General features: G+C 46.8%; 3 long non-coding RNA genes across 3 annotated transcripts, besides 9 other annotated features; 1 reads left to right on the forward strand and 2 right to left on the reverse strand.

The window, feature by feature from the left end:
- Positions 2,349–3,295: an enhancer, noted in NCBI's record as "NANOG-H3K4me1 hESC enhancer chr10:80136659-80137605 (GRCh37/hg19 assembly coordinates)". NCBI's record gives its function as "activates a minimal SCP1, AML or CMV promoter by ChIP-STARR-seq in naive H9 embryonic stem cells {active_cell/tissue: H9 hESC(naive)}" and the evidence as "EXISTENCE:reporter gene assay evidence [ECO:0000049][PMID:30033119]".
- Positions 32,479–32,773: an enhancer, noted in NCBI's record as "tiled region #6049; HepG2 Activating non-DNase unmatched - State 4:PromP, and K562 Activating DNase unmatched - State 4:PromP". NCBI's record gives its function as "activates a minimal TATA promoter and a strong SV40 promoter by Sharpr-MPRA in HepG2 and K562 cells {active_cell/tissue: HepG2 | K562}" and the evidence as "EXISTENCE:reporter gene assay evidence [ECO:0000049][PMID:27701403]".
- Positions 32,479–33,434: a biological region, named in NCBI's record as "Sharpr-MPRA regulatory region 6049".
- Positions 32,623–33,434: an enhancer, noted in NCBI's record as "H3K27ac-H3K4me1 hESC enhancer chr10:80166933-80167744 (GRCh37/hg19 assembly coordinates)". NCBI's record gives its function as "activates a minimal SCP1, AML or CMV promoter by ChIP-STARR-seq in naive H9 embryonic stem cells {active_cell/tissue: H9 hESC(naive)}" and the evidence as "EXISTENCE:reporter gene assay evidence [ECO:0000049][PMID:30033119]".
- Positions 34,247–35,058: an enhancer, noted in NCBI's record as "H3K27ac-H3K4me1 hESC enhancer chr10:80168557-80169368 (GRCh37/hg19 assembly coordinates)". NCBI's record gives its function as "activates a minimal SCP1, AML or CMV promoter by ChIP-STARR-seq in naive H9 embryonic stem cells {active_cell/tissue: H9 hESC(naive)}" and the evidence as "EXISTENCE:reporter gene assay evidence [ECO:0000049][PMID:30033119]".
- Positions 46,141–46,642: an enhancer, noted in NCBI's record as "H3K4me1 hESC enhancer chr10:80180451-80180952 (GRCh37/hg19 assembly coordinates)". NCBI's record gives its function as "activates a minimal SCP1, AML or CMV promoter by ChIP-STARR-seq in naive H9 embryonic stem cells {active_cell/tissue: H9 hESC(naive)}" and the evidence as "EXISTENCE:reporter gene assay evidence [ECO:0000049][PMID:30033119]".
- Positions 46,643–47,142: an enhancer, noted in NCBI's record as "H3K4me1 hESC enhancer chr10:80180953-80181452 (GRCh37/hg19 assembly coordinates)". NCBI's record gives its function as "activates a minimal SCP1, AML or CMV promoter by ChIP-STARR-seq in naive H9 embryonic stem cells {active_cell/tissue: H9 hESC(naive)}" and the evidence as "EXISTENCE:reporter gene assay evidence [ECO:0000049][PMID:30033119]".
- On the reverse strand, positions 57,276–87,224 carry LOC107984245 (uncharacterized). The gene is made up of 3 exons (XR_001747513.2): positions 83,367–87,224; positions 62,852–63,058; positions 57,276–59,887 (listed from the first exon to the last, which is right to left on the reverse strand). It is a non-coding gene; the product is annotated as an uncharacterized LOC107984245 (long non-coding RNA).
- Positions 61,279–61,573: a silencer, noted in NCBI's record as "tiled region #14781; HepG2 Repressive non-DNase unmatched - State 23:Low". NCBI's record gives its function as "represses a minimal TATA promoter and a strong SV40 promoter by Sharpr-MPRA in HepG2 cells {active_cell/tissue: HepG2}" and the evidence as "EXISTENCE:reporter gene assay evidence [ECO:0000049][PMID:27701403]".
- A 4,886-nt stretch (positions 87,225–92,110) lies between the features above and the next one.
- On the forward strand, positions 92,111–99,404 carry LOC105378378 (uncharacterized). Its single transcript, XR_001747515.2, has 2 exons — positions 92,111–92,166; positions 96,650–99,404. It is a non-coding gene; the product is annotated as an uncharacterized LOC105378378 (long non-coding RNA).
- LOC107984246 (uncharacterized) lies at positions 92,677–95,115 on the reverse strand. The gene is made up of 2 exons (XR_001747514.2): positions 94,242–95,115; positions 92,677–92,985 (listed from the first exon to the last, which is right to left on the reverse strand). It is a non-coding gene; the product is annotated as an uncharacterized LOC107984246 (long non-coding RNA).
- Positions 97,485–98,442: an enhancer, noted in NCBI's record as "H3K4me1 hESC enhancer chr10:80231795-80232752 (GRCh37/hg19 assembly coordinates)". NCBI's record gives its function as "activates a minimal SCP1, AML or CMV promoter by ChIP-STARR-seq in primed H9 embryonic stem cells {active_cell/tissue: H9 hESC(primed)}" and the evidence as "EXISTENCE:reporter gene assay evidence [ECO:0000049][PMID:30033119]".
- Positions 99,405–142,876: the final 43,472 nt, after the last annotated feature.

Genomic DNA, 142,876 nt, shown 5'->3' on the forward strand with positions numbered 1-142,876 from the left:
CACAAGGGGCGAGGTGCCTCTCCTGGGAGGTGAAGGCTGGTATGGTTCAGTGCCGGGGCTGGGGCAGGGAAGCCTGGAGCACTCAGACCTGCTTCTGGGGGTGTCCCCTGAAGATGGTGAGCTGGATTAGCCACTGTCAGTGAGGTGCTTCTGGTTTTTCTCTGTTTCTATTTTCTATCTTGACAGAAAAATTGTGATTTTCACACTGTCACTAAACCAATAGGTCCCTGACATGTGTTTTTGTAATCTGTGGAGCTGGTTTCCTGTACTTCTGACAGTTCTATTACATCTCTGACAGTTATATAAAATTTTTCCTCTGGGAAGTTGATGGGGGCTTTTGCCTCTCCCCTCACTGTAACTCCCCAGTCCCCCATGCTAACTTATGTTTGGAGATGATGGAGCAGGATGAATGCTTTTCTCGTTCCTGCCAGTCACCTCCTGGGAGGTGGACGGTAGAGTGCACAGCCAACAGACAAGGGAGGGAGACCCGAACCTGAGCTCCCTCAGGTGGGAAAGGGGAGCAGGACAGATCCAGCCCTGGTGACTCAGGAACCCACAGTGGAAGGACGCTTCATTCCTGCTGGGTTCCAAATTCGGCTGATTCCCTCTGAGAGTCCTGCCCCCACCCCTTGCAAACCACAGGGCACTGTACTGAGGGAGGAGTGCCACCCTGCTTCATACTGATGCCTGGAAATATATGGGGGCAGGAGGTTGGGGCAGAGCCTTGGCTGCAGTGTGTGCATGCTTGTGAGTGTGCACACGTGTGTGTTGAATTCAGGGTGTCACATCTGTGCACATCCACCCTTGCCAGACACTGTGCCAGGCCCTGGGGTGATGGGGCTATAGCCTCTGTACCTGGGGGGCCCAGGTGTGGGTATGAATGCTAGAGCTGCACCCATGGGTGGAGCACCTACTCTGGGTAAGTCTGTCCCTGTGCTCACACTGGAAGCACATGCATCCATGGGCATGCATGAGTGCGTGGTGCATATGGGGGTAGATGTGGGGAACATGTTTGCTTCTGACTCGGTTGCTACTGTCTGGTGCTAAGCACAATGTCTGTCTTCGAGACAACTACTTCTTTAGCAGAAACAGTGATAGAAGGGGGCGCTGGAGGGACGGGAGCAGGGGCCAACATCACCTCAGCCACAGGCATTGCCTGTCCATGAAGTGGGAGCTTTGTCACCCTGGTCCTGTCACTGCCCTTCTGTGTGGCATTGGACAGATCCCATTGACTCAGCCAAATTAGGAGGAGGCACTGAACATTATCTTGGGTATTCTCTATGAAGCACATATAAAGTGGCCCCTAGACCCCCAAATAGCACCTCAGCCTCTGCGAATGCCTTTGCCAGATCTCAGCCTGGTCTTGAGACATTATTTGGGGCCTTTCAATCGACTTAGCCACTCTGATTTTCCTGTCTATGGAAAACGAGGCGTTGCCATGGCAACTGCCACATTACACGGTTCTGTACTGACGATGCCTCTGAGATACAGAGCAGCTTCTCAAAGAGATACACTTTTCAACATGTCATGTAGAATTCTGTACTTGTTAGGGAAAATCGCATTTCCAGCAAAATGACATGTCTCTCCCGGGCTTGCGGACGCATGGCTCACGCCTTCCTTAAACAAAGAATTTTATTCACTGCCTCCCTCCTGCCTCTCTGGTCTGCTACTTGCTACCCACCCCTCCCGAGCCCCAATTCCCTTTACATAAAACATGAAGCTGGAGATGAGGGCTGCGCAGAGGGCAGGGCTCCACTAGCCAGGGTGGAGGTGCCCAGAGTGGGCTGTCCCTTACAGCGGAGGGGCCCAGAGGCCAGGTCTGGGGGTGGGTGCCTTGGCTCTGGCTGTGGGGTCAGCTAGCTGGCCTGGTTCTCCTATGTCCCTCCACTGGCTTCCAGGACCCTGGCCTGACTTCTCGGGGACATGCTTAGAGGAAGGATTGCAAGCTCCCCAGCCCCACTCCTTGGTCAGCGCTGCAAAGGGCCTAAGTGAGGAGCTGTTGTCCTCTTCAAGGTCATGGCCTCCACATATCTCGTGTGTTCAGCAGAACCATGTCAGCTGCTCTGTCCCTGTCAGGCAGTGTGTTGGGGATAAAGCCAGCCTCACTGGACCCACTTGGTGTGACACTGGACCCACTACTTTCCCTTCTTGACCTCAGATCTGCCATCTGCCCCTGAGCAGGTGGGCTGGATGCCCCTGGCAGAGCCTGCTCTGAGAGTCTGAGAGCCTGTCCCCATGCTCCCACAGATCTCCAGACCCCAGCTCTCCTTGTGGTTCTACCTAGAGAGTCTGAAGCTCTCTTTCTCTCAGATTCTGTGACTGATAAATTGGCCACTGAGATATCCCAGGAAAGTCTGTGTGGACACAGGGATGAGCTTCCCCTAAGGGAACTGGCTGCCTGTACTTCTGAGCTCAAACCAGAAGGCTCCTATCCTGGGAGCCCACTCCTGCATGTTGGCCTTTGCCGGAGGGATGTTGGACCAAGCTGCTGAGTGACCAGGCCAACACCTCCAAGCACTGATGCATTCAGATTACTTGATGAATTGATGCAACATGCATGTGTTGAGGGTCAGCACTAAATGAGTTAATACATGTGAAGTTGTTTGATGAGTGCTCGGCACATACGAGCCATGGTGCTCATTGGCCACAGTGGCATGAGAAGGGTGTGGAGACGTGGAAACACTTGCACAGCCACTGCCTCCAAGGAGCTTGGAGAGAGGGGACAGCCCAGCATCGAACAGTCTCAGCACAGGTGGGGTGGGAGTGCTCAATGTAGCCTGGTCCTCGAGGCTGGGGAACCCCTGAGGGTCTCCAGCCCTTTTCGCTGGGCTGAGGGGAGCTCTTGCTTTCAGGAGAACTGCCTGAGGCCCCTTCATTCTTTCCTATTAGAATGGCCTCAGAACTAAGACTCCCCCCAGGAGTTAATCCCACAGTTTACATTGGCCTCTCTCCAGGGAGTGAGTTTGAGGACCATTTTCTCCCTCTGCCTTCCCTAAGGCAATCACATTGTTCCTGGAAAAGCTTGGCTATGGAGGGCTTTGTAGGCCCCTGGGGCTCCCTGTGGGTGGTGAGGAACCCTCAGGTCAGCCTCCTTTCACAGGCTGGTTATCTGGGAATTTGGCTCTTAGACAAGTTGATCAGCAGTTGTCCTTCTGCCAAGGGCAACAGGGAACCTCTGGAGGGGTGCAGTGGGTTGGTTCAGGGCACTAGAGAGAGTAAGGAATAGCAAGGCCTGTGTCAGATACAGAGGAGCAGCTTTACACGAGGAATTCAGTTTTCTTTCCTTGAGACTAGTGATGTTCCAAGTGTGGTTCACAGGTCTGTGTTGCTGGTTCACAAATTGTTAGTGGTGCACGAAGGAGTAAGGAGGTTGCATCAGAGCATAAAGCAAATACAACATTAAACACATATTTAATTCAGCTTATATATGCACACAAACACGCATGCCCATAATTTGTATCACAAGACACTCTTGATGAAGGCAGCAATGCATCGATTCAGGTTCTAGTGCAAGCTTTGAATGCCATTGCAGACAAGCTCTCTGAGTAACACTGCTCTCCACCACCTCTCACCTGTCTCCCAGTGGAGATGGGATCTGCCTCTGTGCTGCCCAGGCCAACATTCCCTCTCTAGTGGCCTCCAGGAGCTTCCCACTGGGTCTCCCTGCCTCCAATCTTACCATCTTCCAGCCCAAAGCATCCTCCACCCTGCTACCAGAATGTGCTTTCTATGCAACCCTGGCCATGTTGCTTTCCTGCCAAACACCTTCCAGTGGGTCTCCGAGTCCAAGTTCCTTAGGGCGGTGTTACGTAAGGGCCCTGTGAATCTTGCTCTCTTAATGCCTTCCCACCTCATCGCCCACCCACCTTGCTTTGTCATCTAGTCACAGGATTTCTTTCAGTTCTCCAAATATATGGCACTTTGTCTTACTCCTAGGCCTGTGTGCAAACTGTTGCTCCTGGGACACTGCTCTCCCTTCTTTTGTCCTGGCTAACTCCTATCCCTTCTTCATCAGAGACATTATCTTTCTGAATTAATTAGGATGGCCTCAATTGTATGAAAGAGACTGTTTATTTTCTCAAATATCCTTCTTTCTTATCTATGGAATCCCCCCTTTTGGTTAGGTTGATGGCTGCCCAGGACAAATGTAGCTCCCAGCCTCCCTTACCGCCAGATGTGGTCATGTCGCTAAATTCTAGTCAATGGGATATAGACAGAAGAGTTTCTGGGAGGTGTTCTTAAAAGAAGAGGGGGATATTTCTTCCACCTCTCCTCCTCCCTGCTATCTGGAAAGCAAATGTGATGCCTGGAGCCTGGGCAGCCCTCTTTGAGCCATGTGAGTGGAAGTCACATGCTAAGAATGGCAGGGCAGTGAGACAAAAGATGCTTGGTTCTCTGATGACTTTAAAGCTGCCCCTGTCACTCTGAGCTGCTTATCTTCAGACTTCTTATACATGAAAGAGAAATGAGCCTCTATCTTGCAAAAGCTACTGTTATTTTGGGGCTTTCTATTAATCACAGTCAAATCTAATTCTAATTGATGCAGGTGCAAGTAATTGAATACCTGAAAGTAAGGAAGACATTTTAGATCTCTCTTTTAACAAGACATCTGGAGGGGGCCTGTTCCAGAATGGTTCGACAGTCTGATCAGTGTCTATGGTTCTTTCAGCCTTTTTTCTCGTGGTCACAGGATGGCCTCTGCAGCTGCAAATATCACATCCTCACATGGAAACATCTCAGGTAGAAGGATGAGCATAGGTTGGAAAAGATGAAAGATGTTCCTTCTCACACCCCTGTCCTTTAACCTTGGAGGAAAACTCTCTCCGAAAGCTCCAAGCATGCTTCCCACTGCATCTTCTTGGCCAGAACCATAGCTGCAAGGGAGGCAGGGACAGTTAGTTTCTGGGTGAGACAGGCAAAGACCAGGGTTGGGAGTGGCTGGTGGCTGGAAAGTCAGTGATGCCTTGACATTTTCCCTCTGTGTAGTGTCTGTTCATTGGCCTCTCTCTAGAGCAGGAGTTCCCTAAGCACAGCAGCTGGCACCAGGTGCTCTTAAGAGTGCATCCTTTGGAGCCTGACTGCCTGAGTTCAAATCCCAGCTATGCTGCTTGTGGCTGAGTTAACGTTTCTGCACTTCATCATTTAAAGGGGAGAGGCAAGCATTCTCACCTACCTCAGAAGGTTGTTTGAGGAGTAAGCGGGTTCATATATGTGAAGCACAGAATGCCAGTTCTCAAAATTGGCTGCAGGCTAAAATCATATGGGGAGTTTGAAAACTTAATGGTGCCTGGCTCCTGAACTTTACCCTGGACTTTCTCAGGCTGGTTACCTGGGAATTTGGTGCTCTTGGTCAAGTTGACCAGCAGCTGTCTCTCTACCAAGGGCCACAGGGAACCTCTAGAAAGGGGGGTGCAGTGGGTTGGTCCTGGGCACTGGAGAAAGTAAAAAATAGCAAGGCTTCTGTCAGATACAGACAGTGGAATCTAACTGGTCTGGGGTGTGGCTTGGGCTTTGGGATTTTTAAAAGCTTGCTAGATGGCTGCCATGTGCAGCCAAGAACAGTGGCTAGCAGAGAGGAAGCATCCAGTAAAGGTTAGCTCTGATTGGTTTAGTTCATCATTGTGGCCCCAGTCATGAGCCCAAAGCCTGGCACAGAGTGGGCCTTCAATAGCTGTTTGTTGAAAGAATGAATGAAACGTTGGGGACAGGAAGAGGGAGTTGAGGTTGTTTAGTCCGACCCTCTGGCACTGGGATTGCTACCCTGCCCACTTGGTTGTTGCCTTGGTTGGAACATCTCCTGTGGGCTCCAGTGCTGCCTGTTTCCTCCTTCTCCCAACAGGCCCCCAAAGGCTCTGCGCAGACCAGCACTGTCTCCTCCTTCATCCACAGAGAGGATGAAAGAACATGGCAAGAGGAAGACTCACAGAACCCCACAGAGAAGCTTTGAGAATTGGGCTGTCTGGCTCTCCCATCACCCATTTGGCCACCAGCTTTGGTCCCAGCTGCTGTGCCCTCGGGGGATGCATTATGGCCCTGAAAGGGGCCCTTGTCCCTTTTTGGGGTGTCATCCTGGCTGGGTGGTATGGATTTCTGCTGTAAACATGGCCCATCTGGGAGAAGCCCAGGTGCCACGTTTTGAACAGCTCTGAAACTTAAAGCTCAGAAGGCTTTGAAATGCAAATATTTTGAAGGAAACATAAGGTAAACATGAGTGCTTATTTCCCCCTGATGAAAACAATATGCTGTTTGCTCTGAAATGTAAATAGGACCTAGATCGCTTTTAAAGAAAGCCATGTCTCATATTTTTAGGTCCAGGGTAATATCGTTCCTAAGAATATGTGCATCCGGCAGCCTTCCCACCTGCCTGAATCCACACTCCCTTTTTCATTCCTGATGCCCCTCATTCCAGCCATTGCTATCTTCTCCCATAAATATTCCAAATCCACCTCCCCCCTTCCCAATCCGGAATGCCACACTCCCCCGCCACAACCGTCATCTAATTTTTCCAGTACTCTCTGAGTGCTTGGGAGTTCCTTTTGGATAGAATTGGGGAAAAAAAAAAATCTGTAGCCAAAGGCGTTTCACTGACTTGAAAGAGATTTTATGGTGCATTGAGTTCTAATCAACTTTAATAAGTATTTAATGCAGGATGGAGACTTTGCCCTCAGCCCCGAGGCCCAGCCATGCGTGCTCGCGGCCCCCTGTTGGCCATGAGAGTAAGGACCGCTGCTGGGACCGGTGTTTTGGGTGGGCGCGGCGAGTGACAGCTGCAGAGAAACGAATAATTAGCGATTGCAACCCCTGATAATGAGTAGCTCCATGATCCTTCTTGGAGCCATTAGGAACATCTATCTTATTAATGATCCCGCTCGACAGCCACGGGCCCGGGTGCCCGCTCCTCTCTCGCTCCTCATCTGTGCACAGAAAAGCGGAGATGGAAGGTGGTCATTTTTCATCTCCCTTAGTAGTGGGGGCTCGAGCTTTCTAGGCCGGCCACATCCCTAGGGCTGATTGGGATCCACCCATGCCCCATGTACCATTCACCCTGGGCACTCCTCCTGTCGCCAGCAGAGAACACCTTTCATATGTGCCCACCTGGTGCCTCTTGGGCCAGGGGTGCCATCACCCACAGTATGCTCTCTTCCCTCCCTGCCATTTGCCTGGGATTTGCTATGATCACCATATTTGGGCAGGTACCCGCTAAGGGTTCAGGGCCTTATCCAGGTTCACACAGGTAGTAAGGGCCAGCGCCAGGATAGGATGCTTGTCTTTTTTGTGGGTTTTCCTGATGCTCCATGTTGGCCTACTAAGTGAATTCAAGAAATAGCAGCCCTTCCTGGCTGGTTTTCTTAAAGGCGATGTCCAAGCCAGCAGTTGCAGACTGTCTACCAGCTGCATCTGGTTTGTAGGTATGAATCTGTTTGACCTGCACATGTCTTAATAATTGGGAAATAGCCACTTAAATTTCCAGATTTACTGAGAAATTGGAAGACTTGGACACATTAAATTTGTAGTTCTGTATGGCTAGATCTCAGGGGGCACCTGCTCTTTTAAGACAGTTTGCCACAGGTCCCACCACTCCCTATCATCCCATGCCTTGCCTGACTGACTCACTTATGTTACCTGTCTGTTCCCATATCTGTCTGTGTTTGAGCTTGCTGTGTTTGAGATGAGAAAGTCAAGGTAGATAGGTCACGTGACTCGCCTATGCTAGTAAGTGGCAGAATTCGGTTTTAAACTTAGTTTTCTTGGCTGTAGCTTCAGGGCAGTTTTTCATATAGCCAGATAATTCAGTTATCAGATACTGAATGGACGGCGATGCTGAAAGGAGGGTGAATTTTGCAAGTGACCTAGAAATCTTTTCTCTGATTCAACTTCTGGACTATAATAGATGACTATGTCATGAACGAGTACCTGCCCACTTTAACTGGCATATCCCCCTCCTCCTAAACATCCTCCTTCCTCTAGAAGTTTCTGTTCTTGCTCCCTCCCTTAGACCCCTGCAGATTCTGCCATGTTTTTAGAGGACCCTACTTCTCTAGTCTCACTTGATTGGCCTGGACGTGGATATGTGACCAAAGTTGAGCCAATTTCAATGCTTTTTCCCATCTGGCCAGGGATAGTTGGTTCAGGGCTGAGCATTGCATCCAAGTTGTGTGAACTATTTAGACCTGTGATGTTCAAATCTTATTTTATCAGCAGATGCCTTTTCTTAAACAAATGAGATGGGCAATAGAAAACATCTACCAGGAATAACATGGTTAAGGTTGGCATGGACTTGGAATCCCACTCACTTGGATCCCACATTCTACCCCAGTAGTTCTTCAAAGTTTGTGGGAACTCTAGGGCCCCACAGAACACAGTTTGCAAATGGTTTTCCTTGAGAACAAATAAGTGGCAAGATCCCAGCCACCCACTGAACACGCCAGCAGATGCCTTGCTGAAACCATCACCTTGGAGACAAGATGGGCAGAGCTTGAGAAGCCCTTAGCGACTGTTCATTTTTATAGGGTGAAAGCAAGCCTTAGAATGAATATCTGAATCAGTGCTTCAACCTAGAGTTTGAATCTCCTTGTTTTTCCTAAATTTTTTTTCTGGAAGAACCTTCACCCCTCTGTCCCAGCCTCACACCAGTACTCTATCTCCCATCCTGAAATTGCAAGCTTTTAGGGAAATGAAGAATGACTCCACTCACTAAGCAAACAGAACTTGTTACTTAACAAGTGGTAAGTAGTTTAAACATTGCTTTTATGTGAAATGTATACACATAAAACAGAAGAGAATGCAACATTCACCTGAGGCTTCAAAATAAAACATGAAGCTTGAAAGGGATTTGGGGGTTATAATGCTGCTTTGGATAAAATCTTCTGGTGCTCTTGAACAGGGCCCTCAAAATTTCTCTGTAAAAGGCAAGATAGTAAATAGTTTAGGCCATACAGTCTCTGCTGCAATCACTCAACTCTGCTTTTGTAATTAGAAACAGCCTTAGATAACATGTAAAGGAATGGGTGTGGCTGTGTTCCAATAAAACTTTATTTAGAAAAACAGGTGGTGTGCTGGGTTTGGCTGTAGTTGCTGGTCCCTGCTCTAGGTCAATGTGGGTACCCTACTTTGTTTTTATAGGTTTCTTAGTAGACACATCTGAGAGCAGTATATGACACTAACTAGGTATCCTACAATTCATTCAATTCTGACACAAACTTCCTAAGGCAGACCCCGCAAGTTAAGGGCTCAGCCTCCATTTCATATGCACTTCTGTCTGGCCAACTACAAATTCCCAGGTTCCCCTATCCCCAATCCAGGCTTGAATATTTGCCAGAATGACTCACAGAACTCAGGAAAGTGCTATCCTTATGACTGTTGTTTTATTATAAATGATACAAATGAACAGATTCACCAGGCAGGTCTTGGGGGTGAGGGGCCCGTGAAGCCTAAGATACTGACTATCTTGCCCTTTACAGAAAAAGTTTGATGATCCTGAGCAGTGCATCAGGAAATGTTCTCCAAAGCCACATTATACCCCCCAGATACCCCTGAAGTTCAACTGTTTTATTTTCAAGCCTTAGGAAAATATTGCATTCTCTTCTATTTTATGTATATACATTTTACAAACAGAGTGTTGCAGAGCTTCCATGCTCTCTCCCAGTGGAATGTGGGTATGGCACTCTTCCAGCAGTGTGGAAGTTACCCAAATCTTGTTTCAGAGTTTCTATCTGGGGTTTCATTAGTAGGCGTGATTGATGAAATCATTGGCCATGAGATTGAATTCAATTTCCAGCTGCACCCTCTCTCCCCAGGGGTTGGTGGGGGTGGTGAAAGTTCTAGCTCTCTAATCACATGCTTGGTGTATCTGGTGTGGCCAGCCCCTCTCTTGAAACTATCTAAGGGCCCACCTTGAATCACCTCATAAAGTTAGGTATAACCAAAAGGTGCCCATTATGAATAACAAAAGACACTCCTATCACTCAAGAAATTCTATGGGTTTTTGAAGCTCAAAAACCAAATATGTATTTTGTATTATACCACAATTGGCAAATGGATTTTACTTAATTTCCCAACTCCAACTGATTGGTCATGCCTGCTTGGAGTGCTAGGCTGTAGTTTCTGAGGCTGGGTCCAGGTTCACTGGAAAGAGTGCTGTAATCAATTAGTGATGTCTGCCATGGGTAATACAGGAGGCTTTAGCAGCACGTGTGCCGTTTATCTGCCATTCCTAAAGGGAAATCTCTGTATCTGGCACCTGTTTTCCAAACAGTATTTTCTTATCTTCCCAAATTTTGCCTGCTAACCTGTATTTATGCTATCTAGCCTCTCAAAGAGGCTATACTGAGGTCAGATCCTACTATCTTCCCGACTTGATTTTAAGTTTCAGGAGAGCAGGTTTCCTGGTGACCATGCATGAAAACTCCAGTAAGGAATATAGCCAGCATCACTCTGTGTACAGAGTTAAGGCTGCAAGAGGGGAGGGGAAAAGAAGTCAGTGAGAGTGTATAGAGGTCAGCTTCCCTGAGAGGTAGAGGGCTGATCAAGGTCCCGAAGAATGGGCAGGATGGGGTAGGTGGAGGGGAGAGGAGGGTATATGTCAGGAAGTGAGGTGTTGAGGAGCTGTGGGAGAAAGAGCTGAGGGCCAAGTCTTGTCCCCGACTTCAGAGGGCTTGAGATCCAGGTAGAGTTGGTAGCTGTGGGAGCCCTTGTTGTTGCTGGACAGGAGAGCTACATGGGACTATTTTGACATGGGGGAAGATGCATGGAAGGGCATTTCTGGCCAAGCGTAGAAGAACATGAGCAGGAGGAAGTGCTCCTGTTTGGAGCAGCCTGGCCACTGCAGGGAAAAGAACCTCTCCAGGTGCACGCATTGGCCCATTGTGTAGGAGAAGCCAGATCATGCTTACCTTCCATTCCCATGCACCAAGCAATCATCCCCAGAAGTGGGGTCCTCTAAAAACTTGGCTGCATCTGCCAGAGTCTAGTGGTGGGATCAAGGAGAAGAGAAACCTATAGAGGAGAAGGGAAACCTAGAGGAGCGTGTGCCAGATGAAATGAGCAGACATTTTCTAGATATCCTTGTTGGGCTGACACACATGGCTGTGAGGAACGAAACTGTGCAGTAGGAGCTTTGTGATCCGCTTGGCTGACCTGGAGCTGATGTTTGGATTAAGGTCTTTCACCAACTCTGATGAAGCACCTGCCAACATGGTGCTGGTGATGTTCACTTGCACAGCCCATGTAAACCTTTGAGGAGCAGGTACTGCGCCCATTTAACAGATGAGAAAGTCAAGGTAGATAGGTCACGTGACTTGCCTATGCTAGTAAGTGGCAGAATTCAGTTTTAAACTTAATTTTCTTGACTCTAGCTTCAGGGCAGTTTTTCATATAGCCAGATAATTCAGTTATCAGATACTGAATGGATGGCGATGCTGAAAGGAGGGTGAATTTTGCAAGTGACCTAGAAATCTTTTCTCTGATTCATCATCTGGGCTATAATAGACGACCATGTCATGAACGAGTACCTGCCCACTTTAACTGGGATATCCCCCTTCTCCTAAACATCCTCCTTCCTCTAGAAGTTTCTGTTCTTGCTCCCCCGCTTAGACCCCTGCAGATTCTGCCATGTTTTTAGAGGACCCTACTTCTCTAGCCTCACTTGATTGTCCTGGACGTGGATATGTGACCAAAGTTGAGCCAATTTCAATGCTTTTTCCCATCTGGCCAGGGATAGTTGGTTCAGGGCTGAGCATTGCATCCAAGCTGGGCCTATCCCAGGCAAATCTTTGGCCTGAAATTTTTCAAGACGGAGCTGAAAGGGAGTCTCCAGACTCTCCCCACAATGCAGGCTGTAGGGTGTCAAAGCCAGGAGCACCCGGCCTCTGTGTTGCATGCCATGCTGAGGAGCTGGCCTGCAGGTGAGAGGGAATGAAGCCCCTGCAGAGAGGATCAGAGATGAGAGATGGAGGGAGGAGGTTCTGTTCTAATTCTGGTTCCTGTTTCTCTGAGGCCCAGCTGCTTTCTGCCTTTCCTCAGTTGGATCATTGAGCCTCCTTTTGGATTCTGTGAGTGAATACATTCCCCTTTTGGCCTCATCTAGTTCGAGCTGGATTTCTGTCACTGGCAACATGAGTTCTGACTGACACATAGCCCGTGTGGAAGCATCTGCCATTCATATGCGCATGAGATATTTACAGGGCTGGTCCTGCATACATGGCACTGTGCACAGCTGCAAGGGCACTGGGCAGGGGAGCACGGAGAAGTGGAGAAGCGGGTTCTGTTCAGAGATTTGGGGTGCAGACAGGATCCATCTGCAGGGGACAAATTTGTACAGGCTGATCATAGACTCTCAAGGATATAAAGGGACATCCCTGACACCCAGATGTCACCTAGCCTGGGGTTGGACCCATGACCCCCAAAGCAGATTCTAACATGTTATGTCTTCACCTTGAAGGAGGAACATGAATATCTCCAGATCTCAGAGAGGATGTCTGACCCTTGAGCCAGAAGAAGGCCCATTTACTCTGTGTTCACTGATTAATCCTGAATGCCAAATGTGGTGCCTGATACACAGGAGGTACTTCATAATCATAATGTGAGCTGAATGAATGAATGAATGAATGCATAAATTAATGCATGCTCAGCTCCGCTGAGCTCACTCCTCTTCCAAAGCAGTGGAGGAGGATGCAGCCTCTGTCTTAGACATGTCCTAGCAATTCTGGCTTCCTTCCAGAGCCTTCCAATCCTCCCTGTCCCCTGTTCACCTGCACTGCCTCCCTGAAAGGAGAGTTATATAGAAAGAGGGTCAAAGCCCCAAAGCCCGAGGTCAATCCCATTCCTGCACTAAGCCAAGTCCTGCCTACCACTCACACCACGTCTGGTGGTGTCCTGCTCTTCCCTGCTGTCTCTCTGTCTCCTGCATGAATGCACCCCTACTCCCTGCACAGATGTGTATGCAAAACCCATCCTGTCTTGGCATTCACTGTCTTAAAGGCACTCAGTAAATGTTTGCTGAATGAATGTGGAATGAATTAGATTAAACAGATACACTTGCTCTAGCCTCCGTGAGATGGTTTGCTGTTTAAGAGCTCAGCAACTCACAGGGGAGATGTCACCTCAGGGATCGGGATGAAGAATGGACCAAAGTGCTGGAATAGATGGAGGTTCAGGGCACTATGGGTGGGCACCTGAGGGAGGGACTCACAGAGGGGTGGCATTTGCACTGGGCTCAGAGGGAATGAGTAGGAGTATAGCTGGTCAAGAGTATACCTGGTAGGAGTGTATCTGCCAGGATATGTTATGAATTACAGTGATAGGAAAAGAAAATCTCAAACAGAGGTAGGGTAGACTTCAGGGCTGGCTGATTCAGCAGCTCTCAGATGCTACCTGGGACTCAGGTTCTTTCTCTCTCTACTCTGTCATCCACGGTGTTGATTGCATTCTATAGTCAAACAATGGCTGTCAGCAACATTGGGGGCAATGTGTGTCCTAGTCCTTGTCTAGTGGGAGAGAGGGGAATCACTCTTCCAAGCGTAAATTATAATTGGATTGGTCAATTTTGGAAAAGAACCTGCCCCTGGACAAATAAGTCACATGGGAGTTCCCTGTGTTGATTGACTTAGAATAATAGGGCCCACCCCTGGGAAGGATGAAATCAACTGCCCTTGAGCCACTGGGTTGTGTGGGGAATAGCAGGTGGGGGATACCAGAACAAAACAGAGGCCAGACAGGAGGCAGGGAGGATGGGTAGCAATGAAGAGAGTCCACATTGGAGTAGGGGAAGATGCACGGAAGGGCATTGCTGGCTGAGGGAACAGGCCATGTTAAGGGTTAGTGTCAGGACTTCTGTGTTTGGGAGATAATAGGAGCCAAGTGGAGAAGGGGCTGAGAGGCAGATGCCCAAGGGCAGGGCTTGAATGCCATGCTGGGAAATGGGATCTCCCTAGGAGAGTGGACTTCCGTGGACAGGAGAAGGGGAATGAGAAAAATGCTGAGCAAGCCCAATCCCTCCCTCCTTGGGTTCTTGTGGCGGTACCATCCCAGGATTACCATCTGAAGTAGACTGGGTTCTGCAGGTTTAGACAAGGCTTGGGTCTACATTTCCCCACGTCCCCTTCTCTTTGGGGTTCTGAGTTAGGGCTGGCCACATGTGGAGCTGTGGGAGATTTGGAAGGTGGAAGCAGAGAAGAATTAATCATTCTCAGAAGGTCATGGCCATCAGACAGGGTGACAGATGCAGAAGTGCCCACGGGCGTCCAGGGTCCCATTCATCTTTCCAACTCTTGGCCTTGCCCACCTCACCAGTGGGGGGGCCCCGAGCTAGCCACCAAGTGCTGGACTGCAGGTCCCCCAGAGGCAGCAGCCTCCATAGCCCCCGCTTCCTTCCTACCTGCCCCCCTGTTCCCGTGCTTCAGGCTGTTGGTGCCTTCCTCTGGTCCTCTCCCAGACCTTGACTGCCCAGCCCACCCGCATCTGTGTAAGCATAAAAAACTCAAATGCTATGTTAAGACTAGTTGTCTTAACACCTACACATTCACTGGAGTCATCCTCGAGTCATAATAGCTCAGCTTGACCCGATCAGAGAGGCTGAACTATAGCATAACAGCACAGACTGCTGGCTTCAGATCCTGGCTCCCCACCTACCTGCTGTGCAAACTTAGGTGAGTTTTCCATGTCTCTGTGGCTCAGCTTCCTCCTCTGAGAAGTGAGCCTAAGAATAGAACTAGCTGCAGAGAGTGGCTAGAGGAGCCCATGAGTTGACAAGGCAGCACGATTCGCACAGTGCCTGGAACATAGTAGGTGCTGTGTAAGTGATAGCTGTTGTTACCACCTATTTGTCGTGTTCCAGGCAGCAGCCCAGGTGTTCACACAGGTGTTAATTCATTTAATCTCCCCAACAATCCTGTGAGAGTGGTAGTGCTATTAACCCCATTTACAGAGTCACAGAGAGGCTATTAGGTTGGAACATATGAAATTGCTAGTTTTGTAGGTCAAACATAGTTCTGTATCAGCAATTGCATGTGGCTCACAGCTAGCATGACTGCAGGTCTCAAAGCCGGGCAACCTGCCCAAGGCTATGCAGCCTGCACTTTTACTGGAGCACCTACTGGGCACCACAGAGACGGTGTGTCCTCTGTTACAGAACTTATAATATTACAGGAGGGCTGTTTATGTAACAAAGGCTGTGCACATGGAACAGGGAACTACAGACTATTTTCAATACCTTTCCTCTACACCTTCGCTCATTTGGGCATATCAGACATAGACATCACCTCTTCCATGAAGCCTTCCCTAACTTCCCCCACCAGAGAAGTCAACCCCGGCACAGAGTCAGAGGTAGGAGAGGGCCCTGTTTATCTGGGGGACAGTGGGAAGTTTTGTGTGGCTGGAATGTCCACTACTTGAAGAAGAGCCTGGAAAGGGACCCAAGCCAGAGGAAAAGACTTCGGATGACAATGGGGTTTGGCTCCATTGTCACCATGAGAAGGAGCCATCCAGGCCAACTCTTCTTACTCATGAAATGCCACTGAATCTCTTGATCTTCGCCTGCCCTTAGGCCTCCTTGGAAGGTGCTCCTTGGTGAGGGTGCACCCGGGAACCTGAAATGACCTGTCTGGAAAGAGGTGGGCAAGTTTCCAAGCCTGGGCGGCATCACAGGGACTTCCTGGCTTTTGCCTGAGGCTGCAGTCCCTGTAAGAGTGACCCATTGAGTTGGCCTCTGCCCTGGGAGTTTCAGGCGGCCCCACGTCCCACCTTCTGCTTTGCATCCTCTGGATCTAACCTGCCTTCCCAAATCCAGGCCCGTGGCTTTGTTCTGGGAAGCACCATCTCAGCCCAGGCTCAGTGCTGCCCATCCCATCCCCATGTCTGTCCTGTACTCCTCTCTCAGGGTCAGGGCTATTCTCCTCTTATCTGGGGTGAGGGAATCTGACAGAATGTACCAGAAGCCAGGTCTCCCTGAGGGCTTTCCCAGGACTGCCAGGGAGAACTGGGGGTGACCAGGGTCTCCTATTCCCCTGCATGTGTTAAGAACTTTGGGTGTGGTGCTGGGCTCCCTGGTAGGAATCCTGGTCTGGCCGTTCCTAACCAGTTTCTCCTTTGCAAAATGGGGCTTACAGATAGCACTTACTTCCGAGGCCAGTCAGTGTTTAGCAACTGGTCTTGGAGTATAGTTCCAACCTGAAAATTGATTGGTATTTTTCTGTACCTCAATGATTGAGGTGAACGTGAAACAATGAAGATGTAGGTACAGACTTGACACTCACTTGTCAAAAGCATGAGTGACTTTGCTGAATTGGATAATAGATTTTGAATACAGAAAAAAATATTTTGTCGGGGGGGCTACTCACAAACTAACAGCTATAGACCGACACAGGCACACTTTTAAGTTTCATTTGGAAAATTAATATTTTCTCCATCACTTTTTTAAGTCTAGAAAAATCAATAAAAAATAAGTCAAGCCTTTGTCAATTTTCATAGTGACGTCACTAAACATGGAATTGGAAGAGAGGCTTAGTAGGCTTAGTAGCCACCATGATATGGCATTTCCACTGCAGAAATACAACAGAAGCACACGGCCCTGGCAGCATAGAGAACAATAAAGTGCAGTGAGATAATTCGGAAGTGATGAGTTTTGAGGATTTCTTACTTTTGTTTTTAGTATAATTTATTTTTAACTTATGTAATTTAATTTTAAAATAATAGTCATATTTATCACCCAGCTTGTAAAATTCTTGAAAATTTAACAATTGGCTCTTGTGAGCCGGTACAAGCTGGCTCCAGCATGCCACCCCAGGGTTATTACAGGGGGCAAATAATTGAATGTTTTCAAAATGTTCAGAAAACACTGGCATATTGAGTAAGCCCTCCATAAAATGTTAGCCAATCTTCTTACTTACTATTATGATTCTCGATTGGAACTTTGGTGAAGTCAGGGGCTGAGGTTAGGTGTGTTTTCCCACTAGACTAAGTTCCACTTGAGGACAGGGATCTCCTTTTGTTCTCCTGGCATCTAGCATAGGCCTGGCCTGCAGGAGGTGGTGGGCAATGCTCTCTGAGTTGGCATTTTTCCTGCTTGACCTGGATGGACGTCCGTTTCACTCTCGCTCACCTGTGGCCATTTCTGGGTCCTTCCCGGCATCACAAGCCACAGATGCCATCAGGTGGGCCTGTTGGTCTTTCCCTTTTCCTGTTGCCTTGTCAGGAAAATCTCACAAGAAGGTGCATATGTGGGAAGCCCACTTCTCAGGTTCTGACCCAGGAGAGGAATCGAAGGCAGATATTGTCGGCTCCATGCCTGCTTCCTGCTCTTTAAAGAGACCTGGGGGTGTTTACAAGTTTAAAGCCTCACAACATTGGGATTGAAGTAGCATTGCCCCTTTGTATCCACGGGGTCTGCATCTATGGACTTAATGAACTGTGGATCCAAAATACTCAGGAAAAAAAAAATCCACAAAGTTCCAAAAGCAAAACTTGAATTTGCTGTGCTCTGAGTCCTACGCTGAATCCACACGAATGAAGTGATGTGCAGACATTGTATTAGCTATTATAGTATAAGTAATTAGAGATGACAAAGTATAAGGAAGGATGTGCATAGGTTATATGCAAATACTATCCCATTTTAAACCAGGGACTTGAGCATCCCTGGATTTTGGTATCCATGATGGGTCCTGGAACCAATCCTTAGTGGATACCCAGGAATGACTGTGCTTGCAAGAGGTGGCTGAGTTCCCATCTCCCTGCTGAAACTAATGGATGTGCCAACCCTATGCAGGGGAAACATGTACTTAAGGACCCAAATCTTACTGGAGGAGGGACTTGTGAGGAGGGAGGATCAGAGAAGTTTGCTCAGAGTCTGATAAAAGTAGCGTGAATGCTTTTTCCTTTATCCACAAACATTTATTGAGCATGGATCATGCGCCAGGATAGGGCTGGCTTCTGGGGATATGAAGTAAAAATTCCACAGCCTTTTCTCTCAGGGAGATTACATTACAGTAAAAGGAAGCAAAGAGCCTATTGGAAGGGCTGTCACTGGACACAGTATGGAATCCCCCTCAGCAAGTTGCAGCTGCTCAGGTGGGGGCGGTTGGTCCTAGGGAAGCATTGGGAAAGGCTCAGTAGAGGGGTGATGCGTGGTTTGCTTGTTGCAAGGTGGGGAGGTGCTCACCTGATGATTAAGGGACAGAGGCCATGGTGCTGTGGGCAGGAAGTCCCTCATGGACGGGCAAGGCCATGTGGCAGGGACTTATGTGACCCAAGCAAGTGAGAGGAAGGGCACAGGGCAGGGCTTAGCAGAGGAGCCAGGAAGCAGCAACAGAGAAGGGGTTCACCCTTAAAGGAGCAGTCCATAAAGAGATGGCAATGAATAGGTCAGAAGGTGAAGGAAGACAATGAGACAATGATAGGTACCCCAGAGTAGAGCCTAGAGCCTGCACAAAGACAGGTGCAGGCAGCTTATTTGTCAGGTGATCGTGAAAGCTGGAGTGAGGGAGCAGGGAGAGAGAGAGAGAGTGAGAACAGGGGAATAAAGACTGCATAATTACTGTGGGCAACTGATCACAAGCCCAGTAGGACCCTCTAAGGAACTGTGGAGAAGATGCCTTGGAACTCTCCCTCCCAAGGATGGGAAGTTGACTCACTGGCTCCCATCTTCCATTGGTTGGGAGTTGCCCCTGGGGGTGTTAACTCTTCCATGTTTTGGCCATGCTTGTGTTTGAGCCAAGGGGTCACCCTGAGGCAGAAAGGGAGAGAGTCATATCAGCACACTTGAAGTGAAATGTTGGCAGCAGGTATATAGCTGTCTTTCTCAGCTGTGCTGATGTCAGCAGGACCAAAAAGATGTGACATGGAGCACACAAAGTATTTGCTAAAGGAATCAAGGAAAGAGTGAGTTTCAAGGAGAATGGGTTGGCAGGTTGCCTGTCATGGAGAAGTCTTGGATGGAAAGGTCCAGGATGGAAAGAGTTGGGTTTGCATTGGGGCTCAGCAGAGAGGCAGGGACAGAGCCAAGTTGCACTGGGCTGAGGAATGAGAGGGCAGTGAAGAAGCAGAGACAATGGCATAAGTGATTTTTTTTCTGGATTGTCAGCTGTGAAGGAAAGACAAGGAATCTGGCAATAGCCGATGGTAGATACAGAATAAGGAACTCACTGAGGATGAAGAATGTGCAAGGATCAAGGATAATGGTGAACTTTAGGGACTTCAGGGTTTGCATTTCAAGTTTTCTTTCCTTCAGATTGTGTATGTGTGTGTGTGTGCGTGCGTGTGTGCGTGTGTTTGTGTGGGTGTGTCTGTATGTCTGTGTGCTGGACTAAAGAGAGAGAAGGAAAAGTTGCTCTTTTCTTGGGACTGTGGGATGACATGGGCATTGAGGTTGGACAGATTTGATTTAGAATCTTTGGTTCTGCCATAGTGTGATCTGGGCGACATACTTGGAACTCAGTGTTGTTATCTCTAAAATGGGGATAACAATATTTCTCTCCCAGGGTACTTCTGGGCTTGAATAAGGAAAGGTTTGTAGAAGAGTCTGACACAGATTAGATAGTCAGAGCCTCAGCATTGTCTTGAGAGACAGTGTGGTGGTTAAGAGAACAGATTTTTGAACCAGACTGCCTGCCTGGGTTCAGGCCCCAGCTCTATGCTGTCCAGGCTGTAATGCACACAGCGACAGCATTGGCAAGAGTAGGGGTGTGATGAGATGTGAGGCTGGATTGGTAAACACGTCCAGAGAGCTGAGACCAGAGCCCAGGCCAAGACTGGACTTCATCTACCCTGAGCTCTAGGGCCCTGGCCACTGTGCTACTCCCAGTGACTTAGTTTTTCCTCTGCCAGGAGAGGGTGAACTGACACACACCTGTCAAATGTGCGGCTCAGATACCAGCACTCCCTATCTCTAGCAGACATTATCGATGGAACAGACACTTTCTGGTGGAGTTTGGACATTGTCTCATTCAGAGTGCTTCTTGACATGGGCTACACGTGGGCCCTGCAATTGATCAGACTTGCCACATGAGATTTTCCATCTAGGTCTAGGTGAACTCTCTAGATGTTCCTGTTCTTAGACCTGGACAAGCCCAGCTTCTGCCCAGGCCCCATGCTTTACAGGGCCTTTCTCCAAGTTTTCAGAAAATGTATAGCTAATCACGGTCCTCATTTTTTCACTTGGCTGGGTCTCTCCCAACCCTGCAAATCGGGTAGGCTGTGGGATTTGTGTCTATGGGGTTGTTCCTGGTTCAATTCTAGAAGGGCAAAGTATTGAGTAGATTACCTATGTTACCTGGCATGGTATTTCTTCCCTTTTCTTTTAAATAACAGTACTATTAAGATATAGATCACACACCATATAATTCACCCATTTTAAGTGACAGTTCAATGGTTTTTAGTGTATTCAGAGTTGTGCGCCCATCACCACAATCAATTTCAGAACATTTTTATTGCCTGAAAAGAAATCCTGTATCATTTAGCCATCACCCCCTTATCTCCCCTATCTCTCCTAGCCCTAAGCAACCACTACTCTATATTCTGTCTCTACAGAGTTTCATATTCTGGACATTTCATATGAATGGAATAATATAATATGTGGTCTTTTGTGACTGAATTCTTTCACTTAACATAATGTTTTCAAGGTTCACCCATGAGGTAGCACGAATCAGTACTTCATTCCTTTTTATGGCTGAATAATATGCAATTGTAGGGACATATCACATTCTGTTTATCCATTTGTCCATGATAGACCTTCAGGTTGTTTCCAACTTTTGGTTATTATGAATGATGTTGCTATAAACATATATACAAGTTTTTGTAAGGACATAGATTTTCATGTCTTGAGTATATATCAGACTGGTGCAAAAGTTATTGCGGTTTTTGCCATTACTTTTGATGCCAAAAGCGACAATTACTTTTGCACCAACCCAATAGGAGTGGAATTGCTGGGTCATGTGTTACTTCTATGTTTAATCATTTGAAGAACAGTCAGACTCTTCCAAAGTGGCGGTACTATTTTCCATTCCTAAAAGCAGTGTATTTAGGGTTCTAATTTTTCTGCATGCTGTCCTACCCTTACTATTATCTGACTTTTTGATTCTAGTCATCCTAGTTGGTGTAAAGTGGTATCTCACTGTGGTTTTGATTTGTATTTCCCTCAATAATGATATTGAGCATCTTGTCATGTGCTTATGTGCTTGTTGGCAATTTATAAGTCTTTTTTGAAGAAATATCTATTCAGATCCTTTGCCCACTTTTAATTGGGTTGTCATTTTATTACTGAGTCATAAAACTTCTTTATATATGCTATATACAAGTCCTTTATCAGACATAGAGTTAGCAAAAATTTCCTCCTATTTTGTGAATTGTTTTTTCACAGTCTTCATGGTGTCCTTTAAAGGACAAAAGTTTAAAAATTTTATGAAATCCAATTTTTCTATGTTTACTTTTGTTGCTTGTTCATTTGGGGACACATCTGAGAAACCATTGTCCAATCCAAGATCATAACAATTTGCCCTCATGTTTTCTTCTAAGAGGTCAATAGTTTTAGCTCTTCTGTTTGGAGTTTTGATTCACTTTTAGTTAATTTTTTCCATATGGTTTGATGTAGGGATCCAATTTCATCCTTCTGCATGTTGTCCCAGCACCATTTTGTTGAAAAAATTATTATTTCTCCATTGAATTGTTTTGACATCCTTGCTGAAGATGAATTGACTTTAGATGTGAGGATTAATTTCTGGATTCTCAAGCCAGTTAAATTAGCCTACATGTTTATCCTATGCTGGTACCACACTGTCTTTATTACTGTAACTTGGAAGTAAGTTTAAAAATCAGGAAGTGTGAGTCCTCCAACTTTGTTCTTTTTCAATACATATTTTTTTCTATTCCAGGTTCCTTGAATTTCTACGTGAATTTTAGGATCAGCTTGTCCATTTCTGCAAAGAAGCCAGCTGAGCTTTTGATTGGAATTGCATTGAATCTGTAGATCAATTTGGAGAGCATTTGCATCTTAACAGTATTAAGTCTTCTCATCCATGAACATATTATATTTTTCCATGTATTTAGATCTTTAATTGCCTTCAACAATGTTTTGTAGTTTTTAGAATATAAATCTTGCACTTCTTTTGTTAAATGTATTCCAAAGTATTTCTTTTGACACTATTGTAAGTGAAATTGTTTTCTTAGTTTCATTTTCAGATTGTTCACTATATGATATCACTTTTGTGGCATAGCATGTGATTGCTCATGAATGGTGCTGATACACTGATTTTTAATGACTTGTTTAGATAGACAAAAACTTCAAAATAAGATCTGCCTTATGCACACTAGGAGCATCCTAGCATCTTTGAATTCTGAGACGTCATTTTATTACAACAGTTTGTTTATTGATTTATTTGTCGAGGGCCCCCTGTGGGCCAGACATTCTTTTAGGAGTGAGAGGCACTGCAGTGGGTGCGGCAAAGTTTCTACCCCTGTGGAGCTTGTGTTCTCATGGGGAAGACAGACAACAAACTAACCGCTAACCAAATACTTAATATAATTTCAGGCAATCACAAGTCCTTTGAAAGAAAATGAATTAGCCTTAGGATACAAAGTTCAGGGGTACAATGTCAGATTCAATGGGATGGTGGGGAAGGCCTTTCTGGGGAGGTGACATAGGGACAGAATTAAGTGCAGGGTGAGCTGTGTGGAGAGCTGGGGAGGACAGTAGGCACCAGGCCCTGGGTGGGAACACACTGCAGGGGATGGGGGACCGTAGGAGAGCCAGCGTGGCCAGGGTAGAAGGGAGCTGAGATGGGGAGAGGAGCTGAAGAGTTAGGCAGGGACCAGGCCACGAAGTCAGATGGGCCATGGTAAGCACTGTGGCTTTTACCCTGAGTGTGATGCCAAGTCATTGGAGAAATTACCAAGAGCTGCAGGAGTCAGGGAAGGTGTCTTGAAAGTCAAGGAGGTAGGTGAGTTCTGCAGGGAGAATCTGCATGCGCAAAGCCTTCAGGGTATGGAGAGCCAGGCAGGAGCAACAGCAGGAAAAAAGGTATGGGAAGAAGCTCAGCCTGATTGAAGCAAATGGAGTACATTCTGGAGCAAGACAAAAGAGAAAAGGGGGGAGGGTTGGCATGCTCTCTGGTTGTATAATGGTCTATCCAGAAGGTAGCTTTGGTTTTAGCCCAGAGTTTAGCCCAGATTCAAGGCTTAGGAAACCTAGAATTGAGCTTTGGCTCTGACGTTGACTTGTTATATGACCTTGGGCAAGTCATCTCCCTTCTTTGGGGCTTGATGTTGTCATCTGTACAATGGGTGCTTTAGAACAAGAACAACCTCAAGTGTGTTGCCCCTGTAATGCATATCTTTGGAGACTGCTTGATTCACCAAACCCTGGACGAGAGCCCTTGCTAGGAGAGAGGCCTTCTGTTAGCTGAGCTGGTCTATAGCTTCTCTAAGCTCAGATGCTTCCTGCCCTGAGGTTTGGCAGGGTGACAGGGTAGAGTGTTACTATGATATATCTCTCCCTTTCATCATTGCCAAGCTAATGTGATAGCCTGTGGCTGGTCTGTAGGGCGGCTAAGCTTGCAAGGAGCTAATGCTGGAAATGCTGGAAGTAAGTGTGGCAGAGTTGATAAGTGGTAGAGAAAGGAGATGGAGACAGGTTAAACATAGCAATGCCAGGCCCAACTACATCGTGTCCTCCCAGAAAAAGTTGGGAAGCCCTCAGACACTGACTGGTCCACCTCCATTGGTTTGCAGAGAAAGTGGACAAGGTCCAGAGAGGGAATGACTTCTGCTTTAGGTCACCCAGCAAATTGGAGGCAGAATAGAAACATGGTTCCTGGTTCTGGACTCGTGGTCTTTCCACTGCACCCCACTGCTTCTGGCAAGTTGAAAGCCAATGCCCTTTGGGCAAGGAGAATTAACAAGAGGTAGAGAGAGGAATGTGTCTGAATGTTGGTTAGTTGGTAGGAGAAACAAGAAGTGAGCAGCCTCCTGGTGGTTCTACTTCTCTCTGATCAGGACACACTAGCACAGAGGTGCAGACCCTTGCTCTAGCTGCACCTGCCCTGGAGCCAGCAGCAGAGGGTGCTCAGGAATCCTGAGAAGCCAGCCTGTGAGCCCTCGCTGTGCCACACCTCTGTACCCACCACAACCTCTCCACCAGCGTGATCTGGCCCATGACACTTTCTGCTCAGAAATCTTTCCTTTGCTCACTTGCAGACAGGACTGGGGCAGGACTGTGGCAGCCTCTTCCCTGGGCTGCTCTATTCAGACTCTGGGGAACTTGTAGATGATGAAATTGGGAAAATAAAAGTTGTCCTCATTCTGGTCACCACTTTGGGAACACAGTTTTGGGAACACTTGAGAGAGGGGCTGATTCGTATGCCTCTGACAGACTGGCCCAGCACCCAGGAGACCGCAGCCTCCTCCATGCCAACCATGGCACCTGCTGGCATAGTCCACTAGTGCCCCAGTGACATTTGCCACTTTTCAGAGTCTTTCCTCACTCTTTACCCTCTTTAGGCCTTAGCCAGTCTGCTTTGCCAACTTGGGTGTGGTGGCTACTGTCTTTGCTCCAGCCCTTAACCTTGCGTTCTCCTGTCCTGACCATCTGCTCCTCCTAGTGACCATGGGGGCCATGGACCCCAAGCCAGGCCAATCAGATCCTTTCCCTGGGACTTTTTGCCACTTGAGCTGGCCCAAAAGAGCTTGTTATCCTTTTTCATACAAAGCTGTTTAGATATAAGCCAGAGATGCCTGTGACTAGTATTTCAACCTCCTGAAAAGCTGAAACTGGAAGAATAAAGTCAGCTGTCAGAGAAAGAGATGGAGGTTAGATAAAGCATCCTAGGGTGCTTGGGTGCCTGAATCCCACTGTACCTGGACCTCCCCTCTTTTTTGAGAGAGCTGGTGAACTTGAGTTTTTGTAGCAGCCAAAGGAACTCTGACTAATCTGTGGATCTGATAACCCTGGCTTGGCCTTTTCATGGGTTGTGAGAATCTGATGACCTGTCCGTGGTCCAAAACCAGCCAGGGGTAGATCTTCAAGAAGGCTTCCCCATCCCAAACTCCTTACAACAGCCATTCCACTCATCATGTGGAAAAGTGGGTAACCAGAAAGGACAGGAAAGGTGGGGACACATAATTGTTGGGGCTTGACATAGGCTCTCTCATCTCCACACAGTTAATATGGTTTTACGATAAAACAAAGAAATAAAATCCTATTTTATAAATTTAAAAAATCAAGACCATGCTGCTTGGTTCCTTCAGGCCCTGGGGAGTCTGTGTCTCAGCTCAAGTGGCCAGCTGGACAAGATGGGTGTCACCCTGGCCAGCCCCTGGACCAGCCTGCCTCAATCTCTGGCAGGCTGATGCCGTGGGTTCAGCCTACAGAGTCTCCTCCCTGGACATCTCTCTGGAGATTCAGGGTTGGCCAGGGCCTTGTGTGATAAGAATCACTGAATGTCAGTGCCCAGAGGAATCTTTGAGATGGAGAATGGAGCAAGGCATGAGACAAAGACACTTGGCCAGGTTCACACTGCTGTGTGGCTGCAATATGCTGGGCACAGAAACAGACGCAGGGAACCTTGGCTTAAGAGCTCCCACCACTGCTGCTGTATGCCACACTGCTTCCTGCCTGGTCCATCAATGTCCCCAGCAGGTGACCTTGGACAGCATCCCAGGAGCCAAATGTGGTCCCAGGGTCAGACTGACATGACAGGGAAGATCTATAGGTCTGGTGGAAGCTGCTTGGTGGCATCTCGCCCAGGAGTATCTAAGAATATAAAAGGGTTAGATTTGGGGATATGTATTTTAGCAGATTCTGAAACTTGCCTCTTGTATTTTTGTATACCTATACTCTGCTTCATGAGCTCAGATATAAAATCTAGGTCTGTCTTCTCTCCTAGTGCCTCTGTTGCTTGAAGATACAGAACTTCCTTCAAAGAAATAGGTGAATGGCCCATGCAGTAAATGCCCCCAGGACTGAGGTGATAAGCTCCTGGCTTTTCAGTAGACCTTCTGCTTGGCCATGCTTTGCAGGCTTCTGATCACTAGTCCAGGTGACTGGTTGAGGATGAAAAAGTCACCTCTTAGCCTCCTCCATTACTCCTCCATGACTCCTCCATGCTGTTTTCCTCAAGAAGGAAGCTCTGACCTGCTGGGGTACTCGTGGCTTACCAACACCAAGCCCTCTGTTTCACTTTTCTCCTTGCAGGGGCCTTTCTCTGCAGCGGTCCTTCTCCTTGTCCGTTGGCCTGAAGCCTGACCTTTGGTAAGGTCTTCGGCCAGAATGGTATCATGAGAAAGATAGGCATGAGGTGTAGTTGAATACTGTACTGAAACTGAAAAACAGAATGGTTGCATAGGTATTTTAAGTCCAGTTTCTTTTTTCTTTTTTTTTTTGTTTTTGAGATGGAGTCTCGCTTTGTCGCCCAGGATGGAGTGCAGTTGTGCGATCTTGGCTCACTGCTACCTCTGCTTCCTGGGTTCAAGCGATCCTCTTGCCTCAGCCTCCCGAGTAGCTTGGATTACAGGTGCACACCACCACACGTGGCTAATCTTTTGTATTTTTAGTAGAGATGGGGCTTCACCATGTTGACCAGGCTGGTCTTGAACTCCTGACCTCAAGTGATCCATCCACCTTGGCCTCCCAAAGTGCTGGGATTACAGGTGTGAACCATTGTGCCAGGCCTTCTTGAAGTCCAGTTTCTACTGACCATGTATCACTTTCTCACCATCATAAAATAAAATAATCAGTACGTCAAACTATCGTATATTGGAGACCATCTACATCATATACGTAGACATATCACATACATATACATACATATACATATATGATGCACATGTATACATCATATGCAGTGATGTACTTATTTCTTGATCCAAGTGTTGGTTAAATGGGGATATTCAGTTTGTAAAAAATTAGCAAACTATAAACTATAATCTTGTTATAATGTGAAAAAAAAAGAAAGGCATGAGGGAGGCAGAGCACCGGCCTTGGAGTCAGAACATCTGGGTTTGAAATCCTGACTCTACTGAATATTTGCTGAGCCAAGTTACTTCACTTTCTCATCTTCCCTACCTGTTGCCCTGCTGTATGGGGCTGATTACACCTCCTTCATGCCCTTGCTCATTAGGAGAGCTAAATGCCAGGCGGCAGGGGGACGAGGTGGTGTGCAAAAGCTTGGGTCACAGAGCAGATGATCAGGAGGTCAATGCCTGGTGCATTAGGCCACCCCAGCACTTCTTGCAAGAAAGAACACAGGAGAGCAGCAAGCCAGAGAGAGCTGAGCTTTTGCTGGAGTCATGTGACAGGCAGGACAGTGACTGAGGATTTAACGAAAGGACAATTTGAGCACCTCCAGTTCCAATGCCAATGAGTGCCTCTCCCTGTGTCCCCAGGACCGGGATGGTGCTAGCTGTTTGTGAAGTGCAACTTGTCCCCAGTAAGCATCTGTTTTGCTTCTCTCAGCACCAGCCCTTCAGGAAATTCTTGGCAGGCCCCCTGTGTGCTCCAAAGCGACGCCTTCCCAGCTCACTTTGGCTGCCAGCAGCCTTCCAGCAGGGGCTTCTTGCTCTGAATCCTAACACGAGCTTCAGCAGGGGCTTTAGTTGCTGCACTCAGCAGGGGACAGGAAGGGATGGTGGTGGACGGAGGGTGATGAGGCAGGGGGCCTTGTTCAGGGTTTCTGGGATGCTGCGGCAGACAGGGTCTGTCTGTGCATGTCTGCGGAGGCTGGCTCATCAGCCTGCAGGCCGGCCTAGTGCCTCATTTCTCAGTCAATGCCCCCAGCACTTGGTGAGCTGGGTCGACAGCGGGTGCAGCCACTGAGACAAGCAGCCAGATAGCTACTGGTCATGTTGCTTCAAGAAAAGGAAGTTAGGCCAGCCACAGTGGCTCACTCCTGTAACCTCAACGCTTTGGGAGGCAGAGGCAGGAGGATCGCTAGAGGCCAGGAATTTGAGACCAGCCTGAGCAAGACCCCGACTCTAAAAATTTTTTTTCTAAAAAATCGGCTAGGACTAAACATGTATCCCAGCTACTTGGGAGGCTGAGTGGGAGGATCACTTGAGCCTTGGCGTTTGAGGCTGCAGTGAATTCTAGCCTGGGTGACAGATTGACATCCTGTGTCTAAGAAAAGGAAAAAGAAAAGACTGTTAAGAATCTCAGTGATGCAGAGGCTTATAATGGGCGCTTGGGCCTTGCCTCTTCTTTATTCATGTGCTCACATGTAGTCATTCCCTGCCAGCCTCTAGTTCAGCCCCTGGGCACTCAGTCAGGGACAGGAAGCATGGCCCCTGCCTCTCTGATGCCCTTTGCAAAGACCCTGTCATGTCTCTGCCTGGATGACAGCCACAGCAGGGCAAGCCACGTGGTGGAGCAGGAAAACCCTGCAGCCAGACTGCCTTGGCTCAGCTCTCAGCTCGACCACTCCTTTGGGTTCTGATTTAGGGCAAGAAACTTACCTTCTCTGTGCTGCGACCAGCCTGATCAACATAGTGAAACCCCGTCTCTACTAAAAATACAAAAAATTAGCTGGGCGTGGTGTCGGGTGCCTGTAATCCCAGCTACTCGGGGCGATGAGGCAGGAGAATCGCTTGAACCTGAGAGGCAGAGGTTGCAGTGACTGAGATTGCGCCATTGCACTCCAGCCTGGGCAAAAAGAGTGAAACTACGTCTCAAAAAAATAAATAAATAAAGGAGGGTGGGGGATGACAGCAGTCCCTAATTTATATAGTTGGCATGAAGTTCAATAGGTTAATGAGTGCAAAGAGTGTGAAATAGGGCCTGGAATCTAGTCCATAAGTAACAAAATCATAATGACTCGGTTGTGCTACCTCTTGAGTCACCTTCTTCTAGGCTATCTCCATCACACAACCTTAGCGATCTTTCTAGGTCAGTCTGATCATAGTAAAGTCATTCAGAGGCTCCGTTGAAAGTTCAAACCTTTCCATGACCTTCAGACCCCTGCTTTCCTCCTCTTGATCACCTTTCCAAATGGCCATGCCCACTTTTCTCCTCTCTACCTTACAGACACTGCAGATGGCCTGCCATTTGCTAAACTTGCCACAGCTTCTCATCCTCTGCTGATCCTGGGGGACCTCTCCTCTCTCCTCCTTACCTCCCTGGAGTCCTACATGGGTTCTTCAAGAGGCCCTTCAATTTGTATTTGAAGGTAGAGAATCCTTCCTTGATTTCTCCTTCTCTAGCCAAAGCCAGCCCCTCCTGTGACCTCTCCCATTGACTGTCTACCCCAGGTCTTCTGTGCTAAGCAGTGTGTTGTAACCGCCCGAGTAAGCATATGTCTTCCATTGAACTCAGTGTCCTCTGGCCATGTCGGAGTCCTCTCTGGGCTGGCATGAGTAGACCCACAACAAACAGTTGTTGAAGGAATGAATGAACAAGATGCTTGGTGAATGCTTGCCAGATTAGAATGAAGAAGCTGCTAATCTCCTTTTGTCCTTACTACAACCCTTAAAGCAGATGGGGAGACACTAGCAGCCTGTTGGGACTTAGCTGCTACTTTGTTGGTATAAGTGACAGCTGGCTGGCCCCAGGCAGCTGCAAGATATGGCCTGGTCCGACTCTTTGGACAGTGCTTACTCTTCTCCCCAGTTAGCACGCGTTCTGTTGCCTGGGAGGGGTAGGTTGATGCACATGAAACATAGAACTTTCCAGAGATGCTCACCACACTGTCACCATGCCACATTTCCTTCTGCAGTGTGAACTTGCCCCTCCCCCATGAAGATGCAGACTCCCATCTCCCCCACCTTGAATGTGGGCTTGAGCCTACTTGATCAATACAGTGGGATGGAAGGGATGTTCTGAGACTTCCAAGGTTAAGCCATAAGAAGCTTTGCAGCTTCTGCCCGGGGCCTTTAGAATTCTCTCTTGGGATGCTCCTTCTGGGAAGCCAGCCTCCATACTATGAGATGGCAAAGCCATAGAAGAGGCCATGTGTAGGTGCTCTGGTGGACAGCCTCGGCTGAGTTCCCTGCAACAGCCCAGCCACGTGAGTGAGCCTTTTGGGATACCCAGATGGGCCAAACCTTCAGATGATGCCAGCCCCAGTGGACATCTGACTGCAATCCCATGTGAGACCTGGTGCGTGAGCTGCTCAGCTGAACCCAGTAAACCCGCAGAAACATGAGAGATGGTGATAAATGTTTGTTTGAAGTCACCAAGCTTTATGGTGGCAACAGATAAACAACACCAAGTTGGACTTGGTGCCAACTGGAGGAAGAAGTGACTGCTGACCACTTCTCTGTCTCCAAAGGGTGACTCCAGAGAGCCCCCAGCCTATGATTTCTCAGGATGTAGAGGAACGGACTTGGAGGTGGGAACCACATGATCTCCATTGTAAGGCCCACTAGCCTCTGAGATGCTTTCTTCAATTTGCACACTGCTCTGGGGCAAAAGACAGAGGGAAGGTTGGGACTGTTTCAAGGTCTAGTTTCCTCAGACTGTGGGGAATAACTAGTTTCAAGTGCACAGGTATAATGCCTTTACACACACCCTACATCCTGGTCCCTGTATGGTCTACTCCATGAAAATGGTCTAGATGCTTAGTACATGGAAGACGGAAGCAAGGAAATGGTGATGGAGCACCCATTCTGTGCCAGGTGGCTGACCTCCATTATTTCATTTGCTCTTCACAACAATTTGATGAGAGTAGAAGTATTATCCACATTGCACAGATGAAACTCGGTCAGAAAGGTTCAGTGATGTGTCCACACAGCAAGCAAGTGGCCAACCTGAAAAAACCCAGGCCGGCATCTCTACTGTTGATGACTTATGAATGGTCTCAAAGATACTGGGAAGATTCCCAGGGCTGTGCTTCATCCCCAGCTGCTGGTCAGGGCCTGAAATCCCCTCATTATTGCTTTGCTACTTTAGCTTAAATCCTGGATCCTGCCAGTGCCAATCCCTCTGGAAGGATGATGCATTACAATGTTATTAATCACCTACCCCAGGCAGACTGAGGTCCATCGTCTCTCCTGAGAGTCTGTTTTCATGGGAGGGAATGTGGGGTAGAGGCGCTGCTTTCAGGGACGGAAGAGAAACAGGTGGGGTCATAACACGTTCCTAGTTCAGGCTTTTCTCCATTCTTTCCAGATGGACCTTGATGGTGGGCTTGGAAAATCAAGATGATAGATCCTTAGTATGGGGCATGGGACAAGCCCCAACCCCTGCCTGAGACTGGCCTTCGCCAAGCCCAGTGGCAGCTCTAGAAAATATCTCTTTCTCCAGCTAATGAAGTCCATCCCTGGAATGAGCATGGGCACATTCATTGTCCTCTTCAGCTTCCTTCACATTTGGCTGGTTTCCCTTCAAGACTCCTGGGAGAGGCGTGTTTAGTTCTGGGCTCCAAACTCAAGGAGTGGCATTAAGCGACTGGTGCGAGGCCAGAGCAGACAGCCAGGCTGAGTGGGGAGGGAATGCCGATTCCTGATAGAGCAGTGCAAGGGTTCTCCAAGGGGAGGAGACCCGGGGGCTGGAGAGCTGGTTTCCACCCTGAGGATACCGGGTGGCTGAGTGCATTGCTGGACTTTGCCCATGCTCCTAATCCTTCTCTTTGGGATGGTTCCAGTTCTGGGGAGGCAGAGGCTACTTCACATGGGTGATCATGATGGGGAGTGACTACCTTGTCACTGGAGGTGGCTGAGCAGAAGACCTAACTGCCCATCTAGGCTCTGCAGAGAGGCTCCCACGGAAGGAGAAGGGACTGGGTGACCTTGGAGACCCCTTATCATGTTTCATTCCCAGGCTCTGAGAAAGGACAACCCCATCCTGGTGCAGCAAGATTTTAACCCCCTGGGGTAAAAGGGGGGGAACAAATTGTTGTGGCTGTCCCGGCGCTCACCAACCCTCCCGGCTCCCTTTACTCTGCTCTTTGGAGGTCTAACTTCCCTTCGGCAAGGAGCCCTTGCTCCTTTCTTTTCTCCCTTCCTGCTTTCCTTTCATTCATTTAACAAATTCTTGTTCAGCAAATTCTTTCTTGCAATGCCTCCTAGGATATTGGGCAATGCGCTTAGTCTTGGGGGACCCTGGAGTGAGGAGAATGAATACCGCCCCTGCCCTTATGGAACAGCAGTGGGGAGCGCCTGTGGAATAGGGGAGTGAGATGGATTATAGAAGTCTTGGGGGAAATCCAAGAAGGTTCAAAGTGAGGGCCGTGTTCAGGTAGGAGATGGTGTGGTGTGGGCTGGGAGGGTGGCAGTGAGGCCGGGGAAACTGGATGGAGTCCAGAGACAGAGAATAGGAGAATTCATCAGTGCTTGATGGAATGTTGGCTGTGGCAGGCAGGTGAGGAAGACGGGGTGTCAGAGGACTCCTAGGTCGCTGGCTAGAGCCCCTGGGTAAGGGAGGGGGCCAGTCCCAGGGATGCCTCACCGCAGCGATGGCGTGGCTGGCAAAGCTACCTCATGCTGGGGAAGGCTTCTGTACTAACGTTTCATTTCGGGCAGGTCTAGGAACAGCGACCATGCATTTGCTCACATCCTCTCTCCAGAGCCTGTCCGCATCCCTTCTGATCTTCCCGACAGCTCCCAGAAGCAGGTCTTTTTCTTAAGATGCCTCCTAGGTGCCTGCCCTCCTTTCTGCCGCTTCTCTGCTCATCATTGCAGAGGAGCGGTGATTGACACACCTAGAGGCCAATGAACTGCCTAGCTCCACCCACCACTCCCAGGTTCGCTGAGTCCCTCCCCAGCTCTCTCCTGTTCTCCTCCCGCAAGATCTCTCACGGTATCAAAATACCAGACACGATCCAGGGCAATAACAGGCCTGATTTCCACCTAGGGAGACAAGGGAGGGCCCAGCTGGGCCTCTTCACAGCATCCGTGATCGACCCCACCTGGCTGGATGTTGCGGGGGCGGCAGGGCAGTCTCAGGCTTCCCGGCCAGAGCCTGCAGCCGGGAAACATTCCTGCCCCGTTTCCATGGCTGCCAGTCGGGCTTGAGCCACTGGGGGCTGGGGGAGGGGCTTTGACTGGGCCTGCCTGTTCGACTTTGGGGGATTTGGTAGTTCTCCCTCTCCAGATTAGCTCATTGTGAAGCTGCTCTGAAGAACTCCCCTTTCCAGCAGCCAGTGTGCATGAAGCCAGTTCACTCCCTCCTGGGGGTCCCTCCCTGTGGGCGCGAAGCTCGTGAACTCCTGAGTCCCCCTTCCTGTGGATGTGAGGTTGGGGCACCCCTGGGCACTCCTTCCTGTGGATGTCAAGACAGTGCACCCCTGGGTACCTCTGCCTGTGGGTGTGAAGCTGGTGCACCCCTGGGTCCTCCCCGTGTACTCTGAGGCACTGGGATCCTGGTTTCAAGGCTTGCTCAGTCATCTCTGGTGGTGTAGGTCTTTGTGTTCAGTTTTATAAGTGGAGAAAACTGAAGATGATTCTGTTTACCTTACCCACCCCCTCACTTACCTCACCTAGCTCAGGGGCTGGGTATGGGGTGGTCTCAGCCCAGGACAACCTTTTAAATATTAAACATGGTACCATGCGATGTTTGTCATACTTATGACCTGGAGAAATCAAATGCGATTACTCAGCCATCTCAAATGGGGCAATGTGTATGCTAACAGCTACCCCTCCCGAGGGCATTTCACACATGCTACCTCCTGAGCTTCACTGAGACCATCTACAGGCAACAAAACGGATACACAGAAAGATGGGTGGCTGGGCTCACTGTGGCCTGCAGAGGAAATATGAGCTTGACGTCATCCCCAGCTGGTTCTGTATCTGAACACCGAGCACGAGGAAGTGATGGTGGCCAGGCCGGTCTGTACCTGGGCTCCTGCGCTCTGCCGCAGCCCAGTCAGTGTGGTTGGTGCCTGGTATCATTCCTATGTAACAGAGACAGACCAGAGAGGGAAATAAACTTGCCCAGGGCTGTGCAGCTGCTCAGTGGCATAACCAGGACTGGAACTCATGTCCTCTTCGTCACTCTCAGGTGCTCATCCCACTCATCTCAGCAAATCACATAAAGCTCTCGGTGGCCTTAACACCAGGTCAGGAGGACTAGAAGGGGTTGGCCACGAGACAAGGAGGAAGTCATTGAGGGGTGAAGCTGGAGACCAGCCTTGAGTCCTGGCTTGTTACTGGTGTGACCTTGAGCAATTTGCCCTCCTTCTCTGAGCCTCCATTTCCTTGGGTGTTGCCCAGGGATGCTGATCTGTGGCCAGCTTCCCACAAGCAGTTGCTCTGAGGACAAAGACGTGGGATGGGAGCTGGCTCTGTGGACAGGCAGGGGCAGCTCCCCCCTGCTCCCCTGCCATGGAGCTCCCTTGTCCTGGGTGAGTCTTGGCCAATGCCCCAGAGCCCTGCACAGTCCCAAGCTACTGTGGGAAGGCAGGGAGCTGGCTTGTGCCTCCCCAGTGTCGACACATCCGTTCTCAGGGGCTCTGAGATGGCCTCTCTTGGCCTGGACGTGCCACAAACAGTGCCCTCTCCCCTGCCTGTGTGTGTTTTGGGGCTGGCTGGCAGGCTCAGGAAAGCAGCCTGGCCTTATCAGAAGCCCTGGGTCTCCAGTTTCTGGGAACTGTCTCCGCTCTGTGGCTTTCTTTCCCAGGTGCTGGTGCCAAGCAGGCTCAGTCTGAGCGTCTGGCGGGGTTCCAGGCATTCTGTGTCAAGCACTTCTCAGCAGCAGGAAGACCAACTTCATGGAGGCCTGAAGGGACCCAGCAAATGACCTCTGTCTGCATGGCCCTGGCTTAAAAACAGGAGCATGGTTGTTAGCGCCCCCTAATCCACACAGGGGACCAACTCCTCCTAGTTGTGTGGGCTGGGCTGGGAACTCACACCAATGCCTGTTAGCCGCCTCTAGGGAGGGGACCTGCATGGAAGTGTCATCCTTTAGGAGGCATGACCAGGTGCACCGTCTCCATTCATGCTGCACAGGGATGGAGGCTCGGCGCAGAGACCTTGCTGGCCTGTGTTCTACAACTCCCATCACCCAAGAGAGTCACTCCACATCCCTGCGAGATGGGGATCTTGACTGTCAGTTAAGATTGAGACAATGGAGGTGCTATGAGGTTGAGAACTTCTCAGTCAATCAGCCATGTGTGGCTGAGCCAGGTTTGAAGCCAGGCAGTTGGGGTCCAGAGCCCAGTTCCCACCTTAACAGCACAGGAGGGGGTCCTAGGTCTTCTGGTCCCACAGCAACCTCCATGCCCCTGCCCCCTCCACTCCCTGACTCCCTAGGAGTGCAATGCATCTTACTGAGGTGGAGCTGGCTCAGCTCAGTGTAGGTGCTACATGTATAGATGCCAGGTGGGTTTATGTTAGCTAGGGTGCCCACAAATAGGGTCCAGGTACCAGGGGCAGGGTGTCTCAGAAGAGTTGGCAGGGATATAAGGGACTATGTGATAAGGAACGAGGGCCCTGTATACTACCCAGCTTGAGGTCTTTGTGGGGGACAGGGTCTCAGCCCTCTGTTCTGGTCCCTTGTGTGGATGAGCAGTGTTATCTGTAGATACCTGGAGCCCAGAAGGTGGGAGAGGTGGCAGTCCTCGGTGCCTATCCACTGTCCTCTCCTGGCAGACTCCCCTCCTGGCAGAGCCTCTCTCCAATGCCCGTGACTACTCAATCATCCTCTTTCTCTTGCTTGAAAATTTGATGGGACAACTCTGCATGGCTTTCTTGGCTCTCCACACTGCCCCCCTAGCCGAGGTCCTCACTGCTCTTTCCATGCTCCAGGCTGATCTTCTCCATCTCAGTCCCTGCCTTCCCTCCTCTGTGCCTTGGTCCCAGAAGCTTCCCCAGTCAGGCCACGTTGGAGCCCATCTTTAAGGAGGAGACCTCTCCCCTACCCTGGGCTCCTTCAGCATCCTAGGCCACTGGGTGTGAAGTGACCGAAGGGAGTACCATGGGACAGGCCTCTGGGGCCCTTTGCCTTCTCCAGACCATGAGATCCTGGAGGGCAAATTCTACAGCCCATTCATTTTCAGTTTCCCAAAATGTTTGTGGATTACATGGATGAAGGAAAGCATGCATGAGCCAAGAATGGAGGCGATGCGATGGGTCTGGGAACCGGGAGACGCGAGTCCCTTTCCCTTCAGTGTCTCAGGAGGAGAGTGGGGAAGATGCCATGTGCCCTGAGATGATTTTCTTGGATTCCTTGATGGGCCACCCTTTGGGGAACATTTGCATTTTAACATTGAGGGGAGCTGGCAAATGGTAGTGGATTTTGGGTGCTGTGGCACCCATTGCAGAGGGCTCTCTGGCCGGCCTTGCTCATGCTGTGGGCGGGTCCCTTGTCTGGGAGTTTCTGCGCTCCTGTGCTGGCTCCCACGATGTCCCCCTTTGTAACCCCTCTATCCGGCCTGTTCAGGGAAGCATGAGCTCTTTTCTTTGCTCCAGCTCATTGGGGTGGTGACATTTTAAAATACTGTTAATAGCTGATATTTATCCAATGCCACATGGAGTCTCGTAGCTGAGCACTTACATACTTTATCTAATCTCATCTGCACACCAGCATTGTGAGATAGGCCCCGATGACCATCCCATCCCATATTACCAGGGAGGCCTCATTTATCTCCATGCCCAGATACCCCTTCAGAGGCATGGATTTGCCTGGGCGAGGATCATGCTTAATTTTGCTCCATACCATCAGCCCCCAACAGCAAGTGGGTGCTTCATATTGGTTGGCCAAACAAGGGGAAAATGAGTGAATCTGCAACTCCGACCCTTCCCACAGGCCTCACTGGAACCCTAATTTAAGAACAATGCTGTAGTCCTATAATCTTAAATGAAAAAGCAGGATGTGAAATGTGGTGTGTGCATGCATGTCACATGTGTGCGTGTGTCTGTGGAGGCAGGGCACGTAAACTGGGGAGGCTTGGAGGTCATGACTGGAGTGTGGGTGCTGAGTTCTGCTGTTTGGGGCATCCTGGTTCTGTGATTTGGGATGAGATGCCTAAGCTCTCTGGGCCTCAGTTTCCCCTTCTGTAACATAGGGGTAATCACAATACTTGACAGGGTTATTGCGAGGACAAAGTGAGTTATTACACACAGAGCACCTAGAACAATGTGTGGCCTCTAGTAATCACTAATGAAGTGTTTGTTACCATAATCAGTAAATAGGGATGGGAGGAGCTAGATGGAGAGGTAGACGTATTGATAACAGTGCATGGGCCTTGTAAGGGAGTAACCAGTATATTTCCCTTATTCTGCATACCTCAGCTCCTTCACCTCTCCCACAACCCTGTGTGACACCTGAGGCAGCTCAATTCTCTGGCCCTTTAAACAGAGTGTGTATTAGTGGAGAGGTCACATAAAGAGGAGGTGGTGGCCCATGCAGAGGCCTTGTGGCTATGAGGAGGGGATGCTGCAGGGTGACACAGAGTGGACTGAGGGGCCTGGGTCAGCAAGGCCATAGAGAGTTCTGTGATGACCACAGCCGAGTGCCAGGGCAGGACAGCTGACCAGACATCAACTCTCCATTGCTGCCCAAAGCCCCCCACCCCATCCTCACCGGCAACTTAGACAAGCCTTTCAGGAAGGACCAGATGGAGGGAGAAAAATTCTCAGTTGACTGAGTTGTAATCTGCATTTACCAAAGAAAAAACTTGAAGTGACTGAATTTATCCAGGATTGACTAGAGTGGAAATTTCTGCTTTCAGGGAGAATGAGGCTCAAGAGAGGAATGAAGTTCAGTGATAGAAAAATAATGAAAATTATATATTTTGTATACATGCCTATGTGGCTTATGAAAATCTCACCACCATATGTTATCCTTCCTGTATATAATTTCAAAATATGTGTACTTATGTGTGTTAATATATATAAACTGAAAGAAAGAAAATTAACCAAAATGTATTGGTTATCTCTGGATGAAGGGATTATGGACTATTTTTAATTTTCCTTAATATGCTCTACTGTATCTTTTCAATTTTCTAAAGTAAACATGAACTACCTCTATGATCAGAAAGAGAATAATTATATAGCTGTGAACTGTGGGTTTACATAGTTCTTCAAGTCAGGCAGATTGGGCCAGTAGGTGGTGTGAACCAGGTCACAGGAAGGTGTTAGGCCAGGGGCTGTGTCCTCAGAGAGACCCTCCCTTTCCTGAGCCCGTTTGATGGGGATCATTCATGTCACATGTGTCTACGTGCAGCCAGGACCCCATAAATATTCCTTCCCAGAAAGGAAGGCAGAGAGCTTTCAGTCCTGTCCTCTAATGCTAGCAGGAACAATGGCCTCCCCTTTACAGATTAGAAACTGGAAGCTCAGAGAGGTCTAGTGACTTATGCAGGGCCACACAGTCAGGGAGCAGCCATGCTGGGGTTGGAACTCGGACTTCCAGACCAGGTGTGCCTCACACCACGCCACCTCTGTTGGTCAGCAGGAAGTGGTTCCAGGACAAATCTCCATGCCCATGTCCTCAATACCTAATGGGGATTTACGACTCAGAGAAAATAAAAGCTTAGAGGGTTTTTTGCACCTTGTCCAAGGTCACACAGCAAGAGCAGAGTTGGCATTAGAATTCTCATGCTTGATGCCAGAATACGAAGATACTCAGAAAAGAGTATGATATGGGACAAAAGGGCAAAAAAAAAAAAAGCAAAGAAGTGCGAAGACAGGAAAGAGACTACAAGTGCTTCCTGAAACAAAGAACACAGTCCAGCATGTGTGTGCGCGTGCACATGTGTGTGTTGGGGGGTGAGTGGGAATGGTGTTGTAGTGTGGGGGGAAGGTAGGAGCTGAGAATGAGAGTCAGGGAATAGGGCAGGGGGAAGGAGAAAAGAGACAGATGGGAAACAGTCCGTGAAAGCCAAAAACCTCAAGTCAGACAAATGTTTATTTTATTTAGTGTTGATAACAGGGAAAAAAACGCTGATGGAAACTCACAAATAGCACAGGCTAGTGCCAGCTCTTTAGACCCTAGTGGGAAGTGCTAGAATGTGCCTCTGCCCAGCAGGGCAGCCCCCCTGCCGAACATGATGCTTGCCTAGGAACCTACCTGAGGAGACTTCTCCAGTGGAAAGGGCCCTGAAATGGGAGCCTGGGGCTAACTGCACAGGCAGGCTGCTCCGTTCTCAGAGTGCCAGGTCCTTGTCTGTGAAGGCAACGCCGTCATTCCTGCACCGTCCACCTGATGAAACCACTGGGAGGACTTCACTTTTGGCCAAAGTGGGATCACAGGAACTGTCTCCAGCTTCCTGCCTGAAATAGCAGCAACAATGTCAGCAACAGCAACAAATAGACAAAATCTATGAACCCACAGTTTTCAAGACAGTGGGCCTCAGGAAGTGAACTACTGTGATTTCTCAGAGATGGGAAACAAGGAGGTGAGCCCTGGGATGGCCCCAGGCACCTGCCTGGAGAGAGAGTTCCTACGCTGCAGCACAGGGAGGGGGACCCAAATGGAGCCCAGTGGACTCCCTGATTTGATGAGATGGAGCTGAGAGTGAAGGGACACCCAGGTGGCGAGAGTTCACAGGATGGAACACAGGACAGAGTACTGGAGACAAGACATACACACACACACACTCACACACACACCTCTAGAGAGCTGCAGAGACTCCACCAAGTACTCAGCAGAGTTCTGGTCAGCACATACATGTAAGGAAATTACCTGAGACCAGGAAAGAAAACCCGCTAAAAGGGTTTGAGGGAACAGCGTGGAGGACCCACAGGGGTGTGAATAGTTTCTGTTCCCACCAGCTAGGCTGGAAAAAAAAATCTCATAATTCAGAGGGAAATGAGTAGAGTACTCGAATGCATGATCCTTAATCAAATGTTCCTGTTATTCCAGAAAAGATGTCTACCCCCCACCCTAGTTACTTTGAATCAAGTTCAGACTCAGCCCTGTCTCCGCAGTTGGTTTTTATAGCTCTGAACAGATCAGCCTCCCCTGACCCTCTTTATTTCTCATGCTGTTGACTTGGTGAAGAATATGGGTTCATTGTTCCATGGGGCACCCTGCATTTGGGATTTGGTTGGTGCCCTTCTTGTGGTGGTGTTGAACTCTTTCCTCTATCCTGGTATTTCCTTACGCTAAGTGTTAGGTCCAAAGGCTTGGGTTCAGGCCCTATTCTTTTGGCAAGAATCCTTCGTGGGTGGCACTTCCTTATTAAGATGAAGTGTGCTTTGAGATGGTAACTCTAGGAATGCACCCTCGGCTCATCAGCATCGGCTGCTCATTACAGCTGCTGGGAATGCAGCCTCCTGGCATGGTGTTTTGCCTCTTTCTGTCCCCCACTAAAAGGCATATTAAGATGCATGTAGGTCAGAATAAGGTTCATGTGTGGACAGCCTTGAATCCACTCTTAGTTTTTAAAATGTCTTCCAGAAGTTTGAGTCTTTTTTTTTTTTTTACAAAACCTGGTATTTATAACAAATAATAGTGAAACATGGTGAGTTATGAGGTTGTCACCTATGGGCCTACAAAGTAGGGTGACCAGTTGTCCCTGTGTGCTGGGGGCTGAGGGATTTCCCGGGATATGGGACCTTCATTACTAAAACTGGGAATGTCCTGGGCAAACCAAGATGGACTAGTTACTTTACTACAAATTGTAGAATTGTCTGGTAGCCAGGATTATAAACAAGCAACTTAGTGTGCCAGAACTACCCAGGCTTTAGATGTGGTCCTGTCCCCTCTTTATGCCATCTGAGTAAGTGATGGTTGTCTGGGCTTTCCAGTGATGGAGACACTAGTCCTTTTCCTAAGGGTGAATAAGTTTAAGTCCTTTTCCTATTCACTCCATTGGTGGATAAGTTCAACTGTTAGAAAATTTGGCCTTCCAGTGAATTCCATGAACCCACTTGTGAGCTGGAATTTTACCCCACAGGGCCAAGCATATGATGTTAATCAACCAATTGGACCATTGAAGTCCACACCATGGACCTTCCAAGCAAACATCTGCAAGTACATTGCTGGTCATGACATTAGGACCCTTCCCTCCACTTTCCCACATTCCTCAGGACACGGTCCAGGACTTGGCATAAGAGGATCACTGGCACCAGAACAGAGGCCAGACTGAAATGCAAGAGGACCCTCTGCAGAGGAGGTTTGCCTGCTCCCTCTTGCCTTCTAGAATCTAGGTCTGCAGGCATTCCCCCTTAACCCTCAAGCCTAGTGCAATCTGTTCCTCTGTGCATGGGAGAGATGTGCTATCAAAAGGGAAACCTTGTGTGTCCTTACACCTCTCAAGTGGATGGGAGGGGAAGGGAGTGCCTGACTTCATCCATTAAGGATGAACCAGCTGTTCTAGCCTGCTTGAGAGGATTTCAAACTAGAGCCAAGAATTTAACTTCAAGAAGTAATTTTACCTTCTGAAATCAAATCATCTAATTTACAGGGCAGTTGTTGAACAGGCATTCCCATTGGGTTTAATGCTGCAGCTTTTCCGGAAACTTATGTGGAATGGAGGTCAAAATTTTATGGGCTCAGATGCATTTTCTTGCTAGCTGAGTGACTGTTTTCAGGACTTCTGGCTCCCTCCAAGATGCCTCTCCTGTCTAACCAGCTCAGTGGCATCCCCTCTGTCTTCCTCTCTTCTCTCCATGATTCCCCGAAGAGCCCTTCAATATGTCCCTACTTCTGATCCTTCCCAGCCTGTCCTGGGGATGCCACAAGCCTTACCTTTGCTAATTGCCTGCTTTATCCTAACTGCCCACCCCTCCCAACCTTACTCCCCAGGTTTGTCTTCCAAGGGCCTCATTCTCTGGCTCCATGGACCTGGCCAAATTCTCCCTGTCCTTGGCCTCCATCTTCCTTCTTCAGAAACTAGTCAAACAGGTTCTGTCTGTCCCCACTTTGGTGTTGGTGAATACTTCTTTCTAGGCTGACCTCCTACAGGCAATTTTCCCTATGATTAATATCTTTACGTTCCTCACTGACTTCTCCCTCCTCTGACCTCCACCTCTGATCACCAGTGTTGCACAAACCAACACAGACAAGTTTCTCTTCCCTGGTGGGCCTCTTTCTTCTCTTTGGCTAATTTGTAAGTCCCTGGAGGGCTGGGACCAAAAGTCTATGCCAGAGAGAGTGAGTACTCATTAAACCTCTCATGTGCATTCCTAGGTTTCCAGCCTTTCTTGCTGGAAGATGGGGCCGTGTGACTAGCTGTAGGCTGTGAGCAGAAGTGGCATGTGTCACTTCCTGACTGAGGCAGTTAAGAGCTGGCAGAAGTCCTTCTCCATTCCTTTCTTCCATGCCACAATGACTACAGATGCCATGTGATCCAGATGCTACACTTATAAGATGATAGATCCTCTGTCAGCCTGGTTCCCTGAATCTGTGTGGATTAGAGCTTCCCACTGCCCTACATTAGACATGTAATATGAGCAAGAAACAAACTCCATCATCTTAAGTCTCTGAGATTTGGGGCTTTTTCTGCTGCAGCAGCTAGCATTGCTCAATGTTAATACAACATCTTGTTTGTTCCCTCCATCTCCACTGTTCTCTGCCTGGCAGCTCTGAGCACAGACTGGTCACCCAGCATGGATTCAGTGAGCTTTTTCATCTAAATGATGAATTTCGTGGGATGCTAATAGATATGGAATTCATAAATGGAACAGCTTAAGAGGGTGTTCTCAGCGGCATGCCCAGTGAAAACTACTATTGAACTTGACCTCCTGGATAGGCCACTATCCATCCTGACTTCATTGGCCAAACCCTGGGATGCTGTAGCATGCTGACTTAGATTCAAAATCAGGACTGAGATTCCTTTAGCTGTTGACTTTGGGATAATCATGTGCCCTCTCAAAGCCACAAGTTCCACATCTGCAAAGTGACCAAATGATATCAGAGCTCCAGAGGACCTGGAGTCCCCATCACTGCCCTTCTAGGAAGGCCAGTCTGTTTCCAGGAGACAGGGGATTCTGGGGCCAACACTACTGTGGTGATGTAGGTATGATGCTCCTGGATTTTGGAAGTAAAGAAGGTAAAACTGTAGTACAATAGAGAGAGGCACTTTGTAGAGCCACAAACCCACAGACCATGGCCTGCCACATGATCCAATCATTGCCTTTCCTTGGACTGGGACAGGCTGGCAAACCAGAGCTCAAACTATGAGGGGACAGGTGATCCCTGCCCTCACCATGATATGAGTTGAAACTTGTCAGGCCTTCAGGGGTGTGGCTGTGTCTTTTTCACAATCTATTCCCAGGGCCTACTCAGAGCCTGGCCCATGGAGAGTGCCTAAGGGCTACTGACATCCCCAGTGGTGGCAAGTCCTTGTCGGCAGGATGTGTTAGCTGAGTCCAGTGGTCACTGGGCAGGGAGGCCATGTGAGGCGTTCTGAACAGAGAGATGACCATCTAGATATGTCTGGGCTGAGATTCCTCAGTGGCTTCCCGGGAGAAGCCAAGGGGACACCTGGGAAGTCAGCGGCACGGGCTGCAGGAACAGGAAAGGCCACAATGAGGTAAGGCCCCCTCTTGCCTCTATGCTGAGGTGGGATACCTGCAACACATGTTCTTAACATATGTTAACCTTGGTGCTTTCCTCCTGCCAAGAAGCTGTCATGGAGGCATTTAGCAGAGGAAACGGCGTAGGAAACGTTTCTGTTGTACTTTGGGGCACTGTGCAACTAATGGGGCATGTATGACGGGGGCTGTGGGTGGGGGAGGTGGGCCCCCACTGACCCTGCCAAAGCCTGTTTGGTCCAGCACCAGAGGAGCAAGTGTGAATAGCATTTGGCAGCTGAAGCCAAGTCCCCTCGGCTGTCATGTGGGATGAAGCACTGGGGACGGAGGCTGAGCACCTACGATGCACAGGGTGCTGGCTTTGGGCCTCACGCATCTGCCGTCTCCCTGCACCCTCACCACAGCCCTGCCATATAGACATCGTCCTTCCAGTTACAGATTAAGAAGCTGCCTTGAAGTCGGCCTGACTCCAAGCAAATCTAACTCTACTAGAACTCAAAGGAACTCACAGCAGTTTCCTTGGTGCCATGAAGCCAATGAACCCATTTAGGACACGGAGAACAGCATGCAACATGATCTGCAAGTTACTTGTCTGAAGTTCGGGGTTATAAGGTAGCCTAAATGAGGATGACTTTATATGGCAGAGGTCTGGGGACAAAACATCAACTCTTGAGGTTGGGATCAGGCTGTGGTTTTCATCCTAGGAAAGATGTGTATTTTGTGGCTTCTTTCTCTCTCCAGTTGCAAACACAATGTACATAGGCAACGCACACAATGAACACACATATATCTGCATGGATACACTCTCTTTTTTTTTTTTGACAGAGTTTCACTCTTGTTGCCCAGGCTGGATTGCAATGGCACGATCTCGGCTCACCTCAACCTCTGCCTCTTGGGTTCAAGCGATTCTCCTGCCTCAGCCTCCCGAGTAGCTGGGATTACAGGCATGTGCCACCATGCCTTGCTAATTTTGTATTTTTAGTAAAGATGGGGTTTCTCCATGTTGGTCAGGCTGGTCTCAAACTCCTGACCTCAGGTGATCTGCCCGCCTCGGCCTCCCCAAGTGCTGGGATTACAGGCGTGAGCCACCACGCCTGGCCATTGATACACTCTTAAAAGCCCACACACCTATCTATACACATCCTCACTCACGTGTATGAACAGACAGTCACGATGATGCTTACATGTGACACACCCACATACACCTGCTGTGTCCTCTCACCCACATATCCACAGGACTACTTGCTTTATAGACACAGCCTACATCAAATTGCCTTCACACACACACACACACACACACACACACACACACTCCCTCTCAGGTGGACATGCTAACACACATACACAACAGGCTAATCCACATAGCAAGAAAACTCACATTTACACAGCTCTTTCTCTGAGCAAAGAAATTCTATCTTTTCTAGGAGAGAACAGGAAAGCGAGCTAGCAGTTCTTAGCTGCTTTCTGTCATCTCCCACAACTCTCAAAGGCGACGAGCTTTTTATGCAGAAAAACAAAAGCAAAAGAGGGCAGGTTGGAAGTGGCTGGGGGCCTAGTGAGGATCTCTCCGGGGATGAACTGCTCGGTGTTTTTACCCCTCTAGATTTCAGTTTCCGCAAGTGTTAAGTGAGGATAAAACTCCCTTCCAGCCCCTTCCCACGGCCTCTGTGGGTATCATATCATCTGATACAGGGATGGGAAGCTGTTCAGACGAGTCCTGGGTGGGCCCCCTCAAGGCTGAATTCCCTATTACCAGTCACAGAGCCTATTCCAAGGTCAAGCCATGCCCTGCTGGCTTGCGTGGGGAAATGTGGCAGTGACACCCTGAAGGGACATTCATAAGGGTCACACTGTCAGAGCTGCACACGCTGTCACCATGAAAGAGTCTCCCTTATTTCACAGGTGGGGAAACTGAGGCACAGGAAGATTAAGGACCCAGTGCTTAGAACAACGACTGTCACTTCCCAGTTCCCCAGTGGACACTGGAGGAATGACTGTCGGATGCTGCTCTTCTGCCATCTTCCAAGCAGCTCTTGAGGCTTTGAGGGCTTGGAGTATGAGGGACTCGACAAGGCAATATTAAATTTTGTACAAAGACTGTGGGAAATTTGGAGGCTGATCTGTTCCTCTAGTCCTGGGTGACGCAACCACTCTTCCCTGCCTTGTGTCAACACCTCACCCAGGACATGAGAACTCCCCTTCACCCAGCTCATTGGGATTTGCTGTGCTTATGGGTGTACACCCACTACAGGCACGCGTGGGAACACGTGTGTGCACGCACGCACACACACACACACACACACTCTTCTCTCTGTCTCTTTCTCTCTCTCTGTCTACAGACTCACACAAGAAAACCTGTCCAGGTTGGTAATATTTCCAGAAAAAGCAGATACAGGGAGAGGCAGTAGGAGTCCCCAGGCTGCCTGCCCCTGGGGTCCCAAATAACATGTCCAGGTGATTGGTGTTGACATAAACTTTAATGCTGAGTTTCTAGCCAAGCACCGGGTCTCACCAATGTCAGGGTGAACACAGTCTAGTCCCTTCCCTTGTAGAGCTTATATTCCAGTGGAAGGTCACTGTGTGGTCAGCAACATGGAGGGGCAGAGCTTGGAGGAGGGCTAATAAGACACATGTCTAAACAGGGTCCTCTGGGTGCCCTGAAGAAGGAATGATGGACTCCTTCCTGCAGGGGCTCTAGCCAAGACTTTGCCAAGAAGGAGTATGGAAGACTGTGAAGGCCGCTTGAATGTTGCCAAATAAAGGAGTGTGGTAGGGTGTTCTAGGCCAGAGGACAGCATGTGCACCAGCCAGAGGGTGAAGCCTGCAGCATATTTAGGGCAGACAAGGGGTCCTGTGCGACCAGAGCCTGAGACAAGAGGGGCCAGAGAGGCAGCATGGAGACAGGTGAGGAAGAGACTTCAGTGCCTTGCCAAGGGTTTGTCTTTATTCTCTGGATGGGGTAGGGATCATGGGATGGGTTTAAAGAGAGAAGGGACGAGATCAAGTGTGTGGTTGCAAAGGTTACCTGGTGGCCCGATGGAGGTGAGGAAACCGGCATCTAACTAAAGGCACCAGAGGCTGAAGCAAGGAAGATGCAGGGGAGCTACTGCCTTCCTGGCTCTCCCAGGTCAGTCAGGAGGTCCTTGCAATAACTGGGGCGAGACTGGTGTGTTGGAACTGTCCCAAAAGAGGATGTGGGAAGTGAGAGGAGGGATGGATCAGTGAGGGGTCAAGGAGAGGGAGGCGTCAAGGACGGTGGTGGTGGTGCCAGTGCCCCAGGTTTGGCGGGGAGCAGGGCGGACTCACCTTCCCCATCCTGGAGGAGGGGCAGGCAGTGAGGTCACATCCCTCCCCCGGCTGTCTCGGCAGGAACCAGCCATTGTTTGTCAGCCTGTGCTGTCCCAGGAGCTGCGGCTTAGAATATTAAAATCTTTCTCAGGTTTATCTCCTCCCCATCTCGCTCATTTGAAATCCCTGCAACTGGGGGGAGAAAGTTACTTTAATCCTCTGGTTCCTATCAGCCTAATTACAGTTTCAACAGACAACGGACCGGGCTCTAAATGAGATCTGAGGACACTGGAACACATTATGTTGGCGCTAATAATGGTCTGTCTTTGTTTTATCATTTCTTGTTGTTGCTTCTCATTTTGGCTGCCTGAATTCTTAATGCCTTTGAGTGTCTCGGGGAGATTGCTTCCTCTTGCTGGCAGGCCGGGACACAGTTCCAGACTTGCATATGAAAATACCCAGCCTGTGCCTGCAGCTAACACGCCAGCCGCCATTTAAATTTCAATCAGCCCTTCTGTTTGTGTGTGAGTTCCTTGGATGGATGAAATTAGCAATTTTGAAAAATTGATTAAAATTGCTGGTTTCACGAAGCCTCAAAACATCAAAATCAATCTTTTTTTAAAAAAAAAATACACCAAAATTCTTGTTGGACTTACCACGTCTGCAGTATGAGAAGCTGCTGATTGCCAGTGGGGTGGTGGGGACCTGAGGGCTGGGTGGGCTGGGGCTTCTTTTGGCTCTGGACACACTCCTATGTGACCTTTTTAAGAGTTTGACTCTTGCTGGGTCTCATTGTTCTTTCGTTTGTGGAATAAAGGGGTTTGACTGAATAGGGCACCTCTAGAAGACTCTTCTCCAGCCCTGGAACTATGTAATCATGTGCTCTGAGTCAGGTAAAAAACCAATGAAACTTTGCAGGTAGAATCTGCATTTAGATGAGGGTGAGAATACCAAGAACAGATATCATATTAGCTAACATTTTGAAGTGCTAAATCAGGTGCTTTATGTGCATTATTTACACCCATTTAATCATCACAGGAAGACTATGAGAAATACAATGATTACCCCCATTTTCAGATGTGGAAACGGAGGCCTACACCTTTCCCCACATCCAGGTGAATATAATTGCAGGAAAAGTCTGCTTTGATCCATCCAGCAGAGGGGTCTCCTAGGGCCCCCCTGCAATGGCTCTGGGGGAGTCACACATGTGATTGACGCATGTCAGGCTCCCTGGTCTGATGGGGCAGTGGACGTTGGCAGCAGACATTCGAGGCCTCCCTGGGTCTGCTCTCTTCTCTGAGCTTTGAGTCAATGTCTTGAAAGCTCTATTCATCACCTTTGCAGCAGAGACGGGTCAAAGAAGTGAAATGGTAATCAAAGACACGCATGTGATATTTCCCCAAATAGTGTGACCTGCTCAACGACACAGACCAACAGTCCTGGCCACTGTCTAGGCACAGAGAAACCCTCGGTCATCACTGGTTGTTTTGAGGAAAAAGAAAACACTCTGGGCTGGCCGCGATGGCTCACGCCTGTAATCCCAGCACTTTGGGAGGCCGAGGCAGGCGGATCACAAGGTCGGGAGATCGAGACCATCCTGGCTAACATTGTGAAATCCCGTCTCTATTAAAAATACAAAAAATTAGCTGGGCATGGTGGCTGGCGCCTGTAGTCCCAGCTACTCAGATTGCCCCACTGCTCTCCAGCCTGGGCAACAGAGCGAGACTCCGTCTAAAAAAAAAAGAAAAAAAAGAAAAGAAAACACTTTGCTGCTCTGGGCAGCAGTAACTTTCCTTCGCCTCTTCTGGTCCCACCCTTCATGAACCTCCACTTGCCTCGAAGGGGAGAAAATAGGCTACCCTCTTCCAGAAACTAGGCGGGTCTGCTCCTTCCACTGCAGTCTGAGTAAGACAAGTGTCACGGCCATTTTCTGCCTTTTGTGGGTCCCCGTGGCACGGCTGCCGACAACACTTAATCACAAGAATCACCTTCGATTCTTGTTTAAAAAGCCAGGCTGCTCAGAGCCTGCTCTACCCTTTCTGAAAAGAGCCCTCGCCTGTCTGGGAAGCCCTGCTTCTCTCAACATGCTGTAAGTGTATACGGGGACCATATTCTCGCCTTCCAATTTACTGGCCAAGTGGCTAGTGTGCAGACAGTTCAAATTCTCTTCCCTATCTCATGAATATTTATTGAACACCTACTAACGTTAATGGGAAAAGATAGAGGTGCTATGGGAAGGATATTTTTTCTAGATTTAGAATAGAATCTATCACCAGCGTTTCCTGACTTTGTGAAGTCACTTAAGTCTTTGGGACTTGGTTTCCCTGATTGTCAGGTAAGAACAATATCCCTCTCTCTGGACTGTCTTGAGGAGACATGGAATGCATGTGGAATGTCAATCTGGTAAAATGCCTGACGCCTAAGTAGATACTCTTTCTACCAGAGAAAACCCACCCACCAAGAGCCCTGTCCCAAGGCTGCTGTGAATCCGCAAGTGGCTGGCATAGTCTGTAACTCCTCCTTCAAGAGAGGAGGATGCTGGGGGGTTGGTTAAGCTCATTCACCAGAGAAGTGACCTGCCCCTGTTTACCAGCCTCATATAGCATTTTTTTTTCTTTTTTTTTTTTGAGATGGAGTCTTGCTCTGTCGCCCAGGCTAGAGTGCAGTGGTGCCATCTCAGTTCACTGCAACCTCCGCCTCTCGGGTTCACGTGATTCTCGTGCCTCAGCCTCCCAAGTAGCAGGGATTACAGGCGCCCACCACCACACCAGGCTAATTTTTGTACTTTTAGTAGAGACGGGGTTTCACCGTCTTGGCCAGACTGGTCTCAAACTCCTGACCTTGTGATCCACCCGCCTCTGCCTCCCAAAGTGCTGGGATTGAGAGGTGAAGCCAGCTGGACTTCCTGGGTTGAGTGGGGACTTGGAGAACTTTTCTGTCTAGCTAGAGGACTGTAAATGCATCAATCAGCACTCTGTGTCTAGCTAAAGGATTGTAAATGCACCAATCAGCACTCTGTAAAAATGCACCAATCAGCGCTCTGTAAAATGGACCAATCAGTGCTCTGTAAAATGGACCAATCAGCACTCTGTAAAATGGACCAATCAGCAGGAGGTGGGCAGGGACAAATAAGGGAATAAAAGCTGGCCACCACCCCCCACTCCAAGCCAGCAGGCAACCTGCTCCAGTCACCTTCCATGCTGTGGAAGCTTTGTTCTTTCGCTGTTCACAAAAAATCTTATTGCTGCTCACTCTTTGGGTCTGTGCCACCTTTAAGAGCTGTAACACTCACCACAGAGGTCTGCAGCTTCATTCTTGAAGTCAGTGAGACCAAGAATCCATCAGAAGGAACCAACTCTGGACACATTAGGACATGGGCCTGGAGCTGCTGGGGCCATTTCTGCCACCTTGTAGGGACAGCCAGCTCGAGGATGAAGTCAACAGAGAAGAACGGAAGCTGAGAAACAGAACTAATCATTCCACCTAGCACCTGGGTTCAGCCAGGACTAACACTGGTCATGTGAGTTGATAACATTTATTTTTGGTTTAATCCAGGCTGAGCTGGGTTTCTTTCATGCTTAGACAAAAGTAAGTGCTGACCAAATCAAAGCTTTTTCCCTTGGCTGGGAAACCCTGATTCCCCAATGCAATGGCTCTGCTCATGTGGTGCTGAGGGCTTACACCAAGGTGGTAGAGAAGTCCCCTTGAATAGAACTAGGCTTTGGACTGCTGGGCTGCAGTATAATTGAGGTCCTGGAGAGGGAGCCAGTTCAGGGAAGAAAGCACCAATACCTTGAGCCTCAGTGCGAAGAAGAGCAGCCTGGAAGCAAATGTGTATATTTGCTTGAATTGATATATATATATTAATTCAACATCATTTATGGTAAAAACTTGCAGTGCAAGAATACAGTCTTGCACTGCAAGTTTTTACCATAAATGATATTGAATTGTGTCAATTTTTTTCAAGATTCTATTGAGATAATCATATAAATTCACTTATATTTGAATATTAAACTGACCTTTAATTCCTAGGATAAACCCCACTGGGTCATAGTGTATTATCATTTTTGTATTAACATACTGTTGAATACAATTTGCTCATATTTTAGCAGCATTTGTGCTCCATGAAGGGTATTGGTCTGTAGTTTTCTATTTTAATATATGCTTTCTGGTTTAGGTATCAGAATAAGTTTGCTCATAAAACAAATGGGGAAGAGTTTTCTTTGTTTTCTAAAATAATTTGATAGGTCTGATTTTTTTAAACCTAGTTTTTAAAAATAGAATCTGCCAGTGAAACTATTGGAACCTAGTGCTTTCCTTGTGGGAAGGTTTATAACTACAAATTCCATTTCGTTAGCACATACAGGGTTATTTATGCTTTCTATTTCTTCTTGAGTGAGCTTTGGTAATTTGCACATTTCAAGGAATTTTTACATTTTCTCTAAGTTGTTGAATTTGTGACATAAAATTGTTCATGCTATTTCCATATTAGCCATTTAATTAAAGTAGGGTCTGTAATATGTCGTTTTTTTCCTGGGATTGGTAAGGTGTGTCTTCTTTGTTTCTTGGTCAATCTGGCTAGAGGCCTAGCAATTGTCAATGGTACTAGTTTTTTGACCTTGTAGAACTACCAGCGTTTGTACTCATTTCCCTCTGTGTTTGTCATTTTCTACTTCAGTGTTTTATGCTCTTATTTTTACTATTTTCTTCCTTCTACTTTCTTTGGGTTTATTTTGTCCTTCTTTTTCTTCATTCATCAAATAGGGCCTTAAATGATTGACTTTAGGACTTTCTCCTTTCTGATATCAATACAAAGTTGTCATTGCATCTTAGAGCTGCTTTATCTGTATTTCACAAACTTCATAAGCTTTGTTTTTATTTTCATTTAGTTCAAAATATTTAAAAATCTCCCTTGTAATTCATTCTTTGAGCTATGGGTTATTTAAAAGTGCATTGTTTAATTTCTAAATATTTTGGGCTTGTGCATATATCTTATTATTATGATTTTAAAATTTAATCCCACTGTGGCCAGAGAACATACACAGTACTATGTCAATACTTTAAAACTTACTGGTATTTGTTTTATGTAAATTACCTTTTGTCATGCACACCAGACTATGTGGTAATGTACAGGTAAGTCAGGTCTTGTGGAAAAAAAAGGTCTGATTGGTAGTATTTGCCAATTTTCATGGTATAAATACTTGCACCGTGGCCAAATTCAACATAATGTTACTAAATGTACTATTGGAAAGAAATGTGCACAATTTTGTGAGCTGCTACAAGCCAGCTCCAGCACAACACTGGGAATATGGTCTACTTGGTAAGTATTCCACGTGCACTGGAAGTTATACGTATTTTGTTGTTGTTGGGTAGAGTGTTCCATAAAGGTCTATTTGGTTAAGTCTCCTATATCCTTATAGATTTTCTGTCTCCTTGTTCTGTCAATTACTGGTACCACTTTATGTGTGATATAAGAATCTTATAGCAATATAATTCCTTTCTTCCCTCCTGTCCTTTGTGCTGTTATTGTCACATATTTTACTTATACATACATTATAAACCCCACTCCACATTATTTTTACATTGTCATCAACCGCCTTTTAAGGAAAATAAGAAATTAGAAAACACAAATTTTTTTTTTTAACCTACCTGCATATTTAGCATTTCTGGGACTCTTCATTCATTTGTATAAACTTGATTTCTGTCTGATATTTTCCTTCAGCTAGAAGAACTTTGTTTAATAATTCTTATAATGCAGGTATGCTAGGGATAATGAAAATTTGTCTGAAAATTCTTTATTTTGTCTTTACTTTTGAAGGATATTTTCACTGGCTATAGAATTCTAGATCAACAGTCTCTTTTCCTTTCCTTTCTACACACTAGAGATGTTCCATCGTCTTCTGGCTTGCGTAGTTTCATGTGAGTCTTTATTACTTTTTAGTTATTTTACTCTGTACATGAGTATTTTTCCTCTGGTGACTTTTAAGATTTCTCATTTTCATAAACTTGGTTATGAAATGCCCTGATATGATTTTCTTTGTATTTATCCTGACTGGTGCTTTCTTGAGTTTTTTGACTATGTCAACTTATATTTTCAAAAACATTTAGAAAACTCAGCTAATACTTCTTCAAATAATTTTAATGCTCTCTTCCTTTTCTTTGAAGACTCTATATTATGTAATATAGTTGTGCTATTGTGATATAATAAAAAATACATATTCTGGCTTTTGTCACAGCTTCTGGTTCCCAGCTCCTACAACCCTCATAATTTCCCAAGTGACTAGAGCCATAGGTGTATTTTTTTGCTAAAAAAATTTAGACTTTTTTCCTCAGTTCCTGAAACAGCTGCATGGCAATACAAGTGAAAAACATGTGTTTTATTATTCACAGCAGGTCTCTTACAACCACACCTGAGTTTATATTAATGAAGTGATTATTTTTGGAAAGCCCTTAGATAATCACAGGATTGGGGCTGGTTGCCAGTGGGACTGACCATGTGATTGGAGGGTTGAAACTTTTGGCCCCACTCCCTCACCTTCTGAGAGGGAAGATGGGCTAAAAGTTGAGTTGATTACCAAATCACTGTGATATAATCAATCATGCTTACATAATGAAGCTTCCATAAAAACCCAAAAGGACAGAGTTCGAGGAGCTTCTAGGTTGGTAAATAAGAACACATTCATGCACTGGAAAGGTGGTGTGCCTCAAATCCACAGAGACAGAGCTCTTATGCTTGGGACCCTTCTGAATCATTTGTGTGTCTTTATCTGACTGTTCGATTGTGTTGTTTACAATAGTCTTTGTATTAAATGGGTAAGTGTAAGTATAACAAAATGTTTCCCTGAGTTCTGTGAGCTCTCTAGCAAATTAATTAAACCTGAGGAGAAGGTCATGGGACCGCCTAGTTTAGATCTGGTTAGTCACAAGGTATAAAACCCAGACTTACAATTAGCATCTGAAGTTGATGGGGACAGTCTTGTGGAACTGAGTCCTTCACCTATGGGATCTGACCCTGTCTCCAGGCAGATAGTATCAAACTGAATTGAATTATAGGACACCCAGCTGGTATCTGCTGAAGAACTGGTTGTTTGTGGAAAGAAATCTTCACACATTTTGGACACAGAAGTTTTCTGTGTTGTGTGCAAGGGTAGACAGAAAACAATGTGTTTTTTTCTTCAGAATGGTAGATCACTGAATATTGTCCTTTATGTCACTGAGGCTCTGTTTAATTTATTAGCTTTTTAAAAATATCTCTTTGCTTCTATTTGGATAGTTCTTGCCTTCTATTCAATCTTATTTACAACTTCTTTTTGCGATGTTTAATCTGCTATTAAGCCTGTCTGGTGAATATTCCATTTTAGATATTATATATTTTTTGGCTCTAGGTGTTCTGGATTAAAAAAACCTTTTATCTCTTCAGTGTGCTATGTTTTTCTTAAGCCTTGAATATATTTATAATAGCTGTTTTAAAGTTCTTTTCTGCGAATTCTATTACCTCTATAATTTCTGGTCTTGATTCTATAGGTTTGTCCTATTGAAATTTATTGGGTTACTTTTTAATTTTTTTTTTTTTGCATGTTTCGTTATTTTTAATTAGATGCTGGACATTGTGTGTTTGAAGTTATTGAATGTCTAGATTTTGTTGTGTGTGTGTGTTTTTTTCCCCCATAAAGCACATTGAGTTGTGTTCTGATAGCCAGTAGTTCACTTTCAGGTTATCTTGCACTTTTGAGCTTGGTTTTAAGTTTCATGGGATCTAAAGTAGTCTTTACTCAAAGGACAGCTAAGTTATACCACCAAGGTGTGCCTTTTATGAGACTTTTCCTAAATGCTCCAAGTGTTTGATAAGGTTTCTTTATTTGGTCAGAACTCAAATGTCTCTCAACCATACCAAGCTTTAGTATTTATTCAGCTTACAGTTCCCTGGTAGTTACTCCCTGTCTGGTGATTGTTCTTTGCCTGGCTTAATGGAGTCTTTACACATTTATAGCATAGTCTTCAGTCAAAGACTCAGGGGATCTTCATGACAATATCTGGACCTCCTCCTCTGCATAGCCTCTTCCTCTTTAGTTTTCTGCCCCACAAGTTCCAGCAGCCTCAGCCTTCCCAAACTTACATCTCTGTCTTTTCAGCTCACAGAGACTGCACGATGTGCTTGGGTTCTTGTGAACAATCGCCATGTCTGCTAAATGCTTCTAGGCAGAAATCTGCAGAATTGTAGGGCACATCTCCTTTGTTTTCTTTTTCTTAGTCACTACACTACTATGATGCCTGTTGTTCAGTGTCTGAAAACATTCGTTTTACGTATTTGTCCATACTTTTCCCCCATTTTAGATGATGTGGTAGGCAGAATATGGTCCCTTAAAGATGTTCACTCTGGAACTAGTGAATATGTTATGATATGTAGCGAAGGCAAGTTAAGATTGCAGATAAAATTAAGACTGCTAGTAAATTGACTTTAAAAGAGAGAGGTTATTTTGGATTATAATTGAAAAGGCTCCTAAAAGTGGAGGAGGAAGACAGAAGAGAGAGAAGCAGAAGGATGGCAGTGTGAGAAGGATTTGGCCCAACCTTGCTGGCTTTGAAGTTAGAAGAAAGAAAACATGAGCCAAGGGAAGCAGAAGCTGGAACAGGCAAAGAAATGGATTCTCCTGCAGCTTCCAGAAGGAACACAGCCTGCTGACACCTTGATTTCAGCCCACTGAGACTCATTTTGACTTCTCACCTCCAGATCAGATAATAAATGTATATTATGTGCAGCAGGAATAGGAAACTAATACAAGTGGGAGAGCTGTTCTGGTACTATCACTCTATCATGACTGAGAGGAGACATTTACTATTTTTATTTTTGTTTGTTTGTCTTTAAGAAAAAGATACTTGAGACCCACTACAGATATTTCGATTTGGTCAGAACAGGGGCATTAAGATTTTTTAAAATTTTCTTATTGTTCTAATGTGCACTCAAGGTTGAAAACCACTGACCCAGTCCAACCCTGTCAATTTACAGCTGAGGCCACTGAAGTGAAGAAGAGTTAGAGGCAAATGCGAGTGAAATTTCAGTCTGTTGCAAAAGACTCTGCCTAGAGGAAGGAGGGTAGGATATATGTTCTCCTAGGAGGCTGTCTTTTGGCATCCAGGCATTTACAATTGTGGCAGGAGGTCCGCAATGAACTTGGATGAGGGGTGTATGTCCTCAAAAATACAGGAGCAAAGACCAACCTATTAGCTATGCAAAACTGTGGATTTCTGCAGCCCTAAAATCAGTTCTATCAGCCTTATTACCACAGAAGTGCCCACCTATAGACCTGGTGTGAGTCATTGGTTGGTTTTGATCAAGTTGATGAGAATTCTGCTACTTAACAGACTTCAGCACTCTGGAGAACCACAGGGTGCATTCTGCCAATGCTCATATCAATTCCTTCTTCAGGTTTACATGGCAAGGGTGGCTCTCAGATCTCAATCATTCCATGCATTTAAAAAAACAGTATTTTCACCGAGCCAGCAGGTGCCAAACATTGCCTAGATTTTGGTGTTCAGTAGTGTTCTGCGATTTATTGATTCATGTTCAAAATTTAAGAGATTCTAAGATTCATTCCTTCATGAGCTCATTTGGTAAAAGTGTTTCTCCTTTCTTCTTCCCACCACTTTTCCATCCCTTCCCTTTCTTTCCCTTCTGTTTTCTCCCTTTGTAAAGTTAACCTTAGATTGGTCACATCTGGGCAGGTAGGTGCCTCCGCCAGTGGAGCACATTCAAGTTAATAAGGAGTTGGATCATTCCAGGACACCTTGACTGGAATATTTTGCTAATCCCACAATGTCTCTATATGGTTCTTAGCTGCTACCCAGCTTAGGATTTTAGGCTGATAACATCTTACACCTTTCTGTAGATGGTCAGATATTGCCTCTCTGCTTCTCTTTCCACAGTGTGTTCTGAGCTTTTCTTGGACCTCAACTTGCTGTTTAGTTTAGGAAATCTTAGCCAGCAAGCTGGCACTTTGTAGGTGGCTGGGGAAAGATGCAGAAGGCGAAGACAAAAGAGATGGTTAACACTTATGGAGTGTGTAAAACTGACCTGAGTGCTTGACCCTCAGAGCCAGGCTATAGACGGGTATTAAATATTACCTTTATTTTATATGAGAGGAGACCCAGGCACAGAGAGATTAAGTAACTTTTGTAGGAACACATAATAAATAAGTAGAAGATCTGGGATTTGTGCCCAAGCAGTCTAGAGTCTTACGTTTACTCTACTGTTAAAGGATCAGCCCTGCATTTGGATTAAGGTATGTAGCATCTCAAAGCCATGCTCCAAAGGACCAAAAGGCATTGCCTTTGCTGCTGGCCATATGCATGAGACCTCCTCCATAAGCTACCACAATTGAGTAAAAACATCAGTTGTCATAGTCTCTGCATTCAGACAGAGTCTGAATTTAGAGCCTCTATGTTCTAGTGTGTGCCCCTGGCTATCAGTTTTCTCATCTATAAAATGGGGCTAATAATACCTCTTTCAGAGAGCCATTATGAGGATTCAAATGAAATTGTGTATGTAAAGTGCCTGGCCCGGAGGGCCCACCACTTATTCAAGGGTGGACCTAGGGGAAGAAACGCTGCAAACTATTGATTGGCATCAGTGAAGAGCCCTAGAAAATGGAATGAAACAGTTTTATTTTTTACTTTTTATTTGAAATTAAAAAGTTACAAATATAGCACAGAGGGTTTCTGTACACCTTCACCTAGCTTTCCCTAATGTTAGCATCTTGTATAATTTATCAAAATCATTACATTAACAACATTGGGCAATACTGTTACTAAAATACAGACTTGATTCAGAGTTCACCAGTTTTTCTCTTAATATCCTTCCACTATTCCAGGATCCAATCCAGGCTCTCACGTTTCATTTAGCTGTCATTCTCCTTAATCCCCTCCAATCTGTGATGGTTCCTCAGAGCATCCTTGCCGTCCATGACCTTGACATTTGAAAGGGTACTGATGGGTGATTTTGTAGAATGCCCCTCAGTCTGATTGTCCCCCCATGATGAAATTGATGTTATGCATTTTTTGGCAAGAATACTATATACATGAAATGTCTTCTCTGTGCATCCTATCGGGGCGTGTGGTGATGTTGCTACGTCTTATTACTGGTGATGTTAACTTGGTCACTTGATTAAGGTGGCACCTACTGGGTTTCTCCACTGCAGATTACTGTATTTTCTTTCCCCTTTATAATTAGTAAATCTCTTGGGGGAGATACTTTGAGACAATTCGAACATGCTGCTTCTCCTCAAACTTTCACCCATTAATTTTAGCATACATCAGTGCGTCTTGTCTGCAATAATTATTACTGTGGTGTTCTAATGGTGTTTTTTTATTTCCCTTGTTCATGTCACATTTATTAATTGGAACTCTTCTGTAAGGAAGAGCTGCCTTCATTTATTTATTTATTCAGGTACTTATTTATAACCATGTGGACTCCTGGATTTTTATTTTATTCTAGGAGTTATAATTTGATACTCTCATGATGTATTTTGTTGCTCAAATTGTTCCAGCCTTGGGCCTTGGGGACTCTCTTAGTTGTTTCCTCTGTCCTTTTGGCGTGTGGGGGCAGCATTTACCAGATCAGCCAAGGCCCAGAGCCCAGGGCACACAGTGGAGGTCTGGGCAGCTGGAGTTTGCTTTAAGGCTGTGAGAGCTGGGAAGTGAGAGTGGAATCAGAAAAGATGGTGGTGCTCCACACCCCTTCTCCATGTAGAATCTGCCTCTGTAAGACCCACTCAACTGTGACATTTCACCGGACCAATCTTATTTCCCTGACTCATTCTACAGCTGAGGAAATTAAGGCCCCAGGAAGAGAAGGGCCTTGCTGGAGGCCACAGAGCAAGTTGGGTGGAAGGAGAGATTGGGGAGCAGCATGGGCTGGGGCTTTGTCCTTGCCATCCCAGGCTGACACCCCTTCCCCCACACAGTGCCTGACTGCAGAGTAGCCTGTTCCAGAATCTGGGCCGCCAAGGGCCGAGGAAAGTTTGTTCCATCAGCAGAAGCCCAGGAAATGGGAGGCTCCTGGTGCAAAGTTTCTTCAGGAAGCCCTGGGGCTGTTGGCTCTGCTCCTTCTCCTTTTTGCCCAGCTGAAAGGGAGGGGGTATTCTGTTCCAAATCTCCAGCTCCAGCTCAGTGGGGGCCTCTAATCCCCTTCTGGCTCAGGGACACGGTCAGCCAGGTCTGGTGGAGGTGCTCCCAGAGAGCAGATTTCTGCAGGCCTGGGAACAGGGTGCCATGAGGCCCCAGGCCTATCCATACAAGGGCTGGGAATGTTAGCAGCAGAGTGCAGAAAACAAGCACAGGGTTAGAGCTGACAATAAGTTCTGTGAGAGTCAGGGGCTATGTTAACAGAGATCCAGTGTGCAGAACGAGGAAGGTGACAAGCCGATACAATATACAGGACCAGCCTGCAGTAAATTCTCCAACATCTGAGCTCTTCCAGTCCTGACTATCTGCACAAATACTAGGCTCCAGGCTGTATGGAGACATATCACACCCATGGAAAATAGAAAAATCTCCCTGAAATCCTGGAAGCACATACGGAAAGCATTGGTTGTGAGGTCTGCTCAACACTTTCTTACCTACAGGGAGCTTTCCTTTCTAACACACATTTAATCCTCACTGTCTCCATAAGGCAGGCAGGACAGGGGTTAGGATCACCATTTTACAGATGCCGCAGCTAAAGCCTGAAAGAGGAAGGGGTGTGGCCTTCTCCAGGGAGTGCAGTGATTCCAGAAAGAACCAGACCTTGCAGTCTTATGTTCTGGGCTTTCCCACAACAGTAGCCTGTCTTTGGGGCTGGTTCTCCGATATCTGACATAACCAACAGCCACGGGTGAGCAGTCCCTGGGTTCCGTAGGGGCTTTGGAAAGTCCTCTGAGCATTACTAGTGCTTCTGCAGGGGGGACTGTGAGCATGGGTGGATCGGGACAGAGCAGAGGCCCCCCACAAGAGCCATCAGCGCTGACCAGCTGAAGGACTGAGCAGAGTGTGTGTGTGCAGGTGTGTGTGTGCACATGACCGAGGGGGTGGCATGTGCTTGGCAGGGTCTGCAGAGAGGCTGTTGGCCAGGTCTTCACTCTCATCTGGCTTTGGCTTCATACTTCCTTCCCTGGCAGGACTGGGGAGGCCAAAGCGCACAGATGGCCATCTGGCTGGCACTTTAGGACACGGTCCAGTGCACACTTGCAGACTTCTCCTCCCCCACTCCTTCTCTGCTTCGGTGGCTCTATCAGCTCTGCAAAGGAGAGACAGGGCCAGGTCAGAGATGCACCGTGGAGTGGTCTGCAGGGGGCTCAGGGCACAGCACTTCTGGCTTCAGAATTTTAAAAGTTCAGTGCTGGGGAGGATGAGGACAGTTCCTCCCAAGCATCACTGCAGCAACTCTGTGTCTTCCAGAGTTTTGGGGGTGGAGGATACAAGAAGGGGAGGGAGGTAAGAGGTTCTGGGGCAAGAGGTGAGAGCTGGGGATGGGAACTAGCTCTGGTCCCAGCTCACATGCCTACATACTCCGTACCCCGGCCAGATAGCCAGATTTTGCAACAATGAGTGGACATCCCAGTTAAATTTTCATTTCAGATAAACCATGAAAATTGTTTAAGATACGCATGTCTCATTGCAATATTAGGACATGCTAAAAAATTATTGGCTCTTTAACTGCAATGCAGACTTACCTGGGCACCCTGTATTTTATCTAGCAATCTTGTGCCCTGGGTGTGTGGGATGGTGGACCCTCTGTGGGCCTTTGTTGCCTGCCAGCATCACGAAGATGATGGGTAGGGCCAGGGACAGTGGAGGACCCACCTTGTCCGTGGGGATGGATTCTTCCTGTTTCATACCAGGCCCATTGTCCAGTGATGGGCAGGGCAGGCACCTCGAGAGTCCATGGAGACGTGTCGGGGAATCAGTGAGTCAGACCTGCTCTCACAGAACCCCCAGTTTCCTCTCCCCCTCACGGAATGGGTCAGCCTGAGTGAACTGCTGGCACTGTTGCACGAGAGGACCAGCTCAGGGGCTGTCCTGGGTCACGAGGGTGCCCTTTCAAAGGGTCCTGCACTGTCTGCCTATTTCAGGACTTCTCCTGCTTGTCATCTAACCCTGTTCTTGACAACTGCAGAAGGAGGCCAGAGAGGGGAATAGGATTGCTAAGGCCACACAACACGTAGTGATGAAGCCAGAAGCAGCCCTCCACCCACCCAACTCCCTGCCCTGTGTCCTTTGGGAAAATACCTGCCTGGCCCTGCACAGTGTTCCCTGAGCAGAGGAGGGTTATCCTTGGGACCATGGGGGTTCTGCCCAATGAAGCCTAATAGAGCTTAGAGGGGGTTGCCCAAAATGTGTTACATTTCTTGCAGCCAATCTGGCCTTGCTAACCGCTTAAGCACAAACAATTCCATATGTCCAACGGGCTGATTAGCCACAGAGAGATGGGAAGGGGCCGGTCACAAATAAGGATCTATATTAACGAAAGATCCAGTGATAGAGGTCCAGCTGAAGAAAATTAAAAAGATTGTGTTTTCAAACACTGCCCCCCAACAGAGGAATTTTTCTAGCTACAAGTGAGTGCCTTACAAATTTCAGACACTAATGTATTGACAAAAACAAACAAACAAAAGTTGAAATGCAGGAAACCTCCTGGGCCCGATAGAAATCTCAATGAGGTCCTATCTGCTTGGGTTTGTTAAAAAAATGCAACTAACAATAATATCTGACACAAAATTCTTCCATGGTCTGGACGCCTCTCATCCATTGTTCTCTGGAAAAATGTCTCTTTAAGCATCTGCACGTTGGCGGTCGTTAGGGGGAAAGAGCTCAGCAGAGTTTTGTTTATTTATTTATGTCCTTTTGCTGTATTCTGATAAAGCACAGGCAGGCAGGCGGCACAGCATCTGGCTTCTTGGAAAAATGGCTGCATGGAGGATTGGGGGCCCTGGCTCCAGACACAGGGGCATGAGTGGGGGTCTCAGAGCACACAGTGATTCCATCCTCTCCAGCAACTGGTGCTGCAGTGAAATCTCCCAGGGGTCCCAGCTTCCCCTGCGGACATTCCCCAGTCCTTCTCGGGGCACCCCCTGCTCTCTCCTTAGTTCTGAGGACGAGGCAGCCTGGCTAGTGGAAAGCCATGAGTTTTGGAGTCTGGCAGACTAGGGCTTAAGTGCTGCTTTCACTCCTGATTAGCTGGGGGAGGCAGAGTGAGGAGCCACATACCTCCTGGCCTCCCTGGGAAACGAGTTGATCCTTCCTGCCTCGCATAGCCATCAAAGGGTTCACTAGCACAGGGGACAGGCACTGACGACTGTCACCTCATTTGCCCAGTGGGATGAAGCCTTCCTCCCCTGACCCAGCATGGATTCAGCCTAAAGATGGTCTCTAGGTTGCACCAGGGAAGCTCCTGCAGGCACGGACAGTGCCTCTCTCCCTCCAGACAGACCCTGTATTAGGAACCCGAGTGAGAACATAAAATTTACTTGCTGAGTGTCTTCCAATGGCCCAGGAAAGGCTCTAAAGATCGGGGTGTTTCATTCCAGGGAACTGCCTGGGACATAAATGTGAATTACTGCAGTTCTGCAGCGTCCAACAATAGCACCGGTGTCCACAATAGAAACTTCAGCCATGGCGGCTTTGCACACTGTGGCTACTTTGCTAAAGACCTCATGTAAATCAGCATGCCCCCCAGCTGCCACAGAAAACCCCAAGTTCACTTCCCCCAACTCCACACTGCTCAGATGCCGGAAAGTTCTTCCTTCTGTGGAACAGATCATCTGTCTCCTTTAGCTTCTGCACATTTACCTTGCTTTTGCCCCACAGAGACTCCCAGGCCAATCTGGCCTCCTGCTTGGGGACAAGTCACCCAGGGGATTAAAGACAGATCTCAGGCCCCACGGACCAGTCCTGCCCTCAGTCTGCATCCCTGCTCCCTCTGTGGTCTTCGTTGGAGGGTCTCTGCCTGCCTCCTGCCCTCCCCTTGCCTATCTCTGGTCTCTCTCCTCCAGGACTCAGCTCCATGACAACAGGCCTCTTTCCTTGGCAGGAAACCCGTGCTGAAGCCTGGCCATGTCCAAGAGTGCCAATCCAAGAGCAAAAACACAATCCATTTCATTTCTGTAACCCCAGCTTCCTGATTCCCAGACTATGGTGGAGCTGATGTATTCTTAAGTAGGAAGACACATTTATTTCCTCTTTAATCAAACCAGGAAATTACCTGGAAGATTCAGAGAGTTTGAATCACTTGTGTAAGGTCACACAGCAACTCAGTAGTCCGGCCATCTTGGGAAACCAAGACTCTGACCTCCTGGACTGGGTTCCTTCCTCGAGAACCTCTGTGGTAACCAGTTTGGCTCTTCAGGCTGGGGAGGACCTGTAGCTGACAGCAATCGACGAGATTCAGTGCTATGTCTATTGTAAGTGTCTGTGTTGAGAAAACGGAAACCACAGAAAAACCATCAGACCTTCCCAGGGCTACAGACACACTGGGCTTCTGTCCACCTGCTCAGAGTCCAACATGGATCTGGAAATCAGCTCACCTGAAGGCCCTGCAGCCCAGTGCAATGTGTCTAAGAGCAGGAGAAGGAGAGGAAAAGCATGCACAGCTCTCCTGGCTCCCCCACCCCCAGAGGAAGTCCAAATCATTCAGAAAAGCAGATACCAGAATATTCTGAATTTCCAGTAAGGTTTCCCTTCCCAGGAAACGTGTGGTCTGGGGAAGGACAGAGACACCTATGGGTGGGGCCGCGAGCCCCTCCGGCTTCACAGGAGGAACATTTCCTGAGCACCATGGCCCCTTTCATTTGTAGCCTGCCACCCCCAGTGGAAGTGCATTAAAAACACACACACACACACACACACACACACACAATGCTTCAGAGGTCTGCCTTTGCCAGGAACTCTAGAAATAACTCGCTGAGAAACATCTCCATCTCATACTCACCACCTACAGAGAAAACGGTCCAATACGCTGGCAGCTTGGCATGGGGAGAGGCTCAGAGAGGGGAATGCAGGAGTGAGGCTGTGTGGGGGGTTGGTGGGGGCCCCACGGCTCACAGGCCATAGCTGTCAGGGCCCTCTGCACATCTGGGCTCAAACACCGGCCCTGCCACCTGCTGGCAGTGTGACTTTAGGAGAGGTGAGCACCCTCTGGGCTTTGGGGACCTCATCTGTAAATGGGGCTGATCACGTATGACCTTGTCCACAGAAAAGTTACAGCATGCCGGGTAGGAACAAAGTGCAGCTGGTTCTGGAGTCCAGGCAGGATAAGGGAAGGTCCCTGGATGAGAAAGGACAATGCAGGATCAGAGGGGCCAGTGGTGGCAGGTTCCTCTCATTTCCTCCTACTGTGAATGCATTGTATTCTCTGGGACTTTTGGTCTGTTATCAGGAGAGAAGGACAAATGATGTGTTAAGTCTAGCTAGCACCCCTATTGTGAAGATAGGGAAACTGAGGCCCACAGAATGTGGGTGTCTTCCTGAAGTCACAGAAAGGGAAGCTGCTGAGCTAGGCTCTTGCCACCCATGCTGGACTGCTGCCACCCATGCTGGACTCTGCATGTCCTAGCAAACCCCTTGGGGAGCTGTGCACCTCTGAGGGCATGAAGCCTGGGCACGTCTGCAGGAATCCAGAATGTGTTGCCACCCGGGCCTGTCTTCTGCATTTCCCTACAAAAGTGACCAGCACTGAAGTCAAATGGACAGCTAGAGAGGGGAAAGGGACCCAGCTCTGTCCCTTTCCAGGTTGTGGCATGGTGCATGGGGCTTGACTCTGTGGGCATCATCTGCCTATCTGTGAAATGAGGACATGACTCTTACCTCCTAGGACCACTGGTGAGCATTAGTCATTCATCAAACAACTACTGATGGGTATTGATTGCCTAAGTTCCAGCCACTATTCCTGGAACTGGACAACATCAGAGAGCTAGGCAGGGGCTCTGTGCACACGCTTCTCCCTCTCTAGCGAGGCAGGCAGCCATGTGACAAGCAAAAGAGAAACACGCAGGATCATTTCACATTGAGATAATAATAAACAGTGCAGTGTGAGGGCAAGTGAATGGTGTGCGTTGGGCTGGGAGCTGTTTGAGGATGAGAGGGAGGCAGGGGGCGACAGCACCTGCCAGGTTGTAGAAACCACAAGTGCCAAGATCTTGAGTGTGGTGGGAGTGGGGAGGGGATGCCACGGGGAAGTAGCAGGGCCTGCTGTGAGGCTGAGCCGGGCACACCAGTGCTGGATGCTCCATCACGTTCGGGCTGGATGCCATGCAGGAGTCTGGGGGCAGCCTTCACAGATGCCCCACACTTTGTGGGCCCAGGCAGGAATCTGGGCAGCACAGGCTGATGTGTGGGCTCTCTCGGGGCACAGGTGCCTGACCCAGGCCTGGTGGGAAGGTGGACGTCGATGTCACAGAGTGTCTGGAAGGTTTCCATCTGCCTCTGGTGGGCTGACAGCAGACAGGGTGAAGCCAAAGGACAGGGAATGTAAATTGCTGAAATCACCTACCCCTGGAGCCTTCCCAGATAACATAGGCATTCTGAGGAGAGGTTGTGGTAGAGACACAGAACAGGAAGAGAGAAACCTACAGAGCAGACTGCTTGTTTGGATCCACAGTTCCAGGTGTGCTCTGCAGATCACCAGTTCCCTAGTCTATTAGTCCGTTCTCGAATTGTTATGAAGAAATGCCCAAGACTGGGTAATTTATAAAGGAAAGAGGTTCTTATTTTATTTTATTTTTGAGATGGAGTCTTGCTCTGTCGCCCAGGCTGGAGTGCAATGAAGTGATTTTGGCTCACTGCAACCTTCACCTCCTAGGTTCAAGCGATTGTCCTGCCTCAGCCTCCTGAATAGCTGGGATTACAGGTGCAACCATGCCCAGCTAATTTTTGTATTTTTTTTTCTTTTTTTTTTTTTTTTAGCAGAGACGGGTTTTTGCCATGTTGGCCAGGCTGGCTCGAACTCCTGACCTCAGGTGACCCACCTGCCTCGGCCTCCCAATGTACTGGGATTACAGGCGTGAGCCACCGTGCCTGGCCAGAAAATAGGTTTAATTGGCTCTTGGTTCTGCAGGCTGTACAGGGAGCAGACTGGCTTCTTTTTCCGGGGAGGCCTCAGGAAACTTCCAATTACGGTAGAAGACAAAGGGGGTGCTGGCACTTCACCTGGCTAGAGCAGGAGGAAGAGAGGGGGAGGTGCCACACACTTTTAAACAGCGAGATCTTGTGAGAACTCACGATCACAACACAGTACCAAGGGGAAAATCTGCCCCCGTGATCCATCCACCTCTCCCTAGGCCCCACCTTCAGCAGTGGGGATTACAATTCAACATGAGATATGCATGGGGACACAGATCCAAACCATATCACTGAGTTTAGTGGCATTCCTAATGCATTCCCCTCCTTTCTTTATAAGAGTTTATTCAGGTATACACTCTTCATGGGCTTCAGGTGAGGCAGGCCCCAGTCCCAGTTCCTGCCCCAAGACTGATCAAGGAGGAACCATGATCAGTTTCAGCTAGAAGTTCTCCAATTTCCTATGTTTATGGGGCCCTTAGTCTCAGCAATTTTTCTCACTGTGCCCCTAAGCTAAAAGAAATATCTAACCCTTCTGCTGGGTTAGGCCCAGACAGCTTAGTAAGTATTTAGGCCCTAACAACTTAGCCAATCGCAACTAGCTAATTGTAAAGACACTATACGTGAACTGAAAGAAAAAAGGTATACTTTTAATTAATATATTCTTTTTTTAATTTTAGAAACTTGTTAAAAAACTTTTTTGTAGGCAAGTGGAACTTAATTTGGTAAAAAAATATATGTTTTTATGGTATATAACATGATATTTTGATATATGTGTACATTGTGGAGTTGCTGAGTCAAGTTAAATAACACATTCATTATTCATATACTTATTTTCTTGTGGTGAGAACACTTAAATATACTCTTAGAAACTTTCGAGTATATAATACGTTGTTATGAACTACGTCACCATGTTGTACAACAGATCTAGTTTATTCTACTATAATCACTTACTAGTGGAATGGATGCACCTGTTGGGCACTGCACAACTTCTCACACTGTGTGTTTGGATTGGACACCAGCACCCCCATTTCACATTCCACACTGATTTTCATTCCATACTTGTTTTATTTCAGCAATCACTAAAACTTCTCAAAGATACGATATCATCAAATGTCTGTAGCATGATTAATGTTGAAACCATGAATAAACTGAGCTAAAAAGTAGTTCAAGTGGGCTGGGTGCAGTGGCTCATGCCTGTAATCCCAGCACTTTGGAAGGCCAAGGTGAGCAGATCACGAGGTCAGGAGGTTGAGACCATCCTGGCCAATATGGTGAAACCCCCGTCTCTACTAAAATACAAAAAAATAAGCTGGGCATGGTGGTACGTACCTGTAGTCCCAGCTACTTGGGAGGCTGAGGGAAGGGAATTGCTTGAATCCGGGAGGTGGAGATTGCAGTGAGCCGAGATCATACCACTGCACTCCAGCCTGGCGACAGAGCGAGACTGTCTCAAAAAACATACATATATAAAAAGAAAGTAGTTCAAGTGGTGTCCAACAGATGTCCAGCATTACTGAGTTTTCCTTGAAAGCTTAAAATATCCCCTGGCACCCCTGAATTTGGTGTGGCAATCTGGGGTGCCTCATCCCTTAGTTTGGGATAGAGTGGACTTGAAGCCGTAAATCATCTGTTTAGGTAAGAGACTGTGATGCAATTCCGGCTGATGAAATGTGGAGAGAAGTCTTTTGAGAGATTCCTAGAAAAGGGTCTCCTCACCCTATCAAAGCTGTCTGGGAGGATGCCTTCTGCTGGGGGCTGTTGCAGAGTCTGCGTAGGAACCTGGACCCGCAGCTGCCCTCTTGGACCCAGAGGACCACTGTCCCCAGGAGAAGACACTGGATGGTGAAGGGGATGGAGGGGCTGTGGCTTTGGTGGCATTGTTTGGCTGCTGAAGCCTGGAAATACCCATCTCTGGACTTGCTATTTTGTAAGCTAATGCTGTCCTGGAAAATGTAGCCTATTTAGAGCTGGATTTCCTGCTCACTAGCAGCAAAAAGGACCCTTCCTGATACACTGCAAAGAATGTTTGGGAACACCACACTTTCTATTCTCCATTAGGGTCACCTATTAAAGTCTCTGAGAAATCCCACAATCCTCTGTTTACTTTGGTTCAGTACAGTTTGCCAAATTTACTTAACTGAGAAAACCTTTTTTTTCTGTAGAACCTAATTATACCTCACAGAACATTTGTGTGCCAAAAACCACATTTTTTTTTTTTTTTTTTTGAGATAGAGTCTCACTCTGTCACCCAGGCTGGAGTACACTGGTGCGATCTCAGCTCACTGCAACCTCCACTTCCTGGGTTCAAGTGATTCTCTTGCCTCAGCCTCCTGAGTAGCTGGGACTACAGGCACGTGCCACCACACCCAGCTAAGTTTTGAGTTTTTAGTAGAGACTGGGTTTCACCATCTTGGCCAGGCTGGTCTTGAACTCCTGACCTCGTGATCTGCCCTCCTCGGCCTCCCCAAAGTGCTGGGATTACAAGTGTGAGCAACTGCACCTGGCCGAAAAACACAGTTTTGAAAGGACGCCTTAGATCCCTCCTCACGGCCCCTCATCCCCTACCCACCCCAGAAGCCCGTACACACAGACGCCCACCTCAGCAGAGTGCCAGGGCCCACATATGTTTCTATTCAATGGGGAAGACTAACCAAAGCCAGATGTACCTGGGCAGCCCACAGGCAGAGGAAGCAATGATGTCATGTTCCAGCCACGCAGGGATTAGCTGCCAGAAAGCCCCCATGGAGGAGTGGGGCCTGGCTGCTAATGGATTCAGCAGGAGCCCCCCTGTAGGCTTTACACGACCAAAGTGCATGACTGCTGTGTGTGCATGATGGCCGTGCCTGTGACCACTGTGTCCCTGACTGCTGTGTGTGTGATCACTGTGTCTATGACCACCGTGTCCCTGACCACTATGTCCCTGACTGCTGTGTTGGTGACTGCTGTGCCCATGACCACTGTGTCCATGACTGCTATGTCTGTGACTACTGTGTCCATGACCACTGTGTGTCTGATTGCTGTGTCCATGACCACTCTGTGACCACTATGCCCGTGACTGCTGTGTCCTTGACCACTGTGTCTGTGACCGCCGTGTCTGTGACCGCTGTGCCCATGACTGCTGTGTCTGTGGCCTCTGTGTTTGTGGTCTCTGTGTCCCTGACCACTGCGTCTATGACACTGTGCCTGTGACTGTGTGTCCAGTGCCACCGTGTGTGTGGGATTGCTGTGTTCAAGAGCACTGTGTACTTTTGGGCTCAGTCCCTCTGTAGCTCCTAGGACGGGGCCCTACTGTTGCTGTTGTCAGTCCTGCCACCCAACAAGGCAGTACTCTGTGTATCTTTCCTTGGCTCCTGGTCATGCCTCCTCTCATCCCCCATTCTTGGCCTCCCTGACCCAGGAGGAGGACAGAGCTCTGTTGACCACTTTCTGCATGATTTAGGCCATCCTTCTCTACTTTGGAGCCCAGAGAGTATCCGCCCTGTGATTTTCCAAAAGTGTCCCCTGGCGACCATTGGTTTCTGAAGAGGAACTGTAGGTTATGTGTCGGGGTGAGGAGGGTCCTAGCTGCTGCCCTTGATTCAACCAGGACAGCTTTCTGCTCATCCTTTTTATCCACTGGGTTCCCACAGAGTATTTCATTGGAAGAACAGTTTTTGTGGCAGGAAAAAATATTTCCAAAGTAATGATATTGACCAGTATTGCGTTTTTGCAGGAAGGACTGGGGCCTCCTCTCTATGCTGTGGAATCCCTGGAGATTTGTGGGAGAGCCAGATGGGGTCAGGGCAGAGGAACGGAGGAGACCGCCTGCGAAGGCAGGAGTTTGTTCTCCCTGTTGACTTTGCCTGCCATGACCCAGGAGAAAAAGCCCTTTGAAACCATCAGAGAGCAGTCAGGCAGACCCACAAGGCATGCTTCTCAAACTCTGGGTCACTGGTGAGGAAGCAGGAGGCAGGCAGAGAAGTACAGCCTTGGAGGCGGAATGCATTTTATTTTCTCAGCCAAGATTTAGAGGCTGATGCTGACACCCCGACCAGGCCAGGCACCTTTGCACGAGAGCTCAGCTCAGCTCTGGACCCTCAGAACTGCCGGGCTCAGTGGTGTGCATTTGGCAATGGGAGCCCGGCAAGGCATGTGCAGGGATAACTGCACCATCAGGCACAGTGGGCACGGTGCCCACTGCCCAGAATACTTGCAGGTACTCTAAAAAATGTTTTTATTTCTTTTAAAATCAGAAGAAAAAAAAGCTTTCAGGTTGAAGAAAATCTTTCAATATATCATATTTATGTATTCGTCTTTACAACAATGCAGTTTTAAAATAAGAATTACATATTTATGGGGGAAGGGGTCCATTAAGGGAAAAATGCCCGCCGAAGTGCTGATGGAGTTATAATGTGTCCCTAAGTAAATGACAGTGAATTTCAGACCTTGTGTTAGCTTGGGCTGCTGTAATAATACCACAGACTGGGTGGCTTAAATGACAGAAATTTATTTTCTTGCAGTTCTGGAGGCTGGAAGTCCAAGATCAAGGAGTTGGCAGGGCTGACTTTTTCCAAGGCCTCTCTCCTTGGCTCCCAGGTGGCTGTGTTCCCCCTGCATCTTTCCATCATCTTCTCTCTTTTTAGATGGAGTTTCACTCTTTTTGCCCAGGCTGGAGTGCGATGGTGCGATCTTGGCTCACTGCATCCTCAATCTCCTGGGTTCAAGTGATTCTCCTGCCTCATTCTCCTGAGTAGCTGGGATTATAGACGTGCACCACCACACCCAGCTAATTTTATATTTTTGTAGAGATGGGGTTTCACCATGTTGGCCAGGCTGGTCTCAAACTCTTGACCTCAGGTGATCCACCTGCCTCGGCCTCCCAAAGTGGTGGGATTACAGGTGTGAGACACCATGCGCAGCCCCTGGTCTCCACTTTTTATACTGATGCCAATCATACTGAATTAGGGCTCACCCTAATGGCATCATCTTGACTTCATGAATTCTTTAAAGTCTCTATGTCCAAATATAGTACTGAGCATTAGGGCTTTAACATATGAATTTACGGGGACACAGTTCAGCCCATAACAAATCTTCTTGCATAAATTCATGCTCTTTCTTTGCAACTGCCTTTCCCTTCTCATCTCTTTTTTTCCCAGAGAAAGAGAAAGACCCTATCTAAAATGCTTTCTGCTTCAGAGAGCATCAGAAGGGAAGCTTGCCCAGGCTCCCTGGTTCTTTCTTTTGGGCTGTGGGTCAAATGCTGTCCAGTGCTGACCTGGACAAGTTGAGGATACCAGAAGGAATCCAAGGCGCCACTAGTGCTGTGGGTGGACCCTGGTCATCCCCCTGCCTCTGGATATTAGAACTCAGTTTAGCTACATTCGAGATGTAATTCAAGGGGTCACTGGGGAATGGTTATATGTGATGCCCAAGTGTGTGGCTTCATGGTCCCCCAAAGACCAGGTGCCAGGGCAACCCTTCCCCACCTGCTCCAGCACTATCCACCCCATCCCAGTACTGTCAATTATATGGGGTCAATGGTGTGGCAGGAGGATGGTTCTTGGTATTAAAACGGATCCATTTCCTTAGGGTTGAAAACGTAGAGGATCCAAGCAGATCCTAGCCTCCTGAATGCCAGGAATTCTTGATGTTTTATTAGGATTTTGTCAAGAAAGGGGGAGTGAGAGCTCCTCACTGTTCCTGATTCAATGAAACTGGAGAGCCTGTTCTGCTGCCCTTGAAAATTCAATGTTACTTTCAAGTGTGGAATGTCCTGTAATTTTTGTGAAATTGGCTTTTATTTTAAATGAGTCCTACTGAGGGTAATCCAAACATGAAGACGAGAAGGAGGAGAAGGAGAAGGGAGGAGGAGGAGGGTGAAGAGGAAGAGTTCCAGTGGCATGAGAAAGCAGGGCTGAGTCTGGGAGTTGGATTCCCTCTTGTCCTGCCCTGTGATGTGGTGGCATTACCTTCTCTGGAGTCTCCAATCCTAAGACACTAGCCTGAACATGTCTCAGCAATTTTTCCCCCATGGATTTGCCCATATACCTTGATGGATCTTACGATATTTGCCATAAAATTCAGGGTCAATGGTCATCACCATTCTAGAGCGAGTACCCATCCAACCTGGAGCAGGATGGGCAGAGCCAGGGCATGGGGCTGAGGCCTGGTACTCAACCTGGGGAGCAGAGGATGCAGAAGGAAAGGAGCCGATGGGCTCCAGGCAATCTCCTCTCTCCACCTGGTCTCCCACCAGAGGGACAGAGTGTGGCCTGGGAGGCTGGAGGTCTGGGTTTGGCCCCTCCGAAGAGACCCATTTCATATGTGGCTTTGGGCTAGCCTCTCTGTTCTTAGGCTCCCCATCTCCTAAATGAGGGAGTTGGACCAGATGAGTTCATCAAAGCCACTGGGTACCAGCCACCAGGTGCCAGCCTCAGGTGCTGAAGATGCACAAAGACACAAAGACAAGCCCATAGCCCTCCCGGAGCCAGGTAGCCTGCTACAAGCCAGGCTTGTTCACTTGCTCATTTTTCCTGCCTGAAATACATTTATTTTTTTCTCATGATGAAAGCTACTCATGCTTATTATTTAAAATATATATACAGAAAACATGGCCAAGGAAAACAAAGACAGAAAAATGATCCCCATAAATCTCACCCACTCAGAGACAACCATGTTTAGTGCTTGGATTTTCTTCCAGACCATTTCCTATGACTAGGGACACTCATACTTAAATATAGGAACAAAACAGGATCATAGTGCTTATTTTTTCTGAGTCCTCACGATCATTCTATGAGTCAGTTAGTAGTAGTATTTTTACTTTATATATGCAGAAACAGAGACTCAAAGAGGCTGAGTAACTTTCTCAAGGTGACAGGACTGTGACTCAATGCCAAATTCAGCTGACGTCAAGTCGAAAGCTCTTTCTCAACACCCTTGTCCATGAGGGAGCCAGGTAGGTAAATGACGGATTGTTCCAGCATTAACCAAACCTCACAGAAGCTGGAGACCCATGCACTTGTTTTAGGATAGCTGAGTAAAGGTCACAAGCAAGTCAGCCTTTGAACGGTGTTCTTGGAAACAAGGGGGGCTTTGTCAGGTGGAGAAGCAGCAAGGAAGGTGCTTCAGGCAGATGGAAGAAACAAACAAGTCAAAAGAGTGAAGGTCAATCAAGTTCATGGCTCCCTCAGTACAAGAAAGCAGCCAGGGAAATTGGATATGCATAGACAGGAGTGTGTGTGTGTGTGTGTGTGTGTGTGTGTGTGTGTCAGGGGAGGCAAGGGGATGTGGCAGGAGGTGAGCTTGCTGGAGTTAGGCTGAGGAAGGCCATAAAATATGCTGAGCAGTTCAAGCTCTCTTCTTAAGGTGATGAGAGCTATTAAGGGTTCTTGATGGGATATGAATGGATCTTTTAGGGGGACACTCTGGAGGCCCTGTGGAGGGCGGATTGGGGTAAGGGGAGTCAATCATCTGATTCTTTGATCCTCTTTCCAACCTCAATTAGCATCCCCAGGAAAGGGAGGCAGAAAGAGTGGGGAGTGAGGTCCCATGAGTCTTGGGAAGATGGCTGGATGCCCAAATACTCCATCTTATAAAAGGCTCACCTCATGGGCTGATGAGGAGGGAAATGAAGCCAGAGGTGTGTGGTGGAACTGTGAATGAGCCCACCCCTTAGAGGGAGGAAGAGGGGAATGAGGGACTGATTTAATGGTATTGATTCCTGCTGTGTCTTATTTCTGAAACTCTGCTCGGCTGTCTGTGCCAACATCTGTTTGTTCCATCTCCAGCATGAGGCAGGGCCCCTTTCTTTCCAGGACTGGGTTGGCATTGCTTAAGTTTGCACTTGGGTGGTTTTTTTCTGGGAGGATTGATGTCCTGCACTCCAATCAGCTGGGTCAGGCATGCACTCCACCTTCTACATAGTCCCATAGACATCAGAAAAGGTTCGGGGTGGAGCAGACATAGGGGCTCACATGGGTCAGGAACCTGGGCTGCCAAGGGAGCCTCTGCACAAAGGGCCAGAGCTGTGCAGGTGACGGGTGTGTGCAGGTGCGGGACTGGAGTCATGAATAGGTGACAGGTGGGGACAAACAGCTGCTGGTGAGTATAGGTTGAGTAGCTGGATGAAAAAATGAATGGGGGAGTGAGGCTAGGTTATACTGTGGCAAAACCAAATGGCAAAGGGTTAGTTTGTTCTTGTGCTGACTGTCCTTTGGGACTTGGGTGCCAGGTTAGGTCGTCTGAGAAACAGGCTCCCACATGGGAGTAGCTATGGCTTTATTAGGGGAGATGCCTGTGAAGGATAAAGGGTGGGGGAGCAGGAGAGGCAGGGGGAAGCTTTAGCCACAGTGCAGGTCTGACACCTGGGAAAGGAGAGAGAAGGAAAGACGGGGAAGGAAGAGCCTGGGATTGCAGCATGGTTCTGCGGAGTCCTGGGCCAGGCTGATGGCAAGTCCCTAAACCAAAGTTGCTCATTAGCAGAATCCCACATCAAGCAGGACTGAGAGTTCTAATATTCAAGTCATGGATACCAGCCATTTGCATGGAACAGCCAAGGGAAGCCAGTGTGGCCTGGGAGGAGGACAGAGGGAGATCCACAGGGAATAGCTGGTGGCCGTGGGTCAGCTCTGCCTAGAGGGAGGCTCTTTGGAAGGAGCCTCTGAGAGGGACGCCTCTATGGCTGCTGTGGTTGGCTGGGAACTCGGCCGCAGGCACTCCTCATTCGGGAATCCAGGCTTTTTTTAGAGAACCCACTGTCTAGAATTTTGCTGGTCACTATGACAGAGGAAAAAGATAACCTGGAGGATCTCACACTGTTAATTAAAGGCTCTAGTCCAGAAGAGATGTGTGTCAACTTTACTGGTGACCATTGGCCAGATCTGATCATGTGACCCCAGGATCCAGGAAGTGAGAGTCCAGGAAGGGGTCCAGGAAGTAAAATCAGCCACCGCATAGTAGGAGGAGAGCTGAAAATACTTGAACAGTGCTAATGCCTACCACAGTATATGAAAAGGAAAATGAATGAATGACGGGAAAAAGAGATGGATCAATGGAATGACTGAAAGAATGGAGAAGATAATGAAGGAAGAGAGAATCAAGGGGTGAAGGAGTAAATTAAGGGGTAAGTAAGCAAGTGAATAAATGAATGAATAAAGAAGTAATGAAGGATGAGTGTGGCCTGATGGATGAAGCAGAATGCATAGGATGTGGATGGATGAATAGTGAGAGATGAGAAAGGATGAGCTAAGGAGAGAGGCCATTGAGCCTCCTTTGCTTTGGAAGGGTAACAAGCAAAGCACTCCCCTTCTCCCCACTGCCACCTCCAGCCAGATGCAGCTACAATCCAATAATTGCACCAACCAGCAGTCCCTGAATGGTTACTGCAAAGGTGTCTCTCTAGAGGCCACTGGGGCTGCAACACAGGGCCAAGAAGGGACAGCCTTTCCTTCCCTCTGACAGCACGGCCCTGTATTGAACAGCTTTGTGAACATATTCTGGGACTACTAACGTCTGTGCCTGCCTCTTGCAGAGAGGGCTTGAGGGCTGCCAGCACATTGTGATCCTCTTGGAAGCAGCAGAGAACCTCCCCCCAACTTAAAGCCCACCTCGCTTTTCCAGTGTGCCCAAATCCACCTGATGAGAACCCTCTTTCGCTTTAAGCTTTGGCTGTTAAGAAGTCTTCTTTTAAAAGAAGGAATCCTCTAAATAAACCCACTCGCAATTATTGAAGAGCTATTGTACTGGTCACAGTGGAGGCCGCTGGGATGACAGTTACAAAAGGACCATGGGCAAGCTCCTTCCCTCTTTAGCCTCAGTTTCCTCATTTATTAAAGTGGAAGGGGTTCTGATAGATCCTGTTTTATACAAGACTGAGCACAAGATACTGGGTGATGAATGCAGTTCCTTGGTTTGACGGTTACAGAGGAGCTGAGTTGCACTCCCTTTGTCCTCATAGATGGGAAGTGGTCCTGCCCTTGAGGTCTCAAGGCTGACCTGTTGGTGAGTGGAACCAGATGATCAGGTCTAGTCTAGATTAAAGGACTAGTGACAATAACTTGGTTTGTGGTTGCTCCCAATTCAATTTGCTATTGAACAGCAAACAAGCAGGGCTGCAAGCCAGTGAATATGGGTCTCTGTACATCTTGACTTTCAAAGTGTATCTGAAGTTCAGGACTCAACCACTCCTGCACAAAGTGGGAGATCCGCCAGGCCAGAAAGAGCTGGGTGCTGCAGACTCAACGCTGTTTTCTGTAAACTTTCAGTTGAAGTGTAATATACATACAGAAGAGGTCATGAATAGTAAGTGTACAGTTTGATGGAATTTCCCAAAGGGAATACAGTTGTGTGACCAGTACTGTAATCAAGAAACAGAACATGTCCAGCATTCCACAGACCTCGGGATGCCTTTGCATCTGGCTTCTCTCAGTATTAAGTTGTGAGACGTCGCCACACTGTTGAGTGTAGCTGTGCTCTTTCTCCTCATTGTTGTGTAGTATTCCATTGCGCATCACTGCCTCTTATGCCTTAGACTGCATCAGCATTCAAGGTTCTACCTATCACCTGTGCAGCAATTTCTTGCTGCCCTGTAGTGACGAGCTTCTGCATTCAAATTTCTGTTGCATTATCAAGCTCACAGTTGGCCTGAGCAGGATCTGTCACTGTCGCAAAAACTATCAGCGGAAGGAGGCAGCAGCCAGATCCCCGGCCTTGATCTGAAACCAAGTCAGCAACACCCAGTGGAGATAGGGAGTGAAGCAGAGGGTTAGGGGGAGGATGTGCTGCCCTCACGCCTGGAACAAGCCCATGTGGGCTCTACCACCACCACAAAGGCGGGTGATTAGGGCTCATTAGAGTAACTGTGATGATGCAGGAGAGATATCACCTGGGTGTCAGATTTCTGGCCACCTGGCAAAGAAAGGTGTGTGCAGGAGAGAATAAGCAGGGCCAGGGGCAGACAGGCTCTTACCTGCAGGCAATAGATACTATGGCCTTGAGTGTGCAGATGGCAGCAAGGACACTGAGGCAGTCAGATGGTTAGGACTTGTGCATGGATAGGATGGGAAGGTGAAGAGAAGGAGCAGGAAGGGGAATGGCTGAGGTGCAGCCATCCACAAAACCAGGGGCTCCTGGATGGGGGTCAGAGCAGACTGTGGGCTTCTGAGGACAGGGCCCTCTCTCCTTCTTCCCTGTAGCCCCCTGTGCCTGGCACAGGGCAAGCCCACAAGTGGCACTAATTAAAGTGTGAGCCATCCCTCTTGGTCAGGATATCCCATGTCGGGATCTGCAGGTGAGACAGGGACCATATCCCTCCTGCCTCCCCACCTGATCAGGCTTCATCAGGTCTCCAGGGCTCTACCAGCTGTCAGGCAGCTGCAGGGATTTGGCTGCTGCTCTGCAGGGCCCAGGGAAGGAGGCAGAGTTGAGTCCATTAGCTCGGTGCTGTTCTCCAGGGAGCACGCAGAGGGATTATCTGGCTGCTTTGCCGCCTCCTGACTTCCCAGGACCACCCCTTTGGGACTCGATCCAAGGAAGTGAGCGATCCCCTCATTAGGCATAAGGAGTCAGTAATCCTGCCACTCCTCCTCCGTGAGCCTCCTGTGCACCGAGTCCAGCCTCAGGAGGAAGCAATGGGCTAGGCGGGCCAGGCCTGGCTTCTAGCCTGGGCTCTGCTTTTCACTCAGAGTGAGGCCTGGGGCACTCCCCATCCCTTCTGGGCTGTCTTTCCCCATCCGCAAAACGAGTACCCTTTTGTCTGAAAGCCCTTCTAGCTCTGGTGTCCTCCAATGTGTGACCAGAGGCAGACCCAGCTCCATCTCTGAGTGGGCCTGGGGGACTCACTCCCCCCATCTGTTTACTGTTTCCTCTTCTTCCCTGATGCCCAGCATGGTGGATGGGGAGTATAATGACCCTGACTTGTTCTCAGTGGAAAATGATGGCCAGGAGAAATGTGAAGTGTTAGTTACCACCTGCCAAGGACAAACTGAAATGACTAGTGGTGGCCCGTTTTGGGAGGGTAGGGGGAAGGGTAGGAGCCAGAGGCATTCCAAGGAGAAGGGAGAGACAGAAAGGGGTATAATAAAAACAAGAGCCCCACATATTGAGGGCTTGCTTAATCTATACCAGCACGTTACTAAGAGCTTTATGTTATATGGCATCTCACTTAATTCTTAATATCAAGGACAAAGCCCCAAAGCCCCAAGCCTCAGGGACTCAGAGGGTGAAGTTAGTTTCCAGTGCAAAATGAGGTAGAAGATGATGGAGAGAATACTCCATGGTCCCAGAGGGTCTCCAGCAGATTTGTTCTGGATGAGAGTATTTTAGACAGTCATGTTAACATGTCCTGAAACTGCACTAGGTTCAGTGGCTGAGAATGTTGATCGAAAGCTCAGGTGTGCAAGAAAAATGGAATTTTCTCACTTTTCCTATACAATTCAATTTCTGTTTCTGGTCCCCATTCCACCAAGGTGCTAGACCCAGGACCCTGTACATGAATGACCTCTCCTTGCTCAGATATGTGAGTTCTGGGAGCTATACAAGTGTAGGGGTGGGTGGGGTGCTGGGTCCTTGTGTGTCCTGGTTTCCACAGGCATGTCCTTCAGGCACCTGGCCCTCAGGTGTGATCCTGTAGGTGATGCAGGGCACTCCTCACACTTCTGTAAGTCCCCTGATACCTAGGAGCATTCTCTGCCCCTCCACACCAGGCTTGGCCACCCACACAGTCCTTCTGCTGCCTTAGCTACCCACTGGGGCATGAAATGCTGCGAAGCCGCCTGAGCTGCCCCTTCTGCCTAGAAATATCCTGCATCTCCTTTTCCAGAACTTTGTCTCCTCTCTAGCTCTTTCCGGGCTGTAGGGGTATGGGCCTTTCCCTTATTGATTTCACCAATCTATTTGGGAGTCATGGGGCCTTCCTGGAGAGGGTGTGCAGGGCTCGTCTCTCGGGGACACACTGACAACTCCATTTATATCCCTTCTTCCAATTCCCTTGCACTGATCATCCTCAGGGAAACCCAGACATGGGAGCTGGGACACTTGCTGTTACTCACTGTGTATCCTCCACATCCTTTATCAGAGACCAGCAGTCCCAGTAGGGATGGCTTTCTGGAAAGACATGTCTAGTTTCTCTGCTTCCTGCAGCTCCATCCCTTCCCCCAGGTAGTTAGACAGACCTCCGGGCTCTTTAGGAATATGGGCCTTGGTGAGAAAGGGAGGACCTACCTATAGGAATATGGGCCTTGGTGAGAAAGGGAGGACCTAGCTAAAATTCTGTGTGTACAAAGACAGAGGCAGAGGCTTCAGGGGAAGAGCCATGCCAGGCCCAGAGATCAAGGAACAGAGCCAAGGTGTCCTCCAGGTCTCCATCCCAGGGTTGTGGGACACCCCCAGCAGGGCAGCCTGCCAGGCCAGCCCTCCTAGTGAAGGCTCAGACATCCTCCCACCACAGCTCTGATCTATCCATTCCAGCAGGCTCCACAAACAGAAGGAGCTCCCTAGAAAGCCACCAAGACCCCTGCCATGGAGCCCTCCAATCAGCCTTGCTCCTGCCAAATCTGTTACTAATTTAAGCAAGACTCTAGGGGGAATATGGAAGACCCAAATGTATGCGCTGTGGGTCACCAAAAGGAATTCTGCCATGAGACAGGATTCGGAACCACAGTGTTTTGGCTTCCTCTTGTGCCAGGCTTAGGGGAGAAGTAGTTTGTCCATATCACCCACTGAAATAAGAAAGTAGGACCTCCTCTGTCTGCCCCCAAAGCCCACAAGATTCCCAATATACCTCATTGTCTGGGAGGCTTTGTGTGGCTACTAAAGTCTGTCTTCCCCCTGGAGAAGTTCACTGCATCCCTCCCATTTTGGAGAAGGGAAGAGACACGCAGTGGGTTAATGGGGAGTGTGTTTAAATCACAGAGGGTGAGCTCGTGTCTTCTTTGTATGTCAGCACACAATCTGCCATCTCCCCAAGTCTGTTCTGCATGAGTGAGTGAGAGTGACCCCAGTCACTGCTGTCATCAGCAACATACAGGTCATGGTGCCAAGGAAAAGGCCAATCAGACCAGATGTAAGACCTGGATCCACCCCTACCTGCACCCCAAGGACCGGCCAGGGGAGGGTGGATGTGCTGCACACCAGAGCCTCATGGAGCTTTTCAAAAGTGGGTCCCTGAGACACCACCCACCACGCCTGGGGACGATTAATAGATGTTATGGGAACAAAGGATTCTGTGGTCAGAGAGCCTGGGAAATGCTGAGTCAAAGGAGGTCGAGCATGTTTCATTATTGTAGGAATCTTTAGCTGTAAATATGCTGTATCTTGTTTACTCTCCCAGAAGGCTGTAGAATCCAGGATCCTCTAACTTAATTTGGTCGTAACTGGCCCTTTCTCTGAAGTATGGCGAGCATCACTTGGCTTCCTCAACACCCTTCTGGGAAGCAAGGCTCTGATGCTCATTAGAAAATAATCCCTGGGAAGGATGAACAGACAAATAATGCTGGGTCTGTGGGGGTCCAGGGAGGCAGCTTATGGCAAGGGCGTGTGTGTCCTGGGCTTTAAGAAAGGATGAGGCTTTGGAGGTAGGGACCTGGGGGGAGAAGGATCTTGCAGAAAAGCCAGTGCCGGCATTGGAGGCATTTGAGGGTAGTGGGTGTGAACAGCACATGGTGTGCAATTTGGCTGTGTACTTAAGAGGGAGAACAGGTGCATCAGGTTGGAAAACGAGGCTAGATTTGTTCTTATAGGTTAGGGTGTTATCACAGCAGAATGCATGGTCTCTGCAAAGGGTCCCCTATTTACAGACACCTCATCACTGACTTCCCGTGGCCCACTGACTTCAGAAATGAGGATGGAAGCCTGGCAGAGAAAGAACCTCTTTGCAAAACATCAGGCTCTGGGCCTCTTCTTTGTAGTGGGCAGTTTCCTTCTGACCTCTCCTTTCTGACAGGAGAGTGGCACCTTTCTATTCTCTTCACCATCGTAAGAGCCCAGAGAGCCTCTGCTTTGTTCAAAAGCCAGAAGAGAAGAAAAGGAATGGTATATCTTCCAGATCCTGGAAAACCTAGATGCGTGTAGCCAGGAAAGCAAAACTGTTCATTAAAACCAACCTGGGATCTTGCCAAGTGGGAGAAAGAGACTTGGGGCCAGGAGCCTCGGCAATGGGAAGGAGCGGAGTGGTAGTGGGTTATTTATACTCCACTTCTGGCACTGTCTGCCTGTGTTCTTTCAGCTAGAGGAAATGCTCCCATCCCTCAGACAGACATCTGATCATTATAATTTCGTGTTTGAAGACAGTTTTAGCCTCCTGCAGACACACATAAAATCTGCATCCGCCGCCCAGGATGGGGGACATAAAAGTTCTTTAAGAGGGTGGTAGACCTTCGCGGGATAGAATCCAGGCTGTCTCCAGCTGGGCACTGGGGCAGGCTTCTGCAGCTCTGCTCACACACCACCTGTCCACTCTCACCTTCTCCCTCTGCCCACTCGGCAGAATCTACCCATCCTTGGAGGCCCACCCAGACGCCTCTCTTGCAGGGGCCCTCGCTGAGTCTTCTCTCCCTGACTGTCTTGGTACTTTCTCTCCCCCCAGAGTTGATTTAGTTCACTTGATGTTATGCTACGCTGCCTCAGTCCCTAGCTGCCTCTTGTATACATAACCATATATTGAATGGGCTGAACTCGACGGGGCACGAACAGGAAATGGCTTTATTTCTCTCCCTTGGATGCTTTCAAACATGCCTGGCTAGATCTTCCCCACCCTCCTGATGGCATTGCAGGCATGTACCAGAGCCTCCCTGTCACATGCAGGGATAGAAAGTATTTTCCTCTCAGATATTAAACAGGTCCTATCCGGCCCACGCACAGCCTCCACGGACATCCAGTTCAAAGTTTCTCTCTCCCGGCAGCTTGGTGGGCAGAGGCCTGCGGTGGCCCAGGGATGGGTTGTGGTCAGTTCTTTCTTACTCTTCCTTTATGTCCTCCCCAAAAACAGATGCTAAAGTCCTAACCCCCAGGGACTCAGAGTATGACCTTATTTGGAAATAGTCTTTACAGAAGTGATCCAATTAAAATGAGGCTCTAATCCAATATGATGTTTCCTTATAAAAAGGGAAAATTTGGGCAGGGCGAGGTGGCTCACACCTATAATCCCAGCACTTTGGGAGGCTGAGACAGGTGGATCACGAGGTCAGGAGTTCAAGACCAGCCTGGCCAACATGGTGAAACCCCATCTCTACTAACAGTACAAAAATTAGCCAGGTGTGGTGGAACGTGCCTATAACCCCAGCTACTCAGGAGGCTGAGGCAGGAGAATCGCTTGAACCTGGGAGGAGCAGGTTGCAGTGAGTGAAGATCATGCCACTGCACTCCAGCCTGGGCTACAGAGTGAGACTTCATCTCAAAAACAAAAAACAAAAAAACAACAAAAAAATGGGGGGGTGGATGGTGGGGAATTTGGACAGGGAGACCGACAAGCAGAGAGGGAGACAACTTGGAGATGAGTGGGGAGCAGCCAGCTGTGGGACTGGAGCACGCATCTCTGAGCCGGGAGATTGAATGGGCCAGAAAGATCATCCCCTGGGCCCGTTAGGGGAAGCGCGGCCCTGCCCACACCCTGACTTAGGACTTCTGGTCTCTAGAACTGTGAGCCAACAAATTCAATTGTCTTAAGCCTCTGAGTCTGTAGGGTTTGTTCGGCAGCTCTAGGAAATGAATGCATCCACCTTCGTCCTGCTTTCCCCGGGGCCAGGCAAAGTGAGGAGCTGGAGAAAAGCAGACCCTCTCTTTTTGGATGGCCACTGCTGCCACCTCAGTTCAAGGAGAGGCTTTCAAAGTCTCTGTCAAGGCAGGTACCCCAGTGCTGGGTGTTCTGTGGACCCTCCTCTGTGACCCCCGGGGTGGGTCCCCATCACAGTGCCAGAAACTGCTCGCCTTCTATGGCCTCTTTTCAGCCCTGGAGAAGCTCACATTCTCTTTCCAGGGCAAAGGCGGGCCTGCAGGCTGCTGCAGCTGCCCTTGGCCTCACCCCACTCCGGCCAGCCTCCTGTCCTGAGTTCTAAGGTGGGACAGGTTCAGTTCCTACTCTAAGTCCCCACCCCCTTCCCCCACAACCCAGGGGACATGTGATAAACTCTTCTGGAAATTTCTGTGCCTCATGGTGGGCTTGGAGTTTCTGCAGTGCAATGGGCCTCCAACTGGGGAAGGAAGCATGAGTCTTCTCTCTGTACAGGCACCCCAATCTCTGCAAGAGGTTCTCTGGAGCCCCTGCTAGTAGCTTACAGGAGTGCACGGAGCAGCCGAGTCACAGTATTTTACGTAAAGTTTCCTCCACATTCACATCAATTCTCTTTCTTCTGCTTAAGCAGGGTGGATGTGGACTGAGGAGGTGAGGAGCAGGCAGTGTAGAAGCCTCTTAACAAATCCAGGAGGAAGGAACCTGGTAGCTATACCCCTTGGATGGTAGGGGCATTTGACACCCATTGTCCTGGGCTTTGGGGTTTCAGTGGAAGGAGTCCCACTCCTATCCAGTCCCTTAGGAGAACAAGTCCTAGATGTAAGAGATTGGAAACTCCCTGAGCACAAGGGGCATGGGCTCTGTTTTCCTCTCCCTTCACGTACAGCTACTAGGCCAGAGAGAGCCCAGGCTCTGGAGTCCTGTGGACCCAAGTTCAAGTTCCTGCTCAGTTACTTACCCAGCTGTGCATCTCAGGGAAGTGACCCAGCCTTTTCCAGTCTCTTTCCTCTGCCGGCTTTTACGTGGGAGTGGAAGGCAAGGAAAAAAGTGCCTGCTGCAGAGTCAGGTCCAGGGACACACCAGCCCTTGCCCCCACAGCATTTTGGGGCTGGCCCCATCCTCTGAGGATGCTGGAAGCATGCGGGTGACACTCTGGTGAAGGCTGTGGGTTTCTCCTCCAGCGAAGTTTGTTATAGGATTCAGGTTAAGAATCTCTGTCTGAACTCTCAGTGGCTTATCACCGAATTACACGAAATTGTTTGGTAAAGGAACAGCAGAAAGAGAGCCAAAAGATATTGGTAGCTGATTGGGGTCCCTGAGTCATCTGAGATGGTGACTAAGTAACCCAGCACTTTGAAAAGCCTGGACCTAAATTCCCAGGGGAATTTTTTCCCCACATGCCCTTCCCACAACATACTGGGCTGGATCCAATCCCACCTAGTACTGTTCAAATGCAATCCCTCTTGTGCATTGAGCAGTGTGCTGTGGCGCAGTCTCAGTGATTCCTAAAGTTGACTAAAACATGCCTTCTAAAGGGAAAGCTATCATTGCAGACCCCCAGTGTTGATAAGAATTATTTTGATCATATTGTTACTTAAATATATACAAACATAAAAGTAAGTATAAATCTCTTATGCTTTTAGCTCTTACACAGCTGTAAAACCAAAACACAATTACAAATTAAATGCAAATAAAGCTACAAAACCATTAAAATTCAAATTAATGGCATTAATTTAATGTGACAGATGATGTTTTGCTGAAAGTAAAACAACCAACGTTGGGTTTAATAATAGAAGGATACATTCCCATTTAAGTTCCGCTTGTTATCAACTAGATCATTTTGATGTTTGGACATGCTAGACCATCATTAGAGTTATTATCAATATTATTATATTTTTCATGTATTACAATGAACACACTTCTAAACACAGACCTAGAATTTTGATGAAGCGATCAACTTAATAGAGCACTTCAAAATATAATAATTTAAAATATATAGAAATATGTACCATTTAGTAAGACTATATACCATTTACCATTTCCAGCTGCTAGTGTTGTCTTGCAAGTTGTTGCAAACCAAGGTGGCATTCACTCAGGCACCTGCTTGCAAAACAGTGACTACAATTCTACCAGCTTCAATGCAGAGCAGCTTATTTGTGGCATGTCTGTGTCCCCTGTTCTGTTTGATGACTCAATCCTCCCTCCACTTATCTCTGTTTGAACAATTGCTAAACCTTTGTTTGTACAGCAGTCCATGAAGTCATTTGGCCTTCATTTTGCAAAAACATGATAGTAAACCCAAATGCAAATGTGAACTCTGCATTCCTGAAGCATTAGTTGGTGATAATATGATCATCCACACACAACCCCAATAGGGTCTCACTGATATTTTTCAATTTTTAAAATGAAAATATCAGAATAAAAAAAGACTCTCATATCACTCAAGGGCCCCTGACAGTACATCTGTGGATCCCACTTTGAAATCCCTGGTGCAGTGAAAGGAGGTCTGGCCTGGGAACCCAAGACTCGAGTTTTCGTTCTAAGTCCCTCATTGACCCACTGTGTTCTGTGGACCAATTTCCCCCTTTCTAGACTTCATCTGCTCATGATCAGTAATTGTCTTGCATTTTGGTCATCATCACATTTATCTCACCTGATCCCTCCCTGAGGTCGGTATGACTGTCCTCAATGACAGATGGGGGAAATTGAGACCCAGGTACACATCTGGTGAGTGAGGGGATGGGGTTAGGAGGCAGAGCTGGCTGACTCCAAAGGCACCACATGGCGGTGATTCACAAAACTGAGGCGCCCCCAGAGCCCTGCCAGATCTCTCAGGCTGCCCTGGAGAGCTTCAGTCTCTGATGACCCATGTCTTGGGACCCATGCCTCCTCTCAGCCACACATACACATATGGTCCCAGGCACAGCCCTGGAGAAAGTGGGAGAACAGCCTTGATTCATCCTCATCATCCTCCGATGACCCCACCAGCCCAGTGTTCAGCTCTGAGACAACATCCACCACCCCAGTGACAGGGGAAATTTCCCCAGCTAAATATCAGACACAGGTCCTGACAACTGAAGTTTTCTGATGGGTAAATTCATGTTTGTTTATTTATTTTGATGAAAAGACAGGTCTAAGTCTATAATTCAAATCCCATTTTATACACATGCATATGTATGTATGTATGCATGCACACATATATAAACATATATACATACATGTGTGTATATACATGTGTATGTGTATAGACTTTCCTTGGTGAAAGAGAATGAAATTTGCTTGAATTGGAGCTGTGCTGGACACAAGATTTGTGGTTGCCTTTTTGAGCTGAGGTATAGCTCCACTAGGGAAGAGTCTTCAGAGAGCAGCTGCCTCCCTGGGTCCTCAATCACTAACCTCTCTAATCTTTGGTGCCAGTGAGACTGTAGCTTGGGTTCCTCCCCTTGGAAACCAGAAAGACTCCTCATCTTATCTCAGAAGGCCCTGCAGGCACCATCACTCTTGGAATCCTCCCTCTTTCAGAATTGATGTGTGTGTGTCTGCAGCCTTGACATGTAGAGTGATGTCCAGGGCTTTCTGGAATTCTGGTTCCAGTGGGAAATTCAACTTGGTTCTAGGAAATGATGCCATTGGATTCATTCTATTCACAGGCAAGGAAGCAATCTTTAGGGAGGACCTGCTTTAACAACCCATCTTTCCTCCTTATGGATCTTAAGTTTTTAAAAGATTATTTCTTCTAGAGGGAGTTAAGTGATAATGAACTCATTCTTTCATTTTTATGAAACAAAGACATTTATACTTGACCATCAGAGATTCTAATTGGCATGTGGCTCATGCTTATGAGACCTGCAGAGTTGATAGAATCGCAGCTAAAACAAAGACATTTGACATTTTAGTTATTCATGCAGCCTTGCTCAGGGCACATGTACAATGATCATTAAGCTGTTTGAAATAGTGATATTCCAGCACTTGTGAAAAGAATATACTAGTGCCCACCAATCCAACATTGTGTCCCAGGAGAACTCAGGAACAGGTGGGTGAATGCAATTCCAGCTACACTTGTTCGACTGCAGGAAAACCCTACAGGTTGCTGGGCTGCAGTGGGGGAGGTAGGTCTTTGCTCTTGAGGGGTTCCTGATCTGTGAGCCAAGCCATTTTTTAAACTGACTGCTCTTTGTAGCGGGTGGATAAGAGGCAAGGACTAAACAGGGCTACCTTAAGATAACACTCTAAGGATGTCATCATGATTCTTAGGGACTGTGCATCGCACCTTATTCAGTACTCAAAGCCCAGGTATTTGCCCTGCCCAGGACTGCTCATGGATCATACCAGTTGTTCCTGGGGCAGAGTGATGAGGATCTTATATCACTGGGCATAGGGTCTTCTGGGCTGGGCCTTGAAGGACAGAAGCCTGCTTTACTCTCCGCTTTTTGACCTAGCCTCCACTTCCTCACTCTTTGTCTGTTCTGCAAGTTTGTACTCACTTCTCATCTGGAGCTTGCCATGGCTCCTGGGATCCCAGCTTCCTGCTCTGCTGAGGACCATGGTCGGTGTTCCCCCAGCAGCTTCCTTTTAAGCAGTCCCTGGCCCAAGCTACATGCTCAGTGAATATCCCTGCATTGACTCACTGAGGCCACTCCGGCCCAGCTGCCTATTGCTCCTACGCTATGGCCCTTTAGTCTCAATGGAAATTGAAATCTGGAGTGTTGGGCTGGCCAGTTATCCTCTGTCCAGTGAGGGCCCTGTCTAACTTTCTTGTCTTTATTTCTTTTCTCAGCACAGGTTTGGGCTATCACCTGAGAACATTCAGGAGACAGTACAGGTTCCCAGATGCAACGACTCACTCAGATTTGTCTTAACAGACCCTTCTACTGGCAATCTCAGGTGGAGCAAAAAGGAGCGATCATTAGAAACAAATTCATTGTGGTCTCTTGATTCTGGCCAGCTACTCTGCAAAGTCTGGCCTCCTGCACCTCTTGGGATGAGGTGGGGCCTCTTGTCAAGACAAAAGGGAGCAAGGGCCCCTGTAGGGGGAAGAAGGGCTGCCCAGGCCTGGTGTCAGTTGTTCCTGGGGCAGAGTGACAGGGACCTCTTATCACTGGCCACCCAGTGTCTATGGACCTTGGATACCATGGCCCCCAAGGTTTAAAAAATAATGGAAAAAGCCAAGATGGCAGGATTTAAGCATCTCAACATGGTCATTGCCACTGGAGCCTCTGGGCTGCATGGGCCTCTGGCAGGAGGAGGGGGTCAGGGCCAGGAATCAATTATAGGCAAAGGCTGGCTCCCTTGGGGCTGGTGCCAGGGAGAAAGCCAGCTGCCTCATCGCAGTGTCCAGGAGAATTTATGAGTTGGATCTTGGGGGTGAGTGGTGAAGGTTGAGCTCTCCAGGAAGCAGACTCTCAGAAGGAGTTTATGAAGCAGGACGCTTAAGAGGAATGCCTTGAGACAAACACCTGTGGGAAACGGGGAGGGAGGCAGGATGGGGCAGGGGAGAGGTGGAGCTGTGATGTGGCTTGGCTGACACCACAGAGTTGTTGGAACTCAGCTAGCTCCTCAGCGTCATCTCATGTGGGGCTCTGGCAGCCAGGCCTCTGCATCTTACCTCCTCAGTCAGAGGCTACTGGAACCTGACCATCCTTTAAGGACTCTAGAATCACCCTGACTCCTCTGGTTCTCTCAAAGCCCACACCCAATTCTTCACCAATCCCTGTGGCCTGCATCTTACAAACAGATCCAGCCTCCAAGCGTAGGTGTCTTCCTTCCTCCACGGCATTGTCCACGCTTCCACCACCTCTCCCAGAGCCACTGCAACAGCCTCCTGCCTCACCTCCCTGCTTCCACTCTTGGCCCTCTGGTTGTTTCTTTACCCTGAACCACAGCATCATTTTAGAATAGACATCAGAACTTGCCATTCCTCCACCCTTACTCCCATGACTTCCCTGACTCACACAGGCCAAGAGTCAACGCCTCGCCACTCTCTCCCAGCTCAGCCCCCTCCCTCCTGTTCTTGGGACATGCCAGGCTTGCTCCCGGCTCAAGATGGGTGTACTTGCCCTTTTACCTGCCCACTGGGCTTTCCCCAAGACAGCTACAGAGCGCATTTCCTCCCTGCCTTCAGATCCCTGTTCAAATACCATTTCCTCCCAGGGTCCTTCCCTGGTCATGCTATATGAAGTTGCAAACCCGGCCCACCCCATGATATTCCCTTTGAAGTTTGATGTGTCTTTGGGGCACCAAATGTATACAAGAATCTGGAGTTCAAAAGAGAGCTCCAGACTGGTGAAAAAGATTTCTGTGTCCTGGTAATACAGATGACATTCACACAGTGAGGATGGAGAGGATCCCCTAGGGCTGTCTTGTCCAATCTAGAAGCCACCAGCCACACTTGGCTACTGAGCACTGGAAATATGGCTGGTCTGCAGGGGTCATGTTGCATGAAAGGGTAACATGCACAGCAGATTTTGAAGATTTAGAAAAAAAAAGTAAAATATCCCATTGATAATTTTTATATTGCTTACATGTTGCAATGATAATATTTTGATTATATTGGGTTAGATTAAATCTATTATTAAAATTAATTTTACCTGTTCATTGGTACTTTTTAAATGTAGCTATTGGACAATTCAAAGTTACATCAGTGGCTCGTGTTGTATCTCCACTGAATAGCACTGGCCCAGGGAGTGGAGAGTTCATAGCATTGAGCCCTTGTGGCATCCAACATGTAGAGGTCGGGAAGTCAGGGATATCTAGTAGAAGAGACTGAGAATGAGAAGCCAGGGAGAAGGAGGAGAAAGAGAAGGTGAAGGAGAAGCATCATGAGGGAGCAGTGTCATCGACCAAGTGAAGACCATGTATGAAGAGGAGACTGATTCTCTGTGTCAAGTACCTGCTACGGGTTTGGTACAGAATGGACTCAAAACTGAGTATGGCACTGTGCACCATGAAGGCCACTGTGATCTTGATGAGAAGTACTTTGGAGCAGTGTTGAGGGTGAGAAAGCCTGATGGGAGGGGGCTCAAGGGAGAAGCAGGGGAGAACAATTGTAAACAGGGCATGTAGACATCCCTTTGTAGGAAGTTTGCTACAAATGGGCAGCAGGAAAATCGGGATGATAGCTGGAGAGGGAGGTGGGGTAAAGAGTTTTATTTTCAGCATAATATTGATAGGAAGCATTTTGTACACTTTCTATGGATAGACATTGTTCTAAGTACCTTGTATATATTAACTCGTTTAATCCACCAAGCACTCTATGAGTTAGTTACTATTTTGCTTACCAATTTACAGATGAAGAAATTAAGGCACAGAGAGGTTAAGTAACTTGCCTAAGGTCACACTGCAGTTAAGGAGCAGAGCTAGGATTTGAACCCCAGTCACATGGCTCTGAGGTTCTGCTTTAGCCACCATGCTATCTGCATCTTTATACCTGACAAAAATTCCAGGAGAGAAGAAAATTGATGATGCAGGCTAACTGCAAGAGGATTCCTGGAGATTTTTGTCTTTGGGGAAGTCAAGATAAGATGGGGTGGAGTGGGCAAGCAGAGGACTTGTCCCCAGCCAGAAGGAGGGGCAGTGTATGGTGCACAGTGCTACGGGCTGATATGCAAGTTCTCAAGATCAGCAAGGTCCTCCACTAAATGAAGTGCGGCAAGGAGGTGCTGGTGGTCTGCAAGGGAGATGATCTGTGAGCCAAGAAGGCACTGGGGCATTGCCAGGAGCATAGGACCCCTTGAAGCTCAAGGGCATGAGACAGGGCATAGACCACTTTACTCCAGCCTCTCCTTAATGTTTAAAATGGGAGGTCTCCAGGCCTATCCTGTGCCCCAGGGCTAGTCCCAGACTCCCCCATGGGCCAGCCCTGGGAGACACTCCGGGGTCACCTGGGCTCAGAGGATGCCAGACAGGCGGGATGGTGCAGAGGCAGGGCTGTGCAGGGCGATGGGAGTTCATCAGGTAGGGACCAGCCTGCAACCAGCTAAGGATGGACGGAAGAGCCTGGCAGCTCAGTCTCCTGACAGATTGAGGGCTGAGGGGGCTGGGCCTGCTGAAGAGGGAGAGGGCGGGAGTGGACATCAAGAAGAAGGGCCTCCAGGGCTTTGAAGGGGCCCATGGTGGGCCTTTGAATCCCTCCATCCGGGGTCAGTGCACCCGAGCGACTGGGCCCCCGTGCTCGCCAATAAAGTGTGTGGGACGGCCTTCAATTATGGAAGCGTAGCCAACCAAATCAGCTTTCAGATAAATTATTTATGCTGAGGCCTGCAAGGGAGGGAGTCCGGCTGCATGAACAACGTGTTCATTTTCATAAAACCCTGCAAAGTTGCAGTGGGCTGGGGAGAGGGTGGGGGGAAGAAGAAAGATGATTAGATTAGAAGAGGCCTGCTGTAAATAACACACAAGCAGGGCGTTTTGTTTCTTTTTGGGCTGTCTTTTGTATCATGTTTTATACAACAGAAAAGAGCAGAATACAACATCTAGGAAATGTTAATGAGGGTTATTTGCTATTTACCTAGGCTGGGGGTTTGAAGAAAGGGCTGGGCTGGAGGTGAGGGGGTTGTGTAGAAGATTGGATTCCATGCAAATGCAGACATCAGGGAGTCTGGAAGGCTTTGGAACAGAGCTGGACTGGAGGCTTGTCAGGTCCCTGTGGAGAGGGAAAGAAAGCAACAAATCCCATGGGCTGGAGGGTGTTTTCCCTCCTGCTCGGGGGGCCAGCCAATGGGCCTGGATGGGAGGGAGGGGTCCCAGTGGGAAGGCAGGTCAGCCCCAGAGAGCAGGCAGGTTGGGTGACTGCGAGAGTCCCTCCACCCTGAAATCTGGGGGATGATGACAAGCCAGGGGTGTCATTTCTGCCTTCCACAGTTTATCCACACCCCCTACCCATGGGAAAAACAGGTAGGGATGAGAAGAATGGAGCCTGCTTCCCTGGGGAGTTAGGTGCTGTCTGGATGACCACTACAGCCGCTTCTTCCCAAATTGATAGTGCTCAAGCTTTGGTGGTGCAGGTGACAGACAGGCCTTCTCTCTTATTCTAGGTGATGAGATGAGAGGACAGCTGTTCTCCCCTCACTCAAGGTAGCACTCTGAGGTGTCCAGGAGGCGATCCACAAATCATCCCACTGAGTGTGCTTACAGCCGGTTTCTCCCACCTCAGCCCTGCTGCGAGGAAGGACTAAGAAAAACAGCCTGCATGGGCCGGGCTTGGATTTCAAGTTCTCAGGTCATTTCTTCACCCATGATGCGCCTTTACTTCTCTCTTTTCCTCCTGAGTCACCACTTTGTGGCCACGGAGACAATCAGGCAAGGCTTCTTGGAGGAGGTGGTGATCGTGTTGGGCTTTGAAGGATAGGAAGGATTTCCGCCGGGCGCGATGGCTCATGCCTGTAATCCCAGCACTTTGGGAGGCTGAGGCGGGCAGATCACGAGGTCAGGAGATCAAGGCCATCCTGGCTAACATGGTGAAACCCCACCTCTACTAAAAATACAAAAAATTAGCCGGGCATGATGGTGGGTGCCTGTAGTCCCAGCAACTCGGGAGGCTGAGGCAGGAGAATGGCATGAACCCGGGAGGCGGAGCTTGCAGTGAGCTGAGATTGTGCCACTGCACTCCAGCCTGGGTGACAGAGCAAGACTCCGTCTCAAAAAAAAAAAAAAAAAAAAAAAAAGGATTTCAACAGGGATGGTAATATTATCATTCCTATTTTACAGATAAAGAAGCAACAGCTAAGAAAACTTAACTGGCTTATCCAACATCACACTTGGTTAGTAAATAATACAGTGAAGATGCCAATCCAGGTGTCCTAATACCGCACCTTATGTTTTTCCTACTGTAAAGAGTCTCTTCATTTCCTTACCACTCCAGAGAATGGCAGGGTTTAGAGGCTGTAGTGAGACATGGACCCTTTCTGTGTGGTGGGCTGATTTATATATTCGTATATTCCCATGGCCCAAGGGTGCTGCACTGTGTAACCCAAGGGGGCCACTACATGAAGGCCAATCCCCTGGAGTTGGGTAGTGCACTACATGAAGGCCAATCCCCTGGAGTTGGGTAGTGCACAACTTGAACATCTGTACCTGGAAGCCTTACCGGTATAGGTTACATGTACACAATACATGTCCAATATGTATTATTTTGAATGAATGAATAATGTGCATGAAGAACAATTTGTTGAAGAACAACAACAAAAAACCTGTATGGGACTATGTTTTATAACTGTTGTTAGGCAGTTGATTCTGTCAGTTGCCAGTGACAGAATCCTAATTCAAATTGGTTTCGGACACAAGAGAATTTATTATTTTGAGTAACTAAAATGTCTAGGTCCCGGAGGTACAGCCAACTTCAGGCATGGCTGGGAGCAAGGGCCCATAGGATGTTGACAGAAATCTGTTTCAGTCTCTAGACTCTGCTTGCCTTTGTGATGGTTTCATTTTCCCGAAAGATCTCCCCACGAGGTTGCAAAGATGGCCTCTAGCAGCTCCAAGCTTGCAGGAACTCTGGCAATAAATGAGCTTTTTTTCCAGTAATCCCAGCAGAAGTTCTGGCTCAAGGCTCATTGGACCACTGTGATTGATATGCCCACCTGTGAACCAGTCACAGAGGTGGAGGTTAGATGATGTTAGAGGTACAATAAATTGATTGGCAGACCTGGGGCTTGGTGGAGGAGGGGGGGCATGGAGTGCCCTAAACCACATGGACGGAAGGCGGAAGAGGTGTGTTCCCTAAAGAAAACTGAGATTCTATTACCAGAAGCAGGGAGAATGGATGTTGGACAGGAAAAACAACAGATGTCCCCTTCTGTGGCAGAATGCTTTTGTCAAATAAAATCTTTCTTGGAAGCCAGACATGCAAACCAAATACAAACAGGGCTGTCCTGGGGATGCCAGTGTGGGGAAGAGACATTCGGAGGGATCATTGCTTCCCGAACATAGCCTGTGCATTTTTTTTTCACTTTTTATTTATTTATTTATTTATTTATTTATTTATTTATGTATTTATTTTATTGATCATTCTTGGGTGTTTCTCGCAGAGGGGGATTTGGCAGGGTCATAGGACAATAGTGGAGGGAAGGTCAGCAGATAAACAAGTGAACAAAGGTCTCTGGTTTTCCTAGGCAGAGGACCCTGCGGCCTTCCGCAGTGTTTGTGTCCCTGGGTACTTGAGATTAGGGAGTGGTGATGACTCTTAAGGAGCACGCTGCCTTCAAGCATCTGTTTAACAAAGCACATCTTGCACCGCCCTTAATCCATTTAACCCTGAGTGGACACAGCACATGTTTCAGAGAGCGCAGGGTTGGGGGTAAGGTCACAGATCAACAGGATAAGAATTTTTCTTAGTACAGAACAAAATGAAAAGTCTCCCACGTCTACCTCTTTCTACACAGACACGGCAACCATCCGATTTCTCAATCTTTTCCCCACCTTTCCCCCCTTTCTATTCCACAAAACCGCCATAGTAATCATGGCCCGTTCTCAATGAGCTGTTGGGTACACCTCCCAGATGGGGTGGTGGCCGGGCAGAGGGGCTCCTCACTTCCCAGTAGGGGCGGCCGGGCAGAGGCGCCCCTCACCTCCCGGGCAGGGCGGCTGGCCGGGCGGGGGCCTGACCCCCCCCACCTCCCTCCCGGACGGGGCGGCTGGCCAGGCGGGGCGGCTGACCCCCCCACCTCCCTCCCGGACGGGGCGGCTGGCCGGGCAGAGGGGCTCCTCCCTTCCCAGTAGGGGCGGCCGGGCAGAGGCGCCCCTCACCTCCCGGACGGGGCGGCTGGCCGGGCGGGGGGCTGACCCCCCCACCTCCCTCCCGGACGGGGCGGCTGGCCTGGCGGGGGCTGACCCCTACCTCCCTCCCGGACGGGGTGGCAGCTGGGTGGAGACGCTCCTCACTTCCCAGATGGGGTGGCTGCCGGGCGGAGGGGCTCCTCACTTCTCAGACGGGGCGGCTGCCGGGCAGAGGGGCTCCTCACTTCTCAGACTGGGCGGTTGCCAGGTGGAGGGTCTCCTCACTTCTCAGACAGGGCGGCCGGGCAGAGACACTCCTCACCTCCCAGACGGGGTCGCGGCCGGGTAGAGGCACTCCTCACATCCCAGATGGGGCGGTGGGGCAGAGGCGCTCCCCACATCTCAGACGATGGGCGGCCGGGCAGAGACGCTCCTCACTTCCTAGATGGGATGGCGGCCGGGAAGAGGCGCTCCTCACTTCCTAGTTGGGATGGCGGCCGGGCAGAGATGCTCCTCACTTTCCAGACTGGGCAGCCAGGCAGAGGGGCTCCTCACTTCCCAGACGATGGGCGGCCAGGCAGAGACGCTCCTCACTTCCCAGACGGGGTGGCGGCCGGGCAGAGGCTGCAATCTCGGCACTTTGGGAGGCCAAGGCAGGCGGCTGGGAGGTGGAGGTTGTAGCCAGCCGAGATCACGCCACTGCACTCCAGCCTGGGCACCATTGAGCACTGAGTGAACCAGACTCCATCTGCAATCCCGGCACCTCAGGAGGCCAAGGCTGGCAGATCACTCGCGGTTAGGAGCTGGAGACCAGCCCGGCCAACACGGTGAAACCCCGTCTCCACCAAAAAAATACGAAAACCAGTCAGGCGTGGCGGCACGCGCCTGCAGTCGCAGGCACTCGGTAGGCTGAGGCAGGAGAATCAGGCAGGGAGGTTGCAGTGAGCCGAGATGGCAGCAGTACAGTCCAGCTTCGGCTCGGCATCAGAGGGAGACTGTGGAAAGAGAGGGAGAGGGAGACCGTGGGGAGAGGGAGAGGGAGAGGGCAGGGAGAGGGAGAGGGAGAGGGCAGGGAGAGGGAGAGGGAGAGGGAAGCCTGTGCATTTTTAATGCCACATTTCTGAAAAAGCTGTCCCCTCATTTGGCAATATATGTCCTCCTCTAATTTACTTGCCTCTTTACCGTAAATTAAATATATACTGTAGCTCTTCCTACTTTCCTCTTCCCCAGCACAGGGTTTTCTAAAGGGTATAACACAGGCATTGTTCTTCTGAAATGCTCTGAAACACTTTGCATGATCAAGTATGTTTCGAAAACATTCCACTTCTCTTGGTGAACTAGAAAGCTTGTTAGCATTTTAAAGGCTCTGAAAAGTCCTGCAGTCATCTGCTGAGCTTCATTCAACTCAGGGTTTTCCTAAAGCAATTATCCACAAAATCTGCTTTTCCCTTCACCAAGCACTGAAGGATTTGGAATTTTCTGGGAGACATTGCCAGGGAACATTGCACCTGGCATGTTTTTCTGTGCTCACTGGTTTTATGGGTATAGAAAGAGTATTTCCTCCTTCCAGACCAAAGTCTCCTCTGGGCATCCAGACCCTCACTGGGCCTTGGTGAACAAGGTTTTGCTTGAACAAATGATGGGCAAATGTGGGAGTTAATACTGTGCCCTTGGAAATGATGGGAGAGCTCTTGACTTGGCTCCCATTCTTTTCAGCCCCCAGCCTGGCTGCCACTCGTGCCTTGTCCTGGCTGGCCAGTGAGTACTTTTCTCATACCCCACCCATTTCACAGATGAGGAAAGTGAGGCCCCACAGACAGGTGCTAGATGAGGAGACTCAGTGCCTCTCTTGCAGAATGTAGGGATTTTTGTAAAGCAGGGAGAGTATGGGTTTGCATTCCAGCAGGCCTGGCTTGGCATCCTGGTTTATCCACTTACCAGCTGTGTAACTTAAGGCTGCTTACCTCTCCTCTCTGAACTTCATTTTTTCTCATGTTTACAACAGAGAGACTAATGATGGTTGAAGGAGAGCCAGTGAGTAACACAGCTAATGGATGCCTGGCTGCACGCCAGGCTTGGATAGGTAGGGTGATTTGGATGGCATGCCCATGCACTGTTGTTTACCCCCTCAGCCTGTCAGCCTTGAGTAAGCTCAGCTCAGTGCACCACAGGAAGGCGTAATTGGCCATTGGTTCGATCCAGGTCAAGTCCTTTGATAGCACACTCCAATACAAAGCCACCCATGGACAGAGAGCTGTCTGAGTGGGGCCACAGCTGACGAACTCTCAGCCACATCCTCTACAAAACCACCCAGCTGCAGCCAGAGAGAGGCACTCCCTTAGTCCCCTGCAGGTAGCAAAGGGATGAGTTTTATAAGACTACAGGAGGATGGGCAGGGAGTCGGGCCTGGCTCGGCCAGAACTAACTGCTTCTGTGGGCTTGGACATGGGTCTTGCCCTATCTGGGCCTCTGTTTCCTCTTCTGTTAACCTGGGGCACTGGACTTACATTCTGTTTCTTCCCCTTTCAGTCCTAGAATCTGATCTTGCTTCTGTGATTTCGAGAGGTCAGGAAGCGACAGTTTGATGGACATTCTGAAGGCCTTGGGTTCTCATCCCAGCTCTGTGACCTTGGGCATTTATGCATGAATTTACTGTCATGCCAGGTGCTGGAGATACTAAAAAGGACAAGACAGGATCATCACTGCAGCATCAGTGAGCCCCCTGGGGGAGGAGATGTGCAAATGGCCACCCTGTGGGGTGGAGGGCGGCACTAGGCACCAGAGGAGTCATGTGGTGGGCCTGGAAGGCCGGGCCGGACTGGTCAGGGAAGGCTTTGCGGACACCTCGGGGAGCCGACACCTAGAGGAGGTGGTGGAGGTGTGGGGGCCAGAGGAAGTCGCTCCAGGCTGAAGGCACAGCTTGTGCAGAGGATGGTGGCATGGAAGGGCCCAGTGTGTGTCGTTATCCCCTCTGCTCCTGGGACCCCAGGAGCTCCTTCCTGGGCTTATGTTCTGTGGCATGTGAATTGTGGGGGCTTGGATGTGGAATGAGGTGCTCCCCAGCCCTGAGCTGACAGGGAGTGTGGTGTGGTTGCGCAGATGGGGTTCTGGGACGAAAGTTCCTGAGCACAAATCCCAGCCCTGTGAATTTCTAGCTGCCAGGCTCTGAGTGCATCACCTCCCAGGCGGTGCCCTCAATTTCTCCTCTGCCTGGTGGGGATGTCGGTGGTGTCTGGTTTATAGCATCGAGCAAGTTAAGCTTACAGAGCACTTAGAGCCATTTCTGGAAGGCAGTAAATGCTCAATAAACATTAACTGCCCCTCCCTATTTTAAAAATGAAGAAAAATGAAGGTCTGAGGGAGTCAGCAAGCTGTCTAGAGAGACATAGCCCAGATGCTTGCAGGTCCAGCCTTGCCCTCCCTCCCCTCCACTTCCCTCACTGTCTCTCACTTTTCCCTCCCTTCCTCTCTCCTTTCTTTCCTCCCTCCCTCTAACTCTTGCACTTCATCCCCTCAACTCCCCCAGCCAACTTCTGAAAGGCCTCCAAATGCCTGGGACCTGCTGCAAAGCTCTTTGATCTGACCAGACCGCCGGCGCCTCTGGCTGCTTGGCACCCTGAGTGAACCCTCTGCCCCCCACTTTGGGGCCTGTGCTGAGGCCTAGGGCAGAGTCTGGGCCTGGTATCTATTCTACCACCCCTCCAACCACTCCCTGCCTGTCCTCTGCCCCCATGCTCCAGACCGCTTCCGGAGGGAAAGCAGCACCTGGGATCTGTCTTCAGAGACAAGCAGCTTCCAGGCCTCCCCACAGGGTAGACTGATATTGGCTCCCTCCCACTGAAAATGAATGGCTGTCACACAGCCGGGTCACCCCAGAACCCCAGCGACTGTGGGCTTCCTGCCCACCCATGGGAGGCTCTTTGGGGCCAGTTTCTGAGCCTGGTAAACACAAGCCTCCTCTCCCTCCTCCACGGAGAGCTGAGAACAATTGCCCACTCTGAACCTGAAAGCCGGTGGAGGCCCGCTCTAATGAGTGTGCAGCTTTCGCTGCCCTCAGAAATCAGGCGCTGGCTCTGGGCACTCGGCAGCCAGATGATTGAAAGCCCAGTAGGGCTCCCAGCCCTCCCCCACCCCCACTCTCTTTTTTGTGTGTTGTCTGCATCACTGCCCAGACCAATCTCTCTTCATGCTGAATTTTTTAAAGCCAAATTGGAAAAAAATTGGAAGTAGCCTGCATGCTATTCCCCCTGGGCTCCAAATGGGCTCTCCAGTTAGGGGAACAAAATACACCATTTTAATTTATAATAATAATAATTATTATTATCATTATCCATAACAATAACAATACCAATAATCCCATGCATGGGTAGGCCAATGTACAGCGCATAAAGTGCTTTTCCAGCTGTGATTTCATTTGGGCCTCGCCCCCCTGTGAACCTGCTCCCGCCCCACCCCCCCCACCCCCTTTGTCTGTAATCCGAGCAGGCCAATTGCCTGGTGACTCTCAGCTGGGGTGGGAAGGCCAGCCTCAGGCTCCCAGGCCCTGCTTTTCCCATGTCCTCTCGAAGGGATCACATTAGCAACACATTTTTTAGCAGACATGGCAGAGCACCTGCTCCGGGAAGGGGGCCGGACCTGTCAGGAGAAGACAGGACTTTGCAGTCACTGGCCTCCAGTGAGATGATAGAGAAAGGCCAGATAATCTCAACTCCACACTATAAGGGCTATGCATGGCCTTTGGGAGACTCTGGGCTCAAAAGTTGAAGTCAGCTTGAGGAACGCCTCAAAAGCCATTTCATCAAATGTGGATCACATTACAGACATCACAGTTTCAACTTGTCATTGAATCGTAACATACGTACAGAAAAATACAAAAAGCATGAGGGTACAACTCAATTACTTTTCTCAAACAGAACACACTCATATAAGCAGCCCAAGACTAAGAAATGGAAGCCCCCCTTATTCTCCCTTCTAATCACTCCTCCCAACCAGGGTGACCACCATCCCAACATGAAACAACATAGATTAATGCTGCTGCTTTTTGTATTTGTATGACTGGAATCATCCACACTATGCAATCTTTTGTGTCTGGTTTCTTTTGTTCGATGTTATGATGTGATATTCACTATCATTGGATACTGTTGCAGATTTTTCATTTCACTGCTCTGTGATATTTCACTGTATGAAGATAGTGAAATTTAGGTATCCATTTATCGTGGTGAACATTTGGATGGTTTCAAGTTTTCAGTTATTATGAATAAAGCTGTTTATGAACATTCTTGTACATGCTGGTTTTTTTTGTACTTGTGTACACATTTCTGATGAGCAAAAACTGAGGTGTGGAAACATGGAATCATTGCATATGAGTAAGTACATGCAGCTTTAGGAGCTATTGACAAACAGTTTCCCAAAGTGGTTGCACCAGTTTATATTACTGGTTTTTAGGGTCTATGTGGCAGTACCTCCAATTCCATGAATCTATAGATCCTTGGATGATCTGATGGAAGCTGCAGAATTTCGCCCCAGAAATACAATTCTGCATGTGATTTCTGTAAATTTATGAGCCCTGTGAACTCAACCAGGTCCAAGGATTCCTATGAGGTCTCTTTTTCTGATCTCCAAATTCTGAGGTATGTTGTCCACATTTTGATTCTGGGTTTTAAATTCTTTGACTGGATGGAAGACTTAGAACTTAACAGGGCTGGGTGCGGTGGCTCGTGCCTGTAATACCAACACTTTGGGAGGCCAAGGTGGGCAGGTCACCCTGAGGTCAGGAGTTTAAGACCAGCCTGGCCAACATGGCAAAACCCCGTCTCTACTAAAAATACAAAAAATTAGCCGTGTGTGGTGGCACGCGCCTATAGTCCCAGCTACTCAGGAGGCTGAGGTAGGACAATCGCTTGAATCTGGGAGGCAGAGGTTGCAGTGAACTGAGATCGTACCTTTGCACCCCAGCCTGGTGACAGAGTGAGAAAAGAAAAAAAAAAAAAAAAAGAACTTAACAGAGCACCAGCAAAGCAGGGGCACCAAAAACAAAACAATTTTAAAGAAAAATATTTTTGAAAGAATTTTATAATTTCACAGAAAGCATGGACATATTCGTCAAAGGAAAACTTATGATGTTGTTGGATGTCCTTACACATACCTAACAGATTAGAGTTAATTCACTTTACGTTATATATGGGAGGCACATAATCTTTTCAAGGCAAAGTGCTTTTAAATGCCTTCACCTGGCCCTGGTGATCCCATCAGTGATGCATAAATTGCATCTGGTCAGTGATTACCCCATGCTGCACTGGGGCATCTGTGCAGTGAGGGGTCCCTGGCTGCTAAGGGCTCCCTGTCCCATTGGATCCTCACTACAACCCTGCCAGGTGGCTGGGCTGTGTGTCACCAAGCACATGGGCAACACAGCTTACTGTAAGGGAAATGAGGGCCAAATGGGTCAGTCATCGAGAAGCCTCTGCAGGTGAGTGGTGGCTGTAGGAACTGGGCTTCTGGTTTAAGAACAGGGACGTGGAAGGTGTGGGAGTGGAAAGGTGCCTCCATCTTTCTGCAAAGCAGCACAGATGAAGAGGGAGCTCACTGAAGGATAGTGCTGGGATGGATGGTAGAAACTCTATGAAGATAGGTTTCTGTTTGATGTGAGAAAACATCCAAGTGTTCAACTGTGTAATGATGGAAGCCGAGTGTTTGAGGGGTAGTGAGATCCTTGTCCCTAGAAGCATGTAAGCTGATGCTGGATGGTCACTTGACGGGGACGTTGATGAACTAAACGATCTAGGTTTCCTTCAACCCTAAGCTTGGCCATCCTCAGAATCTAGGTCTCCTGACCCTACCACATGCTCTTTCCTCCTCGCCGCTGACCTGATGGAGTGCAGTTTGCACAGTGCACTGGCCCAGCCTGGGCAGCAGGCAGGAGCCTGCATGAAATAACGTATGCTGCAGTCAGAGTGACAGAGTGTCTGTAGAAAGCATTCAAGATCTCCCAGGAGCTGTGACTCGTATGAGCAGGTCTCTGTGGATTCAGGCAAATATTTTCCATTTCATAAAATGTGGTACAATGTTACCTCTGTGTTCTTTGAAAAACTGGCATGGGGGAGGAAGTGTTAACTCAATGGCCTTGTTCCCTGAGCGCTGGTGGCCGCCTGCCTTGGCAGTTTCCTTGGGGCCTCCCACCCCACTGGGCCCCATCATGGGAGAGCTGGATGAGCCCACTGCTGCTGGTCCATGGTCAGGGGTGGGTGCAGACGATCCCTGACCACCTGAAGGAGAAATAGAATGCAGAGCATGACTGGAACCCTAGGAAGGAAGAACTCTGTTCTGTTACCATTTCTGCTATGGCCCCCTCAGCCATGCCCCTCCCTTCATCATCATTCCCTCTGCCCTCTGCCGGGACTAGTGCAGTAGTCTCTTCCCGGAGCTCACCTCCTCCAGTCTCTCCTTATTCTGAGCCAAGAATGCCACATGCTTGGCATGGGTAACATGATGCCCACTCCCTTGCCCCTACAGACTTTACCATCAGTCTCAGGACTCCTCGCAGAGAGCCTCTAATAAATGATTAATTCACCTGAGTGGGCAGTGACGGGGAAACTGATTTGCCAAATGTATCTCCTCCATGCTTTTGACAGAGCACCCTTTCAAAGAACAGAGCAGAGCTCAGATGACATCATTCCTCCCTGCCTCCCCGCCTCCTACTTCTCATCAGAAGCACGCACGAAAATAGCTTTCCATGTTTCTCATGGTGCTTCATAGCGAAGGCCAAACTCAACTGTGTGGCACTGGAAGCTTGTGTCAATTTGATCTGGTTGTGGAATCTTTTCTTCCACACAGCTTGCGATGCTTGCTCAGTTTTCTTTTGGAAGATATGAAGAACGGTCACACTATCCCATCTGACCCCATCCAAATGCCCTGTGCTTCAAAGGCCAAAGACATGCTGTGTTGTCCCATCTCTCAGTGATCGCCCAGGTTGTGCCCTGGCCTGGAGTGTCTGTCCCACATTCCCCAGCATACAGAGATGTCTGGGCTTAGGGGGATGCCCTTTTCAGCTTTCAGTGTTGTTTGCTGCATGGACCTTGCTGATCTTGAAATAGGCTCTGAGCCTCAGAGTTTTCCACAAATGTCCAGTTCCTGCCCCTGCCCCTGCCCCAGATCAAGGGTAATTGTGGAGGGCTCTGTGGTCCAGGAGCCCAAGAAGGCCCTTACAGCACAGCCTCTTCCTGCCAATCCAGCCTTGCTGCAAGGTCCAGATAAGCCCCTTATGTGGGAGCTTGAGCAGAGATCCCAGTTTGTGTTTAATAGAGCAGCTACAGTCAAGCTTGTGATCTGCAGGTGTTAGAACACTCATTGGAGTCTCACTAGCACAGTGGACGGCTCTCATTAGGGTGTCATTAGCTAGCTGCCTCATTTGCACGTTCAGATCAGGCTCAGGCTTCATGACAGCAAGGGCTATAAAAGGACCAGCAGGGCTGTGAAGACCGCTGCACATACTTTAGTCTTGAGGGGGGCCACACAGGGGTCGGTGATAAGGGCAGAATTAGAGCCCTACGATGATCACACAGCACACGCCAACACAGTCTCCCGGTTGCTCACTCCGGACACCCTGGGAGATCCCCGTGGTCTGCTTTCTCTTCTCCTTCATATCAAACCCAACCATCCTCTGTCAGTTCCTTTTCCCCAGTGCATCCGCGTTTGGTTTTCTTCCCTTCGTGCTGGTGTCACCGCATAGCCAGCTGGCGGCACAGATTCCCACTTGCCTCCATGGGCCTGGGTCTCCACTCCAGCAGGCTGTATGAGCTCTCAACGCATGGACTGGATTGTGTCATCCCCTGCTAAACTCTTCAATGACTTCCTGTTGAACTTGGAAGGATGTCCAGATTGCTTCCCATGGGGCTTGCATCCATGTTCTAGCGTGTCCCACCTCCACTGGCCCCCAACGCTCCAGCCACTCTGTTCTGGGACACTCAGCATGCCCCTACCTGGGCTCTGTGCTTGTTCTTCCCTCTGCCTGGGTCACACGCCTCCCAAATCTTGCGTGGATGTTTCCTTGTCATTCAAGATAAGGGCTGGTGGGTCTTGATGCCTGCTGTTTGCATGCATGCGTGTGCCCCTGTGTGCAAGCCTGTGGGATTGGGGTGGGCAAGAGAAGAGCAAGGAATGGTGGTGCTGGAGGAGAGAGCCCAGGCTGCGGATAAGAACACACAGCAAATACCTGGTGAAAAGGAAGCCATGCTGAAAGGCGGGCTGTGTGGTTGGATGGACTTGGCTTCCAGCCCTCATTTCAGCCCTAAATGGCTGTGGGACCTCAGCCAAATTACTTTCTCCTCCAAGCCTCAGTTTCTCCATCTGGAATAATGAGATCCTCATCACAGCTATTCTTCAGGGCCATTGTGAAGGCAGCAATAACTTAGATGAAGGATTGCAGGCAGTGCCTGGCATAGCATCAGGACTTAATAAATAGTAATGTTTTAATTTTAAGTAGAAATCAATGTAACAGAGAGACATGAGCTGGGACACAGAAGACTAGCATTCGTGCTTCTGACTGCTGTGTGACCTTATGTAGCCAGCTGCCCCTCTCTGACTTCTGCCACCACCAACAGCCACAATTTGGAGGGAATGGGTATGTTTTCTCTCACCGAATCTTTCTGGAAAGTGGGGCCAGAACAGCTCTCAGTATCACAAGAGGACCACAGAAGATTCATACTAGGGTTCCAGACTTAGGCTGGGAGACTGGACAGCCTTTGTGGTGAAGACACACATGATAAGAAGTATTATTTGGGGGACATCGACTATGAATTGTGCATGGTGCCAGGAGTTTTATACAAGATATAAAATCCTTATGTCTGTCCTGCTAATTAGGTGTGCTCTTCCTTATTTTACCAATGAGCAAAATGCCAAGACTGGTGATTTGCCAAAAGCCATTAAGATAGCAATTGGAAGCATTGCTAACCGACTTTAAGATTTAAAGTCTATTTTCTTTCCAGAAACCACAATATAGAAGTGTCCCCTAAAGCTTTCTTTTTTTTCTTTCAATTCTTTTGGGAATATATGAAGCTTGCTTGCTGATATGGTAGCCCCTAGCCAGGTGTGGCTGGTCACATTATAGTAACTAAAATGAAATAAGAGAACAAATTCAGTTCCTCTGTCTTACCAGCTGCATCTCAAGTGCTCAATAGCCACATGTAGCTAGTAGCTGCCATATTGGAAGGTGAGGATATGCAACAATTCCATCGTCACAGCAAGTCTTATTGGACAATGCTGCCCCAAAGATAAGAGAGCAGCATGCTCTATCTATGAAAGGCCGGGACCTTGACTGGGGACTTTAATGAATGGCACAGGTGGTTGCACACCACTGGATGTAGATTATGGTGCTCAGGGGCAAGCAAAGCTCACCATGGGGCAGGGAGATGAGTTTGCCTTTAGAGGTGCAGGAATGACTCCTTTCCCAAGCTACCTACTGCTCTGGTCTTACGTGTTCTCTGGAGTTCTGGAGTAGCACTGTGTTAAACTGCTTGCTTCTCGGAGCGTGGCTCACCAACAAATAATATCAACAAACCTGGAAGTTCATTGGAAATGCAGAATCTCAGATCCCACCCCAGATCTGCTGAATCACAGTCTGCATTTTGAAGAAATTCCCCACGTGACTCGTGTGCCCATTGCGTTTGAGAAGCAGGGGGCTACACCACACTCTACAATGTTTACTATGGCATTTAGTGTCAACTCTTCCAGGAGATGTCTTCTAAGTTCTATGAAATCTGTGTATCTAGAACCATCCGGTCGGCCACAAGGCTCTGGTGGGGAAGCATTTTCTTTAGAGTGTAACACAGGTCATTTTTTAATTTCTTTTAGATTGTACATATCTAAGATCAAAGCTAGAACCTTAGAGATAATCTAGCCCCAAATATTCATCTCAGAGATGGAGAAACAACCTCAAAGAAGAAAAGCAGCTTATCCAAGATCATACAGCAGTGCTGGAGCCTACACCACGTGACAAGGTACAGCGTTTCAGTGACACATCATACTGGACAAGAGAAAAGCACAGTGGTATAGTGGGAGGACCTGGAACTGATGTCCTTTAATGCCAAATGTGGGGAGCGTCTATTATTGTCCCAACCCTGTCCAAGGAAGTGCTACTGGTCACCATGGTTGCCATTTACTGGGCACTCACTGTGTACCAGGCACTTTCCTGGGTGTTTGCGCTTGTTATTTCATTGCGTCCTCATGACAGTTCTCTGATGTAGGCATTGTTACTTTCTCCTCTTTAAAGATGAAGATGAGGAAACTGTGGTATAGCAAGGTTAAGGAGCTCACCCAACATCACACAGATAGCAGACAGTGGAGCCAGAATTCAAACCCAGGACATCAGGCTCCAGAGCCCATGCTCCTCCCTCCCCTGTACACTGTAGAGAATTCAGAGGTGAAGCAGTTCCCTGGACACCTGAGGCTGCACAAGGCAAGGGAAAGGCTACTGTGGACACTCAGTCATCTACCCCAGATGTTCTACTTGGAAGTAAAGACAGAATCCCCAAAACGCTCATTTTAGAACACATGCTGTTAGGAAATAACATGTAGAATCATTGGCTTTAGAACTTGGATTTTAGAACGTGAGATAAATTGTGGTGAGATGAGAGGAACAGTTATCATCTTAACACCAGAGGCAAAAGTTTATCTTAGGGAGAGAACCATGTTTGTTTAAGAAAAAAGGTGGTAAATTGCTTGATTGAGGGAGGTAAAACCTTAAGAACATGAGTGGGAAAGAGAGGAAGACACAAAAATAAGCTAAACTAGTGCACGGGAAAAGGATGATCAGATATTTGAGTGTTGGGCAGAGAAGAGAGGAGAGAAGAAACAAAGGTGAGAGGAGGCAAAGCAATATATTTCCTGAAAAGATCAAGGCACTCTTTTAAAAGCAGTATCTAATATATGATTGCTTTATTTTTTATTTTTTGCATTAGTTTGATATCCTGACATCCTACACACTTTTTTCCTCTTAATTTCAGTCATGTCTGCTTTGTACCAAAGGGGGCTTGTGTGTGTGTGTGTGGGTGTGTATACACTCATACGTGCCCATGTGCATGTGCACACTGATGTGTATCAAGTATCAAGGGAGGGTGTTTAATTTCTCTCTAGGTGGGGCTGTGGCAATATCCATACCGAGTCTAATTAAAGGGAAGCAAAATCTTCCATGCGGATATGACTAACAAAAATGTCGGCCACCAGTGGTGAGCATTTGTTGTTTTTGCCTGCCCATTCATTGATTAATTCTTCCAAGAAATATTTACTGAGCAACTATTATGTGGTAGGTAATAGATGAGGTCAGGGCAGGACAAAAGGTGGGGGGCAGGTGGTATAGGGCTTTGTGTAGTTTCACCAAGACTTGTTCCTGGGTGAATTGAAGAACTGCTGCTGCATTTTGAGCAGAGGAGGGAGCTGATTCTGTAGTTGTCAAGGATCTTCCTGAATCCTAGGATGATAATAGATTGTGAGGGAGGTGAGAGAGGTGGCAAACGGACCAATTAGGAGGCTACTGCTATAGTCCTAGCAACCCTTGAAGCTGAGTTGGATGGGAGTAGCAGTAGAGACAGTGAGGATTTCTGTTACGAAATGTGAAGGAGGAAGTTGGCATAGAGGTCTGGAATTAAGGGAGAAAAGTTCAGATGGAAATATGAATTTGGGAATCATCAACCTATAGGTGGAATTTAAAGCCCTAAGATAAGGCCCTTTCTCAACCCCATCTCTGAGATTTTCAAGGTAATGAGAGTAGATTGAGAATAAAAGAGACTAAGGACAGAGCTCTGGAGGATTTCATTCAGCCTTTTGTTCACACCACTCAACTGAAACCACTTTGTTAAGGTCACCAATGATCTTGCTAAATCTAAAGGCCCTTTGTCAGTACTCATAGTATTTGGCCCACGTTTGAATAAAGTTTGTTTCGTATGCAAACCAGAGAGTCATGATTAATACACCCTTCCTTCAGAATTCCTAGAGATATTAGGATAAATGCATGGGACCCTGTATGTGTGAAAAAATTTCTGTCAAATTTATTTGGATCTCAAAGGACAGCAGGCCACCTCATCTGATTTCAGGGACACAAACAAATCATATAACTTAACATATACAATGGGGGAGAATTAGGCTATAACATTTTGAAGTCTTGAGCCTGGATGATGCAAAGGAATGCTTGAGATCACTGTGTTTTATTAATTTCAAATTTCAATATTCATTGCTGGTATATAAGACAGCAATTGAGTTTTGCATATTGACTTTGTGTCCTGCGACTTTACTGTACTCACTTATTTGTTCTGGGAGTTTTTTGTAGCTCATTTGGGGTATTCTACATAGACAATCATGTCATCTGTGAATAAAGGAAGTTTAATTTCTTCTGTCGCATTTCTTTTTCTTGTCTTATTAAACCAGATAGACCAGTACAATAAATAAATAATAAACAAGATTATTATCTTATTAAACCAGATAGGATCAGTACAATAAATAAATAAACCAGTACAATATTGAGTAGGACTGCTGACAAAGAACATTCTTATCTTGTTCCAAATCTTAGGAAGAACGTGTACATTATTAAATATGATGTTTGTTATTAAGTTTTTTTTAGATGTTCTTTATGAAGTTTAGAAATTTTTGCCAATATTTCTAGTTTGCTAGTTATAGTTTCTAGTTTGCTAGGAATTTTTTTCAAATCATGAATGGGTGTTAAATTTTGTAAAATGCTTTTTGTATCAATTAATATGCTGTAAATGTTCTTCTTTAGCCTGTTGATATGGTTAATAAATTACATGGAGTGATCTTTTAAATACTGAAGCAGCCTTGCATACTTGAATTACTTGGTTGTGGCATGTACTTCTTTTTATACATTGTTGGCTCTGATTTGCTAATATTATGTGGATTTCCACACATAATATTTGTGAAACATATTGGTCTGTAGTTTTCTTTACTTATAATGTATTTATCTGGTTTTGGTACTGGAGTAATGCTAGCCTGTAGAATGAGTTAGGAAGTGTTCCATCTGCTTTTATTTTCAGGAAGAGATTGTAGACGATTGGTATTACTTCTTCATTAAGTGTTTGGTAGAATTAACCAGTAAAACCCTCTGGGCTTGGAGCTTACTTATTTGGAAAGATTTAATTTCTTTAATAAATAGAGGGCTCTTCAGGTTATCTGTTTCTCTTTATGTGCATTTTGGTAATTTATGTCTTTAAACAATTTGCCGATTTCATCTAAGTTATTAAATTTGTGGGCATAGAGGTGTTTTTGAAATTGTTCCTACTATCCTTTTAATGTCCATGGGATCAGTAGTGATAGACCTTCTTTCATTTCTCATGTTGGTAATTCATGTCTTCTGTCTTTTATTCTCAGTTAGCCTGGCTATAGGTTTATTAATATTACTGATTTTTTCAAAGAAAAAGCTTTTGGTTTTGTTGATTTTCTTTATTGCTTTTCTGTCTTCAATTTTATTGATTCTTGCTCTAATATTTATTATGTCATTTCTTCTGCTTACTTTAGGTTAAATTTGCTCTTTTTCTAGTTTTACAAGGCGGAAGCTTAGATTATTCATTTTAGATCTTTTTTCTTTTCTAATATATGCATTTAATGCCGTTTATTTCCCTCTAAGCACTGATTTCACTGCATTCCACAAATTTTGGTAAGTTGTATTTTCATTTTTATTTAGTTGAAAATGTGCTTTAAATTTCTCTTGAGAATTCTTCATTGACTCATGGATTATTTACAACTGAATTGTTTAATTTCTAAATACTTGGGGATGAGTCTACTGATTTTTGGGATGCACTGTGCACATTTCTAAAGTTCTCCAGAGCTGCCTTAGGGTTGCCTAAGGAGGAGATGCTGAAGCCTAGAGGAACAGGTCTGGCTGTGGCACTTCTGCCTTCACCTTGCTGCACGCAGAAATTCACAATGTCGACATGTTTTGTTAATTGGCTAGGTTATACTGTGGTGTGCTGGTAAGAACCTGCTGGTTAGCACAGCAGAGGCTTATTCCTGACTCCTGCCACTGGTCAATAGAGGGTTGTAGGGAGGCTCTGCTCCATGTAATCACTTTGGAACTCAGGCTAACAGCAATGTTGCCATCCTGAAGCTGCAGCATCTGGAGCATGTGGCCTTTTCCATGACCATGGCAGGGGAGGAAACAGCTGGAGGGGGCTCGCACACTGGCTATTCTAGCACTTAGTCCAGAACAGCTGTCACACCCACTGGTATCAGAGTCCTTTGGCCAGAAGTAGTCATGTGGTACTACCTAACTGCAAGGGAGCTGTCAAACGTAGAGGATTAGATGGAGTTTTTGGTAAACTCTACTGTCTCAACCACGATTGGTGTTCTCCCTAAGACTTCTTTGAAATGCAGTTTTGCTGCCCACTCCCCTTGTTGAGCAGACAAGAGTGCTATTTCAACATTCATTTCCAAGGAATAGATGAACCATGAGCACTTCACAACCCTTTGACCTTGCCTCAGGTCACATTCTCTCCATGTATATAACTCAGCACATATTAGCTGGAATTCTGGACTCCTCAGTATGAGACTTTAACAGGTAAGAAGGGTGAATAAGCCTCAAGTGCATGTGTGTTAGAAGCTTTATAAACCCCTTTTTCTGTCACATGCAGACAATTAGAGAAAGAAAATATGCAAAAAATGCTTTGGTGATTGCCAAGACTCAAAGGATTTGAGAGTAATTCCAATTCACATATATTTATTGCTCCATTGTTTTGCCAGGTATAGGAATATTTGTAAAAATGAAGAAGGTAACAGGAGGAATTGCTCAAGTTAGACTAAGATGCAGGATTCCTGAATTCGAGCAAATGACAACACAGTAGACAGTGGCTGCTGGCCATTACTATGTATTATTATTATTTTTTGAGACGGAGTCTCGTTCTGTTGCCCAGGCTGGAGTGCAGAGGTGCGATCTCAGCTCATGGCAAGCTCTGCCTCCTGGGTTCACGCCATTCTCCTGCCTCAACCTCCCAAGTAGCTGGGACTACAGGTGCCCGCCACCACACCTGGCTAATTTTTTTGTATTTTTAGTAGAGACGGGGTTTCACCGTGTTAGCCAGGATGGTCTCGATCTCCTGACCTCATGATCCACCCGCTTGGCCTCCCAAAGTGCTGGGATTACAGGCGTGAGCCACCGCCCCCGGCCTCTATGCATTATTAAGTGTAGCTGTTGAGGCGTTTTCCATCATGGGGGAAACATGCGTGGCATATGCAGGCTTTCATCTTTGCCCGTTCTGATCTTTTCTCTCTCTTTCCCTCCCTCTTTTGCTCTCTTTCTATATATAGTTTATCTGTGTGTCTCTGTGTGTGTGTGTGGGGGGGGTGCCAACCCCCTGTGCAGTAAAAAATGTGCATATAATTTTTACTCCCACACTACTTAACTCCTAATAGTCTACTGTCAACCAGAAGTCTTACCAATAACATAAACAGTTGATTAGCACATATTTTGCATTTTATTTGTATTATAGACTGTATTCTTACAATAAAGTAAACTTTAAAAAAGAAAATGTTATTAAGAAAACCATGGACAGGTGCGGTGGCTTACATCTGTAATCCCAGCACCTTGGGAGACTGAGGCAGGTGGATCACCCGAGATCAGGAGTTCGAGACCAGCCTGTCCCATATGGTGAAACCCCATCTCTACTGAAAAAAAAAAAATACAAAAAAATTAGCCAGGCCTGGTGGCGTACTTCTGTAGTCCCAGCAAATTGGGACGCTGAGACAGGAGAATGGCTTGAATCTGGGAGGCGGAGATTGCAGTGAGCCGAGATCACACCACTGCACTCCAGCCTGGGAGACAGAGCAGGACTCCATCTCAAAAAAAAAGAAAAGAAAAAGAAAATCATAAGCAAGGGAAAATATATTAGCCTATTCAACATGAAGACGATGACGATAAAGACCTTCATGATGATCCACTTCCACTTAATGAGTAGTAAAGAGGAGGGGTTGGTCTTCCTGTCTCAGGGGTAGTAGAGATGAGAGAAAATCCATGTATAAGTGAACCTGCACAGTTCAACCCCGTGTTGTCCAAGGGTCAACTGTATTTATACTAATATGTTCATAATATCTATTTTAGTTTTTATTGAAAGAGTAATTCAAATAGTCCTAAAAAGTATGTGATCAAAAGTAGGTTTCTGCTTTACACCTGGTCCCCAAGTCCTCCTCCCTAGAGGCAACAATTCTCATAAACTTCTTGGATGTACTTTCAGAAATAATCTATGAATGTGCTTACCAAAATAAATAGCACAACTTACTAAAACAAATAACATTCTTCTTCAACACCAGCAACAAACAATGAGATAAAATGATAGAAGATATCATAATTTTCACAATAGCCATGAAAACTATAAAATGTCTAAAATTTGGCCTAAAAATATTGCAGGATGACTTTATGGAGAAAAAGTTTAAAACCCTAGTGGAGTGTACAAGTGAACATACACAATTCTGTATGTGAGCCATATTCGTGGATTGAACAGCTTTATAGCTATGTCAATGCTCCTCAAATAAATCTATGCATTCAGTGCAATTCCAAATAAAAAATACTCATCACAAATTTTTGAGAAAGTTGGTAATATTACTCTAAAATTTATGTGAAAGAGTGTCATTATACAAAGAACTAAGTTTTGAGCAATTCTGAACACTAAAAACAAAGAGGTAGAATTTATCCTCCTGTGTAATAGGTACATTACAATGCTACGGTAATAGGAAGCAAAAATGTAGTGACATATTGTAGAACAGAGGAGTGAACAGAACAGAGGGCTCAGAGATAGACCCATGTATATGAAATTATACATGGTAAAGGTGTTTACAAATCAGAGGGCAGATTTTTGTTTACTGGAAGACTGTGGGAAAAATTATTATGTCAATAAAAACAAAATTGGATCTGTCTCACAGCATGAACAAAGGTGAGATCAAAATGAATTAAAAACTTAAATGCAAAAGATAAAATATAAATATATGTGGATGAAGAGACAGGCAAATATCTTTGTGTCTTTTGAGGAAGAGGAAGATGTTCTGAACAAGACTGAAAAAGCACAAGCCCCAAGGGAAAAATAATCCATGGATCTGATCAGATCAAAATCAAGGATTTCTATTCAATAAAGGTCACCATAGACAAAATTAACAAAACCTGAGAAGTAATGAATAGCAAGACTGTACAAGAAAATTTTTGCCTATGAGTGAGAAAAAGATAGGAAATACAAGAGGAAAAAATGGCCAAAGACTGTGAGTAGGCAGTGCACAAAGGGAGAGACCCAGGGGACAAAAAATTGTAGATCACTCTGCAATAGAGCAATACACGTTTGACCAAGGTGTGACTTCATTCACATTAGCTGGCCAAAAAATCAAAAGTTGGTGAACATCAGATTTGACCCAAAATGTAGAAAACTGGAAATTCTTATCCACTGTTCCGGGAACTGTAGATGGTCTGTTTGTACATATGAAAATTCGATGATCAGATACTCCATGATCCAGAATCTACTCTCACCTTCCTGTCAATCCTAGAAGCCATTCACTGAATCATGTTTGTGGGAGTAGAGGGATAGAGGCTATTTAGGGGTCTATGCTGGGGCCTTGAGTAAACTTATTAGAAAATGCTATGCAGCAGTTAGAAGCAAGAAAAAAAAATGCACATGGAGAAACATGATCCCATACAAAATCATGTTGAGTGAATAAAAATTATAGAATGAGATATGTAATATGCTAACTTTTATGCAAATTTAAAGCACATACAATCACAAAATTTACTACATAAAGAAGAGTGATACATCAGACACATTAGACGTGTTCCTACCATGGGAGGGGGAAAGGGAGTGAGAAACACGCATGGGGAAGAATAAACAAAACAAGAGAAGGCAGAATGGGAGAGTCTCCCAGAAATGGTCAAGTATGATCAACTCCAGCCTCTGCCCTAAAGAATAAGAAATCAATAAATAGATCAAGAATTCATTTTATTCCTTAAATTTTACCACAAAGTTGAGTTGTACTTTATTTGTTGACACATTACATTTCATAGACAATTGAATCTTCTTTAATTTTAGAGTTTACGTTTTCTTTTTATATTTAGGAAACTTTTTGCCAGGTGCCAAATATTTTCTTGTGCCTTTTGAAGACATGCTAGGATTGAGGCACGGACCTATACCATTATAAAACATAATTGTGTACATAGTGTCAGATTTCATGGTCATATTACAATATATTACAATGTATTCACTAGTCAGATTTTGCTGGATATTTGGATTGTTTACAGTGTTCTTTTTACTTATAAACAATGTTGCAATGAACATTCTTGATATTCGTCTTTGCACTGGTGATGTATATCAGCAGGTTACATTGCTAAAAGTAGCATTGCCAAGGTGATAGATATTTATATATTTACTTGAAAAGAAACTGACAAATTACCCTTGTACCAACTTATACTGTCACCCTTGCCAACATTAGGTATTATCAAACTTTTTAATTTTTGCTGTTAATTAATGAAATATTTTATTCATTATTTCGATTTTTATTTACTTAATTAGAAATGGCTTTGCATAATTTTTTCATATTGTCAAAAGCCATTCATATTACCGTAGTTGGTCTTTTTCTTATTAATTTTCCAGTATACCTTATTTATTAAGAATGTTAATTCTTTTTCATATGTTCCATAAATTTAAAGCTAGCTAGATATATGTTTATCTCTATCTTTGTGTGCTGTATCTAATTGTGATTTTTGCAATAACTTGATGGCAAAACCAGCAATTAGTTTTGCACCAGCCAAATATATCTAGATAATTTATTTTTATCGTATAACTTTCATGGCTTTATTTTTTAGTTTCATTTAATCTACCTGGAATTTACTTTAAGAAGTAACATAGGGACTTAAGAGCTTAATTTTTTCCCCTGTACTTAGTCAATTGTCCCAACATTATTTATTGAATCACCCATATTTTCCCATTAATTTAGGATATCACATTTGTCATACACTAAATATACTAAATTATTTGGAAGCCGTTTAAAAAGTTAGAACTTTTTTCCCATTGATTTGCATCTTGTTAATATGCCAATATGTAATAGTCATTCTAGATTTATGGGATAATTGGATTCACTCCTTCTTAGCACTCCTATTTTCATAATTTTTGTGTTGCAAAGTTTCTTGTAAGTTTATTTTCCATATATATATTGTAGAATCATATTGTCTAGCTTAAAAAAAGTGAGGAGGGCGTCTGTGCAAGGGGATGGCCTGCCATGGGGAAGCAGAGCACAGGCCAGGAGAGGAGCATGTCCATGCAGGGAGAAGCTTGTGGCCAGAACGAGAGATTGGTTACGTATAGATCAGATAAGTAAATCTCATGTTTCTGGCTGTGGGAGAAGAGAATTGCAACTATAGAAAAGGAGAAAACCGAATGGATTCTGTGGTACTGGATAGGAACAGAAGGTTTTGTTGTGAACTCATGGTTAAGTATAAATGTATAAATGTAAATGTGTATATGTGCATGTATGTGAAGTGAGTATATTCTAGCTCTGATCACTGAAAGAGCCTGGGGGTGGTGACACCCCAGTGGCAAAGAGCACACCTAGCAGCAGTTTTTGGCTTCTACATAGCATCTGTATTATGCACCAACCTAATTGTTTCCTGTTGTTGCTGTAACAAATCACCACACACTAAGTGAATTGAAACAACTAATTTATTATCTCACAGTTATGGAGGTTAAAAATCCAAAATGGGCCCCACAGGGTTAAAAATCAAGATATTGGCAGAGTAGGGAACATCAGTTCAACCTGGAGGTTCCAGCCGTGAATCCATTTTCTTTCCTTATTTCAGCTTCTAGAGGCCACCACATTCCTTGGCTTGTGGTCCCTTCCATCTTCACTGCCCACAGAGGCCTCACTGTGATGTCTGCTTTCTTCCTCACATCTCTGATTGATTTTCCAGGCTCCTTCTTTCACTGATAAGGGCTCTTCTGGTTACACTGAGCCCACCTGGGTAATCCAGAATAAACTGCACATTTCAAGATAAATTCCTCTTAATAACATCTGCAAAGCCCCTTTGCCATGTAAGATAACATATTCACAGGTTCTGATGACTAGGATGTGGACATCTTTGGAGGCTATTATTCTGCCCACCATCCCCTTCTCCATTAAAGGGGCCTGGGAGCAATGGCTGATTCCAGGGCTGAAGCATCTTGTTGTGCCAGAAAATAAGAAAGGATTCAAAGAATGAAGGAGGCCTTTCTAAAGGACACAGAAGCCAAAGGCCAGGTCAAGAACAAGATACATAATGACAGTTACAAATTGCAAGTTAGAACAACATAGATATCCAGGAGTTCATATGGATATAAATAAATTAATGAATACATTCTGAGCTTCAGGATGGGCGCTGGTCACCAGAAAGTCCAAGGCATGATTTGAGAGTTGAAACTTTCAGACCTTCCAGGAGAAGGAAGGAGGGACAGATAGGGCCCAATTACCAATGGTCAATGATGTCATCAATCATGCCTCTGTAATGGAATCTTTACAGAAACCCCTGAATTGACAGGGCTGGAGAGCTTCTGAATTGGTGAACACATGGAGGTGCTGGGAAGGTTGCTTACTTGGAGAAGGCCTGGAAGCTCCGTGTCACTGTCTATCTTCATACTTTGCCCTATGTATGTCTTCTCATTTGGCTGTTTCTGAGTTACACCATTTATAATAAACTGGAATACATAAGTAAAGGGTTTTCCTGAATACTGTAAGTCATTCTAGTGAATTATTGCACTGGGACCAGGGATGTTGTGGGAATCTCTGAATATATAACTGGTCAGTCAGAAGTACAGGAGACCCAGGACTTGCAACTGGTGTTTGCAGTGGGGGCAGTCTTGTGGGACTGAGTCCTTAACCCCTGGGGTCTTCACTAACCCTGAGTAGTTTGTGTCAGAAATGAATTGAATTGTTGGACATCCAGCTGGTGTCAGCGAATCAGACAGTTGATGGTTGGGAAAGACACCCCATATTTGCTGTCAAGAGAGTTGGTGGGGGAGAAGCACTCTCACCTGGAGAACTATTCCCAAGAAATAAGGGTAAATTAGAGGCAGACCAAACCACAAGAGAGCTGAAATCCTGCCTTCACCCTGGATTGGAGTAAAAAAATCAGTCACTACTTTATTGATCATTGGAAGAAGGGTGAGTTCTCTCAGGCAAAACTAATCTATTGTGTGAGAAATCAAAAGAGGGGTCACTCTTGAGGAGAGGACTGTAGTGGTTAAAAGGGGCACAAGATGAACTCATGGGGCTGCCAGTCATGATGGGTTTGGAACCAGGTGCTAGGTATACAGATGTGTTCAGTGTGTGAAAAATCATCAAGCAGACATTGACAATCTGTACCTTTTTTTCCATGAGTATATTACACTTTCAAAAAGAAGCATACATTTAAAATATTCCAAGTTTCGGTTCTGCTAAGATGGAGTAGCCCCATTCCTCCCAGGTTGTCCTTCTTACAGCTAAAGAACAACTGCCATGAACACAACAAACAAGCACAGGAAGACCTGGACAGGTGGGAAGAGGAAGGGTCCTTAGCACCTGAGGAGCAGCCTGGCAGAGTTCCTCAGGTTTCCTTGTAGCCTCCCATGTATCCCAGCCAGGGTGCTGCAGAAGCCTCCAATCCAGAACCCCCAACAGGCACAGATAAAAAGCTCCAAGAAAACCTATTACCCTGGGAAAAGGACCAGGACAGGAGTGACCAAACAACAGAAAACTTTGTTGGCAATACCTGCCTTACTCCAGCTGAATGCGAGTGGAAACATCATGCCCACCCAAACCCTGGGTTTTAGCAGGACTGAGCCAGAAATTGAGCCTGCACCCTCCTTCTTATGTCCTCCTCCACTTCACTGAAGCAGACAGTGCTTTGATTAATCCTTCAGGGAGATGCCAAGTGGAGAGGTAACCTTCCATTTCCCCCAGTGGAACTAGGCAGTGCTCCCGCTTCCTGCCAGGCTAGTGCTAGCTGGGCTGAGTAGGAAGCCAATCATCAATTATCTGGCCAGTGGAAGCAGTCAGTGCTCTAGCTCTTGACCAGGATAGCATCAGTAGGTTCCAGTGGGGAGCCGACCCTCCACCCACAACAAGGGGGTATGAGGTGGTACAAGGGGAAATAGTCAACACCCCGCTTTTCTGCTATCCCGGCGTAGTACGTCCTGGAGAGGTGCTGAGCCTCCAGCCCCACTTAGCATCATGAGAGGGAATGACTTCGGGTGGGCAGGGCTAGATGGCACTTCAGCTGCTTCCTTTCCCTTCCCTGCTATCATGGTGTCAGCAGGACCCTACGGGTAGCTGAGCTTCCTCCCACAGCCTGCAGCAATAAAAGAGTGTGAGTCAGCCCTATGCTTTGGCCCTCCTTGTGGCATCAAAGTCCCACAGGAAACTGAATGTAACACCCACACAGCCCTCTGTTACACCTTAAAGGGAGTTTTATTATTTCCTCCTTAATTCCTGAAGAATGATGAAAAAAATTAAATGAGATAAAGAGTTTTATAACATAATGTCCAAAATGTCCAGCATACAGTAAAAAATTATTCATATACCAAGAACCAGGAAAACCATACCATGCATAAGAATAGACAGTCAACACTGAGATGAATCAGATGTTAGAATTATCTGCCAAGGACTTTAAAGCAGCCATCATAAAGATGCTTCAATGAGCAATTTTGAATTCCCTTAAAGCAAATAAAAAAAAATTGAAACTCTCGGCAGAGAAATAGAACTTATAAAAGAAGAACTAAATGAAAATTATAGAAAGGAAAAATACAATAACACATAAAAATACCAGCTGGATGGATGCAACAGTAGAGCAGAAATGACATAAGATAGAATTAGAGAACTTGAAGAAACATCAATAGAATTTACCCAACCCAACCTGGTCAACAGAGAGAAAGTAGACTGAACAAATTAACAGAGTCTCAGGATCTGGGCAACAATAACAGAAGAACTAACATGTGTATAATTGGAGCTCCAGAAAGAGGAGGCAGAGACTGGTCCCCAACAACACTGAAAAAGTAAAAACTAAAAACTTCCTAAATTTGGCAAAAGATATAAACCTAGAGATTCAAGAAGCAGAGTGAATCCCAAATAGGATAAAGCCAAAGAAATTCATGACAGACACATCATAATTAAACTTGTGAAAACTAAAGATAAAAAAAAATCTTGAAGGTATCCAGAAGCAACACATTATCTCTAGGAAAACACCAATTTAAACAACAGAGAATGTCTCATCAGAAATCACGGAGGCAAGGAGGAAGTATTGCAACATTTTTCGAGTACTGTAAGAAAATAATTGTCAACTGCAAATTATATAGGCAAAGAAAATATTCTTCAGGAATTAAGGGGGAAATAATAAAATTCTCAAATGAGGGAAAAGTAAGAGAACTTTTGTCAGCACACTTACCTTAAGAATGGTTTAAGAAATTGCTCTAAATAGGAAGTGATAACAGAACAAGTATTGGAACTTCAGAAAAGAAAAACAAACAATGTAATGAGTAAAGATAACAGAGGATCCTCCTTCTCATGAGTTTCTTAAATAATATTTGATGGTAGAAGCAAAAATTATACCACCATCTAATGTGGTGCTCCATGTATGTAGAGAAAATGCTTACAAAAATAGTAGGAATGGTAAATAGACCCAAATGTAAGTAAGATTTCTAAACTTAACTCGTGTAGTAAAATGTCAATATTAGTAGACAGTGATAAACCATGCATGTATATTGAAATACCTAGAGCAACCATTAAAACAATTATACAAAGCCATATGCTAAAAATCACTAAAACAAATCAAGATGGAATTCTAAAAAATATTTAACTAACCCACAAGAAGGTGAGAAAGTAAAAGCGAGAAACGAGAAGCATAGGAAATGGACAGAAAACAAATTAATAAAATAGCAGACTTAAGTTCTAATGTATCTACGGTTACCCTAAATGTAAATGGTCTAAATAGACCAGATAAAAGAAAGAGATTGAAATTGGCAGAGTAGATTTAGAAAATGAGCAAAGAGTTCTTGCCTACAAGAAATTTGTTGCAAATACAAAAACATAGGTACGATGCAAGTAAAAGGGTTGAAAATTTATACCATAAAAAATTCACTGAAAGGCAGGACTGGCTCTACTAATATCAGAAAATTAACTTGAAAGCAAGGAAATGTATTACAGACAGAGGGACAATTAAATAATGACAAAATGACCAATCTATCAGGAAGACATAACAGTTGTAAAAGTGTATGCACCAAACAAGAGAGCTTCAAAATACAGAGACAAAAACCGATAGAGCTTAAACGAGAAATAGATAAATCCACAATTATAGTTGGGGACTTCAACATCCCAATCTCAGCAATTGATAGAACTACTACACAGAAAATCAGCAATGATATAAAAACACTCAGCACAAGCAACAGGATTTTATTGACATATATAAAATACTCTACCCAACAACAGAAAAATAAACATTTATTTCAAATGCCCATGGCATATTCACTGATAGACCATATCCTAGGACATAAAACAAACCTCAACAAATTTAAAATAATTAGAATTATACAATATGATCTCTGATTATAATGGACTCTAATGAGAAATCAGTAAGAGAAGGATAATTTTTAAAGTCTTTAAACAGTTGGAAGTTAAACCACATACTTCTAAATAACCCATGAGTCAAAGAGGAAGTCTCAAAAGAAGTTTAAAAAATACATGGAATGGAATGAAAATGAAAACAAAGAATATCAAAGCCTATGGGATGCAGCTAAAGCAGGGCTGAGAGGGAAATTTTATATGACAAAATGCTTAAATTATACAAAAGAAAGGATCTCAAGTAAATAATCTAAGTTCCTACTTCAAGAAATGAGAATAAGGTAGAAATATAAACTAACTGAAAGCAAGCAGAAGAAAGGAAATAATAACAATCAGAACAGAAATTAATGAAATTGAAAATATAAAAACAATAGAAAGAAATCAATAAAAAAATAATAAAATTGATAAACCTTTAGCCATACTGATAAAGAAGCCATAAATCGCCAATATAGAAAAAAACGGGCTATCACCACAAATACTGCAGACATTAAAATGATAAGGACATATAAATTCACACTGATAAATTTGTCCACTTAGAATGAATGAACTGATTCCTCTGAAACTACAAATTGACACACTGAACCAAGAAGAAAGAAATAATACAAATAGTCCTACAACCATTTGAAAAATTAAATATGGCTGGTGTGGTGGCTCACACCTGTAATCCCAGCACTTTGGGAGGCCGAGGCAGGCAGATCACTTGAGGTCAGGAGTTTGAGAGTTTGAGACCAGCCTGGCCAACATAATGAAACCCTGTCTCTACTAAAAATACAAAAATTAGCCAACCCTGGTGGCGGGGGCCTGTAATGCAAACTACTCAGGAGGCTGAGGCAGGAGAAGCACTTGAGTCCAGGAGGCGGAGATTGCAGTGAGCTGAGATTGTGCCACTGCACTCCAGCCTGGGCAACAGAGCGAGACTCTATCTCAAAATAAAATAAAATAAAATAAAATAAAATAAAATAAAATAAAATAAAATAAAAAACAATAAAATAAAAAATTAAATATATAACCTAAAATCTCCTAAAATATATATCCAGGTCCAGATGCCTTCACTGGTGAATTCTACCAAATAGTTAAATAGAAGAGGAGAGAACACTTTCCATTGTGTCAGACTAATATATTACCCAGACAAAGAGAGCACATTAAAAAGTACAGACCACTATCTCTCATGAACTTAGACCCCAAAATTTGTGACAAAATGTAAACAAATCAGGCTGGTGCAGTGACTCATGCCTGTAATCCCAGCACTTTGGGAAGCAGAGGCTGGCAGATCACTTGAGACCAGGAGTTCAAGACCAGACTGGCCAACATGATGAAACCCTGTCTCTACTAAAAATACAAAAATTAACCAGGCATGGTGGTGCGTGCCTGTAATCCCAGCTTCTTGGGAGGCTGTGGCACAAGAATTGCTTGAACCCAGGAGGCTGAGGTTATAGTGAGCCAAGATCATGCCACTTGCACTTCAGCGTGGGCAACAGAACGAGACTCCATCTCAAAAAAAAAAAAAAAAGTTAGCAAATGAAATCTTAAAAAGTATATATAGAAGTGAATACCATAACCAAGTGGGGTTTATTTTAGGTGTGTAAGGCTGGTTCAATACTTATAGATCACTCAGTGTAAGCCATCATAAAAACAAGCTGAATAATAAAATCAGATGATCATATCAATTTACACGAAGTAGTTTATAAAAATCTAACATTCATTCATGACAAATTAAAAACTCGGGGGTGGAGAAGTAAAGCAGAAAGAAAGGACAATTTTCTCAACTTGATAAAGAGCATCTACAAAAAACCTATAGCTAAAATCATACTTAACAGTGAAGGCTTAAATGATTTCCCTCTAATATTAAGAGAAAGGGAGAAGTAATTAATATATGCTCTCACCACTCTTATTCAACATATTACTGGAAGTCCTACTCATTGCAATAAAGCAGGAAAAAGAAATAAAAGACAGAAAGAAAACTCTCCCTAAGTGCAGATATATGATAATTTACATAGAAAATCCTGAGAAATGTAAAAAAGGAAAAACAAAACAGAAATAAAAGACAAAACACCAAAACCTACTAGAGATAACAAGTGAGTTCAAAAGATCCCAGGCTACAAAATGAACAAACAAAATCAGTCACTTTTTTGCCTACTAGCAATGGACATCTGAAAACCAAAATTTAAAACACAATACTATTTATAATTACTTCCAAAAAATGAAATACTTAGGTGTAAACTTAATAAAACATGTACAGGATGTGTATGCTCAAAATTACAATGTGCTACTAAAAGTAGTTAAGTTAAAGAAGGCTTAATTAAATGAAGAGACATATTGTTTTCTCTCTACTTAATTGATGAACATTTATTGAAAGACATGAACATACATTTCATTGAAAAGTATGTGTAAATTGCAAATAAGCCCATGGAAAGAGTTTCAATGTCATTAGCCATTAGGGAAATGCATGTTAAAACCAAAATGAGCTATCACTACACACCTATCAGAAGGCTAAAATAAAAATAGTGAAACACCAAATACTGACGAGGCTGCAGAGAAACTAGATCACTCCTACATTGCTGGTGGGAGTGAAAAATGGAAAACAGCTTGACAATTTCTCAAAAAATTAAATGTCCAACTATCATAATACCTAGAAATTGCTCTCTTGGGCATTTATTCCAGAGAAATGAAAACATTTTTACACAAAAACCTGTACATAAATGTTCTTAGCAGCTTTATTCATAATAGCCAAAAACTAGACACAACTCATATATTCCTTAATGGGTTAAATGAAGTTTGATACACACTTGGTAATATAATAAAGCCATGGATTATTGATACATGCAACAACATGGATGAATCTCCAGGGAACTGCACTGAGTGAGAAAAGACAATCCCAAATGGTTACATACTGCATGATTCCATTTATGTAACACTATTAAGATAACGGAATTATAGAAATGGGGAACAAATTAGTGGTTTCAGGGGTTAATGTGGGAATAGGGGCAAAGGAGAGTAGGTTTTTCTGTAAAATGGCAGCATGAAGGATCTCTATAGTGATGAAAATGCTCTATGTCATTTTGATTGTATCTTGATTGTAGCACTGTTAATATCCTGATTGTGATATTATACTAGATTTTGCAAGATGTTACTATGGTGGGAAACTGGGTAAAGCATATAAGGAATCTTTCTGTATTATATTTTTACAACTGCAGGCAAGCCCACTATTATCTCAAAAAGTTTAATTTAAAAATAAGTAATAATACAGGAACAAAATGATTAATGTTACAAAGTTAAAATATTTCCTATGAAGCTTCTGGATTTGGTACTCTGGAGAGTGGAGTAATAGCTCTTTGACATTTTCCCAATTTATTCTCTGATAATTAGTCTCATTATATTTTCTAACTCTATAAATTATACTTACACAGCAAAGTATTCATTTCACACAGGTTTTCAGGTTTATTTTCAGTGTTGACTTCATCTTTTATGGTTTGTTTTTCTTTGTGATTGTGTCTGCATTTTCATTTCTACTTTTGTGTATCTGTGATTTCACCAATTTTTTTTCTTTATTACTCTGCCTAGTTTTATTTTTTTCAAAAAAACCACAAAGATTTAGGGTTTTTCAATTTTTTGTTTTTTTAAGAAAATAAGATTTTGGGTTTTTTTCCCCCAAAGGATCTGCTTTTGAATGTACTAATTCCTCTGTCTCTTATTTTATAATTAATTTACTTCTGCTTTTATCCTTACTAATTCTTTCCTTCTGCTTTTCTCATGTTTAATATATTGTTCTTTGTGTAATTTTCAATTGAATTATTTTCATTTGTTCCTACTTAATGAGATAAACCAAGGCTGTGAAGTTTCTTCTGTGCGCTGCCTTAGCTGTACCCATGAGTTATCTCAGGCAGTGTTCTTGTTGCTGTTTCCTGGATATTCACTGTTAATTTTTTTGTTTGGACCATAGGTGCTCAGATGTGGGGTAGCCATACCACATGATTGATCCATACATGGAGCTTTTCTATTCTGTATGTATTTGTTGGTTGCTTGCTTTTAATACTAAACAAAAAGCTGTGAACCTACCACACAATGAGTCACTAGCACTCCAGTAGAAACTTGAGTCTATCTTTGGGATTCTGTCTTACTCCAGCCCCCTGTTGCTTTTCACCTCATTTGAGCTCATTAGAAATCTTGTGCTGATGCTTTACTTCCCAAACCCTGTTTTAAAAACAACTTGAGATAAAATTGAGATAAAATTCATATACCCTACAGTTCACCAATTTAAAGTGTACAAGTCAATGATTTTCTTACATTCACAACCAGTTGTGCAACCATCACTAACATCTAATTTTAGACCAATTTGGAGAATATTGTCATATTAACTGTATTATGTCTGCCAATCCATGAACATGAGACGTCTCCCCATTTACATTTTTTTCCACAATGTCTTGAAGTTTCAGTTGGTAAGTCTTGTATGTCTTTTGTTTAATTTATTGTTAGATATTTTCTTTCTGATGGAATTGTAAATGTAATTATTTTCCTAATTTCATTTTTAGATTGTTTATTGCTAGTTTATAGAGATATGATTGATTTTTGTATTGATCTTGTATCCTACAATTTTTCTAGAGTCATTTATTAATTCTAATAGATTGTTACTGGCTTCTTTAGGATTTTTCTGTACAAGATCATGTCATCTGCCTATAGAGATAGTTTTACTTCTTCCTTTCCAATCTAGATGCTTTTTTTTTCTTGCCTAATTGTTCTGGCTTGCACCTCCAGTACAACGTTGAAATTTATTTTATTTTATTTAACTTTATTTTATTTATTTTTTTTAGACAGTCTCACTCTGTTCCCCAGGCTGGAGTGCAGTGGCACAATCTTGGTTCACTGCAACCTCCACCTCCCAGGTTCAAGCGATTCTCTTGCCTCAGCCTCCCAAGTAGCTGGATTACAGGAGCACACCACCACATCCTGCTAATTTTTGTATTTTTTTGTAGAGATGGGGTTTCACCATGTTTCAGGCTGGTCTTGAACTCTTGGCCTCAAGCGATCTGCCTGCCTCAGCCTCGCAAAGTGCTGTGATTACAGGTGTGAGCCAGTGCACCTGGCTTCCAATGTTGAAGTGTTGAAAGTAGACATCCTTGTCTTGTTTCTAATATTGAGTTTTAAGTCTTTCATCATTAAGTATAATTTGAGCTGTCCCACCTCTGTTTTGAATGTAGTTTTGTTGCATCTGTCATTATTCTTCTAAAACTTATTTTTTTAGCACTTGCTTTTAATAATTTTAATAAAATTTATTTTATTTTGTTTCTATCAGTATATCATCTAGTACTTACTTTCTCCACTAAATGTGACATTTTGTAGATGTGGCCATATTGTTACATGTGGCCACGGTTTATTCATTTTGACTGTTATATAATATTTCATTGTATAAATATGCCACAACTTATTTAGCCTTTATTTTGTTTATGGATATCTTGATTGTTTTTATGTTTTGCTATTATAAAGAATGCTTCCATGAATATACTCACCAATTCTCCCTCAGTACATTTGCAAGAATTTCTCTTGGAATTACATTGAAGCATAAACTTGCTATGAGAATTGTATTAGTCCATTCTCATGCTGCTATCAAAGACATAACCAAGACTGTGTAATTTATAAAGGAAAGATGTTTAACTGACTCACAGTTCAGCATGGCTGGGGAGGCCTCAGGAAACTTACAATCATGGCAGAAGGGGAAATAAACACATCTTTCTTCACATGGCAGCAGCAAGGAGAAGTGCAAAACAAAAGCGAGGAAAGTGCCTTGTAAAACCATCGGATTTCTTGAGAACTCACTCTCTGTCATGAGAACAGCAGCATAAGAGTAACTGCACTCATGATTCAATTACCTCCCACTGGGTCCCACCCATGACTCGTGGGAATTATGGGACCCACAGCTCAAGATGAGAACCATATCCGAACCATATCCCAGCCGAATCATATCCCAGCAGTTTGGGAGGCTGAGGTGGGCGGATCACGAGGTCAGGAGTTCAAGACCAGCATGGCCAACATGGCAAAACCCTGTCTCTATTAAAAATACAAAAATTAGCCAGGCGTGGTGCTGGGTGCCTGTAATCCTAGCTACTCAGAAGGCTGAGGCAGAAGAATTGCTTGAACCTGGGAGGCAGAGGTTGCAGTGAGCCAAGATTGCACCACTGCACTCCAGCCTGGAATGTTCAATTTTGTAAGATAATGCCAAGTGGTTATCATGGCCCTACAAATTTGTATTTCCACTAGTAACATATAAAAGGTTTTGTTGATCCATAGTATCTCCATTCTTTTACATAGACTGTCTCTGATTTTTGCTCCTACAATGAGTATACGTCAGTATCAAAACTTGGGGCTTGGTTTGCATTTCCCTAATGACACAATGGGGCTGAACATCTCGTCATAGATGGGTTTCATTCAACATTGGTTGTTTCCTCTGGGGGGGTGTTAATTTCCCTGCACTTCTAAGCTGCACACATGTGTGGACCCTGAGAGCTCCCACTTGTACCAGTGAAGCCCAGGAGCGGAGGGAAAAAATGCACATGATTGTTGCATGCAGGTGCCGTTGCCTTGAAGTCAGTCCAAGCCCTAGGGAACTATCTATACCAGCATGGTAGAAATCAGAGGTAAGGCTGAGAAGACTTAATTGAGAAATAAGAGGCATATTCTACAAGCCTATATTTGTTGTTTCCCTCTTTGATCCAAAAATAATAATATTTTGGAATTGAACAATAAGAACACATGGACACAGGAGGGGGAACATCACACACCGGGGGAAGCGGGAGGGATAGCATTGGGAGATATACCTAATGCTAAATGACGAGTTAATGGGTGCAGCACACCAACATGACATATGTATAGATATGTAACAAACCTGCACGTTGTGCACATGTACCCTAAAACTTAAAGTATAATAATAATAAAAAAAATTAGCATTATGTGTTAAAATTGAAAGGGAATAAGATAAAATTTACATACACATACACATAAAAACTTGATATTTTATGTTAGTGGCTAGTGTATATTATGTATATATATAAAATGTCAATGAATAAAGTTAATTCAAGTTTAGTAAAAAAAAATATTAGTTTATCCTATTATATTTAATGATAAAACCAACATAGATTTTGTTTCAGTTCTATCACACTTTACATTATACATTTTGATTTTAATGCTTCCTTTAAAAATCCTTTATTCATGGTCCATATTTTCATAGTTTGCTTTATGTATTGGTTTTCCCTCTAATAAGAAGGTTTATGGGGTATTTTTAGTTCTTTAGTGGTTGCCTTGTAACTATATACAATATTCTTTTATGTCTTATTTATTGAGTTATGACTAAGAGACCCTCACCAAGAACAAAGGGAAGTCAGTTTACTTCCTCTACCTCACTTTCTCCAATGTCTTATTTGGGTATATTATATTTTATTCTTTTATATTTTAAATACTATTCTTCTCCATTGATTGCTTGATTTCTCAGCTTCTTATATGTTGATTCCCTCCTTCACATGTGAGTATTTGTTGATACTTATCTTTCTTGGAACTCAAGCTACAGTGTTGATATAAGAGCTAATATATTTCTTCAATTCTGGAGGATCATCAGCTGATAACTCTTCAAATATTCCTTCTCTCCACCTTCTCTGTTTCTCCCTCTAGAACTTCTGTTAGACATAGTTGGAAACCCTTGTTCTGGGTTCCACTTGCCTCTAATGCTTGGTTGTTTTTTACTCCAAGTTCATATTCAGAAGGTACCGTTTCCCACCTGGGAGGTACAGGTTTCACATTCACCTCTGCCATAGCTGGAAGGGTTTCCCTCAATCCAGGCGGGTTTTATTGTAATTCTTTTCCTTGGGGCCTCATACCTGGGTCCCTGTGAGTAGCACAGCTTTAGAGACCTCTGATGTTTTGATTATTTTTATGGCTTTGCTCTTATGAAGAGTGCTTCCATGAATGTACTCACCAATTCTCCCTGTGTACATTTGTGGTGCAGATTTAGAGTCCAGATTTCTCTCTGATGTCTCCTCTCTCACTCATGGCCTGGGGAGGTAGGCCCACTTTTGTGAGTGGTGGGTGGTGGTTTTCTGCTTTCATTTTACTGAAGGGACAGCTTTTCCAGGCTCCTGCCTCTAAGCAGAAAGATGACTCATATCCTCTTTTGTGCTCAGGGCCTGTTGTATAGGCCCCCGGTCCCTCATGGATACTAAAACAGGAGCATTTTGTCCAGCTCTTATACCTCTGTGGGCCTTTGGCGTTAGCTCCTGCTCACTGCTCTGGCTTTAAGAGTTTTGTTTGTTTGTTTGTTTCTGGCATGGGAGAATGCTTCCTTTCTGCTTTTGAGTTCACCAATGTGGTCATAAATCTGCTTGGGTTATATGTTAGCCGGCAATTCACCGTGTTTGTAGTGGGCATGATGGTATTGGTGGAGGTGGGGAGGGTGCTTCCCCAGCAGCTTGGTGCTGCAGGGACAGCAGAATGGATGGTGATGCTGGCTGGAGAGGCTGCCCTTGGGCCTGAGCAGCTGGTAAGACTGCTGAATTGCAGGAGTCCTGGAGGAGCCTGCGAAGAGAGGCCTGGGATAATAGCAAGGAACAGAGGGGAGCAGCATGGTAGCACTGGGGGACTTCAGAGGCATGTGGCCCCGAGAACTTCTGTGGGGCATGACTAATACTCAAACCTGAGTGACCCAGCAGACTGGGCTGTCCTTGCCATGGCATTCAGGAACAGCCCTGGTACGTTCAGCTGCCTTCTTTGAGTAGTATTTTGGGGAAATAAATGAAAGGGGTCTATCTTCCACATTAGAGACCATCCAAAATGCAAAGACAAAAGTAGGGATATTGACAATTTTTCAGAAACAAGAAATTGAAACAGGAGGTGACCTTGAATGCCAACTCTCAAGAATTTTCAGAAATCTTGGAGAGGACACTGAACCTCCTATAGGGTGGAAAGTAGGTTTGAGCTAAGTTTACTACTCAAGGGGTAGGGGACCCAGATGACCTCTAGGTTACAAATAACCATCACATTCCTTTCCTTGTTTAGTATACATGGCAGTGCTGTGAACAAATTAAATTATCCCCATCTTCTGCAGCAGTGATTCTCAACCGGGGATGATTTTGTTCCTTATGGGCTATTTGGCAATATATGGAGGCATTTTTGATTGTCACAACTAGGGAGAGGGGAGAATGTTACTGGCACCTGGTGGGTAGAGGCCAGGGATGTTGCTAAACATCTTACAAGTCACAGAACAGCCTCTCACAGCAAGGAATTATCTGGCCCTAAGTGTTAATAGTGCCCACATTGAGAAACCTTTATCTAGGCTCAGGTAACTATGGCTCAGTCTTCAAATAACCTGTGTTAAGTCCCAAAGCTAGAACATTTGCAAGAATAATTATAGCTTACTTTAGTTAACTGCTCTTTCTGTGCAGGGAATTGTTGTAAGTACGTTCTGTGTACTGCTACTATCACCCTGTTGTATAGATGTGGAAACCAAGAAGCAGAAAGGGTCAGTGTCACCAGGTACCACACAGGTGCATGGGTCAAACTGGGACACACACCCAGCAGAAGTCTCCAGAGGCTGTGCTCTCACCCACTGGGCTGTACTTCTCAGAAGGGCTTGAATGTGAGTCTAGGTTTTCTGCTCTGTCCTAAGCTCTATTCTGTACCTCACCTCCTTTTATAAGTTTATAGCTCAAGACATAGGCTCAGAACACATAAAGCTCTGCGTCAACTTAACCACGGGCAAAAAGTTTTTTTGAATGTAGCAAAAGGGGAACTTTGTGTCTTTGTGTCTTTCCTAGGGGAACCCTGGAGCCCCACGGCAGATGTCACAGATTGGCTTGCTCACCTCTGTCTTAGTCTCCTGGAGGCAGTGAGGCCCTGCAGCTAGCACCTGGGATAACAGCATCCATCTAATCTCCAGGTCATAGCAGAAATAATGCAGTTCTTGGAAACAGCAGTTGGGTCCCCCAGCTTTCTGATTATGGTGGAGGGAGCAGCTTCTCTGGCAAGAAACTTTGGCAGTGACATTCTGGGACTCTTTCCTCGAAGCTGAGCCTGCAGCCTCCTCCCCCAGCCCTTCCATGGGGTCATAATCCCCTAATTCCCTGCATTAAATCCCTTTCTGGTGAAGCCAGCCAGAGTGGTGTCTATGATCTGCTGCTGCACGTGGACTGATATGTGGCCCAATGAGGGAAAAGAAGGAGGACCATTGGAGGACATTCCTCTCCAGGGGCAGGTCGCTAGGCAGGAACCTGGGATCCTGGGAAAAGCATGGGATCCTATCAGTTTTTTCCTCTTGAGATCCACAAAGGTATATAGGAAAGGATGTGGAGATAGCCATGGGTGATCGGGGTTTCTAATCGCAACTCTTCTCATCACTTGATGCATGCACATTGGCCATCCTGTGCCCCTTCCTTAGACTCAGGCATCCCCAACAGTCCCACTCTCATCTCTGACATTCTGTGGCATCGAGTCTCCAGTTACCAAGGGAGCTTTTTGGTAGTGGAGAAGCAGGCTGAGATTTAGAGTAGACCCCTCTTTAAATGTCACCGTGCAGTGCTTTCCTGTTTAAAGGGAGATTGACAGCCACAAGCAACCTAATGAGATTGCTGCTCTGCCCCTTCTCTTAGCAGATAGAGAATCTCGCAGGCTGGAAAGCAAGAGGTGCCTTGGGGAAAGGAGGCAGGAGCAAGTGGCGCCATTTACCAACTAGTCCCAGGTCTGCACCCGACAGGAGGCAATTATTCACGCCAATGCTTCTGAAGAAAGTGGCACTTGAGCTGGGGGGCCCTAGTGAAGCTTGCTGCTGGCTCCCCAGGACCACCTCCCCTTATCTCTGGCCCACCGTGGCTCTGAGAGAAAGACCAGTGGAAAGAGTGGCTGCTGGAAGGGTAGAAAGATCTCAGGACTGGGGCAGGGACCTGGTTCTAGTCTTTGCTCTGCCGCTGGCTTGTTGTGTGATCTGGGGCAGCCCATTCATCTCTATGGGCCTGTGTTACCTTTACAAAGTAAGGAAAATGGGTAAAGGGCAGGGCCTATCTGCTTTGTTTAACCCTTTATTCCCAGCATCTGGAAGAGTGCCTGGCACACAGCAAGTCTTCAATCAGTGTTATTAGTGGAAAGAATGAAATGGAATCTGCAGCAATGGAAAGACAGGGGGATGATTTTAAGCACAAAGGAAGGCCAAGTTCTGTCAGTTGCTTTAGATAAACCACTGTGGCTACCATGTGGAGGACAAGATTGAGACGACTAGAACCAGGACAACTAGTAAGGAAGCTCCTGCAGGAAGATCTGTTTAAAACAAGACAGTGAGCTGAGTGCTATAGGATTTGCAGGCTAGGGTTTACACCTTGCAAATACTTTTGCATACTTTGGCACATACACACACATTACCTGATGCCATCTTTACAAAGGCCTGGAGAAGGAGACAGGGCAGGGATTGGTACTCGGCTTTTCCAGACACGGAAATTAAGATCCAGAGTCGTAGAGTGCCTTGTGCAAGCATGAAGCTGAAAAGTGGCAGACTCAAGACTCAGATTGGGACGTGAGAAGACACTGAACATCACTAGTCACCAGGGAAATGCAAGTCAAAACCACAATGAAACACTCCCCATAGAATGACTCAAATTAAAAATACTGACTATGTCACATATTGGCAAGAATGTGTAGGAAATGGAGCTCTCATACACTGCTTGTGGGGATGTAGAATGGTACAACCACTTTGGAAAACAGACTGGCAGTTTCTTATAGGTTTAAACATCCATGTACCATGTGATCCAGAAATTCCACTCTGTATATTTACTCAAGAAAAATTAAAATGTGTGTTCACACAAAGCCTTGTTTGTAAATGTTCATATAGCCACTTTATTTTTAAAAATCCAAAAAGCTATAAACAACCAGATTGTCTATCAACAGGTGAATTAATAAACAAATTGTAGTATGGCTGCACAATATAATATTACTCAGCAATGAAAAAGAGTGCATAACTGATACAGTCCACAAGGAGGAATCTCAGAAACAGAATTCTGAGCCTAAGAAACCAGGCCCCAAAGACTAGAAGCAATATCATATAATTCCATGTACACGAAACTAGAAAAGTCCAATCTAATCCATAGTGACAGAAAGCAGAATGTGGTTGTCTGGGCCAGAGGTGGAGAGAGAGATTGAATGCAAGGGGGAAGGAGGGAGCTTCGGGGAGAGGGGTGCAGGAAATGTTCTGAATTCTAATTTTAGTGGGAGATGCATAGGTGTTTACATTTATCCGAGCTTGTCAAAGTATGCTTTCCGTGGTTCATTATATTAAAATTATAAAAGTTGACTTAAGAAAGCAGCTGACTCCTCCTCCAGGGCCTTTGTGGCTTATCCTGGTTCCCTCAGAACCAGGAAGATGCACAAGGCCCATGGCCACTCACCTAACCAGGGCCAGAGAGCCTGACCCAGAGCACCTGCAGGGCTCTCCCTGAGGGTGAGAACTGCTGAGCCAGGGGGCATCAAGGCTACTTCCTTAGCCTGTTCCTCTTTACACTTCCACATCCACATGTCAACCTTGGTGAGGAGGCCTTGCAGAATGGAACAGCTGTGCCATCTCCTCAGAGACAGCACTCTGGCTCCAGGCTCAGAGATGGCCACCTATCCCCGAAATAACCTGGTGGTATTAGGGGTGGCTGGCCTTTGCTCCAGGAAGGCCCCATCAACACAGAAACAGGCAACATAGACCACCGCCTCCATTAACCTTGGCTCCTAAAGGCTTGAGGCCAGAGGTCCAAAGTCAGGCCTGGGGTCTGTTGTCCTTGTAAAACTCAGAAAGTGTACCCTGAGGCACCAGCCTTTGGGAATTCTGGGCATCCTTCCCTCTCTCCTGCCTCAGGTAAATGCCCTTGCGAGGAAAGTTGCAGTTACCAACATTCACACTTAGAAGTGCTTGGTATCTGAAAGAAAATGCTCCATACTCAATGGGAAGGAAAGTTCCAGGAAGAAAGGAGAGAGCATCAGAGCACCCACTGGTGCGGAGTGAGGTCACTGAGGTAGAAAAAGGCTCAGGTATGGGCTGGCACTGAGGTTTGAGGTGAGGCCAGGGCCTTTTGGTAGGCTGCCTGGATTTTGCAGCTCCTCTGCGTAAAACTTCTCTGCATCCTTTGACCTGTGCCTGGAGGACAGAAGTGTCTCCCCTCCTCCAGGGTCTAAGGCTTGTCAGGATCTAGCTGCAGCTGCCCTCTGCCACTCTTGTTCACATTGCCTTTGCTCTTTCCTGCCTCTGTGCCTCAGCCCATGCTGTTCCTTCCAACTGGGATACCCTTCCCTCATTTCTCCATGTGGCAGTTCTAATTTACATTCCAGTCTCCACTCCAGAGACTTCTGAGAAGCCTTCCCTGATCCTCCCGGCAGAATTAATTGTTCCCTCCTCTGTGCTCAGAGAACACTTGGCTTGCTCTGCCATTTATTTCTGGGTTTGTTTTCATGACAACCTCCTTTCACGAGGGCAGACCCTGTGTCTTTTTAAGTTCTTATCCTGAGCACTTGTACAGACTGGACACCGAGGCAATGCCTGTAGAGGCAATGAGTGCCCTCCGTCTTATGTGGACATCTCTGTGGACACCAGCGTGCTAGGCAGACAGGCCCTGCCTGCATGTGGGCAACTGAACCCTAGCCCTGGGGCAGGACCCTGGGGCTTAGTTCTATAAGCCAGACTGCACAGCCAAAAAAGGGCAGTCTTGGAAGCAGGAATCCGCTCTGCTAAGCCTCTGATATTTACCAGACTGACAGTTTCCCAGCCAAAGCAGCCCAGAGACAGGGAATAGCTGGAGAAAGTGGGTCATCTTGACTCTTATTCAAGGCACCAGGGGAGCCCTGGGGTTTAGCCGTGGCAGCGATGGAGACTGATCCTGTCATTTGCTTGCATCCAAATGAAAGGGATTAGTGGCTGCACCAATATACTAATTTTCTATGCAACACAGGGCAAGGGCAGCCAGTGGAGATTTAAAAACTCTGTGTGTGTACATGCATGTATGTGCATACATGTATGTATATTATAAATACATATATACTATCTATGCCCACATCACATGTACAATGTTCAAGTGAAAATATCTACATGTATCTGACAGGATGGAGAAAAGGCTTTAAGAGCTTTAGAGCTGGAAGTCTCCAGTTTGAGTCCCAGCATTGACTCAGGACCCCTACCCTCCATGAGCCTCAGTTTCTTCATCTGGAACGCAGACATGGTGACTGTCCTCACTGGAAGGCTGTACAGACCAAAGTGTCAGTGAGTGTGACAGTGAAGGGACCTGCTATAGGCATCCACGGTGATCTTCAGAAGCAGTTTCTGCTTCCAAGTTGGATTTCCTGGCATAGATCACATTCAGGTCTCAGCTCATGCTCAAGGTCCACTTGCAAATCACACAACTCCAACCCCAAAAGGGAGCCAGGAGTGACATTACCCCTGAAGGTGACAGATGCACCTGTGCATCACAGAGCTAGCTCTAGCATATTCTGTGACCTTGGGCAACAATCTTCCCCCATCTTGTCCTCAGTTTCCCCACTTGTACAATGATAGCTTTGGCTACCTCTTCATTCTTCATATCTTAGAGCCCTTTTGGAGCAGGGAGGGAGGTAAAGCTCTGGGTGCATGCCTGGGCAAGGATAGACATAGCAGGGCAGGCTCAGTGGACAGGGGAATGGCCCCAAAGCTGGGACAAAGTCAGATTGCCAAAGGCACCACTTTTATTTCATCCTTCGCTAATATTCTGTTCTTTGGCCTCACAGCCACCACCTCCTCCTCCCAGTCACAGAAGAAGCAACTTTAAAATTAGGTTTTCCTCTTAACTTAGAAACTAAGCCCCATTGTGTGGTCCATGACAACCTCCTTTATGAATGAAACCAGCTCATAATGAGGCCCTTTCCCAGCATCAAGAGCCAAGCCCACGCCCTCCCTTTTCTGCTTGGCCAACGGCAATGGCAGCAGAGCCTCTTTATTCATTTCTCCTGCTCCATGGAAGGGAGGGGGAGAGGGAAATGATCATTTTCCCATTTCACAGATGGACAAGGGCCTCCCCGCCACAGCCCTATGGCTCCCAGCATTTGAGGGCTACCCATTACCTCTGCCTTACAAAGTCCTTACTGCATGATGGGACTTCAGTCCCCTTTCCCGTGTCATCCTCTGCCATACCCCCTTGCTCCTCTGCACCTAGATGGGAGAAAATGTCCATGCTTCCCAGGCAGATTCTTCTTTATGGCCTATAAAACTCCTCTAACTAATTCTAGGCTCAGCTTCAACATTGCCTCTCCAGTGTGCGTAAGTGGCTCCACCTCTGTCCTGGCCCTACCCCTTGGATACCATTTACAGGGCACATCTAACTATGTAGTTGCTCATTTAACTCTCTCCTGCCCTGCATGTGGGAGCTCTGTCAGAGCAGGGCCCCTGCCTCATCCCTCCTCATCCCCCAGCCCCAGCACACACTCTGGACTTAGAAAAGCCCCAAAGAATGTTTGTTGATGAGAGAGTCCTTATGGTATCAGTGAGAACTGAATACTGTGGGGCTTCCCGTGTCCCAGGAGCAAGTGCAGGGGCCTGGCTTCATTCTTTGAGGATGTCTTTAAAGAGTCCATAGATCTATGTTGCCCCCAACTCCAAAGTTGAACCTATTTCCAGACACCCTCCTGAATCTCTCTTGATTGGGACAGGATGGGATCTGTCCTAGTCTGTTCAGGTTACTATAACAAAGTACTATAGACTGGGTGGCTTATAGACAACAGAAAGTTATTACTCACAGTTCTGGAGGCTGGAAGTTCAAGATCAAGGTGGTGGCAGGTGTGATGTCTGATGACAGCCCACTTTCTTGTTCATACATTCATAGATAGCGCCTTGTAGCTATGACCTCACATGGCAGAAGGTGCAAACAGTTCCTTCAGGCCTCTCTTATGGTTGCATTCATGAGGGCTCCACTCTCATGACCTAGTCACTTTCCAAAGGCCCCACCTCCTAATACTATTGCACTGGAGATTAGGGATCGACATATAAATTTTGGGGAAACACAGACATTGAAATCGTAGTAGGAGCTCAGCTCAGTTTCATCTGGGATTCCTCTTGGGCCCCACCTCCTATCCTTTTCCTACAACTTTTAACCCAGAGACAGAGAGATGAAGAGAGGCCAAGAAACTGAGAGAGGGAGGGAAAAAATACAAAGAAGAGAGACATAGGATAAGACAAAGACAGAAATGAAGACACAAAGAGATGAGGGAGAAAAGGAATAGAAGGAAAGGGAGAGTGAGGAGACAGAGAAAGAAAAGGAAAGAATGCCATTCAGCAGGAGGAGAGGGAAGAGCAGACCCCTGGGCCTGGGTGGCCTTGCAGCCGTGGAGGGGAGCCCGCCAGCCTGGCAGCCAGCGTCTGCCTCCTGCACAGGGCCCAGAAAGAGGCAGTAGCAGCTGGGCCGAGCATTTGGCTGTCTGCTGAGCCCAAGCCTCTGTGCCTGACCTTAGCCCAGCTGCTCAAATCCTCCTGCCCTCCTGCCTGCAGCTGCCCCTGCACTCCCAAGACCCAGAGGCTGGGGAGTGGAGAGTGGAGCCCGCCCTCTTGGTCAGCTCTGTCAGAGAGGCAGGAGCCCCATCACATGCCACCAGCGGGGCCCAGCCAGAAACCCATTTTATTTGGCTTGGAGATGAGACATGTGTTTTTTGTGACAGTGGATCTCCTTTCTAGTTAGAAACTTACTACGAGTAAGTTTTGAAATCAGCCTCATTTCTTGAACTCAGCATACAGGAAGAACAGTGCCTCGCGTTGGTGTGGTGCTTTTCAGGTTTCAAGACACCTCCGCTGGTGCTATTTCTTAGATGCACTTTCCATAACATCTCCACCTAGTGGGTATCACCCCAGCAACGAGTGGGATCCTGGGAGGGTAAGAGACTTATCCAGGCACAGTCAGCCTCTAAGTGGCAGAGCCAGGACCTACATCCAGACTTGGAAGTGCTGAGTTTCACCTACACTGCCACCCTGACTCTGTGGTCCAGCCCTGGCTGGTTAGTTGGGGGCAAGCTGTAGGTGGGCTGCAGGAATAAGGGTGGAAGGTGTCCGGCTGGGGTATAAGGTCAGCGTCCTTTTGCTCCTATTTTATGGAGACCACAGTCATAAATTTAGGGATGCAGGGTGAGTCAGCCCACATAATGTTTAAAGCAATGAAGATCTTTTCAAATTTTTTCCCCTGAAGGCCTAGCCATTCTTCGTGCTTTACTGCTCTTAATTGGGATCAGAGCCCAGAAGCTTGCTGGGTGGCTGGGGAAAGATAGAGCCCAGGGACCTAAAACATGGTCAGAAATAATCGACATGTAATGAGATCAGGGAAACATTTCCTCAAGTTCCTCTCAGGACAAAAGCTGAGCTCTCCATGGGTCTGAGTGGAGGTGGAATGACCCAACAGGAGGAACAGGGAGGGGATTTGCAGGATGGGACCAGGAAGGAGAAGAAGGAGGGGATGGAAGAACCAGAGCTTGGGGTGTTTGTTGGACTGTGAGGTTAGTGACGTGACCCTGTCCTTCCCACAGTGGCCTCAGCACAGTTACATTTATGACATGTGAGCTTCTGGGGGCATCAGATTGGTCTGGGGATGTTTGCATGATTCTTCTGGGAAAAAGTCAAGGCCGGGGATCTCTGGAGGATTACATGTCTTGGAGTTGGGGGTTACAGCCAAGTGTGCCTGAATACTCAGGGCCCAAAAGCCCTGGCTGACATCTGGCTTATTGATACATGAAAAATATGGGCAGGATGCAGAGCTGGAGGCAACTGGGAATGTACTGGAGGTGAATGAATCAGGATCCAAGAGAGCCTGCCAGGCTGAAGTAGGGCTAAGTTTGTTATGTTGAAATTTACTTGGTGCAGGTCAAGATAGCTCATGAGGCTGACACAAGATCATCCCTCCCTTTCCAGGCGCCTCTAAATACCTGATGAAGAAAAAGCAAGGGAAGGAGGAGAGGAAGAGGGAGAGAGGGTTGAAGCCACACAGGCAATGAGGCACCAGAGCAGTATGTGTCTTAGGAGCTGGGTGGGAGTGGGAGTTGGGAAGGTCTCTGGCCCTGCAACTGGGCTCCCCAGAGAGAGCTGGCAGCCAAGGAAGGACTTAAGGTCATCCACGTTTGGAAGCCAGAGCCTCTCTGCCTGTGGGAGATGGAATGATTGGCTCCAATTATTTAGCCCTCTCTGCATCGACATGCCTGCCATGGCCTCATCGTGGGTGGAATATTTTTCCATGCCCCTTCACTTTGGGCTCAGCTGTGTAACTGGCTTTGGACAACATGCCAGATGCCTGAAGAAAGATCCAGAAAGATGGTCAGAGCCTGGAGCCAGGCTAAATCTGTAAGGAAGAAGTCTAATTGGGACTGGAGACTTCTGGCCAACATGGTGGACAAAGCTAACCTGTGGTGGGCGGTGGCAGTGAGCCCATTCGAGGCTGGGTCTCTCTTGGGCCCACTTGCTCTCTCGAGTCTCTGCCAACATCTTGAAAGGCACATGCCTGGCTAGCCTGCTGGTCCAAGGAGGATGAGACACAGGGAGCAGAGCTACCCAGGCCGACCATGGATGGGTATTCAACCATCCCGGTTTTCCCAGGACCAAGGCATATCCTGGGACTTGGGACTTTCAGCACTCAAACTAAGAAAGTCCTGGGCTAACTGGGAAAAGCGGGTCACCCTACCCACACACCTGCAGTTAGTAGCATGGCTAACCCAGCTCCATAATCTAGGAGGGCCACCAAGCCACCATGGCCTAGGTTGGCCAGCACAGTGTTTATTATTGTATTCACTCAGATTTTGTGGTTGTTTGTTACACAGCAATGTTGTGGCAGTAGCCAATAGGTACCTTGCCCATGAGCCCAGAGTCACAGTCAGAAGTGAGCTGACTACACCGATGGATCCCAGAGCGTGGTTGAAAAATAAATAAATAAAATTCACTTCTTAATAGATGTAGTAAACCAGTGGCTCTCCATCCTAATGGCATATTAGAATTGCCTGGGAAGCATAAAAAAAAGACCTGACACCCACAAAATAGACTCCCCAGAGAGTCTTTTCAAGTCTTCTGGAAAGGGGTCTTGGAATCAGAGATTGTATCAAAAGTACACTGGGTGATACTAATGTGCAGGCAGATTTGAAAGCTGATGGGTTAAATAGTAGGTGAGACACAGCTGAAAGAACAGTGATGTTTAATTTGGCAAATGTAAGTGTCAACACCTGACTCAACACATACCAACTGCCCCCAACCCAGGCTGGGAGATGCAGTGTGGGAACAGTTCCCGTGAAGACAACTCTGAGATCTGGGTGGACCCAGGATCCTTTGTGTGGTCAGGGTTCTGCAGCTCTAAAGAATGCTTAGGAGAGAGAGGTGAGAGTCCTGCCCTGCATTCCTGAGAGAGAGCTGCATTCTGGAACCTCTACTCTAAGAGCTACGTGGACAGTGGGAGGTGTCTAGGCCAGTGCTTCCCACACTTCATGTGGCCAGGAAACATTTGGGGATCTTGTTTTTGTTGTTGTTGTTGTTGTTGTTTTTGTTTGTTTGTTTGTTTTAGAGATAGGGTCTCACTCTGTAGCCCAGGCTGGAGTACAGTGGCACAATCATGGCTCACATTGCAACCTTAACCTCCTCAGCCTCTTGAGTAGCTGGGACTACAGGTACATGCCATCATACTCTGCTAATTTTAAAATTTTTTTGTGGTGACTACATCTTGCTGTGTTGCCCAGGCTAGTCTTGAATTCTTGGCCTTTTAAGCAATCCTCCTGCCTCAGCCTCCCAAAGCCCTGGGATTACAGGCATGAGCACCACACTGGGCCTGGGGATCTTAAGATGTAGATAATGATTCAGGAGGTCTGGGGCAGGCCTGATACGCTGCATTTCTACATGATCGCAGGTGATATCCATGCTGCCAGAGCATTCTTTGAGCAGCAAGGGGGCTGGAGGTGAGGAGATGGGACACTGAGTTCCGTGAAGAAAGCTGATAGCCTTGGACTGTTCATGCCCAGATGGAGAAGATTCACAGGGGGCCTCCCATTCTAGAAGGGCTGTCAAGGTGTAGAGGGGTTTAACATGGTCCAAAGGGCAGATCTGGAGCAGAGAGGGGACATCACACTTAGATGTTGAGACAAAGCCCATGATGGAATAACCACCGTGGGAGGTAGTGAGCTGCCCATCACAGCAGGGCTTTAGCCAGAGGCTCGATGACTGCTTGGTGAGAGGGCCATGGAGAGGCCCCAAGTGGCAGCCATCTATGCAGTCTTCAAGGGCTCTTCTTGCCTCAGAGTCATTAATTTTTGGGCGTTTTTACTTCTGGAAGAAATGATTCAGAATAAGTGGAGAACACTGGGGTTGGTGATGCAGAGGACCCACCACAAGGCCTCCCTCCTGAGCACACAGAAAGCTCATGCCCTGCTGGACAGCCAGGCAGGCTCAGCCATGCAGGTTGGGTTCGCTCTCTGGGTTCGCTGTCTGGCTAGGACGAGCTGTGGTCTTTTCAGAATGGACATCACATTCCTGGTCAGCAGAAGCTATCTCTTTGGCTAAACCACTTAGCTCTGGACAAAGCAAGTTCCAGATTCTAGAAAAATAAAATTAATTGACATTTGTGCTCAGTGCTTATGCTGGTAGCAAGATTCTGGTCTCATGACAATCATTGCTACTGGGCAAGTCCCATCCTTCTTCAGTCCTCAGTTTTCTACTCTGTACCATGGAATTGGTGTGGACAGTCCCTCTAGCTCACTTTCTACAGCCCTATGGAAAATATCTTCAGCCGTAAAAGGCACTGTTTAGCGTTCAGACCTCAACAGAGGAGTGAAAATTTGGCTGATTCAGAGGAAACAAGAGGTCAGTGTGACCTTTCTCTGCTTCTCTATGGGAAGGAGTTTACAACCACGGTGCCAGGGGCAGGAGGCTGCAGATGCAGCCAGCCTGTGCTGGGCACTTCTGCTGCCCTGGGCTTTGAGTCAAGCAGAGCACTTTAGCCCCCGAGGGCAGGTCCATCTGGAGCTCCAGACAGCGCTCTTCCTGGCTTCTCCTGCCACCCTTTCCTCTGGTCCAGGCCCAAGCCTGCTCAGACCTCAGCAATGAGGGCCAGCAGGGAGGGGAGGCAATGTGGGTAGGGAGTGGCTGAGAGCTACAGCTCACTGTCAGGGAGGAGGGGGAGAGGGAGGGCCCAGGGCCTCCAAGCCCTATGTCCAACATGCAGAATGAAGAGCAAAGGCTTGGTGCTGACTTGGTGGCTAGGGAATCGGATGCTGTATTTGCAGGATGCACCGAGTCTGCTCAAGTAACCAGACTCCATAGCTTAATACAATAAAGGTTTATTTCTGGCTTACATGCCAGTCCCTGCAGGAGCTGGTAAAGGGCTCTGCTCCACGTACTGTCTCAGAGATCCAGCCTGGTGAGACCCCTCATCATCTAGTGATGCTGCCATTGCAAAAGGTGGCTTACCAAGGAAGGGGGAGAGACTGTGTTAAAAGCATGCCTGTCCTTACACGCCCTATACTCGGGTGACACAGATCACCACCAAATGGCCAATAGTCACTGACTACCAGGGGCAGGAATGTCTTCCGCATGCCTCTAAAGGAGAGGACAACTGGATTTTGTGCCACAAAGGAACACCCATAATCCCTGCCATGTAGAGAGACTTTCCACTGCCAGGCAGCGTGTAGAGCATCCTCTGTGAATGATCACATTTACTTCTCAGCTGGAGATTCATATCATTACACCTGTTTTCCTGATAGACAGATTAAGGCCCTGAAATGTGATTTCCTGACATCATACAGCCAGGATGTGCCAGAGATGAGATTTGAACTCCATTCTACCTTATTCTGTTCAAGCCTAGGTTCTCCAACATTAAATTCCCACTCAAGGGAAGTGTCAGGTTCCTGACAGTTTGGGAGAGTCCCTGGGCATGCAAGAGACATAGCCACTCACTCAGTTTGGTTTCCAGGTAGGACCTCAATCCTCTCCACCCCAGAAAACAGAATTTGAGGGTTTCTGTAGTCAAGGAGATCCTGTATGGAGGAAGCCCTACATTTTGAGCAGGGCTGGCCCAGCATGGGTGAGCTGGACTTGGAAGTCCCAGACTCATTTCTGCCAGTCTGTCAGGTTTGATGTTGAGGGTCCCTCACAGCCCCACCCCTTGGGCAGAGCTGTGGATATACCTCCTGCCCTGTGTGCAGCTGGCGCAGGCATGGGGACCTGGTGGGAATTTTGGCTGGGAAGGGCTGGTGATGGCACAGCAGGAGCAGACAGCTCTATAAAGAAGGAAGCTTTGGTCAGAGAATTTTGGGTCCAGTGGGAGCGGCTCCCATAGCCCCTCCCCTGGCACACAGGGCACTGCAGCCACCATGAGAATTCCCGAAGCTCCCTGTGCCTTGAGCCCAACTGCGTCTAGAGCTCCACAGCTGCGCCTGATGGAAAAGCAAGGTGAAGCCTCTTTCTGCATTTTGGAGCATTTCTGTCAAAACAAAAGGAGCTGGAAAAAAGCGAATCCTATTGAAGCCCAGGCAGAGATGGAGTAAACAGTGCCTTTTACGGCTGAAGATATTAAAAGGCCACTTGGTAACATGACAACAGGCCTCCTCCAGCCTTCCCCCTGCTGTTGGCCGGGCATCCTCGCCTGCCTCACTTCACCTTGGTGTTTGTTGCAGTTTTAAGGTGCTTCTGACGACTTTATGCTCACAGTTTGGCAAGCACCACTCTGCATGGATCTCAAAGCACGTCAGGGGTCATCTCCAAGGAGCAGTCGTATTTCATGCGTGTGTGGACTTTGCTGTATTGGAAACTGCTGGCTGTAGAGGACCTATTAAAAACAAATGCCCTGTGTTTTCAGTCTCTCTCACCTGCCAAGAAGTTTTCTTGATGGCGCTGTCCCAGAAAACCATGGCAGATGAGGATTAGATTAGAATAAATTGATTTAGAAGTGACATGATGCTCCTTGGGAGAGGCTTAAATATTTCATACATGTGTATGACACAGATTTCAGCTGGGTCTTGCAGGAAGAGAGAGGGAAATGGAAATCTCATACCCAGATTCAGTGCAGCCTTGGACTCAGGCTGGTCTCCTAGTCTGCTGCATAACTCTTTGCCTCAGCTGCCTTAGCTATACCTGGGGACAGTGGATGTTTAGCACTAACCTCCTACTATGTTTTTGAAGTCCCTCAAATTGGTGAGCCTGAA

This window comes from Homo sapiens, chromosome 10 (genome assembly GCF_000001405.40).
Source record: "Homo sapiens chromosome 10, GRCh38.p14 Primary Assembly".
In the NCBI taxonomy this organism is placed as follows: Eukaryota; Metazoa; Chordata; class Mammalia; order Primates; family Hominidae; genus Homo; species Homo sapiens.